Here is a 101,098-nt window from a genome sequence, read left to right as displayed (position 1 = left end):
CAACATTTAAGTGCAAAGTACACATGTTAAAAACCACAGGAACTGTCGTACAGTAGTTGAACCAACAATGCACTAGGTTTCCACCTAGTCCCAACAGGCTCATCAGCCATCTTGATAAAAGAAGGAAAGTTACTGAAGGAAGTGAAGTGCCAAAAACGATGGAAAGTACAGTTTGTTTGCACTGAACTCGGCTCAGACCAGTAATGTTGGACAAGGAAAGTGGCTGGCTGGCTTTCACTTTTCACTTTCTGTATCGTCTTCCCTGTTGTGTTGCATTTGAAGCTACCTCAAACTATTGTAATTCATTGCATTTACACAACAGCTACGGCATTCCACAGCGAAGCACCTCTCCAGCTCACTACTCGGTCGCCATATTCTGAGGCAGAAATGCCTATTTGTGCCCATTACAGCATCTATCATTGTGTGCAAGTAGTGTTGGAAAGTGAAAATTGGCCACTTTTGCTGATAGGTTGTCAAGCAGGCTTGTGCTGCAAGTGAAAGATCTTGTCCCATAAGTTTTCTGTTGATGTTAGTGTTGCGCTGCACCCTTGCATAAAATTTTTATGGTAATGCAGTGCATCAAAAGAGCTACAAGTGGTTAAAAATTATCCCTTTTCAAGTCGTTGCATTTCCCCACAACTTGTATGCCATGTGGTGATGGCTCTGTGCGCAATGTCATTTGATGGCGTGAGTGTCGTCTGTTTCGTAGTTGGTTTGAACCTGCATGTTTTCCTCCATCTCTTCCCAGTTAAGTGTTCCTTGCCTTTGTGATTAATGGCGTCAAAAACTAAGATAAGGCATAATACATACTTCCACCTTTTACACCATGCAGTTGCTGCAGTCGCTCTGTGCACACACTTGTAGTACAAGAGAAAAGAAATAGTGGTGGGCCACTGGCATCCTTGAGAAACAAATAAGAATACAACACGGAAAGCCACAGTGCTGCATGTACAAGCAAGCACTAGCTGTGTTTCTTTCTCCCACTAGAAGATGTCGCTGTGTATAATTCTTCAGTTCTTTTCTAAAGGACCAGAGCTGAAGTTTGTGCATCATAACCCTGTAAAATATCGGGCACATTGTTGGATTCAACAACCACAGATCCTGTGTTGTTACAACAGCTCCCTGAATTTTTCTCGATTGTAAAAGAGTACCGACACACATTGTCAAAGTTGTAGGAACTTTAAAACACATATCTCATGTGTATTATCACAGTTAGCGAGTGTGAATGTCGGGAAACAAAATAGTTTAATTTGATGCTAGGGTTCTCTCGAAGCGCTGGACCTGGAGCCATAGAAATTATCGCAATGCCATGACACAGTTATTTGGCGATGTCATGTAGCCATATAGCAAAGTATGATGATGTTGCTCATATAATAAAAAAAAAAAGAATGCTGAATTACAGGAACAAAGCCAGCTGCTGAATTGTGATGCCGTGAAGCACCCGCCTAGTGTTTGCCAAAGCTAATACGTGTAAAGAAAAGTACTATAGTTAATTATGGTGTTTTGGTACTTTCAAATACTTTTCCTAAGGTTCCTTAGAACTTCGCTTTATTTTTTTTTAATGAGAAGTTGAAAATATTGTCAGTATTAAATGGGACAATTTTGCCCAATAAACCATCTGTCTGTGCAACTTCGTGCTTTGCCACCCTATGTGTAACAGTCTTCATGTGACAGCAGTTGTCGTTAATGCAAACGTAATCTATATGGTGAGGCAAGTGATACAGCACAACATACCTGCAATATTGCAACTTTCTAAAGTTTTATTTGTAACATCAACGTAAAACGCTCATCTTTATGAGAACTTGCAATCCTGCACACCATTAACATTGTGCTGGCTAAACGTATAAAAAAAAAACCTGGCATGGATTCACATGATTCTATGTGCACATCTTTCTGGCAATAAAAATTAATTTACAGACGTTTTTCTTTCTTTTTCCACGATGCAGCACAGTAGATGCTTGTCTCTACAGGCACTTTTTGCTGATACATCCAACTTAGTTGATGTATTTCTTGAACCAAAGGACAGTATTCACAAACATGTCTGCTTCTGCATTGACTTTGGATATTGAATGGTTGTCATCATACGTGTACAGCCTGAAACGGAAAAAAAAAAAAAAAACGTGAAAAGGTGGTGAGGCAATGAATAAACGACGTTAAAGTTATATTCTCCTCACAGAAGCACAATGTAATGAAAGAATGGATTGAACATTTGAACACTGGAAAATTAGTGCATGGTTGAAAAGTTCACTAATCAAAGAAAAATCGCCCAACATACAATAGTACAATAATCTTGCTGGATCATTTAAAGGGGTTGAGACACCAAATTTTGAGGCTATAAAAAGCATGTTGTTGGCTGCTTCCGTATGCAAGGACACCCAGAACGAGGTATTGGACGCTGCAAACATTTCAAAATAATTTTAATTGAGCTCCAAAGAGTCATTAAAAACTCCTTGTCGTAGTCGAGACCCATCGCTAGCGCGGCAGTTACTACGTCACAGAGGAGGAACGAAAATATTGACGTCATAGCACACCAGCACAAAAACGTGACGTATGATGAGTAGCGATGAAATGCCGATTACGGAGCCTGCTGAGCCGAGCAACCGAGCATAGCCTCCACTACGACCGAGCTACAGGCATATAGAAATCCTTTCTTAATGCAAAGAAGGGGTAAGGCGTGCAGACACGGACTCAAGAGGAGAGAAGTGGACAACACGAACGCCGCACGCCGGCCCGCGAACGGCAAACTGCGTGCGGCGAGTTGCCCCGCGGACGGGCCTTTACACGTTTGAGTGTAACACTAGCCGGCCGACTCCGAAAGGGACCAGGATATGCGGCGTTCGTGTTGTCTGCTTCTCTCCTCGCATAGTCGCGTAGTTCGGCAGCTCGGAGCGGACTCTCCTTCGCTTGGCCTTTCCACGTTACCGGCCCGTCCACGTTACCGGCATGGAAACTCGCCGCACGCCGTTTGCCGTTCGCGGGCCCCCGTGCGACGGCGGTTTTGCTCGCGAACGGCGAGATTTCCTTGCCGTAGAGAGGACGGGCCCGGGACCCATTTGTGCGGCAGCCGTACGGCGAAGCGGCCAATCAGCGACCGAGGAGTGGTCGCTCTGGCATCGACGGCAGCTTTACCGCCTCTGATCGTTCGGCGCCGCCGATATCGTCGCTAGGCCTTTTCCGGTTCACTTCAAAGCTAAAGCTTACGGCGCTTCGGAATGAATCACCGACTCTCACAAGCCGCAATATTTTCTTACCGTTGTTGTCGCTCTTCGCAATAATTATAATAATCGCGACATGCACTTCGAATCGCCAGTGGTTGACCTCTGCTGGCAGAGCACGCGTATGCGCGAGCAGACGACGCAGCATAGTTTTACGTCACTATTTTTTGTGGGCCACGTGACCAAGCCATGTTGCGTTTCCTCCTCTGTGACGTCATAGCATCCCCCGGAGCCCAGAAACCGAAACCGACATCGCTCGGTATAATAATGCTATTATTAAATTATTTATCGGATATATATGAATCCCGATGTGTGTATCGTGCTCCCTGAAGCATGACGCAACGTTTGAATCAACAAACGCATGAACGAAAATTTTGATGTCTCCACCCCTTTAAGAGCAACCTTGTACATTGCTTCAGTCAAAACTGGCCGTTGCCTAAACTGTTTACTCGAGCAGAAAACCTCACAAAAAAACATGCACCCTACTGAGAGCTGTGTAGAGATGAACATTGAACTGATTAAGTGAACAAAATGTTGCAGTTCTTGACAAAGAATTCGAGGCCGCATACTATATCGTGTCATTGCAAGTACTTCAAAAGAGTGGAGACATCTACTTTACAGCTTTTCTTTTTTCTTGGAATCTGGGTGCACAATGCAAGTTATTCAAAACAGCCATGGGATGCATTTTTGTGCCTCATATTTGTTAATATGGTCAATTCGAAATGCTTCATGATTTTTTACATGCCTGCCCTATGCGATCTTCTGCCATCTGTCAATTACTCTTGCTTCAAAGCTTGGGAAATGCAAAAGACGGTATAAGGAAGTACTCTCGATAAATTACTGATCGTTTTGTAGATTATGCCTTATTGCAATTCAAATTCAGTAACTGAGTGCATACAATTCCAAGAAAATATCTGTTCACCTTCAAACATTCCTGCAAGCGCACTTCATTAGTCCAGGAATCACAGGAATGTTGTGACACAAATACAACCAATAGTGGTGTGTTATATGCTGGCACACAAGAGTGAACACTTACTGTGAACTGACTCCCTGGGCAAGAAGTGTTTTGTAGAACTTCCTGCCTTGTGTCATTGGCACCCGCAGGTCATTCTTGCCCACCATGACCAAGGTTGGAACACGCACCTGTTGACAGAAAGCAGGTATTTGTCATGTACGAGCAAGCTTCTCCCTGGCCATAGGGTGTAGCAGAATGCCTGTTCAGATAGGCTCAACGTCTACTTAGGTATAATATTGGCACCGCTTCACGAATGTAGTCTAGCCAATGCGATGCAAAGACCGGTGTGATGCCATGTTATGCAATGTGAAATTGGGACAATCTAGCCAGCTGCCACGTGTGAACAACAAGGAAATAACTTTCTTGGCACCATCTGTCCCTAAAGCATCTTGATTTCTGAATAACAGAGCTTAAATTAGGTAAACACATACTACAATCTAACGAAGGGTTTTCGTCAGTATCAAATTTTATCCCGGGCTAGCTATTCCACTGTGAAGAAAAATTTTGCAGAAACTGCGTCACCCAGCAGGAAAATCGCGGACACATGGAATGGCAGAGCTCAAGCAAAATTAGATGCCAATAAACAAAGTTCACAGGCAACTTGTCAAAGTATGCATGCCCGAACAGCACAAGCTACAAAAGGTAAAATCAAACAGAAATACTATGGCTCATGCTGAGCCAAAGATACCAGACATGCAGTGCAAATGCAGAAGTTGGACTTAAAATGTTTATAAATTTGTTTCAGCTTAGTAAAAATGATTAGATATTCTTTTAATTTACCACAAGACCAATGCAATATCGAGTTTCCTAACGAGTTAAGTTGTGTTCTCTTGTTCTCTTGCATAGTGCCCTTTTACTTGCTCTTAAAATGGTTTATTTTATGAAATAGCTTTACTCAAGCCAAGAACATTGCCTGATCACTTCATAAGCTGACAAACTGCCTTCACCTTAGTTGGCGAACGCTTTGTGTCATAAAGCACGCTATAAGTGCCTTGCCTCCTCTGTCCTTGTTCTTGAGGCAGCATACAAAAAATGCTATTTACAGTGAGCGATTCATTGATTTTATGTACAAGGAATGAAAAAATGCACCAAAGCTAATGCAGCCAATACTGAGGATATCTATCACCTAGGCATAAATAAGAGTAGTATCAAAAAAGTAGAGACTGCACATGTTGTTTAGAGCAGGCCAGGATTAGACAGTAGAAGGTGGTATGTGTAATCTTGAAGGACTGGAAATGGTGTGAATACTGTAGTAGCTCAAAGCTAGTCGGTGATATTCCAGTCAGAATTGGATTTAAAGACACACACACTTGCAAAACGTTTAGTGCGTATGACAGATTGCTGGTGTGGACCTTTATGAATTCAAGTAACAGTGAATATTGAGGAGAGAAGTATAGTACAGTTGCAGGCCGGTATAAAATGAGGTTGAGCAGTAACATCAAGAAATTCTCAAATACCGATTGGGCACGGTTGGTGCCCAATTACATTGGTAACTGAAAAACTGATAGGGAATAGGACTTTGTTCCACAGTTAACCTAACTGGATTGGTCATGGTGATGTCAAGGCACAATATCCTGGTGTTATACCTGCGAAAGCTCTCCAGAAATCTTCAAGAACAATGCTTACGTTTTTGACAAACTTCATGGGGGACTTGTTCCACATCTGCTCCAGCTGCTTGGGCTCCGGCACACAACTTGTTGTGTAGTCTGGAATCGCGGCACTCTCAACGCAACGCCTGCAAATGTTGTCAACAACATGTAAAGAGATAGTGTTGATCTACTAGGATTACTGACGCGAACTCTGGCGCTGCAATAATTCAGCTACCGTGGGAATGAGTAGCGCGTGGATTTGTGCAATCTTTGTGCTGGTGGTTTCAAATGGTCTTGTGGTTTCATTTGCTGCTCTTCAAGTGCCTTTATCAGCCTAAATTTGTAAGCAATCCTACACTCCTAGACTCAGAAGGTGACGAGAGTCTTCGCATATGCAGAATTATTGCAAGTTGCAATATTATATTGAACGTGAACAACTTGCAAAGTCACAGAGCCGTCTGAAGCTACAAAGACAAGAGTTCAGGCAAATCCATGTACTAATCATCATTCCCATGCAGTAAAAACTACCACACTTGCAACTCCCATAGACACAAGTGCCAGAGTTCCTTCCAGTAAATTTTGAAGGAAACTCATTGGGGACACTGATTGTCTGCTGCAGTGAAATCGTCATAACTGAAGCCACATGCGGCACAGAAATAGCTTTGTTATAACTGAATATTATTATAAACATACACACTGATATCGTTGAAAAAAAAATTCCTGAATTTCATATTTACTCCATTATATCCATGTCTGACTACTTCCTATTGCTACAATTTCCTGCCTTACGAAACTCTGCCCTTCAATGGCCAACTTGGCATTTGCAGGTAAAAATAATGCACAAAGCTCAGCATGTTTATCTTTTTCCTCTCTCCCTTAACAGTTTATATGTTCTAATGAAAAAGCTCATAACGGCATGTGGTCCTCTTCCACATCTGAATATTGTATGTTGATCAAAAAAACAGTCTCAATGAGCCAATGTTTCTTGGTTTCCACAGAATGAAACAAATGAGGAAGATGTTGTACAAAATGCATTTACCTTATGATACGAAATGTATAAGATGAATTTGCAGCACTATAATGGAACCTGTCATAAGAGAGCTAGTTAGCTAAATCGGGTACAAAAAGAGTGCTCCGACAAAGGTCAATCTGCCACACTTGCTACAAACCAACAGTGTAACTAGTTGATGCTTGTAAAAATCTATTGCCAAGGTTTATGGTACACCACTGATAGACCACTACAAAATCCACTCACCAGTCGGGAATGTCAGTTCCATCCATGGCTGTAATAGAAAAAAAAAAAAGGCAATGCATCAACCATACATGCATGCGCACGCAACACAGTTAATGGGCTTCAATTTCATAATACCAGATTGATCCTGAACTTACATGAAAGGTCCACGACAGGATTTCGAACTGCACATGCCCTATAAAAGCTCTGCAAAGAAAATGAAGAGTGCAGTCTTAGATGCCAACATTTAGAGTTCAATGCATTCTGCAACTTCTCGGCAAGCACGAGAGTAAGCAGCTGTTATTGTTTAGCCTGAGGCCACTGTGTGTCTTGCTAATCTGTAGGAGAAAACACATGCGATTGTGGCAGTGCTAGCCACTATATTGCATACATGTTGAATTGTGATACATAATTCGAACTAGGATAATTTGAAATTTTGGTTGTCCAAACAAACTTACAAATTTTGTAGGCAGATTTTGTTCCATTCATTACACGATGTCAGCAGCACAGACAAAAAAAGACATCTTGACTAATGGCTTGACAAGGTCTGTGCCCCCAGTGGCATACAGCAGGGTGCAACACTGACGTGCAAGCAAATTTGTAACCTTGCATGCTGCTTATGAAAGCACAAGGCAATTAAGGTGTAACCCATGATTAATACTAACATGTAATAATAATAATAATAAGCTCTCATAACAGTAGTTTTGATACATAGATGAAATGAAGTGGGGTTGAACATGATTGCAGAAACTGCTAGTACAAGAAAACCGTTAATTTGTGGAAGGCAACATGATAATTTTGAACTGGCAAAGTGCATTCACATCAAAATCAGTTAAGTCAAACTTTTCTGCTTTCCAGGGCAAAATAAGTAAGCACAAAATCGCTGTGCATAGGACATTCGTATGGCATGAACAGGTGAAATAAGCCTACGTTTGACATCCAGGCTGCTGGTTGATGCCCGGGCTGCCGATATTCAAGGTGCCACCATAAAGCCACACCACAAAAGGTTGCCGCAGGAACAACCAGGTCATTCATATATTTGTATAACCACGAAAGTCATATAAGTGTTTGAAAGTGGCTGTGTGTTTAACGATGCATGTTATAACTCATTAATCCTTTTTCAAATCTTGTTTTAGTCTATTTTGCATAATTCAAATGAAATCTTATGGTCCTTAGAAGCTTGAATAAATGCAAGTCAACTGTACAGAAAACAGAGAAAGCCCACTGTGATACATACCGGGAACTGGCCAATAGCATGGCATGCCAAGAAGCCTCCGTGAGAACCGCCAAATATGATCATCTTGTCTGGATTGATCTCATCTCGCTGAGCTGCCACTTCAGCTGCGCACTGTATGAAAATAATGCAAGTGATGCATATGATGCCAGGAAATGTTTTTTTTTTACTCAATCATGTACACAAACAGTCTCTGAGCACTTAACAAAAGTGCTGTCACTTGTAATCATGAAGATGTTGATTTCACGTCGCAAATCACATGGTGAAAGGAGCTGAGTGGTAGACTCTAAAGTTACCTGAACATCAAATACGTCTTGCTGACCAATCTTTCCCAATAGCGAGTGGAGATTGTCCTCTCCAAATCCCTTGGATCCTCTGTAATTCACTGTAAAAGAGAAGGAAATGTAATGATGCCATAACCATCACCCGATTGAGATGGCCAGCCTTGTGGCCAAATGGCCACCATTTACCACCATTTTATCTTTGGTTGAGCAATAGCATTCCAGTAAATTAAATCCATGCAATGATGGGATTTTGAACCTAATGAGTGTCACTATATAACAAAAACCTATAGTACAAAGCCGCAAAAATCAAATTACGGAAGTTCACATCCCAGAGCAACATACAGATCATGAACGACACTGCAATTGAGGGCTCCAAATGAATTCCGACCACTTTTTTTTTTATGTACACCTAGGCCTAAGCGCACAAGCGTTTTTGCATTCCACCCCTAATTGAATGTGACCATGGTCTGGAATTGATTGATTGACTGATTGATTGATTGATTGACTGATTAATTATCAGCAGCAAAACACCACAGCAATCAAGCAGTTGCATGAGACAAACATATCTGCATACCACACATATTCGAATAGGGAGAACTCAAGCTAAAGTGTTCTCTTAAGTAGAGTTATTTGTTACATTGTGCTGGCTAGTTACATTCCAAGTGCTCCATGTGATGTTTACACAAAGCAGCCTGAGAAAATAACAGACATTGCCTTCCCACTTCATAATACTCTCTTCCCCTTAGTTTCACAGCCAGTTAAGTTGGGTAAGACAGACCATTTGGGCAATATTGACCAGTTCAGAGAGCAGAAGCTTTTTCAACAAATCAAAACCATAATCCTTACATGAAGTCATCTACGCTAGAGGTGTGCAAGCCAAGAGGATACAATGTTTACAGACGCAGTTTGACCACGAAATGCATTCATTTGTTTCATAATGACTTAGGTTTCTTACCAAGCAGCACAGCAAATCCACACTTGACGAAGAGAATGGGGTAGAGGTCGAAGCCAGCATGAAAGGAGCTGTGAGGGCCGCCTAAATTATGTAAAAAGAAGTTGGAAGAAATGTGAGAATACGCCAGAGCTCCCATTGCTTAGACCCATGAATAAAGCAATCAAAGGTCTTATAAAAGATATGAAGCAACTCCAGTAAAATGTTTACTGGAGTTGCTTACTGAAAATGTCAGTAAATGTTTCAGTGAAGCAGCATTCATTGACTAGAGTTGTAATAGGTCAGTGCTTCACGAAAGTTATTCACACATTTGTGATGTCTAATACATGACATTCCAAGGGGAAGAAGAAGAAGAAGAAGAAAATACAGTGCAAAGTGCATGTACATTGCATTAGAAGCAAAGAGAACTTTTTCGCCGGAAGAAGAAAATATGAGCAGTATAACAAACCTATGAAATAATCAAGCCATACTAAACTTAACACAGCGACAGCATGGGCTCAATTAATCGTTTTATGCAGCGGTACACACACACACAAAGATCATCGTTCGCGACAAGCACAATTTTTCCTTTGCAAGTGGTGTGGTATCGGACATGAATATGTCAATACACAGTTCCATACAGTAACTGTTTTGAGGAAAAAAGAAAACTTAAAGCGATTTTTGCATGCAAAAACTGAAGTTGTCTTGTTGCAGTGATGACGCCTAGTTGGTCTGATAGCAGCTGGAGATAGGGCAAAGGATAAACTGTGAGTTGCGCTTCCAGGGGCAGAAAATAAATTTTAGCCATGCTACCTTCCTTCGAGCTTCAAAGGTGGCAATATTACTTTTATTCATAATGTAAGATGGGGAACCATGACATCCATAACAATTAAATATAATATTATTAATTAAAAATTAAATTGATTGGTAAAGAATTAGTATTAAATTGCATTCTAAGGAAACCAAGGACTCGACCCAGTAAGCTTTGAAAGCTTTCTCTGCACCAAAGTAGACGAAATATGAGGAGATACGCTGAAAATTGTGACACCACATTGATGTATCGTTAGGGAGGATTTGGCACGAAGTTGAGGGAGAATCTGGGCTTCATTTCTTTTTTCATTAATAATCAACCGTTTTCTGCCAAATTAATTCAAACAGTGTACTATTTGAAGAATACTTTACCAGCCTAAACTAATTTAGTGTTGCTCTTAGAGCAGTGTTCACAATGTGGAGAAATCCTTATCTTCGCAGCGGGAGTGCGCATCACATGATGGCGGCGTCACGCCTTTCCAGGGCCAAGAGGCTGACAAAGACATTGGCAGGGGACGGAAGACGTTTTTTTGGGCTAATGCAGAACATTCCCTCTTTGCGGGGGAGACAGCGGGGGATCTTGCCAAGTAGTCTAGCAACCTGTCACAGCACTGAAATTTTCGCTGCCTTCACAGGTGCTCAGTGACCTTGTTCACTTCACAAGGACTGTTTTCAGTAGTACAAACACCTGCTGACATGTCGAAACTCTGCGACAAAGTGACTGGTTTTCATTTCACTCACTACAGCATACCTACGTGCATATACTCAGTGCTGAGAGTATAGGCAGCTAAAACCGTTTGAAACATTGACGTCCTTCAACCTCCGCACCACAGCCGCAGAGCCCTGTGAACAGGGAAGCAGCACAAAACAGCATGACTGTTCATGACGTCATGCCCACCTCCACATTATGGCCTACCCCTTGTGACAACTTTAGCGTCCCTTTGAAGTGCTGCAGTTTTTTTTTTTAATTAACGTGATGGGACCATGAAAAGCTGTTTGTCTGACAAGAAGTTGGTCTTTGCAGAATTTTCTGTCGTCAAGCCTTTATTGTTGAATGGCCAATTTTGTTGGTGCACCAGTTTCAGTCGGCATGGAAAAATTTCAATCTCCATCCTGCAACTAGCTTCTGACCAAACAGAAAATTCTAGACACGTGTTTCTGTTTCTTAAACAAATATAACAAGTTCACTGCTAGCTAGAACAACAAAGAAAGAAAAAAAAACATACCATGGGGCCACACTATGAGAGGCAGGTCAGTCTCATTCTTTGGCGTCACTAGGGTAGCTTCAAATATCATATCTGCATTCAAAGCAGAAAAAAGATGACAATGACCTGCTGTCAGTGTCACTCAATATTGCAGCCAATAAATTGTTCTGGTATAACGCACGAAAGGTGCACATTAACTTCAATAAACTTGCAGTCTTACAGTCCGAAAATAAATCAAGTGAGGAAGTCATCACAGCACAAAAAAGACGCACACAGAACAGAAGACAGTGCAGCACGGGATGGTAGCGCCCGTGCTGTACTGTCTTCTGTTTAATGTGTTCATCTTGCTTGCGCTAAACTGGCTTCCTCAAGTATCAACTAACATGTCCAACAAGAAGCTCTGTTGAATTAACCCAAAAATGTAGGCGATACCACAGTGCTTGTCGTTGACATGCACAATAGTGTGGGTTGGATTGCGATAAGCGACTGAACTCTGTAATAGGCAACCTCAGGCTTTTGAGTGCACAGCAGACACTAGCACATTCACTCTCAAAAGTGTGCCGACAAAACTGTTAACGTTTATGGTGCGAAAATAAGAGAAGGCAGAACTACTAAATGAATGAATGCGAGCAATGCCAAAAACATTATAAGGGCATTTAATAAGAAATCGTAATACTGGTAATACTTATACACAGCAAAAGAGCCTTGCTTACAAAAGTTTGAATCCTAAGGTACGACAATGTATAGTTGGGGAAAGTCCAACTAGCCAGTGCAGAAGAACCTAGATCGATCTTCAGTTCAAGGATAAAGATAAGCGTAATGTATAGCTCACTTGACTCATCTGGTGGTGAGAACTGCAGGATGTACCAGCTAATACCAGACACCTTGTTGTCGTCTGGTTCGACGGGTATCCATGTTTTCACATCATTATTTTCTGTGAGTGCACCCACAACCTGAGCAGAAAAATGAAGTAACAATAAGCCTACATATAGAATAACAAAAAAATATTACTCGCATCAAGGCATTCCACCAATAAAGTTGCTGACAGTTACAACCACTGCCTTTCATAAATGACCAGCACAGCCTTCTATTTACACTCTCACAGTTCCTCCACAGAAATAAAATTTCGCCATGTTCTTCCTGCTGGATGTTATGTTATAAAATTATGGCGGGCTATCTCGTGAGTGAAAGTTGAACTGGTTTCTAGCAACAAATTAGAAGCAGATGGCGGCCACAGATCAAGGATTGGTGCCACTTAAACACGTGACCAGAGGCACATCAATTGAAGTTAACCCTTTAAGACCGGTTGCACCATCAACTAGGAATCTGATTAAACTAAAATTACAACAGATGGCAAGACAAAGCTTAACTGTCAGTGTTGCTCGCATCTCTCATTTTCAGGCACAACTGACTGGTGCAAAAAGACTGTTCTTTGAATGATGCCGAAATTCAAGAACTTGTAATGCACTACGATTCGAAGGATACTGATGTTACTTATGAGGTGTCTCTAAGGAATAGTGACAAAGAGCCCATGTTGCCCGAGGAACTCTAATTATCCTAATGAAAATAAGTGTTAACACGTCTTAATTCGTGCTTGAATCTTCACATCAAGAAGTTTGCAAAATGTTCGGCTACCTGTAGCCAATAAATAGCATTTGAACTTAGAGCCTGTTAACAAGCTAGTTACTCAGAAATTGGCTTTGTTGCACTTTGGAGAAATCCCGGACACACAAAGGTTGCATGGCTATAACAACAAGGTACATACTGAAGAATTTTTCTGGTGGGATCAGGTAATGGGGAGTTCGTTTACGATTACACACAGTTCTTACAAAGTAAATAAATCCAAGCACCTAGAGAGAGGCCTGGATGTGTACGACTCCATGTTTGAAATGCCCATTGCAATCCATTATTCTGAGATTTCTTTAGTTGACTGTGGCAACTCGCAGAAGGAAGTAAGTAGTTGGAGTGTTCTAAAAGATGAATGTGCAGAGTTTTAGTGGGTGTGTGGTTCTTTGTTTAGCCCATGCCAGCACAGCCAAGCAAGCACAGTGATCAAACAAAGCACAGTCGAACGTCATAACTAAGCTGCAGCCTAACACAAAAATATGTTTGCTATACGTACACCATATCTGCTACAAGCATATATTTGTTACAAGCATATTATTTGTTACATGCTGATATTCTGTCATATTCCAAGATAGCAATGCCACAATAATGTCAGGTAATGAGCTGCATGACCACAATAGTTTATGTACCATGAAATAGATGCTGGCTTTTTCTTCTTTCTTTAGTCACACAAAAGGAGCTTAATGCACATCGCTCTTCAGCTACTACTAAATGTCAGTTACTACATTTCACACTGCCGACTGTGCAACAAGGGCATAGCCAAGAGGCTTGAAGTGACCTGCGTAGCAGCAAGGCACAAGACCCCCGAAAAAAGTTTCTGGCTATGTCACTACCATGCAAGTATGGTCACACAAAACAATTAAAATAAGGAAAATGGAACACATTTGTGGGTGCCTGTGGCTTCGTCAAGCAGTCTATGTCGGCAGCTTTTTCTACTGGTCTCCAGCACCATGCGTGTTTGATGCGAATAAAATTATTATTATTATTATTACCAATGTCATCTTTCTAATTAACCTGGCAGAACAATTTAACTCACCACATGGGGTGTAGAGTTGAGAGCAGAGAGACAAGCAACAACGAAGTTTTCCTTCACAGTCAGAACTTGCCAGCAGCCAACAGTTTCATCTGCATATGATAGAGCACAGCTTTCAAATATACTTAGGACAATAAAAATTGCAAGTTCCACAGAAGAGAATCAGTGGCACCTACCTTTGCTGAGCTTTGTGATGCTGCTGTATGTGAGGTTGATGCCAATAACCTCCTAAATGGAAAATAAAGCAAACCTCAGGAGAGACATCTAACTGCAACAGAATATCTCAATTGCACTTGTATCAACCTTCTGTAGCCGCAAAACATCATTTTCTAAAGCAACGGCTATGGGCACTTCTTGCCTTGTTTTAAACAGTGCACAAGGCTGACAAATATCACAAAAGAGAGGGACACCAGAAAAGAAAAAAAATCCCATTCCTTCAGATCGCGTTCGACGCAGCTTGGAGTACGGGCCAAGAGCTCCACCTTCAAAATCATAACAGCTTCCTCGACACCTACACTCGTTTCTATGATGCTTACGTACTACCTTAAGCTGAACTTGTAAAGCTAGTCAGCAGGAAGACGTTAGAACAAACACAAGCATCATAAATAGAAATTAGCATTTCCTGTCAGAATGGTTTGCATAAGAGTGCCAGTCTTCACATCTTTTCTTTTTTTTAGTTTAACGAACAAAGGCATCCTCAGGCTGGAACTCTGGCTTTTATTGAAATGTTGGTTCTGGTCTGGGGTTTTCCTTGTTTGCCCACTACTCATCACCAAGCTTTCACCTTTCTGTTAGTCCTCTTTGTCTTCTTAACGTTCTCAATGAAGTGCACAGGAAATTTCAGCCAAGTAGATGGCATTGAGGCCCATCCATGCAAATTGAATTGCTTGCTACACATCGCTTAAACTCAACAACTAGGTCAAAGTGAGATTCATCATGTATACACTAAAGTGCAACAAGAAATACTACAGGCGGTGGAACCGCAGGATAACCGCCTACTTGCAAATGAAAAACTTCACTGAGACAACTCTGCCTATATACGCATGAAAGTAATCGGACATAAAGGACAGATTGGAGGGCTAGTTGGTATGGCGTTATTTACACAGTAGCGCAGAAGCACATGGTCTCATGTCTCTTAGACGCTGGTTACCCGTTGCAGGTATTGACCGCCGTGGCAGGCAGAATTCTAAAGGAGAGCAAGAACGAGATTTGCAATGCCACCGACCAGGTGACGCATGTAAAAAGGAAATTAAACGTCTTGCCCTACCTACACGAGATTAGTCACAATCTCAAAGAAGGTAGGGAAACGTGTAGATGTAGATATCGCATTCTCTGCCCCTCTGAAGCTGTATAGTTTGTGTGCGAGGGCAAATGCAGATATGCGCAAGCCTCGTGAGTGTGACAGGATCTACCGAAAACACTTTGTTTCTAGCGTTGAAGGGGTGATATACTGCATCCCGTTGGACTGTGGCAAAGAGTATGTGGGACAGATGGGCAGGTGTACCAACGAGCGATTACGTGAGCACAGGTATGACAGTGAAAAACTGACCCCATCACGCCACCTAGCCGCGCATTGCACATGCTGCAGATGCAAGCCTCAGTTTAATCGCTCTCATTCACTGGCCAGACACCCTGACCAGCTCACCAGAGAAATAGTAGAAGCTGCAGAGATTTGGAATGGGGATTGTGTTAGTTGCCTGTCAGTCTCCTTAGTGCAGAAAGAAATGTTATTTTTGTAGTGTTAGCTACCTGGTGTCAGTTGATCTTGTTTGCGTCTTCCTTCTCCCTTCTTTTTATGCGGTGATATATACTGAATGAGCTTTTATTATTAACAGACAAGATACAGTACAAGGGAATATTATACAGGAGGAGCTCCCAAGGTCAAAGGCTGCAATGGGGCCTCCTGTACAGCGTATAAGTAAAGATATAAACAGTTGCAACAAATAGTGTAAAATATTTTTTAAAAAATAGCAAACATAGTATTGGTTTAGGTTCAGCAGTACTAATACAAATAAGCTGCAGACATGCTAGTAAAAAGTATAATAATTATTATTACATTCGACTAATTACAGAACTATAACACCATTATGAAAGTAAATAGATAATGAGACATAACCAAACGAAATTTTATTTGTGTTGCGTAAGAAAATGTACATTTGGAAGGGAGAAAAGGAAAAAAAAAGAAAAGACTTGACCAAGTGGTTGCAGATGATAAAATGTGGTTTTTTAGTTCTCGTTTAAAATGGGAAATCATTTACATGACTTAATAGTAGGAGGTAGTAAACAGTACATCTGCTCCCATGCAACAAACACTCAGTTGTTAGTTCACGGTGTCTCATCTTTTTCTTTCGTCGTCCATGTACTTTTGTGCTACTGTGTAAATAATCGGACAAGTGAAGACACATAAAAAAAAAAATATTATATATATATATATATATTGATATTCAATCCTGATGAATGTTAACCAACTAGCATACTCATCCATCTTGCTGTCAAAGTGAGAAATCACATCTTGCAGCTGGTTATCGCTGTTTTAGGCAGCAGTAGAGGAAAACCCTTTCAGAGACCCTCTAGAGGTTTTTCCAAATTTCCCTTCATCTTGCAGCATCGCTAATGATGTGTGAATCTAGTGCAATGCTCACACAGTGCCCAATACTGTCGCATTCTTGTGAAGGTGAAAAACGAGATGTGTACTGCCAAACGTGCAAGTTAGGAACTGAACTCTTAATTGGGGAATCTTGTGCCTAGAAAGTCGAGCAACGCTCGAATCAGAATGATAGCAGCGAGCATAGCTATTGGCTGTCGAATCTAACACTACAGGTCAAATGCATTCACTATTTATGCATGTTGCACTGCACATTACAGTGTAATCACTTCTGCTGATGTAACTTCGAGAATGTACAACACTATTTGCAACACACACACAGTATGATGAGACGTCTCTTGTTGTAGAAAGGCTGACAACATTAGAGAAATCTCTAGTACTGTAAGCATGTTTTGTGCCAAGCAACAGCTTGATAACTGTGATAATTTGGTAAAAAATAAATACTAGCAGAAAGTAAAATGGCGACCCGTGGCTTGAACAAAAAATATGTTTGAGGCACTTGCCCATTTGCTATGCCAGCAAGTGGAAAGCACTACAGTGTTGCCGTCACCAATGAAGCAATTCTGTGGGAGTGCGTCCAGGTACAGGCCAGGGAACTCGTTGCCTGCATGAAAGTAAGAATTAATCTTCGATTTCAAATTGAGCTTGCAACAAAAAAGACAAAGGTGACGTATCATTCCGGTTATTCAAACAGATATAAGATCCCGCTTCATACTAGGTTTTTCACGGATACTGAAAGCAGATGACTTAAGTGAGGCTCTCGATTATTTCACATTTGTAACTTTCTTGGTTAAAGCCAAAACAATCTCGCTTCTGTAGCTAAAGGCAGTGGAAGAGAAAAGAGACATTAACAAAGTACTGAATAAATTAAATATGCAACCCTCATATCTTGCTCTGAAGTCTCTTATGCTTAAGCATGTGGTAAACCCACTTAATGAAAAGTTTAGTGTGAGGCTACATCATACAAATTGTAAGTTACACAAGTGTTGCAAAAGAAAAAGTGAGACATAATGTTTATCACAGTGCTGCTGGACACTCACCTATTGGCGTACTAACCCTGTCGACTACGATCAACGTTTGCTTGGTCTCCCAGCAGCACTGAAATCAATTAGGCATGACATTAGCCATGCACTTGCAGGGCCCATAAATCAGACATTTCATCATAATTATGATCATATCACCTTATTTAAGCCCAGTGCAGGATGAGAGCTTCTCCCAGACAGCTTGCATGACTGCTCTCCCACATGCACTGAACCCACCCTATGTCTGCAAATTTCCTAATCCCACCACCAAGTCTGTGCTACCTTGAATAATAACAATAATTATCATAGTTGTTATGACAAACTACACACAACGAAGGACAAATGAAAGAAACCTGCACTTGCTTTGCTTCTTCACTCATTCCTCTTAATGTCAACTAGAATATCATCTACCCATGAATTATCTCAATTGCACACTATTGATTCCTATGTCATCATTACACCCATTATACTTCACAACGTTTACTGAATTCAACAAGCGTGAGCTATGTTCTGAAATCACTACTTTCAGTGACAACTTTCACAAGACATAATGTGAATGGGACAATGCTGTAGGACAGATTGCCACACTTCCGAGCTCTTTTCAGGTATCTTGAAAAATGAAGACAGAAAAACAGCACTGGCAGAAAGTGCCCATTCTACTAATTTCCTCTGTCAGAGTCACTTCTGCTGACTTAATTATAATTGAAGCATGCTGTAAGCAACATTCCTGATAGTCAAAGTTGCATGTCAATATGTTTAAATGATTACTGAGCAACTCATTTTGGATTAGACAGCTGTTGTTAGTATTGTCATGTCATCAACACTGTACAGTTGAAAATGAGATTATAGAGAATGCCATAATTGAAGCAGCCAGTTTCTTATCTTTGGTCTCCAATAGTTTGAGATAGTAGTGACTTGCCATAATTTTGTTCTCTAAACCTAATCTTAAGAGACAATGACAACTGGAGTTGACATCTTGTGGCTATAAGTACACTCTGAAAACAGTTCACACCTTTTAGGGCATACTTGTGTCCCACAACAATAATCGTAATCTGTCTTGCGTGCCTTTCCTTTCTTTAACACTGCGTGCCTGGTACTACCAGGTCATGAACGACATGCACATTATCAGTATGACATAGCATTCTTTACAAAAAAGCACAGAGTGAGCACAGAGTTTTCAGGAAAATAATCACTAACAAGACAAATGACGATTACTGTTGTGGTACTGAGACATGCCCCAGAGGGTGTAAACTGTTTTTAAAGTGTAGAGGGTGAATTAATGAACACAGAAACTGTTCACAAGGGAATGCAGGTAGAGTATCTGGGGGCACATTTGATCACTACGCTAACTAGAAGGGATTAATGGATGGGGAAAATCAATAATACTTGCAATGTTAACCAATTAACCAAAAATACAATCATTCAAATGGCCTTGTAATAAAGTTTCTAATCTTTTCACATTCAGCCATAATTATAGGAGATTAATGTTGCAAAATGTATATGGAAATTCTGCCCTTCAACACTGACATGTGAGCACCATTGCCCGCTATTTTCACTAAGATGGGCTTCTCAGCATGATTGAGGAAAAGCAAAGAATTTGAAGAAAGCAATTGTTCAATAACATGGCCCCAGCATCACTTTTCACAAGAAGCCTTACTGCAAGCAGAATGGACTGCTGGGCTAGTAGAAAATAGTTCATGCTGTAAAATACAGTGCGAAAATAGGACTATGATAGGAGCCCCTCTTGCATCTTGTTTTCTCTTCTTCTGCCTTTGTCCTGTATTCATGCTCTATTTTCAAGCATGAAGCCTAATTATTCATGCTTGATGACAGCATTCCCATCTCAACAGACGGTACCTACAGTTAACTCTATAAACAAGACACATCTAAATGAAAGCTTGGAATAAATCACACTATGCATTTTATGCTGGTTAGTTTCCATTTCTTCTTGCGGTAACATCCTTTGGATAATCATCTTGCATCCCGAGCTTAGGTTAAAGAGAATATTAGTATAAGTTTCTTGAATGTATTCAGCATCGAATTCACTTCAATGTGCATGGAACTACCCACATAATCATAAAAAGTGCAGCACTGCAATGAGTAGGCCAAGTTACTTTTTTCTTTACCTGCCATTCAAGTGCACATGCTGTCATTGTGAGAAAAAAGAAAGAAATGCTAAGAAACAATGCAGCATTAAATTCCCTTATCTTTTTTTTTTTCTAGGCTCCAATCGTGCTAACAATACTTTACACTTTTAGGGTAATCATATATTGACAAAATACTTTTTACTTCACCAAAACAGTTTCAGGCAAGCAAAACAAATTTATGTGTCCTTCAAGTTCCATTCAAGTGTAGTCCACGGCACACTGTAATCATAAGGCAGAATTCGACAGCAAAATACCTTGACTAGCTGGCAGGCTTGGAAGTGAGGCCCTCCAACCTCCGACTGCAAGTACACGAGCGTGTTGCCATCTGGGCTAAACCGTGGTGAGCAGATGCTCTTGTTCGTGTCGCCAATAGTGACTGAAAATCCACCGGAAAGAATGTTAGCCCCACTGCCCATCACTGAGATGAGTCAAACAGGCTCGTTTAAACTTTTCACATGGTCCACATGCACTGCTGAAGGCTGGATACCTATGTCAAGATCGATTCTGCAAGCCTAATAAAAATTTGCGAAGCCTTGCACAATGCGCACAGCAAGAGCTGAAAATATGCTTTTCACAAACCGCTTTCGCGGACATTTTCAGCTGCGATTGCTTCGCTTTTCAGTGTGTTTTTCTGGCATGAGCATTAGGTACAAAGTCTTGATGGAAGCACCAAAAGGCCCCTTTGATTTGGTTGCACTTTCTGGATCAGTTCTCAAGAGTGCCATGTGTAGTGCTGCATGAGTTCAGGTCATTCAAGCATAGCACGGCACCTGCATGCCTCGTAGTCATTGCAAATTGAGGAGAAAAAATGCAGCAACAAGCGAGCTCTTTCATCTGCTGCAGGTAGTTAGGTCTTTTAGATAAGTAAGCGCAAAGCAAAAGCGCAAGTATTTTCTTTTCATTATTGCGATAATCGGTATGATGATAGAACTACATAGCATGAAAGGAATGGCGTCTGTGGATGCTATTTCTTTGCCAGAAAACACATTCCAAGAGAAAGCCATACTATAAAAAGCAATTTGGTGCATCAGAAGTCTTTCTTAACGTGTCTTGACAATCATTCAGGCACCAAACTTCACATCTTTATGCCAGCTAGCGTAACTGTTGAGACCAAAACTGGGGGATATCTACGTTTGCACATCATGTAAATCAACTAGCTCTGTGCCATGTCGTCTGCTACTGAGAGATTGCACAACAGCTGCACTTCCAAAGTAGCAAGTGCAGGAGAACCGTGAACTTGTGCTGAACTGGTTTTGCATGAAGTAAAATCAAAGATGATGGTGCAGGTGGCATGCACTGTACTGTCCTGTACTGTACTGTACCGTACTGTACTTTCAGCACTGAACGAGTGCTGAAAGTGCAGCCAAATCGGAGAGCTCTAATTATGACTACCCCCCAGAGCACCGAGAAGCGCAAGGGACAAACATCAACATCCATGATCACTGGAGAGCCCAGTGTATAGAGGTCTCAGCTACACTGTAGGTTATGAGACATTCTAGCAAAAACTGCATTTTTTTTGTGCTTGCAACATACCAAAAAGCAAGTAACTTGACATTAGGCATTACAAAGCGCTTGCACTTCAATACAGCATACGCACACCCCAGCAACACAGCAATTACGATGTTCTACACCTTGGAAAAGCAAGTAAATCAAACATAATGTGTAGTGCTTACCGTAATTGTCTGTCTCAAATTCGTAGTAATACAAGCGAGATCTGCATAAAGAAGCCATCAAAATATACTTTATAATAAGACAGCAGGACATCAGCAGTGCTGTCAAATTTTCACTCACTTCTGTTAATTCTCTACTGCTGACGAAAATAGTTCTTACTGGAATTTCTACCAATATAGCCAATGATGAAGTGGTCACCATGTGGAAAAATACCTCCCAGTATGAACAGATAATTGCTACACACTAAAGCCCCATTAATATGTTTCTTAGGGGAGCAGAAAAGAAAATCGATGATTTGGGGAAACATAGTATCCAATAAAAGCTTGCGACAGCACTACAGACAAAGCAATGAACTACACTCTATTTGAAGTTGAATAAAAAGCTGTGGGTTCTCTCCTCCCGTGCTCTTGGGACAAAGGAACGACAACACAGTAGTGCAAACAATCACAAGGGCATTTATTGCACCTTTCATAGATCAATGCCTGCTAGCCGAGTTGCTATCCACAAAACATGCCGATGGGCGCGCGACAAATCTAGAAGTTCGACTCACCGCGACCGCATAGCGAGCGAATATGTTCGCCCCATGCTGGATCCCAACGCCTGGTCGTTCGCGCGTACTCTCACGCGAACGGTGGCGCATTCCAAGGCGGCCATGCGAGACGGTCTCGCAGAAGCATGGGTCGGCGCACGCGCGGCACGGCACGTCCGTCCCGCTTGCTGTCCCGTCCCAAAGAGGAAGCGCCTTGTCTCTCGGCGGCGTTAGCAGCGCAACACTTGCGCCATCTCTCGCGCTGCGCTTCAACCACATCGACCGCCGCGGGCGTCACGCAGGCCACGCGGCGAAGCGGGATTGCAGGAGATGGGGGAAAACAAGATATCTGGGGACGCGCGAGAGTCGCGCATCCCACAAAGCAAACTAACTATTTGAAACCCGCTAAACAAAGCTCATCGTTACTGCTGGTTAGTTCGATTAAGCACTAAACACTTTTTTTGGAGGTGTCGTATATCTGAATCACACTAAATGGAGCTTGTGATTTCCATCCGGTGCTTGTGTCAAATGTTCTACAATACAGTAAAACCTCGTCGAATCATACCAGCTTATACAGTAGTATTGTTTTAAAAATAGTAAAGTCAAATCCCCGACTCAGTGGCCACTGAACATAATGCGTATTGTATCTGGATAAACCATACCAGCTTATTGCGTATGTATCGGTTAACACATAGCGTTTCCAATTTTCATCACGCAATCACGGCAGTGCATCGTCTCCATCGGGCGGCCTGGCAGAACAACAAGCCTCAGAAATCAGAACAACGGCCTCCAAGCACTCTGTGCGTTTGCGCATGAAGCCACATCAACATCATTTCAGCGCTGCCAGACAACATTGTGGCATCGTGCAAGCTAGGACTCGCGTCATGCCGAAGCTCGGATAAAAAACGCTGGGTGCTCAGCATAGAAGAAAAATTGGACATTGTTCGTGCTATCGAACGTGACACGAAGAAGTCGGCGCTGGCATGCGACAGGGATCTGCTGTTGACTACGGTGTGTGGCATTTGGAATGCAAAGTTGGTTGGCAGTGCTGCAGCAACTGTGAAGAGATGTCGGCTATGAGGTTTGACTTTTCACCATTGTTGCCTCTATTGTTGCCGTAGTGTCGCCTAACAACAGTGATGAGGACGACACGGAAAGCGACAACACGGGCGATTCAGGCCCGACAGTGGCAAAAGATGCGTGTTACGTCAGCCTCATGAATGCAATCGTCGTGACAAGAACAGCAACCCGCAATGAAAAAGGCACCCCGCGACTTCTGCAGCACTACCGTGCCTGTGCACACAAGAATTTGCAATGCCAACAAGGAATCTGCCATGCGAGTGTTTGCTGAGAAGAGGGGGCTGGCTGAAAAGCTGGCTCGCAGCTTTAGTAAGTTTGAGGCCGCTGTCGTCTCTACTAGGCTGCCGCGGCATCAAGCGAAAATAACACTTTTGTTTCGCGAAGTGAATAAATACTGCATGTTTTTGCCCTTTCATTGCACTCTCTCAGAGTTTCGTTTTTGACAGGTAAGTGGGCGATCTCATGCTATTTCGGTTAAGCAGTACTGCCGCTTAGGACATACTTTTTCCGAGCTATGGTTTAACGAGGTTTCACTGTAACAGCTCCTTCCAAGCACTCGCAGCTTCATTTCGGTTGCTGCATAGCCATGTACACTAATGTAAAAATGCAAGGTATTGAAGGTCACAACAGCGACGATTAATGTAAGTGTTGGTGGTGTGCTGTCATAGTTATTGGACGGAACAACCAAAAAGGGAAACATAAGAAACAGGAATCTAATACACACAACTCTATGAGAACTAAACAGGACTGATGCTTCAGACTGCAAGAGCCGGGAAAACATAACAAACGAGACAGTATCAATCAGGTTCTGCTGTATCCATCATATTGCTTCTAGTTGCAGTTTTTGACAACAGACGCCAGCATTTGTCGATGCCAGTGGCACTGTAAGTAGACTTTCTCTTTATATAGCCTGCTTGAATTCTTGCACTGAAAACATTGTTGCCTGCGGGCTGCATTTCTGGAAAATTTGTGGGGAAATTGGTACAATTTTCATCATTTCCTGCAGTCTGGAAAGAGTTAAGGGCCAGCTCACAAGTTACTTCAGGAAGAATGTGGCAGATGACAGTGGTCCAAAGGTCATCGCTGCTTAGTGCTCGCAAGAAGCTTATATGAAGACATGATGCGCATTTTAGCTTGTCTGTAATCTTCTTCCTGTTTATGGATTACTGGTTTACCAGAGCCATGGACAACAGTAGCAACGCTGGAAGAGACATCTTGTGACACTTTGTCCAACTACAGTGTTTGAAACGCTTTTGCATTGTGAGAGTGTTTTCGTCAAAGGAAAGTCACAAAAGGACTGCATGCAGTACTATTAGCTTTGTCTGCTCTTTATGTAAACATTGTATTACAAGATGTCCCTACCAGCTTTGTTGTCGAACACCCTTCCAGTAACCTGATGTTCCACAAATAGTAGTACAGTAAGCAACTCACTAAAACTCTTTATTAACTGGGCTGCCGGTTTCAATTACGAGCATCACACTATACAACATTGCCTTGCATAATGTTGAGCCAGGGAAGAGCATGTAACAGCCACTGGAGTAAAAGTAACAGAGCCCCCTTGCCTGCGGTTGTTGCAGTAGATAAGCCCCAACTTCCAGGGGCTGCCCTCCCAGCCAACAAAGAGGATGCCCAGGTCTTCAGGAGCCCAAACAGCCTGCCCTGGTGAGATGGTCTCGGGCATGTTGTCCAGCACATTGATGGCGCTGCTGTACACATTGATGGTGCATAGCACAGGCTGGTAGTGATCCACGTGACACTCACCCCAGCTGTCTCGGTACAAGAATTCCGTGCCCTGAAAAGAATAGGTGGTGATGCACCATCATCATAATTAGCATCGTAATTTCATTAACCTTGTCCTTGTGCACGAATGGTTTAGACATGTGAGCTGCAAATTTTAAACTTGTAATCTTGAAGCTTGCATGTGCGACTACTTGGGCTTACGCTCAACATTTGCACTATTTCCTAGATGCACTGCTTGAGGTGCATTCACATGACACAACATTACCTACTAAGCGTGGACCAAATGAGATGTGCCCCTGTGGCACTGAATCATGACACTGTCAGTTTTTCAACAGTGCCCTTCTGCAAGTCATTAACATTCTACAAAGAATAACTGGGACCCAGTGTGAAGAAAGGAAGCAAATGTTAACTTTAGAAATACCTCCACCATGCGCCCCCTCTCCCCCCCCCCCCCCAGGGCTGGACTGCAACATAACAACAAACTATGCAGAGCACAAGCAAAGCAGACTTGAGAGTGTTGCTAAATGTGTTGTAAATTACAGAAATCATCGTCATCATCAGCCTGTTTTATGTCCACTGCAGGATGAAGGCAATCTCCAATTACCCTTGTCCTGCGCCAACCGATTACAACTGCTTCCCGCAAATTTCCCAATTTCATCGCTCCACCTTGTCTTCTGCCATCCTAAACTGTGTTTCCCTTCTATTGGTATCCATTCTGCAACCATAATGGTCGAACGGTTATCTAACCGGCGCATTACGTGACCTGCCCAGCTCCATTTTTTCTCTTGATGTCGGTTAGAATATCGTTTATACCCGTTTGCTCTCTGATCCAAGCCGCTCTCTTTCTCTCTCTTAACGTTATGCCTAGCAATCTTCGTTCCATCGCGCTTTGTGTGGTCCTTAACTTGTTATCAAGCTTCTTTGCCAATCTCCAAGTTTCTGCCCCATACGTCGGCACTGGTAAAATGCACTGATTGTACACGTTCCTTTTCAATGATAATGGTAAGCTTCCAGTCAGGAGCTGACAATGTCTGCTGTATGCGATCCAACCCATTTTTATTCTTCTATAAAGTCCCTTCTCATGATCAGGGTTCCCTGTGATTAATTGACCTAGGTAAGCATACTCCTTCACAGACTCTAGAGGCTGACTGGCGATCCTGAACTCTTGTTCCTTTGCTTGGCTATTCTGAAATAGTTGTACTGAATATTGCATTGTTTTAGAATACAGGTTAAAGTGCTTCTGCCGGCTGAACCCCTGCATGAATTAAGCTCATAGTTCAAGGATTAGAAACCCATGCAACAACTTTTGTTTAAGGCTGAAGCCATACCTTCTCAACTTCTTTTTCAGTGCGGCTGAAGTAGGATGCTCGCTTAGGCTGCTTCTTTTCAGCAACGTAGAGTAGCTGGTTCTCACTGTTGGACCATGAGAAGCTGCTGAAAGTTCCTGTGCATGACAGTTACCAATGACAAACCATGATCACAATGGCCATTCACATGATCTCCTCCCCAACACTGATAACCATTAACGATAGGTGTGTATTGACTATGAGGTTTACAGGTAAAGGGGTGAATTGTGGCATCATTTCTCACAACACTGTGTAGAATAACTTAACTTTGCAGAAGCGCTAGAAGGACAATGCGGTGACAGGAACCTAAGCTTGCGCTCCTACCTCTCTACACAAGGCACCTTCGATGGCTCTGGCCACACACACTGTCTGGATTACATTAGCCGCTTAAAGCCAAGCACAGCTGTGGCTGAACAGGAAAGTATAGAACTTTCACGCCCGCAGTCTGATGCAGACACTGCTAAAGACTATAGCTGGCATTAGAGCCCTTGCTGCTAGGCTGAGTGGATCTCTGGAGTTTATTACAGGCTAGGATAGTCCATTCTACTTAGCTTTCCTGTCCAGTCAAAGCTGAAATTCATTGGACTGTCGAACCACGGCAGCAATACTCTTTCTCAAATGGTGTGGAACAAAGAATGACGCTGGAGTCAATGTTTCGACAAGGGGACCAGTCTTTGTCAGGGCAGCAACTGCTCTAATACTCAAGTCTCCATCTTCCTGTGAGCTTTTGTATTTTCTAGCTATCGCATGTAGCACAAAGGGAACTACAAAAGTGAGCTTCTCCCCAAAAGGTCGATTATTGTGGAGAAGCTAGCTGTAAAGGTGTGAGCTATATTCCCGTACGTGCAGACACACTTGAAGCTAAACAGACATTTGCATACATTAGCTGTCAAGCCGAATGTTAATGTATTTCCAGAAGCTTTATTGAAGGTCTTAGTTTATTATGAAGTCCAGTGAGAATAACATTTTTAGCCACTCCAAAATACTTATTATTCTGGAAAAGCAAACTTCAAAAGAGTGTGTTAAATAGATGCAGACACATTGAATTTGTCTCACTAAATGCCCATATTTACGAACAGGTTCAGCCTCGAAGGAAATTTTCAGCTGCACATGCGTCAAAAAGCCTTCTTGCAACCACCGAGTGCCAATATGTGGTGACAACAACACTTTTTCAGCAAATTTACTCAGAAAGACCAAATTTTAGGCTTTCTTCTCCACATGCAAAGGCCTACACCAGTGTTTGTACATCATATATGCATTTCAAAGAATAAGCTAAATACAATGGTCAGTCGAAAACATGTAGTGAGCTAGTGACTTACCACTTTCATGGACCTTGCCATGAGCATTCACAGCTTCCAAGTCAACTGAGTCCAGCTTCATATTCTGGTCCCAAAACTGAGCAAAAAGATTGTACAGTGAGGTAACAATTAAGCAAAACAATCATAGGAGAAGACAGATGTCGTAGAATGGTAAATGTGACAAGTGCACTCTGCTTCCGGCCTGCAGAAAAGACCTTTAGTGCAGACCAGGGTTTGCAAACCTTCAGATGTCCAAATTGGAGATGATTTAGAGGTACCGAAACTCTCTGGTTAATGACAAAGGGAAAAATGGAAACTGAATTTTTAAGTTACTCAGTAAAGGTGATATGCAGCTGGCTAACACTCCAAGGTTTAATACACATACACATATACACAAGAAAGTGGACAGGGACGGGGGGGAAAGGGGCAGTCATCGTCGTAACCGAACTGGTAGAGCAATGCGTGCCTCAGGTGGAGGTTGTGGGTCTGGCGCCCACACAGGGCAAGTTGCCTTTTCTTCTGCTACCAGTTCCCGTTTACAGTGACGCTGTCAGTCTCTCAGTGGTCGGCATTCTTCGAGTCCATTCGTGAGCAGAAATTATCATCGGCAATGGCCCATATCCCCCCTAAGCAAGCAAAAATGCAATGGCTCACCTCCTCATAATGCAGAGGCTACAAGCACTCAGCAAAGTGAAGTGAACAGTGCATGCATTCATTGGAATCACACATACAATCTAAAAAAATAGCGTATGTTTCAGTAAAAAACAAACTCAAAACAAGCGTCTATCATCATCAGCAATGGATCATACTCCTGTAAGCAAGCAAAAAGTGAAATTACTCGTACCTTTATAAGCAATGGCTCATATCTCCTTAAGCAAGCAAAAAAACAGAATGGCTCATACCTCTGTAAGGCAGAGGCTACAAACACTCCGCATGCTCACTTTTGTATGTAGTGTGTCACGCTATCTTTTGTATTTTGCCTAATTAGATAATTAGTCAATATTCATTAACCAACTTCTGAAGCAACAAAGTTAGGCAAAAAATTTCAATTAGAAGGTTGTAGAGTGATTTGCAAAACGTCCAATTAGACAGTTTCTAACTTTCTATCTATTAAGTATTAGTGTTTTTCAGCTTACTGCCGATGCCTGTGAAATACAAAAAAATACCACGCGAAATACCTGCTTGCGCGCTGTGATTGCAGCGCTCCCAAACTGTCCGCGTACAAATGAACATAGCATCTAGCAGGGCATGCTGCCACTTAAAAGGCGACAGGGCAGTGACAAAGGCGTTGACTGTGCTATTTACGTCAGTGATGTGCTTCCCTCGTGGCACTTCATGACAACGCAGCGGCAGCACACACGGCTAAATGCTATGTTCGTTTGTGCACGGAACACTTGGGAGCAGTGCAGTCACGAGGCGCAAGCAGGTATGTCACGTGGCGTTCTTTTGTATTTCGCGGGCATCCGCAGCAAGCTGAAAAACACTATATTTAACAGATAGAAAGACAGAAACTGTTTATTCGGATGTTTTGCAAACCGCTCTACAACTTTCCAATTGGAATTTTTTTCCTAGCTTTGTTGCTTCAGAAGTTGGTTAATTAATCTTGACTAATTACCTAATAAGCAAAATACAAAATATAGCATGACACACTACATACAAAAGTGAGCAACATGCATTTTTCGTGTCGTCTTAGAGTGCATTGGCATATTTTCGAACTCTGGCTAAAGTTAGCTGAAACACCCTGTATATGCTCCGACTACAGAAAAAAAAAAAAGAATGGAAATTGTAGGAGGGTGCCCTTAGCAAAGCTTAATTACTTATAGTGACTAACGTTGTGATCATTGTAATTGCAGTCATAGAAATACTTCCCCATCGGGGCCGATTGCACTAGCGGATAGTGCGGGATTAGCATAAATTTGGGCTTTAATGTTCTTATGAAAGCTCCTTTAAAATACCACACATTCTACTGAGACTGTATTTTTCCTCACCTTGTTGCCTACTCTTTCTGGCTCATCTTTGTGTCTTTCTCCTTTCTAGTTTCCTCCTTCTGATATGCTTCTTTCAACTTCACTTAAAAAATATGGATAATCGATTCTTGTATACGTACCTATGCAGCTACATATGCAATGTGCACTGCACGTGGCTATGCATTTCTGTGCATACACATGCATAAAAACATGCATACGTATATCGCTACAGGTCTTCCTACAAACTCAAGGTTAGGATTTCTTGGGTTTTATATGCGCATTTATTTCTGTAATGTTAATCAGGGCATCTGGGCAGAAGTGTTCTTTCTTTAAATAAAGAAAATAGCACACTCCCATTTTTTCTGCATGTTAATACAAAATAAACACATAAACATGCACTTTCAATGTGATGTTGTGCTGAATTAGAAGTTGTGTATGCCCTCATTACTTTAGACATTTCAAAAAGAAATAAAAATAGTTAGTCATTAGCTACAGAACAAACTACATGCTGAAGGAAGCCATGAGGATAAAGTTGTGCTCCATTGCTTAAAATAAGAATGAAATGGGGGAGGGGGGGGGGGGTAATGGCAGGCCACCACTACCCTGGGTGCTGCAGACCCTATAGTGACGCCACTGATTGCTACACTCCTTGAACTGGCACTGTGAGTGCAGAAAATGAGTTAACCATGACATATTTTGGCCACATATGAGAATACGCATTTAAAATGCCTCTTCTACATACCAGGATAAAGCCACGATAAATCTTTGAGGTGAGGAACCCTGACTTATCAAATGTCCATTTGCAAGAACAGGAAATGTAATTTAGTGCCTTTTTGAGGGCTTTTTCAGTGGCTATAGTGCAAGCCTCTGGTGAAATCTTGGCCTTGTGCTTTCCATGAAAGAAACTAAATTGTAAATTTCCTTGTGGGAAATAATTTATCTTCAAGGAATCATGTCACAAAAAACACTATTTTCTGGCTACTTTTGGGCTACTACGGAGGCCAATTTGGTGATTTGTGGTTGGAGTCAGGTAACCTACTATAAGGTCATACCAATGTTATGCACAGTCATTAAGCTTGCCTCAAATATAAGAAAACACAAGACACAAACCTCCATCATCTGTTTGGGTTCTCCTTTCTTGGTGACTTTCCTCAAGACAGCCTTGTATGATCCAGACTGAGAAAATGCTGTTAAAATTCTGCAAGAAGTAAAAACAGAAGAAATCACATGAATGTCTAGGTTGAATTTGCTGCAGTGAATGCCCTATATACAGCACTGGGGTCCTTTACTCAACCAATAATCACTCACTCACTCACTCACTCACTCACTCACTCACTCACTCACTCACTCACTCACTCACTCAATCAAGTGATTATTAATATTGTAACAAAAAAATCTGTCCCAGCTTGCACAAAGTCCTGACTGCAGAGCTCAGCTCAGCTCAAGCTTGTGTGAGCACTACACAGATATATGTGGAGACACAGTATACGTTGAACAATTGATTAAAATAGAAAAGTATGAAAGGTAAAAAATATATGTGCTTACTATGGATACCTATTACCCTCATTGCGAATACTAAGTGTCTCACCCAAGAATTACTCTATAAAAGGAGAGGAGCCATCAACATTTCAAGTAGCAGGCTGTTTTCTACTGAGTCAATCCAATGCTAGTATAGCTAGCTTTGATAATCTGATAAAATCAACGTATTCAGCATGACACGGCTCCTTTGAAAGAAGTCAACACTCACTCAGATGAACAGTCCTGAGGATGACCAACAGCCTGGAAGCATAGCTTGTTCTGCTCATCGAACAAGCCCAGGTGGTGGCGAGAGAAATGGGCCTTTTCCCCCTGTTCCACATCGTGTACCTCCCACAGGGTGTGCAGAGTCAAGGACTGACCATCCTGGCCCAGTTGCACAAATGCATCTCGTGCCTCTGGTACTCGGGCTATCTCCCGGTACAGGCTCACTATGTTGCTCACCTGCACAGGGAAGCAAACACCGCAGTTCATTTGTGCCACTTCACAGAGTGCATAAGCCATTGTGCATAAAACAGCCAGAAGGAGGCTTGGGCAACAACGTTAAATGGCAGCGCTATGGTGCAACACTCTACTTTTATCACATGCATTGTTTGGCGTGTGTATGAAATGCAGAGCTGGTATAATGTATTGATTCTCTTTCAATATTATTCCTCTTTGTACTTCGTCACTGGTCTGAACAATGCGCTCTGGCAATGATATCCTCAAAATCCGCTGGCCGTGATTGGTTAATGATAATAAATAAATAAAATTGAGTGAAAGGAATCCTTAGATCATATTGGCCCACCTTTAAAGGGAAGCCGAAGAGTTTTCCAGAAAAAATGAGTGAGGAGCTGTGCGTAATGGTTTTACTGCCTGTGAACTCTTGTGTATAGTGCTCATGTGTATGTCATTCACCTTTCACTTTTGTTCATTTTTTGAGCGTGCTTATCACACCACATTATAAGAAAAAAATTTTCGGAAACGATGTCATTAAAGCAAGACCAAAGATCTGTTGTGTTGGAAGTGGAATTTGTTTTGTCCCGGCATATGATGGTATAATATAAGTATGGGCAAGACTGCGTACGTGCCAACACACAGCCCACGGCGCACCACGCGCCAGCTCGCAAGCAATCCCAATGCGCGGCGTAGCGCGCGATAAAAAAAAAAATGAAAAACCGAGAACGCGCCGCGTACAGGCAAAAAAAAAAAAAAAATACGCGGTATGCGCGGCGTGGGGGAAAGGGGGAAAGAGAGCGGAGCGTGTCGGCATAAGAAAAAAATAAACGCTAGGAAGAGGAGACGCCGCGCGGCTGCTGTTCCTGTTGCCATGACAACGTAAACAATCGTGTGCGCCACCATTTTGTTAAAGCATCGCCCTCCTGTTAGGGCCGTAACTGAAGGGGACCTTGGCGCTAGCGTCGAAAGAGCGTCTGCTTCAAACCAGCCAATGGCAACCATGCGGAGGTTCACCCCTGGGCGCTAGTCGCTTGCCGTGCTTCTCCCGCTTGCCGACAGGTGCCACTAGTCCCTCATCTAACAAAAGTCATAATATATGAGACGGATCGCATAATAAGAATTCGATGGCTATTTTTGAGGACAAGATTTCCGTAATACGCGTGAGTGCGTCGTAGAGAACGGAACGAACACAACCGAAAAATAAATCGGTTGTCCTCTCGCTCGAAAAAGAATCAGAAAACGGGCTAACGCCGCAATACGACCTCGCATAGTCACGCCGCACGACGTTTATCTATAAACGTTGATGCCGTATGCTTGGACCATGCGCTATATAGAACAAAGATATCTGTAATCCAGCACCTACCACTGCTCAGGACGCTGGCGCAGTGCGTAAACGGTAGCTTTGCTGGACAAGCTTAATTCACACAGTAAGCTATGCTGTTTAACCAAAACTATTTTATTCATGGGTGGAAACCTCTTCCACCGAACCAAGTAGTCACGCAATGTAATCTGCAGCTAGCAGTTTGAACGCTTGTCAAAGTATAACAGCAGAGCTCCTATTGGTAGCAGAACGGTACCCACGCTGTTACGATCGTCGCGTATGTTTCATTTCTCCTAAACCGCAGCTTAGAACTAGAGGATAATACTGTAATAAGGTCACATTAGTGAATGGAACATTAAGAAATACACAATTGATCTCCGAGGCTGATTGTAGGCTCAAACACTCGCGCGCATATCGCGGTGTGTGCTCCGTCCGCCTCAACGCCAGCAGAAACACCGGCCATACCGACTTAAACCACTTCAGTACGTCTCACAGAACCGTTTTTTACCTAGAAGACGCACGCCACACTAAATAGACCGCACGAGAGCGAAAACACACGCCAGAAACTACGGCCGAGCGTATACTCAGCTGCCATGCTATACGGAGCGCTAGCCCAAGCCAGCATGCCGACTGCCCATAAATTACTGGTGGCGCCCATAAAAAACGGTGTATATCTTCTCACTCGTTTTACTAAAATATTTTGTACATGCTATTCAAACTCTCAGCACCACTCCAATCGGTAATGTTTCAAGGTGCATGTGACACATTTTAAATATCATTGCAGTTTTTAATCTTTTTGCTGTTGATGCACAATCTTGGCATATACAACTGTGTACAGAGCATCTGAAAGGGCTAAAAGTTATCGTAAGGCATAAAATCATCATAAAATCATGAGCATGACAAACAGACGGTGAAATCATGTGCATTTAATCTATTTCTTTTCTTCTTTCTAGTGCACATGTAATAGAAGCCTTTTTCTAATTTTTAAGATCAAACACCACGTTTTCCAGCCGGCACCCAGAGGCTACAACATGAAGAAAGCAGCAAGCAGACAATTTCTAGAGTGAAGTTAAAGAATGTGAGGAATTCGGGCACTCGATATTACAAGCGGTGGTAGGTAAGAGTGGTGTTACGTTTGCTTATTAGTTTAGGATGAAGTCAGCAAAACTGCGGTAATAATACAAATATATCTCAGAGTTGGAGATAAAGGCATAAAGATAAAAGATAAATTTGGCACGATGCTTGAAATCTGAATTACCATCTGAGTGCATTTCATATTGCGTCTCTCAAAGAAGCAAAATGTTTTCACCTACGTCCATACTGTGTTGCAACTTCCTCGGGCACCAGCAGGTCGTCTCGATATGCGGCAACGCGGTTTATCTTTATGGTCGGCTCGCTATATATTCGGATGACCGGTAAGACGTATAACAAGAGAACACTGGGAGATAACGACGACAAGCTGGGGGCGGCGGCTCGAATAGCTGTGCCGACGTCGTTAGACTGGGCCGTGCGCCGTACAATACCTCCACAGTTCGAGAGCGCCCACCGTATGTACTATCGTGAGCAATATGAGCAGGAACACGCGAGCGCGTGGGAAATAGCCTCGAAAGCGACGTGGGGCGATGCGTTGCGGCCGCTGTAGGAAACAAAGTGGAAAGGGCGCCGCGGTTCCGCCAACTGTCGGCACTCCCGCCTCACTAGCGTTACTGCGTAATGGCAGCTGATTGCGTGTCACCGGGCGCTAGCGATGATAAGGCGGTTATGTCATGCAGAGCGTGGACTGTGCTGTGTGTAGTTGAGCGCAAAATATCTCTAGCTCTCTTTTTATCATACTTGCGGAACGTATCGCAATGATACCGGCGTGATACTGTGGCGCCTGTAATAGCGCTCGCACGCAGGAAAAAGCAGGGTTGTTTTGTTATGCGTGTTTTAGAGCGCAGCTCTTTGGCGTCCGTTCCTGGGTTTCGCGTCGTCGTCGGCGTTGTCGTCGGCCTCGTAACCAGCTCCGCCCCCCTTTCATCCCCCCAGCGCTAGCAGCGACCGACTGATACCGCTGGATGCCGCTGACGCCGCTAGAGAGTCAAGATAACGTGACTGCATAGAACACCGTCGCCGCCATGCAGAAAGAGGAGGAAAGGGTCGCTGCTATCTCTTCCCTCCTCCCTTTATCGTGTTGTCCGCTTACTGCGCGCGCTTCTGCCCCCATCGTTTGCCGCTGGGTGTACACGCCGCCCCCCTCCGCTTCCGCTTACTGCTGGTTGCTCTCGACGGCGGCGATGAGCCTCCGCTTCGGTGGCGCGAACTGCAGGGTCTTCTCGGCGGCGGCGATGAGCTTCTGCTTCAGCCTCGCTTACTGCTGGTTGCTCTCGACGGCGGCGATGAGCCTCCGCTTCGGCGGCGCGAACGGCAGGGTCTTCTCGGCGGCGGCGCTTAGCCTCTGCTTCCCCCACGGCTGTGACAACCTCGCGAGCCACTTGTATAGATCTCGTCTTTGAGAATCAAGCATTGGTGTACCAAGTCGAACATATATCAGTCTATTTCTCCGACCACAAAGCTTCCTTCATGACTGTCAAGAACTGTTAGTGGAGTCTTTGTTAAAGGAATACGTGTGAAAAAAAAAAAAATTCTGTGATAGCGCATACATGTGTTGCTCGATTTCTTTGCCTCAATCTATCCAAAAGGTGAAACAGCTTATTTGCTGCGCTCAAATTTCGCATTAGGAAGTAACGTAATCGTCGGTAATTTTTTTCTATGTCTCGGTTATTGTGAACAAAGAAAAGTTGTACGCAGCAGTGAATTTAAAGGTTTTATTAGACGATTGCTTAATGGTAACAAAATTTTCATCCACACAAAAAGTATCCCAATACATCAGTGTTACAGCTTGACCTTTCCTTGCAGGCTTCATGCGTTAATAACGGGTCATGGCTCCGCCTGCTTGAATGACGGCCTCCATTCTTTTTGGCAGAAACACGTAGAGAGCCTCGATGAAGGCTTTGTCATCTTGAAGATGTTTCCACTCGCGCTTTATGGCTTCCCACAGTTCATCACTGGTCGTCGAGTCCAAGGAGAGTCTTGAAAGGTTAGCCTTCATACGTGCCCAAACATGTTCTATGATGTTCATGTCTGCACCCTTCGCACACCACTCCAAGCTCCTTACCCCTAGTTCGCCTAAAAGACGTGCCACGACCTTTGCTGTGTGAACGGGAGACAAGTCCTGTTGGAATAGATAATACCCATCCGGGTGTGGACCATTCAGAGCATAGGGGATCATCTCGTGCTCCAGCAATGTGCAATATGCAGAACTCGTAAATCTCCCAGGGATTCTTACAATGGGACTTAGGCCATCCCGCGAAATAGCCGCCCACACGTTTACTGACGTGCGTCCACTTGCGGCCACCTGCTTGACGTTCTGCGGAGAGAAGCGCGTATTCTCCATGCGCCACACTCTTCTCTGCTGGTCCCAGCGGCTTGAGAACGTAGATTCACCAGAGAAGATGACATATTTCCAATCCTCGACCTTCCAGCTGCGGTGATCGACAGCGAACTTTAGGCGAGCAGTCTTGTTGGCAACTGTGAGAAGGGGGCTTCTGAGCAGCGATACGACTACGGAGGGCGGCTTCCCTTAGCCTTCGCCGCACCGTGCTGTCGCTTACATGTTCCAGGGCAAGAGTACTGCGCACCTCCTTCGCATTTAGAAATGGCTTCTCGTTGACTGCAGCAACAATTTGCAGGTCTTGATCCGCCGACGTGGCGCGAGGTCGCCTCTCGTGCGGCGCATCCTTAATGCGTCCTTCATCTCGGTACGCCTGCACTATCCTGTTGACTGTGTTCAACCGGCAGCCCGTCAAGGCAGCAATGTTTCGCTGCGAGTAAGCTTTCTTCCACAACTCAACGACTTCTTCCCGCTTATTCAACGGCACTCGAGACATCGCAGGACGCTGAAACGCACTTCTAACCGCGGGCAGTCGTGGTCTCCCTTATAAGCATTTGCCACGAAAAAGAAATTAAAGATGCGCGTCGGCCGTGACGTAGCGTTTTTACTTCTTTTCTTGTTCATCAAAGATTCGAACGTTTCCATGAAAGGTGCGACTGGCCTTACGATAGACCTTTTAAGAAGTCGGCCAGAAAATATTCCCTGTCGCATGCTTGCAAATATCTAAGAGTCGGGTCTGACCGCTCCACATACGCACACTCAGACAAAGAAAAAAGGAACAAAAAAGGTTAACAGCGGTATTTTGCGCTGAACTACAGACAGCGCGGTCCACGCTCTGCATGCCATAACCGCCTTATCATCGCTAGCGCCCGGTGACATGCAATCCGGTGCCGTTACGCAGCAACGCTAGTGAGGCGGGAGTGCCGACAGTTGGCGGAACCGCGGCGCCCTTTCCACTTTTTCCTACAGCGGCCGCAACGCATCGCCCCACGTCGCTTTCGAGGCTATTTCCCACGCGCTCGCGTGTTCCTGCTCATATTGCTCACGATAGTACCTATGATTTCACAGGATGCAGCGCGTAACCAGAGCCGAATCGCACGGCACGTTTCTCCCCTGGCGGAACGAATTCACCTCCCACAGGTGCAGTTCCGCCGCTTCCCTTCAAGGTCGCGCGCGCGCAAAACGTCTCTTGTTTGCGACCGCGCCTTTTCGGACGACCGGAAATTATTATTGTGTCCTTAACGACCACAACGGCAACGTAAACAAGAAATTGTTGATGCCACGAGTGAAATTCTGCCGATTCACAAGAAAACGGTACAAAAGAAAGCAGACGACAGAATTACTGCTGTGCGCCAAACGAAGTAAACAACTGGCAGACGAAGCGATCTCTTTCATTGAACACCCGTGAGTGTAGGACGGTTTTTACATGTAATCTACATGAACTTCATTATTACTGGGTATATAACCTTTTTATTCAAATAAAAACTTTCCGTTTTTTGTTAGACCAGCGCTTGTCCTTTCTGCTTTCTCGTGTGTCGTTTGTGTGTGCGCTGCTCAAGAATGGAAACCACTTCTGTTGCATGCGGAGAGATGTACACCCGCTAGTTGAATTTTACCCCGCATGCGGCGCTCTCACGCCGGCGCGACAGCGCCGCTCGGCGGTGCCGTTGTTGTCTCAAAGAAAACGAGAGCAGTGACGCCCATAGAGAGAGAGGGGGACTTGTTTATTTTCGCAGGTAAAGCTGTAAGGCTTCATTTAAGTTCATTCATTTGCGTTCGACAGGGCTTCCGGCGCAGAGTATTGGCCGAAGCACGATATCGGCCGATATATCGTTCCAAAGCGATAGCAATTGCCGCGATGTGTTCACACACGTACCCGCAAATGCTACAGCTGCAGATATAACATCAAAGCAATATTTTTTTTATAAGTCCTATATTTTGTTTGGCATCTAACTTTCATTTCGCGTTCTGTCAATCCGAGTTTGATCAAGCTGCGACAGCCGCCAGCTTCACAAATGCTATTTTGCAGCAAGGCCACGCATCCGGCCATGAAAGGTTATGACCCTGCGAAAGGAACGTCCAGCTGCATGTCGACTCAAACGTTCGGCCCAGATAGTCGGGCCAGCAGTACGCACCGTACACGACGCCGTAGACGCTTCGCGCGAGGCAATTATTCCGCGACCTGCTTTCCGGACCACATTAATTTTTCTTTCTGTTTAACTTCGGAATGGAATTTTCCTTTAATACAAGCCGCCATTGCGAATTCGTTCGCCCGGCGAAATCGAAATGCCGCCGCGAGTAGCAGCTGTACGTGGCCACATTGGCTCGCCATGCGGTGCGGCTGCAGCACGCAGTATCAACACTCCCCAATCACAGTAACATATATATACAACGGAGGGCCGTACCGGATACATTCCTTTCTACTTTTCGTTTGCTAAACATTTTCTTCAAATGCGAGAATTCGGAGAGCGTGCTCAAGGCGCGTGCGGCCCTTTAAAAAAAAAAAAAAGAAGGCTTAGCGGTAGTGAAAGCGTGACCGAAAGCCGACTGAAGTGATCGAGGCCATAATTACAAATAAAATGCAATTATGATATATATATATATATATATATATATATATATATATATATTCAAGTAAGACGTGTTGAAATAAGACGTGAATTGCATTTTCTTTGTAATTACGGCCTCGATCACTTCAGTCGGCTTTCGGTCACGCGTTCACTACCGCTAAGCCTTTTAAAAAAAAAAAAAAAAGATCCGCACGTGCCTTGAGCACGCTCCCCGAATTCTCGCATTTGAAGAAAATGTTTAGCAAACGAAAAGTGGAAAGGAATGTTTCCGGTACGGACCCCCGTTGCATATATATGTTACTGTGATTGGGGAGTGTTGATATTGCGTGGATTTTTTTTTTTTTTGGGGGGGGGGGGGCAACCCAAAGTAACTTTTCTATCCAAATGAGGTGGAGGGCACTTTTACTAGTACAAATGTGAATAATTCCCACCATTTGCCATAAAGACGCATAAATCCGCAAAAGAGAATTGAAATACCGTGTATCTCACAGGTAGGCCTGTGAGATACACTTCTCCTTTACTTGGAAAACAAAGAACCACATCAAATGGACTCGCGCATGAAAAGTGAGTGGGAAGGACCTTGCCAAGAACAAGTTAACAAGCGAAAGTGCAAAATAAAGATTTCTAGTAACATTTTTTGAATTAGCCCTGGAAGAATTTTAGGTAAAAGTATATTTGCGCAACAGTAACAGTTCTTTTGCATCCCTCGTTTACTACTCTACCAAGTAGGAAAACCGACTCGTGTCATAATTTGGGAAGTTGCGTAACGATGCGTGGCAGCAGTCCCGTGCAACCGCCTAGAGCGCAGGACGCTGCGGTGCTAGATGTACTGCGCCCACCGCGGAAGATTAGAACCCCCTCCCCTTTAGCACAGCAGGGAAGTGGCTACGTCAGGTGGCTCGACTGATAACTGTAGAAGCGTAATTCAAAACACATGAAATTATTTTCCAGTTCCGGGGGCGTTTTTTCTACTTCCTTTTTAAATAGGAAGATGTTGATGCATAAATATTTTCACAAACAATTTTCGCTTTTCCTCCCTATTTGGCTGTTGCCTTGGCTTTCTCGCTTAGTAGATCGCTCCCCATTTGGCTGTTGCCTTGGCTTTCTCGCTTAGTAGATTGCTTAATTTCTCATCTCCTTGGGACTCTTGTTTCCAGTTGTTAATTTTGCACGAAACGTGTTGTACAATAAGGGAAAAACCACACACGAGGTAACGGGTGACAGTAATATTGCTAAAGGGTTTAAGGGTTATTGCAGGGTCTGATGATGGACGCTTTTTCGCAATATCTTATTTTCCACCTTATTTAACCCATATCGCGGATATATGGTTCCGAAGATCTGCCAGTGCCGCGACGAGCTGTCACTCAAGGAAATAATGAACCAAAAGGAAAAGTTAAACACAAATGGCGTTCCTTCGGCCACAACTCGTTCCACGAGCTTACAGACCAGCCGACTATGAACTGAATCCCTTTCCTGACCCCTGGATTAGTCTAAACAAAGAAGATTGAACTAACGAAGCAACAGGGATGTGCGTGATCGTTGAATCAATCGTGACATAAAAATGTGTTGGGCATTATAAATAAATAAAAATATTACATTTAAAACAATACCCTACGCCCTGCCTGCTGCAATAGATGGTGACAACTGAATTCATCTTGAGTTCATCGCGCGGGCACCGAATCAATGACAAAATTGGCCTCCACACCCCAGGAGATACTGATAACTACCGCCATCCAAAAGGAGTGAAAAAATTGACAACTATTCTACTCTGTGAAGATGAAATGGCAGCGAAAGCTGACGACAGTCAAAGCTCTCAAACGAAAAGCAAAGTGTTTCACATCCGCTGCGGGTCGGCCTGAATATAGTGCAATATCGGGCCGACCCGTGGCGGAGGTGAAGCAGACGTTAAGCACCCCTTATAAGTGGGTCCATCCCGAAGGTAGTGCAATGCCGGGCCAACCGGCGGTGGAGGTGAATCAGGCATTAAGAACTCCCCATACGTAGGCCGATTCCGAAGATATTGTAATACCGGGCCCACCCGCGGCGGGAGTGAAGCAGGCGTTGAGCGCTCCCCTCACGTGGCTCCATCCCGAAGGTAGTGCAATGCTGGGCCGACCGGCGGTGGAGGTGAAGCAGGCGTTAAGCACTCCCCATATGTGGGCCCATCCCGAAGATTCCGAATGGTGCGTTGTAGGTTCCAGAGTCCACAGGGGTATGTGCCATTGATCTTGGACCCTTTTTGAACTATCACCAGTATCGGCCTACATGATGATTTTTTCTGTTAACGGACGACGAAAAAAACTACGGAAGTTAGTCATACACTGCTTTCGTTGTAAAAGGCAGCAAAATGTTGACCGCCGAGTAGACTGATTTGTCAAAGCTTTAGGAATGTGTGTGAGGAGTGGTGCCTTGGGTGGATAGGGGGGGAGGTATGCCGCTTAATTTCCGCCGTATGCCGCTTACACACACACACACACACATTATATATATATATATATATATATATATATATATATATATATATATATATATATATATATATATATATATATATATATATATATATATACACACACATAGGGCAAGAAGCTCTCCGACACAAAATATTGTCACTAGGAACTAGACAACGTAAAAAGCGTATAAATAAAATATTTTTATGTGCACCAAGTGATCCTTCGTGCAATCAACATTTTCTGAAACTCTATATGTTAGAAAACAGAAACTACTAGACCGGCGAACGACGGCTCAGAAAATCTGTGACAACGGCCTTTTAACTCGCAAGAAATGGAGTCTGCGGCGGACGTGTGCAATGGTCGCGAACATGCCACGACCAAGCAGATGCACACGATCACGCGCGTATATGCACCCATCTCGAGTGCAAATGGCACTTCACAAACTCGGATGAGAAAGAAAAAATAAAGCAAAACCGAAGACGAAATATGGTAAGACAGGCAAGGGCATAACAGGAGTGCGCTCAGCCAACACCTTCCATAATACTATAAGGTGTTGGCTGAGCCAACCATGCTTGCTTGCCAGAGACTGAAGCTCCGGCATTCCATTTCGGGACAGTCTGTATATTGACAGAGCCTGTGCTCGGTCGACACTGCTTTGGTTACAATGAGTAAGTTGGCTGCCTTTGACAAGCTCTACACTAAACAAAAACCCTCGTCCACAGGACCACCTTTTTATTATTATAATCAAAACACAAATGGGGAACGTCACGTGACATTCATAATATGAGCTGCTCCTCTTCGTGCGGTCGCTCCACACGCAGCAGCGGCCGGAGTAGAACGCCCCTGCACCCGGCGCCTCGCGCGCGACCGCAATCGCCTTCAATACAGAGCGCACGCGGATGCGCCATGCAGCGGCCGGAGTAGAACGCCCCTGCACCCGGCGGCGTTTTTACAATTGTTAGTAGGTACAGCGGGGCGTGGTGCTTTTCACGGCGCTAGACGTTTCTGCGCAGGCGCGAGTAAGAGCAGGTGCGAGAGAGAAAATCTGGGGGCCTTTGCTCCTTGAATATGTGACTCTGCCTAGGCACTACGGCGCCTCGCACGCGACCGAAATCGCCTGCAAGATAGAGCCCACGCGGACGCGCCATGCGCAGCAGCCATTGGAATATTCCCCCCCTCTCCCCGGTGCATGCCTTGCGCGCGACGGATGATGGCGCGCTCCCTCCCTGCCTTCCTCCCTTGTGCGCACGAGATTGAGCTACCATCATCGGCTCACCCTCGCGCTTTCACTCGCACGTACAGCATACAGCGCACGGCGACTATATGCGGAAAATCTCGGCAACAACAGAAATGCGCCTGGAGCATCCACGTAATTTCTATCGCACTAAAACCTAATCTCTATTGAATGTAGAGTTCTGCACTTTATTCAGTAAAGAAGTGCAACAATGCCCTCAATGTGCAGTGCCATAATGCACAAGAAGTGGCAAATCAGCTACAAGGTGAAATAAGTTAAGCTGATACCGAAAGCAGTTTGACACGTCCATGATGTGTAACCAGTGAAAGTTGAACTCGTTTCCTCAAATTGCTGGTTACAGCGGAGCTTTGCAGGGCAGCCAACAAAAAGAATTCTGTAACTGGTCGAATGTCGCTTTTGCAGTAGAGCAAGAAAAAGAATGGGGAGGAAGATTAGATTTCCATAAGTGTCAACTACATATATTAATAAACAAAGAAACAACATACATCAAGTGACTCGATGCCCTGAAGCCTGAGGACGGTTGACATACGCTTGCGTGGCAGCTGCCCCTGCATGGCCTTCTGGTGCTTGCGTGAGGTCGAGTGTGACCGGATGTCACTCAGCTTGGCCGTGAAAGTGATTTTGCAGTTCTTGCAGAACGCTATGCAGGCATTCTCCGCCACAGGTGCCAGCCAGCCTGTTCCATTCAGTAAGAAAGCAAGACACATTCTGAGTGTGCATTATGAAAATAATCTTTGCACAGTGCAGTGTGCAGACAGATGGTGAATTTTCACTCAGTTCATTGCACGTGTGAATGGAACCAAATATAAATCACAACTGGGTAGCATGCATATGTGCATGCAAGTCAGGCTAACAGTTTGTTATCCCTTTCAGTGTTAGGTTCGTTTTAGAGATGACGCACCCCCAGAATCGTGTTTTTCTCTCGGATATTATAAACTGAACACAACAGTTTGCTTTCCGTTGTGCATGAATGAAAAAAGTTCAGCAGCATGTTGCACTTCTCTAACACATGAAGGCGAAAGTGTGCTGTACACTTGGTAATGCGTGGTCTCGCATCATCGCATTGCTGCTTTCACATTTCGGCTTCTTCAGCTCGTTTTCGAGGCTCAGGTTCGAGTGCTCATATAGCGGAAGCAGACATGTGCCAACGGTTTCTCTTCGACTTTATGTTGCATCCTGTCAGCAGGGGATTGAAACATAAGCTGTTTTGTGTGTTGTATGGGTGATGAATGTACGCACTGCTTGCTTCACTTTGCTGAGCACTTGTGCCCTCAGCCTTTTGGGGGAGGTATGACCCATTGCATGTTTTGCTTGCTTACGGGGGTATGAGCCCTTCAGAAGGTCACATGGTTTTCTTTTCATTTTACCACCCGACTAGACAGTGTGTTTCTGTATGCTGTAAGCACGATTCCAATGAATGTATGCACTGTACGCTTCACTTTGCCGAGTGCTTGTAACCTCTGCATTACCATAGGGATGAGCCTTGCACTGCTTGCTTGCTTAGGGGGTTATGAGCCACTGATTATTATTATTATTATTATTATTATGATTATAGTTTTTGTACCATTGGACCAGACGATGCATTTTTTTCAAGACCATAAGGGGTATAAGCCACTTAAGGCTTTCATCTTAAAGATGGCATGGATAATGGCAAATGCTCCCTTGGTGTGGTCCTCACATTTCTATCTGACAAAAAGAATGTCAGAAGGGTCATGCTGGGTCAGAAACACAGAAATGTACAGGCACGTCAGTGGTGCTGGAAGGGTTAACAGTTAACCATGAGATGACATCTGGAAATGTTTGATCTCTTCAAACAATCAATAGCAGTTCTAGTTAACGACTATTTACTAGAAGCAGTAATGAACAATGCAATAAATAAAAATTATTTCCCTGAGTAAAATAGAGCAAGTCAACATATTGCTAAATGGAAGAAAGCAGCATCTGTCAGCACCAAAACATTAATTCTCAAATACCCACTGAACGCTAGGTACATTCAATGTTTGTTATCATGTTGACATTCTACACAAATGTTATTACACAACCTACATGATTTACAACTTGCAGAATATTGATTTGGCATTCTAATGTACTAAATGCTACTCAGCTATACATAGATAAGGTTGCCACCTACGCTGCAAAATAAATAAGCTGCAATAAATATGCAGGAAGGACATTGCAGCACATATGTTTTCTCAATAATATGTTCCGATTTGCTATGAATTTTAAAACGGACAAAAATAAGTTGCAGTGAATTTGACAAAACTCAACAACACTTATTTAATAGCAGAATACTTCAGCAAGAAGTCGTCCTAAACATCCCCTACCATTGGTCACTAAGAGAAGTCGCTTTCTTGCACGTTTATTAAAATGGGCTTAAGGAACTCGACTTACTTCGTCTTCCTGGTCTATCTGACAGACGCTCTGTAGTTTTTTTAAGTTGTTCATCCGTGGAAGATAAATATATATATAGTACATGCCATTCAGAAGGATGAACTGGCAACAGATACAGACAAAAAAAGTTTGCACTGGACACGTGGCAGCCCTATATACTCCATATCTCACCCAAGCCATGCATTGTTGGGTGAAACCAATGGGTTCACCCATTGAGCGCCACTGATCCTTCCATGAAGCTTCCATTCAGTCAGCATCATGTGGAGCATAATCAGAGGCAGACACCTGAGGACCGCTTCCAACTCCATACAATTTTGGCTCACAAGGTTTTGTTTTGCTTTGCTTGTGACTCACTCCTCAATGAGCCTGTAAAGGCTTACAGTATTGCTGAACAAAAATTAAATAAACAAGTTGATAAGACGGAGTAAATAGATGCAATGGTACTGAAGCTCTGACCTCTAGGCCTGGGCAGATCTCCAGAAGTTATCCATCAGGGAACCAAGGCAACAGATATGTGACAATATGTGCTGCGCACAGTGTACCAATGGCTAAGAAACATCGAGCTGACTCTGCGATATGTAGTTTGGGTAGGGTGACCAGTTCAAATCTCCTGACTGTTATGTAGTCATCAATTTCTCAGTCTCGTCTGGGCAGATGATTAGAAAGTGAAGTCACAAGAACATGTGCGGGTAGGAAAGAGTGAAATAAAAGGCAAAATACACGGGTTAATTGAACATTTGAGCTCTATAACTGCTATTTTTGTGAGGGCCCAACAGCTACATTTTACACTATAGTAGTGTATTCATTTGCAATGCAAGTTGTATGTAACCTTTCATATAACAGTGCTTCCTTATAATTCTGATGCATTTTTTAATGTAAAAATTATTGCAATCCATTTGCTTTTTCTGTTCTTTTTTTTTGCACAGTGTTCTTTCTTCACAACAGACCTAGAAACCCATGCCCATCCCCTACCCCATTAGCAATTTTGTGTAAACTGAATGTGACGCAATGTCTCCAGGTGATATTTATAAAGTCAGACACATTTACGATGAAAGAACCCATTTAACAAAGGTGAGTACAATATGTCTTAGTTTATTGAGGCAATAGGGTCACAATGACTATAGTGGTATCTGTAAAAACTTTCGCGGTCTTGTACATTTCATTATATTGCATGTGTTCGATCGCATAATCTATTCTGTATGTACGAAGCAGTGAAACTAGAGAATTTTAGACAGAAAGAAATGGCAATGTAGGTAGATGTGTTGACAGTTTCAAGTGGTAAAAAAACAAATAATAATTTTTACTTTTCTGGGCCAGAAACTTGGAATGACATTTCATATGCTAGTAACTTTCTCTTTTACGTTTGCTTGGCTTTCTAACTTTACAGTTTAGGTAATTTCTTTGGTGCTACAGGTACAAAAAGAGGGCAGAAATCAAATTCCTGCAGAAGAAAGTGCCAACTTCAATGCATGTGTCTGTGTAGCAGCAGAATAGAGGGAATACAGTAGCATCTCCTCAGAGACACTGGTCCTTTGTACTCACCACTAGAATTACTGCCAACCATTTTCTCCTTGCATACTGTAAAGCAAACCTTTTTTTTGTCTCTTCCCTGTAGCATGGCATTCATCATCGTTTCCTCGCTGAATATATTTGTGGATATATGCTAGGGGTGTGCAAATATTCGAAACTTTTGAATAATGAATCAAATAGTGTCCTATTATATTCAGTCTTCGAATCGAATAACCACAATTCGTAAATGCAACTATTTTTTGAATAATTTTCAAATATTTCAGAAATCAACTGCGCCCAAGTAACATATAATTGGAGCAAAATTCCAGTAAATTTTCGCCCCCGCAGGCATAATATAGACATAGAACATGAGAAATTGCATAGTAGAGCAGGTCACACTTCACTTTTTTGTGACGTTTTCCAGGCTGTAGAGCGATCATTCGTACTTTCTGAAGGGACCTCTGCATGTGAAGAAACTACTTGTTTGCTCCTAATGCTCAATTTGTGCTTTTAGTAAACAAAGCTTCTTAATGTACTATTAATGACAGTAATTTGCTAACTTTAAGAATACTGGAATGTGAGCATTGTTTTATATTAATTGTGATAATGGCTTTTCATAATACGGAAACCATCTAAAAAGTATTCAATTCACTTCTGGCACTATTCGATTCGGTCTTGAAAATTACTATTCACACACTCCCAATATAGCCAACCAGGGCCACTGGATATATGTGCCCGAATTGATAACTTGCTGCTGTCTGGTTTAGTGGAAGATTGGGTCACTGCATGCGTATGTGCCTGTCCTTGGCCAATCCCCTGGAATGGATTAGTCCCTGTGACACAAGGGTATGATGCCTTCAATGTATTTATATAAGTGTCGTACTTCTCTGCATACAGCTCCCATTAACACTCTTCCTTCAACCAGTATCACGCACCTCCATTCTCCTAATGATGCAGTCAGCTACCACGGATGAGGTTGTGCTCGTGTCATCTGCTACTGCTGCTACCTCACCAACTCAAACAAGCTTTGCGCCATTTAGATTGCAACATTGCATTGGAATTGCTAAATTGGATCATCATTAGAGTTGCACTGCTACAGCAGCATGTACTTAACATTTTCCCAAGCCAGTGCTCTGTATGAAGACTATTTGGTAGGAATGGCAGGTGTATACTATACCTGGTCTCTCAAACTCCGTGCAGTGCAGCGAAGGCTAGGCATCATGTCAGCAAATCACCAATGAACACTAGCTGCATGTTTCCAACAAGGGAGGATGGCTCACCGATTGTGCACCACTGATCCTTCCGAGAAGCTTCCAATCAGTCAGCATCACACAGAGGGCGGCCAACGGCAGACAGTGAAGGAGCACTTTTGTTTCTGGTTTCGTTGGCTGACGAAAGCCATAGCTTTCACTGTGCCACACAGAGTTGGTGTGATGCATGCAGTATAGTATTTCTTGTAAATGCGTCGACTGAAGGAAAGTAGTAGAACTTTTCAAGGCCAAACTGAGGTATGAACTAACGCACAAGTAACAAGAGATCTCTGCACAAAAGCAATATGTTTCCATCTTGTTTGAAGAGTACAGAGTGTGCTGGCGACCCTACAATGTTTCTTTGTTCGTGCTCATCACCTACTCTATTATAACATCGCTCATGTGTTGTATATGTTCTCACTAGTTTTGATTACGTGAAGCAAGCATGTGCAGTGTGCTGCTGGGGAATGAAATCATAAAAAATTGGCAGAGAGAGGTAGCACAACCAGTGATGACTTTTTTGGAGCCACCGTGAGAGGCAATGCCATCCTTAGCTCAGTGAACTGCGAACATTCAAAGTGATTCTGCTTTTATTGCGGCAGCAGTTATATGGGCACTATATGTTCCACTCCATACACAACAGTGAACGCTGGGGAGGCCAGAGAGACCCCTTGCAGTGGCTTCGTTTGCACTTGGATATAGTTCAGTTTTTTTACCGCAGTTGTGCACAACTGTTGTTATATAGGCTCAGTATTGAATGAAAAATGTTTTAATCCTTAGAAACAAACATACTGTGAGATACGGCTGCTAATGCGCTGTTCTAGAACATTTTTTTTAAATTTTTGTTGCTCTTTCCGGGTTTCTTTATTTGTAATCCGTCGCGAGGAGCCTCACGTGCATGCTCGCGCGAGCGAACGCTGTTAACGCGCGGCTAAGCGGAGTGATAACTTTTCCTCACCGAACTTCTTGCGTAGCTTCCACAGCGTTCACTGCTACGTATGGAACGGAGTATAGAAGCGCGTTCGTGCTGTAGTTGTGCTGTCACAGTATTGACGGTGCATGCGCAGCTCGCGTTCGCAGCGAGTACTGTACATTTGGCTGCAAAAAAACGGCGAGGCCAAGTGGGCGCACGGTCACGCTCCGCACAATCGACACTGCCGAAGCTAGGCCATCGTTCTTCGCCCTGCGGAGTCCTTAGTTTCTGCCGAACAGTACGCATACCAAACCGTGGTGCATACTCCGAACAGCAAACGCCAAGCTAAATTTATTCAACCCTTTCAATGGTCGCTGACAAATGCCTTTTTTGTTGTTGTTACGCTACATTATTGCAGGCCACACAGCGGATGTGCAAGTCAGTCAAAATGCACGACAGTTGTGCTGACACAGTCCTTGTTAGGTAGTAGTTTATTCAACAAGATCAATGGGCAGCGGAGTATCTGCGCGGCAGCAGAAAGGCATCACGCTGCTGAGCCGTGCTCCCTCAAGGGGTGCAGAAGATAGCGCCAACCTCTTCTTTCTCACGAACCACATCTCTCATTGCATTTTTTTAAACGTTATTAGCACGCTAACATGTCGTCCGCTTGTATTCCGCATATGAAAAGACCGTAACAATAGTGCAGACAGCGCACGAACGAACGGACGCCAACGCATAGAGCCATGGTGCACCGGTGCCACGCGGGGATGGGCGCCACTGTGAATCCGCTATACATGACGGGGAAATGGACGGCGCCTGCAAACCGCTTTTGCGATGTCGCACGTAGCTAAATGTAGCGGATTCTCGAGCAGAGGCACGACGAGTGGAGACTCCTTTGAAAGCAAACGTACGACGAACAGACAAACGAGATGGCTGGCTTACCCCGAAAGGCCGGGCATTCTTCCCACTCCTTGCGGTAACGTTGCTTGTACTTCGGGCCTTGTTTCATTACCCATTTGTCGGCTTCGGGCTTGTCATTCATGGTCAGCGTGCGGCCAGCGTAGCTACCGATGTCAATCAAATGAGGTAAGATGGGGCATGCACTAAAGTTTGCGAAACTTTCGATAATTTTGCAGCAGCCTTTTGATTGCTTGGCCGGTTGCGACTCACGTTACTCAAGCTTCGTTGAACGCCTGCTGCGGCTATTTTTGTTGACACTAGTTTCGTACAACTTTTCTGCGCGTCTCGCGCGTCGTTGGATCGCTTTGTTTCTACGAGGAGAGCGGTCAGCGCCTTCTGGTTTTCCTACGAGAACGTACTCGTGAAGTCGAGCTTGCAGCGGTTATAAACGTTGGCGTTTTTATAGAGTTTTTGCTCGGTTTGAAAATATTTTATCCAGTATCACTGTACGTGTTGCAAATCGTTGACACCAGACTGCGCGTAGGACGCCGGAGTAGTATCCATCCATAGTGTTGATTGGTGTTGGTTTCGGTTCTTTTTATCGTGCCGCTTACGGAGGGTGTGCTGCACCAGCGTTGACTGTACCCGTGCTTGCACAAATTCGTTTCTAAATAAAAAAAAATTGCCAAAGGATTTTGTTGGAATACCCATGGTCAAATTTATTCCTCTAAATTCTTGGATGCCGAACTCGACTACCGTTGCCGCTCGCCGTACTTTGGTACCATACTCCGTGGAATTATTTTATGAAACTCTGTTCCGTGGTACCATAGTATCAACCAGTATCGACACCTCTGAGATTGCGTAGTGCTAGTCGTACAAAGTCTGCAAGTGCTACCTGAAGCCACACACGCAATACGTTAAATGGCACATGGCAAGGCAGGCGCACGTAGATAATACATATAAAACTACAAATAAAGATGGCTATATTTGGCTACAATTATTTTTGCTCTTATTTGTGTTTGGCTACATTTGGCATACAATTTCTCTACCTTTGGGCTACGCCGCCTTGTTCGACCTGGCAACACTGCCTACCGCCGACTGTGAATTCTATCCTTCCTCCATGGTGGATTCCCTGTAGCAGTAGATAAATTCTCGACGTAACATTTAGATGTTTTCTGCACATCGGTAAGTTCCCTAAATTGCTGGCAGGTGTACGTGAGTAGTTAGTGAATAAGGTGTTTGTGCTATAAACAGCCACACACGTTGCTAGGTGCTGTTTAATAGTGTTAAAAGTTGCCGGTGATGACAGCAATTGTAGCTTTCAGCGAATCGGTACACAAGACGGCTTCTACTGGCATCGTGCCACTTCGCACGCATCATATCCATGTGATCATATCCTCGTAAGTGACCGCTTAACAGTTTTTAAAGGTTGCACCCGTGCACGTCTAAAGCATAACGATTGTAAAAACAGTTTAGTCCTTCACAAAGGACGATATCAATCTTTACTTAACGTCAGCCTAATTAACCTCATTCCTTGCCTTCAAATGTAAATAATCATAATTTTAAAAACTTCAGTAAGGCCATTCCTGTGAAGAAGAATAAGTTTTTGCAGGTACATTTGACTGTCTCAGAAGCAGATGGGGTCGCTAATTGATGACTCGTAAGCAGAAGTCCGAAGCCCCAAACGTCGGCCCATGACTACAAGGTAGTTGAAATAAGTGTTGTGCCTGCGCAACGTGCGTGTGGATGTGTTAACTGAGCAGCCCCTGCTTTCTTACTATAGTGAGCCTAAGCAAGCGTATTTCAGTCCTGACAGAACGGAGCGAGCATCGCGGCCGTTGCAAGAAAAGACATTGCAGTCATCGCGTCTGATAGTAGGCTGCGAACAGCAGGAATGGCCGCTGAACAGTCGTGGTCTCGTTTTTCTTTTGTATCTCCACGTCTGTTGTTCGCACTTGTATGCAACAGTATATTTGGACACTTTGCTGCGGTAGCTAATTGTTGGAGAGAATGACCCCATGTCAGGCAGAACAGAGTCCGAAGGAGCATTTCTTTCCTGTTTTGGTTTGACTGGATTATCAGAGCAAAGCAAATCAAACCGCCATTGCGCTTTGCAAAGTATTGTCTTGGCCATATTCGAGAACACTTGGAATAGGAAATCTACCCGTCTACAAACTTTGTTTTACGATGCAGCCTGTATTAACAGCCATTAGAGCACCCACACACAGGCTCGTTGCAACTATTTACCCGTTGCGATGTATCATAGTGCACCATTTCTAATGTTTTCTGACCTTACCGTTTCCTCAAGCAGATACGAATCGCAAACATTGTTTGTCAGCAGAGATCCATCTAAATAATTGGCATATAACCACTGGGGTAAATGTGCTTGCTTTGTGCGCCTATTTGAAGGCTCAGCACCGTGCACTATTAACTGTTCTACTACCCTTTGGCGTTTAACAAGATAATGTGCTTTCACTAAGCTGCCAAAATGTGTTAGGAGTGATGTGATCGTCACAGCCATATTGTGATGTGGGTGTTAAGAAAAGGAGACCTATAAATAAGTGTGGCATTTAGTCGCATGTACTGCGATAAAAAAAATTGGAAACATAGAAAAAGATTGCTCCTGCCATGCGAATGGTACCTGCAGCCATCATATGTTGCATGCATTGGTGTTCTGAATTAAGTAAATATTCAAATATCTCAGTGTTCAGCCTCACCTGCTTGAGGGCGTTAATAGGCAGCAGCAACAGCATTTGAGTCGCCCTGTCACCCATGTGTTGGTGCTTGCTGTTGATATATTTGACTGCCAGCCTTACTGACGTAACATATGAAGTACTCAATATTGGCCCACTTGATATCATTGTCATTGTAGATGCGCAGTGACATTACATTGCTGCAGTCTAATGTTTCGGTGCATTTACAGCATTTCTTGTGTGACCTCTTCAACCTGCCTTGTGCTTTAACAAATCTTTGCAAGTAATCAAAATGATGTGGATGGTAGAGGCCTATGTGTAGCATGCAATCAGTTTGAAGAAACCACTCTGGTAAAACTCGGTGCCCTGCGATGCAAGAAATTGTCGCACAGCCTGCTCCACCTTAGCATTGTTTTGGATGTTAAGTCCCAAGAGTGCGGCTTTCAATGCAGGGAACTTCCATTGGCAACCGCATTGTCAGCATGCGTCTGTCTGCCATCATGATTTGTACTCGAATAACTTCGGGCACACCTATCTGCTGTTACTCTCTCTTCTTCAGCACTGTGTGCATGTCATTCCTCCTTCGCTGATGCTCCTTCCATCGTTGAACCAGCAATGGATGTGGATTCTCATAACAATTGCTTGTTTCACCTGGTGCACCATCTTCCCTTTAAAAAAAAGTTGCAAAACTTACTTCAGAACGTCACTCATACTTATAAAGAAACATGTCTTTTTTTTTAAATTATGGGGTTTTATGTGCCAAAACCACTTTCTGATTATGAGGCACGCCGTAGTGGAGGACTCCGGAAGTTTCGACCACCTGGGGTTCTTTAACGAGCACCTAAATATAAGTACACGGGTGTTTTCGCATTTCGCCTCCATCGAAATGCGGTCGCCATGGCCGGGATTCAATTCGGCGACCTCGTGCTCAGCAGCCCAACATCATAGCCACTGAGATGTTGACATTATTTATAAAGTTTTGAGACTTTATTCTGTAAAGATGTTGTGAACAGACATACTGCTCAATAGAACATAATTCTTTTACTTTCACACACCCATTTAGAGCATGCACAGTTGACCTCAACCCATGTCATCAGCTGTCTGCACAGCCCATGCTGGGCTGCAGGTTTGATCGCAGTGCATAGGACGACAAAGCCATGCCAAGGGAGCACTGGCAGCAAATGTGACAAGAACAAGCTGCGTGTTATCACGCTTCTTCGTTCCACCAATTCCCATAGTTCCATGCTCTGTAGAAGTGCTAGAAATTCTGGTCTATAGCAGCTGCTATAGTATGGATCTGCAAACAGACAATTGGAAATATTCGTGAAATTTATTGAATGCTAATGTAATGGCATCTGGAATTTTGGTTGCCATTATACACTGTTTCTCTGGAGTGGATGTTGCGGGTGCATTTAAATATTCGAGTGGGTTCAGAAAATTGAGCTCTTGAAGAACCATCTGGCAACTGTATTTTACTTGTGATCCCTGTGGATCGCTTTTGCAGTACACAGGACGCAAATAAAAGAAATAGTAAAATTACAGGTGGTTCTGACAATTGTGACCAAGATCTAAACATTGGGCTTGATGATACCATAAATGTTGGAAACTTGGAAGTGTATAAGAGAATAGTTTATGAGCAGTGTTTTCCCAGTTTGCCTCTACATGACAATTGGAAAGTACAAACTTTTGCTAGTGAATTGTGAGTGATATCAAATGTAGCTACACTAAGTTTGTGACATTTTAACTCTGGTTTGCCAAACATTTTGCCCAATGTCTGCTCACTCAAGTGATGATTTTATGTGTGAAATATCAAAGAAATGGTCATTGAGAGCTGTTGTGTAGAGCAAAGCTTTAGTCGTTCGCATGATGCGTTGTTTGCTGCCAATTTTCCAACAGAGGAATAATAAATTGTGTACTTTTATTGTGCTGTGTAGCATCAAAAGGTTGAGTAAAGCAGTGAGCAGTGTAGAATGTAGCTGCACAGACACCATGGCATTTGAAGCAGCAGCAATAATCACATGCTTCATAATGATAGCAGCATTCCGGGCAAGTTGGTAATCCATTACTTAAATGATATTGCGCGACAAAAAAATGACACGGACGTGAGAGAAGACGACACACCAAGCGCAAGACGACACATTGCGCTTGGTGTGTCGTCTTCTCTCACGTACGTGTCGTTTTTTTGTCGCGCGATATCATTTAAGTAACACATGCTTCTGTTATCCCAACTTCACATTGCAGCATTTTTTAAACAATTATGCAATTTCCACAGAAAGGAAAGCATGCTGTTTTCCCTATAGTGAATGTTTTTCTCGTCTCAGTGTCTTCAATCTTTTATTGCTAGAAGCCCATAGTGCCAACCCATCGTACTCTAAGGAGGATCCGTGTCCTAACCCTGGCTAGCTGTTTCACTGCACATCCGCACTGGTCTCCTTCCTCTTCCTCTTTCTGATGCCGCTGCCAGTTTTGTAAGAAGGGATCACTTGCAGGAGTGACAACAGTTTCCACAGTACAGTCCTTGCATGTTTTGCTTTTGAGGCAGTACAGGCACTGAAGAACATTGTATAACAGAAAGGAGTCGGATAAACTGGTGCTGTGCTAAGGTGATCATATTGAAAGTCTGGCGGCATGTGCCCACCTTTTAGTTTTGTTTCATTTGGTCACCAAGTTGAATGGGTTTGGGCATGAGAATGTTGAGATTTAATTGAATGCGAATTGAATAGTGCCAGAAGAGAAACGAATATTGAATGCTTTTTGAATACCATAAATACCGGAATATAGGTTAACCATCCTCTGGCGTGACACATGTACCCTCATCCCCCCGCATGTCTGCTCCCTTGCCCACCATCTCTCTCTGGTGGAGGAAGTCTCTCTCTGGAGACATTGGGCTGGGGTGGCCCTTACACCAGCCGTTACATGTGCTTGGGGTCAACCACACAAAGACATTGTTCAGTGTCTGAAGTTGTCTGCTCCTGCGCCTGCAGTGGATGCCCGCCATCTACATTGGACGTGCCCTGGGACAAAGACAGCGTGCGAAAGTGTGCTCAAAAGTGTAAAACTGAACAGTGAATGAGCTGAAGACTATGAAAGATGGGCTATGGACAACACATCTTACAAGTCGTTGTTGCAGTATTTCCATGAAACGGGCCTGCATGCTCATATTTAGCTCCATTGTCACGTTACGCTACCTGGCAAACCGGGTGAAAAAGAAAGAAAAAGAAAAGCCGTTTCCCCAAGCTTTAATTCTAAAAAGATGAAAAAAAGGAAAAGGCATAACCGCTAAAAATGACCTGTATATAAGACGAGAGTCGACTTTTTGCCGCGGTTCTCTGTAAAAAAGTTTTACCTATATTCTGGTTTTTACGGTAGTAGTTGTTTTCAAAACCATTAATATGCAACTGCCTTCACATTCTAGTATACATAACATTAGCAAGTTTCTGTGATTACATTGTACATTATGAAGTGTTGAAGCTAAACATTTCGACAGAATTGCCTGTCTGGTTGGGAAATTGATTAGGACTTGAGACTGGCTCCAACCAAATAACTGAATTTTATTAGCCCGACGTTTCGGAGCCCATTAGGCTCCTTCTTCAGAGGGGTTGTTCTTCGGGGGGTTGGCGGTATGCAGCTTTTAAAGGGTCTTTTGTAAAGAAAGGAAGGGAGAGGGACGTGGGGAGACCCTTCACAGACCGGAAGGGGGGGGAACAAAAGGGGGGGGGGTTGAGGGCTGCTGTGGTGCTGGGATGACCGGTGCTGGGTAGAGTGCCCCCAAGGGCGCCCTTGATGGGAGGTGAGGGGTGGGGGAGGTTACAGGGTCGTGCTGACGTTTTTGTGTTGCTGAAACAAGCAGGAGTCTACCTGGCTGTGCGCCCTTTTCTTCTTTTCGTCATGTCGCCAAGGCCATACTCAGAGGGTAGGTTGCCCTTCACGTGGTTTATGTTATTCGCCATATTCTGAATGTGCCATGACTCCAGTAGTAGTCTCTTCTGCGAGTTCGTCTCTGTTTGAAGGATTTCAGTTTCCTGAAAAACAACTTTGTGGTCTTCTTCAGAGTGTTCAGCGACGGCGCTGCGAATACAATTGAATGTTCTGACGTCGTTCTCATGTTGTCTGATCCTTTTTATTTTTTTTTATTTATTTTTTTTTTTCCCCCGATGTACAACGCTGGACAGTCGGCACAGCTGATTTTGTAGACGACACCTTGAGCTTTTTCTTTAGGTGGACAATCTTTTGATTTAGGGAGGAGGATATTGAAAGGATTTATTGGTTTGTGCGCCACTTTGAGGCCTTCTTTTTTTTAATATTCGGCTGAGCGCTTCGCTGGTACCTCTGACGTACGGGATGGACACTCGCTTCTAGGGTTGGGGAGAAGTCAACGGCTGAAGGTCCCGCAGTTTGCTTCTTCTTTTTTGTTTTCTGGTTGTTTTTCAAATGAAGTCATCTGTGTAGCCATTCCTCTTAAGTTCGTTGAGAACCGTTCTCTTTTCTTTCTTTTGATCTGATTCCGATGAGGAATGAGTTTCGGCTCGTTTCAATAAAGAATTTACAACAGACGTCTTGTGGTTTATCGGATGGTCGGATTGGAAATGAAGGTAGCGGCCTGTGTGGGTTGGCTTTCGGTAGACTGAAAATTTTAGAATGCCGTCTTTTCGTCTAACTTGTACATCTAAGAATGGGAGCGATCCGTTCTGTTCGCGCTCATATGTGAACTGTATATCCGGGTCTATGGAGTTTAAGTGTTTCTGCAAGTTTTCGACTTGCCTCGTCTTCACGATGCAGAATCTACGTACCTGAGGAAGACTCTTGGTTTCGGGCAAAATGTATTTAGAGCTCTCTCCTTGATGCTCTCCATAGTCAAGTTAGCCATGGCAACGGAAATTGAGGCCCCCATAGGAGTTCCTTTAATCTGTTTGAAGTAGCTGCCTCGGAAGGTGAAATAGGTATTGGACAGGCACAGTTCGAGAAGGCGGCAGACATTGTCTACACTCAAAGGAGTTCTCTCGCTGAGCATATCGTCGCATTCCAGGGCATCCCTAGTTGCGGAAACAGCCAACTTAGTGGGTACTCTTGTGAACAGAGAGACTACATCAAAAGAGACCAGACATTCGTCATCTTCGATACGTACATTTGATGTGAGTTTGATGAAATTCTCGGAGTCGTGTACGTGGGATGCTGTCCTTCCGATGAGTGGTGATATATATGATCACCAAATTCAGTTATTTGGTTGGAGCCAGTCTCAAGTCCTATTTATTTATTTATTTATTTATCTAGTTATTTATTTACTTGTAAAATACCTTACAAGGCCCCTACATGGGGTTTGAATAAGGGGGGCATACAATCAAGTACATAAAATCTAGTAACAACAAAAATAAAAGAAAACAGCAGCCAAGTGCACAGCCTAAGAGTCAGAGAAACATTATGAAGTGTTGTTTATTAAAATCACAACTGGAACATTAGAAAAAAATTAGGAGCTTGTTTGCATACACAGCACTCTTTGGAGAGTGAATTATTGTGGTTTAATTGTTCAAATCTAGCTCCCTGAGTGACATAGTGTGATCCACCATGTAACTTCTTGTGTTTTGCATTTATTGTGGTCACAGGGATGAAGGTTATCATACCTTTGCAACAATTTGATGTTTGACTGCCCACAGTTTATTATGTGAATTCTTTAAAATTATTTGAAAAGTATTCATGTTTATGAATAATGACTTTTTGATTCGAAAACCAAATGGAATAAAACAGTATTGGATTCATTATTTGAAAGTTTCAAATATTAGCACACCCCTACAATAGGGTGTAAATGCTGCTGATGTGGGTCCCATGATTTCTTTGCAGCTAAAGGGAATATACAATCTCTGCCCTTGAACCAGCCATGGGGGAGGCGACGCAAGTCAGCTCACTGCCACTGCCGCCAATGCAGTATGTTGGCCTCTACACAGATGAAAACGTGCAGCATGGACGAGCTCCATCACCACCTAGGCCACTGCATGAAGGTGTGTGCATAGCACGTGATCCTTTTGAGTATGGAATACTCGTAAGCATTGTCAACCACATTTCTGCCAAACTGTAGTAGTCTTGCCAAACAGGATCTGTTTTTAACCCTGAAGTATTGAGCCAAACCAAAGAAAGTTTTTCAGCGTTGGTTGAGGTGGGAATTGAAATTTTGAATACTCTTAGTTCCAGTACTAGCTCTAGCAACTATGCCACAAGCTAAGGATGGTGCTTTTTGCGTTAAAACACCTCACAATCTTGACACTGCTCCCCTGGAAAAAAGGGGGTTAAGTACTACTGGGTAAGAGCCCTCTTTTGTAAAAGCCCCATCCGGCGACGTTCTTATCGTGTGTCCCTAGCTGACCACTAAGTGATGCAGTGTGCGGCTGACAAGATGCTCACCAAAAACGTCATTGAACCTTCCTGTAGTCCCTAAGCATCACCTGTCATCCTAATAAAGAAGAAGGATGGCAGCTGGCACTTCTGCACTGACTACCGTCGCTTGAACAAAACACATGTACAAAGGACGTCTACCCACTGCCACTGATTGATGACACCTTTGACTGCCTTTATGGCTCTACCTACTTCTCATCCATCGAACCCTGCTCAGAATATTGGCAGATTTCTGTCGACGATCTGGACTGTGAAAAGACCACATCTGTTACACCCAACGGTCTTTTTTTTCCAATTCAAATTCATGCCTTTTGGCTTATATAATGCCTCCGCCACATTTAAAAGAATGATGAACTCTCTGCTTCGTGGCTTTAAATGGTCGACATGCCTCTGTTGTCTAGAGGATGTAATCGTTTTTTCACCAACATTTGAGGGCCACTTGACTCACCTATCGGCAGTGTTTGGTGTTTTCCGGCAAGCTGGCCTTCAGTTGAACTCTTCGAAGTGCAGCTTTGGCTGTCATGAAATTACTGTCCTAGGTCACCATGTGAGTTCTCTTGGTGCCAACCTGATGTCAACAAAATTTGTCATGAAACATTTCCCTGTGCTGCATTTGGCCAATGACGGCTGGAGCTCTGTTGGCTTGTGAAAGACTTAGGAAGCCGTAAAAAATGGAGGCAGCCTGAAATCAGTGAGAAGGAAACAAACCAAGATGTATGCACTGGAAGATAAGCAGGGTAATATCAGCAATCTCGTAGGTATAGTAAAAGCAGCAGAATTCTATGCTGACCTGTACAGTACCCAGAGGAGCCACGATACTTCCATTCTAAGCAGTAATGAACAGGTTGCAGGGACTCCTCCTATAACTAGCGATGAGGTCAGAAGGGCCTTGCAGGACACGAAGCGGTGAAAAGTGGCAGGAGAAGATGGAATAACAGTAGATTTAATCAAAGATGGAGGAGACATAATGATTGAAAAATTGGCAGCTCTCAATGCGAAGTGTCTATCGATTTCAAGGGTCCCAGAAAACTGGAAGAATGCAAACTTTATACTAATCCACACAAAGGGAGGCGTTGGCCCATTAGCTTACTTCTAGCGATTTCAAGGGTCCCAGAAAACTGGAAGAATGCAAACTTTATACTAATCCACACAAAGGGAGGCGTTGGCCCATTAGCTTACTTCTAGCGTTATATAAAATATTCACCAAGATAATTTGTGATAGAATAATGTCTACACTGAACTTTAGTCAACCAAGGGAACTAGAACTGGCTTCAGGAAGGGACACTCTACAATGGATCACATCCACGTCATTAATCAGGTAATCGAGAAATCCACACAGTACAATCAGCCTCTCTAGATGGCTTTCATAGATTGCGAAAAGGAATTTGATTCAGTAGGGATACCAGCACTCATAGAAGCATAATGTAATCAAAGAGTACAGGCCGCTCATGTAAATGTCTTGGAAAATATCTACAGAGATTCCACAGCTACCTTAATCCTACACAATAAAAATAGGAAGATACCTATAAAGAAAGGGGTCAGACAAGGAGACAGTCTCTCCAATGCTATTCACCGCGTGCTTGGAAGAAGTATTCAAGCTATTAAACTTGGAAGGCATAGGAGTAAGGATCGCCACTCAGCCTCTAGAGTCTGCGAAGGGGTATGTTTACCTAGGTCAGTTAATCACAGGGAACTCTGACCTTGAAAAGAAAATTCACGGAAGAATAAAAATGGGTTGGAGTGCATACGACACATTGTCAGCTCTTGACTGGAAGCTTACCACTATCATTGAAAAGAAATTAGTACAATTAGTGCATTTTACCAGTGCTGACATATGGGACAGAAACTTGGAGACTGACAAAGAAGCTTGAGAACAAGTTAAGGACCACACAAAGAGCAATGAAACGAAGAATGCTAGGCATAATGTTAAGAGACAGAAAGAGAGCGGTTTGGATCAGAGATCAAACGGGTATAGCCGATATTCTAAATGACATTAAGAGAAAATAATGTAGCTGGGCAGGCCATGTAAGGTGCAGGTTAGATAACCGGTGGAAGATTAGGGTTGCAGAATGGGTGCCAAGGGAAGGGAAGTTCAGTCGAGGACGGCAGAACAGAAGACTAGATGGGGCAATGAAATTAGGAAATTCGTGGGTGCAATGCATTAGCATTGCTATCGACAGTGTGTGTGTGTGTGTGTGTGTGTGTGTGTGTGTGTGTGTGTGTGTGTGTGTGTGTGTGTGTGTGTGTGTGTGTGTGTGTGTGTGTGTGTGTGTGTGTGTGTGTGTGTGTGTGTGTGTGTGTGTGTGTGTGTGTGTGTGTGTGTGTGTGTGTGTGTGTGTGTGTGTGTGTGTGTGTGTGTGTGTGTGTGTGTGTGTGTGTGTGTGTGTGTGTGTGTGTGTGTGTGTGTGTGTGTGTGTGTGTGTGTGTGTGTGTGTGTGTGTGTGTGTGTGTGTGTGTGTGTGTGTGTGTGTGTGTGTGTGTGTGTGTGTGTGTGTGTGTGTGTGTGTGTGTGTGTGTGTGTGTGTGTGTGTGTGTGTGTGTGTGTGTGTGTGTGTGTGTGTGTGTGTGTGTGTGTGTGTGTGTGTGTGTGTGTGTGTGTGTGTGTGTGTGTGTGTGTGCTTAATCATGAAGCTGCACTTTAAAATTGGTTCAGTGTTCCTTGCCATTTTGCTATCATTCAATTTTCTTGATGACCTCAGCTTCAGTTGAGCAACAAACAATTCTGCAATGTGCTTGTGACAAAAGTGATGACTATTAGAGCCCTAAAGAAAACAACAAAATTTGGGTTACATCATTTCGTGTGACACTTCAAGAGAACTCTATTGTGTGAATGTGAAGAACAGGGCAAAGAGCTCGCAAGGAGAAGCTGAAGGATTCATAGATGTTTAGTCCTGCATCTTTCTTCTGTACCTTTGTTCTCAATTTGCTGTAACTTTGAAATAATGGCAACAGGTTCATATTTCCGTTACTGTAAAATTATTGCTCGTCGTCTATTGCTGTGTTATCAGAAACGAATGTATGGGACGGAACTTAGGACTATGTTGCTCATAAATGCAAGCATTCACTTAATGAAGTGAAAATAGCAAGAGCAGCTACAAGCAAGCTTAATTGGCAGAACTGCATAGAAAACAAGCAAGATAAGATTTATTTGTGTAAAGTTTAGTCATCCTCAGCTGTTTCCCATTCCTTCTTGTCTACTTTCTCAACGTTGCACCATTATTGTTTCATGCAACATAAAGCAGATTGATTAATGAAACCCCCTTGTACCTTTTTTGTCATGAGTGACCACTGACATGTTTTTATTCATTATGCAGCACACTTTTTTCTTTTAAAATCTTGTCAACTAGTATCTGTCTTGCTGCTACCTTTTGCAGGCTACTCCATGTTTGGTGCTCCATTCCATGGCGATGAACCTGTCATTCGCCCTTTGGAGAGCCAAGGTATACGGCGACTGTACCCACAAAACTACGAGCACAAGAAAGAGCTGAAGAAGCTCAACCACTCACTCCTTGTCAACTTCCTTGACATGATTGACATCTTGATACGGTGTCCTGACACTTCCAAGCGGCTAGAGAAGAAAGATGACATGAGCTTACTTTTCATCCACATGCAACACCTGATCAATGAGTACAGGCCTCATCAAGCCAGGGAGACCCTCCGAGTGTTGCTCGACATGCAGAGGCGGCAGCGGTTAGACACAGCACATAGATTCCACAAGCACTTGGACAAGGTTAGTGCCTGTCTGTTTCTTGTGTTGCTGTGTGAATGCCTGCTGCTTAGGTATGCACACGCAGCACAGTGACATTTATGCTTTCTTGCAAGCCTCTTAAAGGGCCCCTAACCAGGTTTGGACATTGCAAACAGTCTAGTTTATTGCTTGGGTCATGCACTGATGATCGTTTCTGGAAGGTATTGCACCGATGTACACCATGAAAACAGCTGAAAATTCGCATGGCAAAACGCATGCCCTTACTTTCAAAGGTTCCTCCCTTCTCGACAGAGAGTTTTCATCACACTTGAGGTGCATCTCTGTCACACCTAATGCCTGTAACATAATCGATTATGGCACGTGGCTTCGGTAAATTATCTGATGCAGAATGCACATATTTACCAATGGAAGTACTGGGCGCAGTAAAGAAGAAGGAAAAGAACAAGAAAAAATCAGACTTGGCTCATTACGTGAATGTTACACAGTCCCATAGTTTCAATATATGGGCAGAGACAAGAAAGAAGTGTTGGTTGTAGACACTAGTCAACGCAAAGAGTGTGTCTACATTGGCAGTGAAGCTTGCTTCCTAGCAGCATGGCTTTGTGACACTTGAATTTCCCTGTCTCTGTAACCAATTCTTTAAAAATTGTGAGTAAAATGCTCTTTAGATGGCACTTTCCAACTTCCAGTTTATTACCAAATTTATCATGGGGCTTAAAAGGGCATCTAGAAAATTTTGGTTATACACTGGAAGTTGTTACAGGCCCTCAAGGGAGTGTGCTATCAGAATAATTTTTCATATTGGTTCATTAATAGCCAAGGTAGAAACAGTATTTAAAGTGCCATGAACCGATGATTTCAGGAGGCATGCGTATTGGCCAACAGACGCTCTACTTGACCCCATCTAGCCTCCGCAAACTAAATTCCTTCTCTGCATTCTCCTATACTGGAACCGGAGGATTGCATGGTGCATAGGTCATGGACCCCGCCTTCATTTTCCTTCATACCTTGCTGCGCAGCGCACTTCCACTGACGGTCTCACATGCGAGCTGTTGTGTTCATCTCGTTTTGTGCAGTGCGCAATTTTGCGCATAGTGCACTACAACACCTGACGAGCTTTATAGGTCAGTGCTGCATGAACTCTGAGGCATACGCAAGCGGATCACAGAGCACGATCGTGCATGGTTGCATGACATGGGAACAAGCAGACAAAACAGAAGTACATCTGTATTGCTGCAGTACAAAAAACGGACATGCAGACATTTGGTTTGTATGTTTTATTATTTTTCTAAACTTCAATTTGTCTTTGAAGCAACAGATCAAACAAATAACTGCTGTTGCCTTGAATAATTCGCAAAGTCAAAAGTCACTGTAAGTGACATCACAGCACTGTGAACTAACTATGTAGGTGCACTTGTGCGCTTCATGTCGACTCTCCAGTTGGGAGTGCAGCACCCATGTGGTGAATAGCACAGGCCATTTTATTTGAAATTGGTGCATAGGTTGTAGGTTTGCTTGAAATTCTCCTCGTGGTGCATTTAGTTCAATTGGCGCTTGTAATTTCGAGCTACAGGTGTCTGCAGGAAGTGAGCTGCAGTGGCTGCACACGGGAGAAGATGCAATTGCTGCATGTAAACTTCATATATTGGCCACCGTCATTGCAGTATCGAAAAAGAAAAGCTGCACCAGAAAGAGATGCGAGAATGCACTCCACTCAAATCAGAAGCAGACAACACTTGTGTGACTGCATGAGGTTGTGGTCAAGGAGGCGGGACATAGACATGGCTGCATGGAATACGCATTGATGGTTAATGATGCAGCTGGAGTGAGGGGGATGATTTAACCACTTGAGAGATACCGTATTTACTCTATTGTAACGCGCACTCGCTTTTCGTGACCAAATAGAAGAAAAAAAAAAGAAAGAAAAAAAACACCCTTGATTGTAATGTGCACCTGTTTACCGTGACCTAAAGAAAGAAGTCCTTTACAGTACTGCGCACCTCATTTTTTCTTACAGAAATACAACTTTCGCTCGTTTGGGAGAACAAAGATTTACCCCCGATGCACTAAAGTTGCGATAAAATAAAATAAGTTTGTACGATTGCGATAGCAAATTAGTAGGCAGCTACATGAAAAGTAAGGGTAGTAGTTTTATCAGCCATATAGACTTTAGAACATTCGCTTACTAACTAAATTAACAAGCATGGTGTTACACACGCACAAGCAAACCTGAACACCTCTCACTCGATGGCCGCGGAAACTCTTTATCAGAATGCTGAAGTGCTGAAGTGAGTGAAAAGGTGTATAATAGCTGTGTCTTACCAGTACTCGCGTACGGGGCAGAAACCTGAAGGCTTACGAAAAGGGTTCTACTTAAATTGAGGACGACGCAACGAGCTATGGAAAGAAGAATGATGGGTGTAACGTTAAGGGATAAGATAAGAGCAGATTGGGTGGGGGAACAAATGCGAGTTAATGACACCTTAGTTGAAATCAAGAAAAAGAAATGGGCATGGGCAGGACACGTGATGAGGAGGAAAGATAACCGATGTTCATTAAGGGTTATGGACTGGATTCCAAGGGAAGGGAAGCGTAGCAGGGGGCGACAGAAAGTTAGGTGGGCGGATGAGATTAAGAAGTTTGCAGGGACTACATGGCCACAATTTGTACATGACCGGGGTAGTTGGAGAAGTATGGGAGAGGCCTTTGCCCTGCAGTGGGCGTGACCAGGCTGATGATGATGACGAAGTGAGGAAGTGCGGTAGCAGGAGCGAGCGAATTGACCTTTGTGCGGCCTCTTGCTTCAACGCAAAGTAAGCGACGAGAACACGGTGCGGTGCGCCTAGATGCGTAGACTCTATCTCTATTGCAGGTTGCTTTCGAGATAGGAGCTGTGCAGCCGTCCCGTATGGAGCAGCTGCCAGAGTAGAACGCCTCTCCTGTTTGCGCCAGTCCCGTGCGCAAGTTTCGGGAACTCCAAATGCCCGTGACGCGGCACAATTTTTGTTCGTCTCCGCACATGTGATCAGTTTCTTTTTAATTGCAGCGTCACTATGAACTCGGCGGTTCTTTGCAGTCATGCGAAGACATGCACTTCCATGCTGATAGAGCAAACCATGGAGCAAGCTAGACTCAAAGTACATATGAGGTGGCCATTTTGAAATGCCGATGGTGATATGGTAATGCAGATTTAGGGTCGTACTCGATTCTACCTTGCACACAATTTTTGGACCCATTTTATTGGGAAAAAAGTGTACGTTAGATTCTAGTAAAAACGATAACTAATGACTGAATATTCTGTTTGATCGGTGAATTCAGCACTGTAGTGAGTAGAAGAAAAAAGTTGTGGTGCGGCATAATACAAATTGGCTCCGTGTTGTGTTCTGCCGTGACACTGATGATGCTAATGCGCAAGTACAATGAGCCTCCGAAATTGTGCATGACCATATGACAGCATGCTTTGATTTCATAGCTGCATCTTGTTTGCTTTCTGCCCGCTCAGTACAACGTTACATGAATGGCGCTGCTTGTGTTGGCAAACCGTTTGAACACTGTTTCTCCCTCTTTTATGTGTTCTACATAGGTACGCGAAGTCCTACAGAAAGCAGTGAGTGTTCTCCCTGAACAAGAGGCAACTAGCACTTGGCAGCAGCCAGTTCAGACCACAAGTGCAGCTGGAACCACTCAGGGGCAGCCACCTGCACAGGGACACTGTCTCAGCCAAGACCGTATTATGTGTGGAATAGTGGATGCTCTGTGACTACTATAGCTGGAACTGACTGCAATGAACACAAAAGGCACTCTGAGACAAGGTGAACGGTGCATAGAAGGCTTGAAGTCGAAGCACTGTGAAAACTGATCCAAAGTGCAGAAAAAGGTGGGAAAGTTGATCCTCTGTACAGTTAAAACAGCATTCTGGAAGGGCAGTCACCTCTTCCAGGAGCGGGCAACACGCGGCAGCCCTCCCTGAAACACTTACTTCTGCAGCTGACGGCAGGCGGCAACACAAGTTTATGCTTGCATCCTTCCCATAAGCGCAGGCAAATTTTCACTTTAATAACGCTTGGCAATTAACTGCGCCAAGTATTATACTAAACGACATAGACTCCACCAAATGCGATCTTTCTACAAAATTTGAGCAAGAACAGTGCAGCGGTGAAATATTCAGGAGCGTGTATCTTTAACAGATCCTTTGATTTACTTTATTTTGCTTGATTCAGCCACTCAGTATGTACCAGTGGGGTGTGTGTCGGCTCTTGGCCAGCCTTCCAAAATTGCCATATCCCGCTGTAATTGCTACATAAAACTCTTCAAAGAAAATAAAACCAGTCTTTGTAAAGCATAGATGTCACCAATAAACACAGATTCCAATATGTGTGTTGGAGCTGCTTAACTTCTTCTAAATCCTTTTTTTTTTTTTTTGCATCTTTCCTGTTGTTGCAAGCACATTTCAATAGGATTTGCACTTTGGCAGGTGGGGGACCTGTGTGTATACATGTAAGTGCATAGAATCAGTAGCAGCACAGTGCAAAATGCACGCAACTCATAGTACCCACTCGGATACTGGTGCTCAGAGAGAACTCTAGCTACTGATTACTGCCATGTCAGCTGTTTAGGTGTAGTAGAGATTGAGCAGTATTCTATAGACAACAGATGCGAGACCGTTTCAATGCTTGTATCAGTGCAGGCCACACAGACTGGTCTAATGTGCAGCAATGCTTAATTTGAACGCGCCTGCCATGGCCACTGGATTGAAAAAAGAAAAAAAAAAGGTGCAGCCTGCCGCGTGCATCGAAAGTGCTGTCATCCGCCGCGACACCACCAGTCGGGGACTGTCGTCTGGGAATGGCATAGATGATGTGCGAGGAACGCGCTTCGAACACCGTCGCCTGTGGAAACCGACGCTTGCTGTCCCAGACAGCTCGCGCCGTTCGGCCTAGCCAAGCGGCCGACAATGCAACTACGGCTGAGACATCTGCTCCCATTGCAGCCCACCTTATATGGCAGGCTGCACCTTTTCTTTTTTAACCAGAGGCTGTGCTTCTGCATTGAAATCCATTCACGACAAGTCAGGTACTGGAACTTCAGGCAGAAATTATAGGCTTGGTGCTTTAATATCAGTTGCAGCCAGCGGTATTTCAAAGTCATGTCTTAGCATAATGTTGCCGCTCTGCCAGTATCGCATCAGCCATGTGCCCTTTGTGCCTGCATGCTGTCGGTTAGCCATTTGACACTTGGCAAGGGCGATAGCATTAGAGTGGCAACGCCATGCTGGAAGGTTCTGTTGTGAACTTCCTCTTCCACCCACTGCCACTCTTCCTAATCCTTCCTCTCTCTTTCACTGGCTCTTACTTCCTACAGGAAGTAGATACTTAATTTTGAACTTTTTATGAAGGTTCAGTTAGTTCAGCGCTCTTTTCTGCTATACGTAGGTTGCTGTGGAGAGGTTGAGGTAGAGAATAGTACTGCAGCTCCTCCAGTTCACTATGTTCTGCAAGAACTAAGGAAATAATAATTAAAATGATAAGACAGTGGAGATAATCACAGTAAAGATAACAATGCTGCAGCGGAGTGTTTACATCCAACATCTGCTGAGCCTCTAAACAAAGGTCTACACACTTTGTAGTCTTTATCCGCTGGTGTACGAGTCCCGCAAGAATGCAGGTGCTGGCTCCCCACAGTGCCCGAACGTAAAGCTTTGAAGATTTCTGAGGGCATTCACGTTCACAATGGGACTGGTAGAAGCTGCCGTTCACGCAGGTGCATCAGCGTGGCCTCTTTCGACACATCTGGCAGATGCCACTGCCATGGGATCTCCCCCTCGCTGCTGCAGAAGTATGCCATTAATTTGTCCCTAGTCTCTGAACCAGCTCCGTCTGCGTCCTCCACGTGCTTTGCCTCAAGAGGAAAATAGTGCGGCTCCTTCTCGTTTGCCTCTTCGACACTTTGCCGCCAGTGACCCGGAGCTACATTGCCGACGCTGTCTTCCGTGTCTCTGTAGCCCTCCAGCTGGGGATGCAGATCAGTGAGAAAATTATGCAATATGCAGGCTGCCCTGATGACGTAGTCGGCATTGCTTGGCTGCAGGTGAACGGTTCGGAGCAGCACTCTCCAACGGGCTGCTGTGAGTCCAAAAGCATTCTCTGCGCACCTCCTGCGAAAATATTGAAAATGGGTGAAGAGAAAGCAAAAAATAACACAGTGCGGATTGAACTGACGATGGAAGAGAGACAAAAATGTTAACTGAACAAAAATAAAGGCAACCCCTATTTGACTGCCTAGACTATATCTGTTGTTTTAATTTTTGACATGTATAAGATCACGTTGTTGTAGAAAGCTTTTCAGTGGGCAGTTTTCTCTTGGAAACGTTCAGTCCCATAGCCCAGTAAGGCAGATGTTTTGCTGACGAAATGCACACCCACCATCATTGCCTGGCACCATGATGTAATTTTGCACATTTACTTAAAGGACAGAAATTTAGCGGAGTTAAAGTTTCTTCATCATGAAAAAGGCATTCACAAATGCAGACAAAATAAGATTGGAACAAGCAGGTAAAAAAAAAATTTTTAATCTGGGCTTTTCCATGCCAAAACCACGATCTAAATATAAGGCACACCATAGTGGGGGGCTTTGGAATAATTTTTACCACCTGGGGTTCTTTAACATGCGTCTAAATCATATTTCACAAACATTTCTGCATTTAATCCCCATTGAAATGTGGTTGCCTGGTCAAGATCGAACCTGCTGCCTTGAGCTCAGCAGCGCAACACCATATCCACTAAGCTGCCACGATGAGTGGGACAAGCACTTGTGACTGACATTACTCTTCTGTTTGCGCATGCTTTCGCATATGAATTTAGTGGTATAGCTGTAGTCATCTGCAACATAGAAAGAGATCGTGATAAAGAAAACCAACGTAAAAGAAATTTGAACATGTCAAAGCATCAACTGGGCTATATGGGACACCGTAAAGGGGAGCTTCAGTTAAACCTTGAATCATGTGTGTTCTCTAACCTGCACCTTAGCTAAATCTTAATACGCAAACATTTTTATGGTCTGTCCCTATCAGTATGCAATCATGGCAACCAAGAACTGAAATCGGTGAGCTCATGTTCGGAAGCAGGAGGCTGTAGCCACAGAGTCAACGTGATAGGCTCATAACTGGGTCAAATATGTATGTAGGTTGCATGATTCAATTCAACGTTGTGCAGTTTCCTGTTCAGTTTAATGCTACAAGACAGCCTAATCTAAGTGTACATGCATGCTTGTGCATCGAAGAAGAAAACCCTAGTGTGAGGTCCGCTCGGCAAGTAGCATGCGTGCCAATTACCACCCAACAGTAAATTAAGAATATGCCACATGGACACATGCTTAGGCTTATTCGGTGAGTCATGAATGCACATTTGTGAACGCATCGGAAGATGCCTTACCTCACTCGGTTCAGCCTGTAATTGAAGACTGCTCTCTCATTTTTAGCCTGTCCCGCCGGGAATGGTATCATGAGGTTCCTTCGTAGTGGACAAGCCTCGTCACCGATGAAGGTGTAGGCAGCGTCTTTTCCGTCGGAGCGGGGTAATGGTGCCGTCGAAGGAAGGTCTAGAGAGCCACCGAGAAGCACCTGGCCAAAGTCCGAACTTTCAAAGACATCACTATGCTGTTGACGGCTCTCAGCATAGACATCGATGAAGATGTACTTGCAGTTGCTGTCGACTGCAGCCACTAGCACCACGGAGTAAGAACCCTGAAATGTGGAATGCGGGGCTAAGCAGCAGCATTAAAACAAGAAAGCAAAACTGACATGGTGTCCAAATTGTACCAGTTTGCTCTTCCCTGGCTTGTTCACAACCATAATCATGATCCCACGTGGTGTCTGTCAAATTACGCTCTTCAAGTTCTATGAGTGTGTACCTTTTTCTTGGGAGTGGGGGGGGGGGGGGGGTGAGCGCATTCAGAAGCAGCTCAGAGGCACACATGTGATTTATGCCAAGCTACATAGCCATGTAGCATTTCTGTATAAATCAATCTTAAACTTGCATAGCATGCCTGTGCGTGCTATGTCCAAACATATGTCTCTTTGTCATTGCTCGACCACTAAATGGTGTCACACCTGAAGAACTTCAAAAATGTGTTACCCCCAGTTTTGACCATTTCAATAAGTACTAAAATATTGTCAACGCTAACAAATGCTCCTTGACCACATGAAAACTGTCAGCAATGCCTGCAACATTATTGCTATGTCACCTAGAATGTCACTGTGCTACATAGTATGTTTGCCATTTTTTCATGTTTTAAAATTATTTTACATTACATATTTCTAAAAATGTCTCGATGTACTGAATGGAGGGAGTGCAGCCATTATGCTCCCTTGGGATTGCAGAGGAGCATAACAACCCTGGACTACAGTTCATGTAATCCAGAGTCCAGAATATTTAATGCAGACTGCGTGTGACCAATCTGTGCTCCACAGGCATTGTAGGCCTTCTTTTACCACCTCGCCAGCACTTCGATTCTCTAGAGGCTGAGGATGACATCAACAGTGGTTTATGGCCCCTGGAAAGGCAACGGGAGACCCACTATGCATGACGGGCAAGCGGCTTCACTCACATACCAAACAAGCTCTAAGCTTTCAACACACAGGTTAGCCCATGCTTGGGGGCCATCCATGGGTCACTGGATAGCACAATAAAATAGCACTCTGTCAGGATGCATAACAGCAACCAAACATTGCACTGTTTCCTTCTTTCGGACTGTAACACATGTCAGTGCATTGACACATTGCTTGTGTCATTATCACTCCTTTTCCCATTGTAGCAATGTTGTGACCACCAAGAAACAATATCTTGTAGTTGCATACAGACACTGCTTAAAATGTATACAACACCGTTACCGAGTTTTCATGACAACTCTGCTCTCATCAAAATTTACACTAAGTTGATATGGACAGCCCCCAAGCATGGGCTTATAGCCTTCACCATAACTCGTTCCTCTCTTTCATCACAGAGCCTGGCTTGGATTCTATCGCAACAAAAAAACTGTGAAAAAGACGTGGACGAGCAAAGAAACAAACACGAGCGCTCGTCCATGTCCACATCTTTGCTCGTCCACGTCTTTTTTGCGCAGTTTTCTGTCAAGATGGAACCATGCCAACTCGCCCAGCTCTCAGTTCTATTTTGCCAAAGGTGGAGCCGAAAGTATGCTTTGGGGGCCAAAATTTCCGGAGATTTACAACACCACCATATCCAAGTTGACTGAAAATGGTTACCTGCTGTTCAACAATACTACCAAGATATTATTGTGTGCGGCAGTGATGATGCAATTCAAGTGCAAGTCGTAGAGGTCACAGCCACTCTTGCCCACCTCAAACTTAATGAAGCATCTATTGTAAAGTTTTTCTCACAATTTCCAAAACTTTTCATGTTGGTGATTGCTCTCCTGGATGCACAAGTGCTCACCTGCACAAGTCACCGTCACACATACACCTCTTACCATATGCTATTTACCTTGTGGTTCATGTATCCAACACCTGAATGGCGTGGGGTGATGACTGTCACATGCCTGCCATCAATGGCACCCAGACAGTTCGGAAACTGACAGCTCTTCTCAAAGTCATCAGCTATTTGAGACCAGTCTTCTTTGGTTGGCACCTGCAATTATTTATGGCAAATTGTGGTTCCCATCTCTGCCGAGATAAAAAAAGCAGCCTCGAGAAAGGGGCTGAAAGGAAAGGCGTCATTTTTGTAAAACGTACTGCGTGCAAAAAGTACAAACTAAATGAAAACAAAATAGAGTTGCGATGCACCAAAAACAAATTTTGCGCGATTGAAATTCAATGAAAGGCTTTATAAAAAATTTGATACACTTTTAACACCTCCAAGCTGCTGTTGCAAATAATTTGTTCGTAAGGCATGTTGGTGGCCTAAGAACACAGCAATATGTGGAAGTCTATATGACAACAAAATTTATCATAGGGAATGAATTTCTTTGTGACAACTTACTTTTTTGCTATGTATAAATGCCTGACTGAGCACTTACAATGCATCTTATACTGTGTTGATTTAGGGAAGAACTGGAAAGCCAGCAAATAGTGTGCCAGTGTGAACGTCAAATTGGCAGCCAGTGCCGTGAGGTAGAAAACCGGTCGTGCTGGTGGGAAAATTGCCAGCTGCCCACCCTAGCAGCAGTGCACTTGCAGCAAATTTTGTACTGTGAGAAATAGCCTTTTGCATAAGTAGAAGGAGCAGCAGGATTATGAGCAATACCACTGCTTTTTACCAATGAACCATTATACCGCCCATTCAATTGTATGTTCAAGTGTCACAAAGTCGGGAAACATGCAGAGTTTCACAGGAAATGTAGCTTCTATACTCCACGTCGCCAACTTCGTGCAGAGCACTAATGCTAGAGCTCCTGTTAGCCAATGAGTAAGAAAAGCCAGCAGTCTGTTCCAGAGAAGGCAAGTGCTAGGGCTCGCCTATTGTGCCCTAATAATCCTTCCGTCACGAGGAGGGCAATCGGAGGTGGGCATATGAGACCCTTTTCTAGTTGTCTTTCCTGGCTGGCTGATGCGGCCTGTAGATTTCACTGTGCTGCACAGTTATTGAGATGGAGTGCACACAACTGATATATGATAGAGAGCAAGGATAAATGAAAGGCAAAGAGTTGAACGAGGACTGAGCCCGACTAGCTACCCTGCACCGTTGAAAGAGGAGAAGACCGATAAAAAGAATGAGAAAGCTCAGTGTCAATTTTGCCGACGTAGTGAAATTCTCAGTGCTGTATCATAGGCGGCCACTCAGTCCGGCTGCCTTCAGAAATCGTAGCAAAATCTTGCCTAATGAGAAAGGTCTTCCACCTAGTTGGTTTAGAGCAGTGCTTAGGGCAAGCCTTTCATTTTCAATGAACGGGCAATAGCACAAACGGTGCACTACAGATTCTTCGTGATGCACAAGCACCTATATTATGGAATACTCTATCACTTGTACTGTTGCCACTTCAGCTACAGGCCTGAATGATAGCACCCAAAGGAAACATGGAACATTAGTGTCTGAAATGCTCTTTAAAGCACCTCAACGTTTTAATCATCACGAGTCTGTTAGGGGACGAGGTGTAATGGAAGTGAGTTCACAAGGCCTAAAAACATATTCGTCACATGCATCTTTCGGCTTCAGACGTTCAGTACACTACGGCCATCACAAGTTAGCTGTAAGGTAACTCGGTGTGTGGTATTCAAGACATGCACAGGCAGGAGTTCTAAAGCCTCCTGCTTGAGCTACACACATCTGCCATAAGAAGACGAATGCTTTCTGCATTTAAGGTGTGCAAGTCGCAACACAGCAGCTCTTCAATGCAGATCGGGGCTTCGTGTAATATGTGCATGCGCGATTGGCGATCACTCTTGAGCGTTACTTACCTTCATAAAACGGTGCTTCAGTTGCGTCCAGATCGCCCGGCAGGTGTCATGAATGCTTTTCCGCGCAGTTTCGATTCCCACCAGATAAGCATTAGCGACATCCCTGATGTCCTTGCCCGAGGCTAAGTAACTGGGAAACAAAGCGCGGAATCCTCGTAAATTAAAAGTTGTTTAGTCCTTGCCATTTGCAGCTATACAATATTGCTGTAACCATTAAGTTTATACTTCGCGCATGTGCCCTCTCTTGAACATAGTAACAATCTCTGAGGTGTTTTGTACAGCTCTGGACAGCATGAGCGCATCATGAGCGCATGACAACGGCATTTGAATACTCTGCTTGCACATGTGAATCTCACCAACCTCAACGTTATCGCGAGTCGCTCTCCTGGTTCCAGGGGCTCCCTGACAACATGTTGCCGCGTCAGGTCGTCCTCGACAAAGGACAGCAAAATGTCGAATAGCCGCGGTGTCATGCGATACAATTTGAAGAACAGATCGTAATCTCCGTCACGAAGTCTGCGCATCTGCAATGTAAAGAACACGACTGTCAGCAGTCAGAAAAGCAAATTCACAACATCTGCCTCCGCCTAAGGGTATGTTCATTAATTTCTAGCGTGGCGACGCGCAAAATAATAATGATATTCACTGCGGTGTAGTAGAGACTCCTTTGTTTGCGCTCCAGAAACATAGGCTGGACCCAAACACGCCGCCTCTGTTGTTGCTGCTGTTTCCTTAGCATCATTATAAGGAGGAGCTTCTTCTTTAATAGCAGCAGCCGCCTCCTCTTCGGGTCCATGGACAATCGCGTGGCGTGCGGAACAACGCAAGCAGTTCGAACTGTGCACAAAAACGAAGTTACAGTATGTGATCGCTTGCTTATTGCACTGCAGCAGACGAGAACGGAAACTGTTGCTGTCGATGCTGCTGCCGACATGCAATTTGGTGTTGATTGCTCAACACTACCCTAAGCAAACATAGATCTTTGAACTGTCAAGCTATTTAAAGTTTATCAAAAAAAATGAAGTTTTGCATAAAATTTTTTTTTGTAATGATTGCGCGTCTCAAAGTTATCACGTAACTATCACGGACTGGCAATAAAGCGTTTTTGGTAGCTTTCGCTAGATAGCAGCATGGGTAGCGCGGACACAAACGCGCCAATTTTAGTCCGACTACAATTTTAGTTCGTGAGAGCCTAGTAACGTTGGTGGGAGCGGCCCGCTTCGGGCTAGGAATCTAGCGCGACCTGAAGAACCTGAATAAAGTTTTTCATACCAAACCATACCATACAGTATGCCAGAATGTTCTAGTGCATTGTGGTACGGCTCGTGCCGCTAGAATTCGGGTTGCGGTGAGGATTCCAGAGGTTCAAACGTTCCGGCCGCTCAGGCATGCTCAGCTTTCAGGTTCTGCACGGTCAGTTGAATGCGATACTTCTCGGGTGTTCTTTTAGTTCTGTGAGAGTATTGGCTAACTATTTAGCTGCCTTATGATTCAAACCTGGTATAACTAAACTACCCGTAGTGACAATGGTGTGCAATATCTTCGTTGTATCATAATATATGCGCGGCATGGAGTGAGGATCATTGCTGCATGCCAACGATTGCCGATTGATTGATTCACGAAGAACCTTAGATTCACTGAAATCTGCCGGTGCAACATGACTTTTTATTTATTTATTTATTTATTTATTTACTTAACCAGCAACTTCAAAGGTTGCAGGCATCAGCTGCCTATCGCGACGATTTTTCATATAGCCATAGTCCAATATTTGCGGCTCGCGCACGGTGCACAAAAATAATATCTTTGGCAGCACGTAAATTATTCTACAGTGCACCTCAACTACTTGCTTTCTTGCTTCTTCCCTTTGTTTCTTAGGTACCTCTTCCACCGAGCAGGTTAGCCAACGTACTTGACCCTTGCCGTGGCTAATCTTCCTACTTTTGCTTAGTTATTTCCTACCTACACGTCTGCGTTACGGTGTCCCGAAACTATGCATACGAACTCGCACTGGTCTCTGGCAAATGGAGCACACCGCCCTCCCTTTGGTGGAATCTGATGTAGAAGGACCCCTTCTTCTAAACAAGTTGAAACAAGCGAGTGGTGATGTTCTGCTTCCCAGCCGCCTTTTCCTGGGCCAGGGAAGGGCGATTTGCCTTTATTATTACTATTTTTGTTGTTGTTCCCCCTCTCTCTCAGCGCATCGTAGAAAGCGCGGGAGAAGTCTCGGACAGTAGCCTCCAAGGTCATGACCTTTCTCCGCTGTTCCCGCACGGCGACTGCTCGCAGCTGTGTGGCTATTCGAGCCCTACGTCCCCACATCTTTGCATAATGTCACATGAGAAAGAGTCGACAACGCTGCAAAAATCCCCGTAAATGGAAGGTATACCATGTCAATAACCGTGCAGCAGGGGCGTAGCTGCGGGTTATTTTGTCGGAACCTCAGCTTGACATTTATTAGCCCCAATGAGAAAACTTCTGTAACGCGCACGAGAATACCCTAAATAACGATTCAGCCGGTGCTCGCTAAGTAGTTGCGATTTGCTCTAACATTGTAATCGCGATATGTTCAGCGAATTATGAGCTCCTGGTGTTAAAAATATATATCCAAGCTGTTAAGGAAAGGAAAAGTTCATTGGATTCCAGGAGCGTAGCCAGAATTTCTTTTTTTCCGAGGGGGTTAAGGTTTCACCATTCTCTGTTAAGTTTTCCATGCTTGGTGCATAATAATACAACTATCACCTTGAGCAGGTTCTTGGTCTACTTGAAGGCGTGTGCTGTCCTATACTTGTCTGGGGCGGGCGTTCGAACGATAGCGCCTTTGTTCATAGGCGACGTGCCAGGCATAAAAGGGATAAAGTCCCTCAATCTTAAGAAGGGAGCTGGGCTTCGGCCACCAAAATTTGGGGGAAAATGGCGGGGGGGGCTGAAGCCCTGTCAGCCCCCTGCCACCGCCACCCCACCCCCTCGATATACACCACTGTTGGATGCATACCGAAGAACCAAATCTGTCGTGTACCGTGTAATGACATGAATCATAAGCTGGATGATCGAATCTTGCATGTATTTTTACGTTCGTATGAAAAACAGATGTGCAGTTATTCTTTCGGCACTCGTTGGCTTTCTAATTGTTTGTTATCTAGTTCTCTTGTTAGCCTGTACACATACAGTATGTGTGATGGAACTTTTGTGTCAAGATGGGTAAAACGTCCTCTTTACGTCGATGTTTTGTAGTTCGAGCTGTTTGTTTTGCGCTCCGCTGCACTGTATACATTGTCGCAGCCTCTGGGGCTTCGATGTTTGTGTCATTTTTGTCAGTCTCAAAGTACTTGCACGAGCCGCATTATATCTGTTACCCGCGGCGCTGCACAAAACTAGCAAAGCAGTGTGTAATCTTCGGTTTCCCCTGCCCCCTTCCTGCGCAAGAAAAAAAGAAAGAAACACCTTTTCTCCCCCTCTACTCCCTTCGTTTTTCTCGCTTTTTTTCCCCTTTTTACGGTGGTTCCTTTCACCCAAACTCAAGACCGCTCCCCGCGGTGCTCGGGTCTTAGGAAGTGAGGGAGAGAAGGGAGGGGGTTCACGGATTGGCCATTTGTTTCCTTTGCGTTGGCCAGCCGCAGCTGCAGCAGAGACCGTGATGGTGAGAGAAGATCATATGCGGGTTGCCCGGGCGTGAAAGACGCGGCCTCGGGTTGCACAGACGGGGACGCCGGGGGACTTATCGGGCTTGGGCGTCAGGGGCTCGAACGATGAAGGGAGAAAGTAAAAGGAAGTGCCTGGTCGCGTCTTGTGTGCTTCTTTTTCCTTGTGACCTCCGTCGCTTCCCCCGCTTTTTAGCCAGCGGTGGCTGTGGGGAGTTCTCTAACTGTGCCGTGGCTGCATCCATTGCCCTCGCTCTTCAGTTTGGTGTTTTGCTTTCGCGTTGGCTTCTTCTTGTTCCCAGTGGGGTAGCCCGTGTGAGTCATTTCTTCGCGTATCGCCGAGAGAAGACGTGAGGGAGCAAAGTATGTGCAAGACAGAGTGCATCTTTTCGGACAAGAAAGGGGATCAATTGTGTCCCTCTTTCTTTCATTTTCAACTAGCTGCGCGGGGTCCCGCGCCAGTGTCTGTAAATACAAATAACCGTGGCGCCGTTATCGGTGCACCTGGTCTCGTTTGGCGCGGTGAGTCAGCTGTGACCTTTTCACGAGTCTCTGCCGTCGTCCCCGTCGCAGAGAGCGAACGTGTCTGGACGTGTTTGTGGCACGAACAGACTTGACTTGGATTGCCCGCTGTCTGCCGAATCCTCGTTGTGTAGCGGCTGTTGCAGTTGTTCTCACTGTTTGTTACGACATGACGGCCCTCTTAATCTTATATGTGTTTGAATTTCGCAAGTATTGCATGCCATTACGGAAGCACGGAAAACTAATCGCTTGACGTGGGCACTGGGTTGGATATGTTGCGAGCAGGCGGGAGAGAGCGGGACATATATTGCACTGTTTACATGGTGCCAACCTTTCCCTTTCTCGTAGAGAAGCACTTCTCTAGCTCCAACCTCATTTCAAAGCCATTCTGATTCAGGTTTCCTGTTACGTTGTATTTTTCTTTAATAATAATAATAATAATAATAATAATAATAATAATAATGCAGCGAGACACGGGGGCTACGCATCCCGGCTCGGCGTTTTCGCACTACGTGTCACACTGCATTATTATTATTATTATTATTATTATTATTATTATTATTATTATTATTATTAACAATAATACGTCGTATTAGTAATAAGTGACATCCATGAGCTTGCACTCCGCTTCTTATGAAAGAGGCCATCACCGTCTCATTACTGAGATTGCCTCGAAGGACGATGGACATTGGTCTTGATCCTACATGGTGATAATTACCTATAGGCTTCTTTGGGATCAGGTCTCGGACCAGGGATATGTCTCAGGCTGGAGCCAACGTTTCCATGAGGGGACTTGTCCTAAGCAGGGTAACAACAGCAGTTACTGCCCAGTTCCTGGGCAAAATCAGTCAAGTCCCCTTGTCGACACGTTGGCTCCAGTTCGAGACGCTTTTTTTATGAGTGCTTCGACAGGGGCTAGTTAATTTGCATGCCATGATGGTGTAAGTTGTGCTGCTCAAGTGATGCACACACGGAAACTGACACGTCAACACGATACGTACTACCTGCGTAAAGGTCTGTGCACGTTACGCAGATCAAACGTAGGTCATCGAGACCGCCTAAGGCTACCAATGTAGGTTCTCCACCACCCTGTGAACCTCTGTCTTGTGCAGATAGATGACAGTACGCTACCAAAGAAGAGGAAGAGAGAGATAATAATTTAAGTTAATTTCAAAGGTCGCACGCAGAATGGAACCGATCGACTGACCTCTAGCCTGATCTGCCTCCTGCGCGATGTCTTGACTGGAGAAGGAGGCTGTATAAATAATAACTGCAATCATTATAGTTCTGAAACAACCCTAGGGCAACAGACCGAACTTATATATATATATATATATATATATATATATATATATATATATATATATATATAGTAAGCAAGATTAAAGATAGTGGAGAGAGAGAGGAGAGCGACTGACCAGACCAAGCAGCTAGGAACATTGACCACGTATGCGCCTCGCACGAATCACACGACGACATGCCCCTCTATTTATATTTTCTTTGCTTTTTATTATTCTTTAGCACTGTTTTCTAAAAGAGTTAAACGACTGCACTGAAAGTGTTACGCCTTCTTTGGTTGAGTCCATTCATTCCAGAAATATGTTTCGTTATTTTGGTGGCCATGCCGTTTCCCGACAGGAGCGCAAAATGTAGCACTCTTAGATGCGCATGAGGAATGCAGCGTGGCACACAACTTTCATGTAAAGGAGCACTAATCATAATGGTTGAGACTGTTGCTGTTCGACAAAAGTACATACCCCAAATGGCGTAACATGGAAGAGTAATACAGTGCCACGCAGAAATCTGACACCAGGCGCACTTCTCTCTCCCTATCTCATTAACTTGCCGTCTGCGTGCCCCACTCCAGATGCGCGAGCCTGCGAAGCCCGGCGGAGGAAACACGGCGCGTCACGTAATGTAATAGCTGACGCCCTCCTCACTGTGCTATTTTCATAATGCTCTTCTGCGCACAGTAACCCAGAATGACCCCGTGGTCTCTTCCAAGCGATTCGAACAAATGACCCTTCCTCTCTCTCACTCCCAACTCCGGCTCTGCATGCCCTTTCCCCTATATCGAGTGGAAAACCGAATGCGACGTGCGTTACCGCGTCCACTGCCTACCGGGGAAAGGGGGATATGAGGGGGGGGGGGAGGCATGCAGTATATTACGATCGAGACATCGCCATCAGAGCCGTGTCCGCCAACTGTGCCGCGTACGGCAGCTGATGGCATCTAAATTGAAACAGCGCGCACGGATCTCGCTGGCGGAGAAGAATGATGGGGATGTAAAGGGACAGAAGGCCGGAGCAGGGATGGCCATAGGTCTTTGCGCCATCACCGGAAACAGCCTTTGTCCACAGAACTCGTGCACGGAAAGAGAGAGGGGGGGGGGGGGGGTTGTGCGTAGCTGGCCGCTGGGGCGTGGGGTAGGAAGAGAGGAGCGAGGGGTCATCTAATAGAGCTGAGAGATGAGAGCGGTGCCTCGCTGTTCGCTTCGGTCGAAGTATAGAAGCGTGTTGTCGTCGTCGTCGACGTCCATAAACAGGTTTTCCACTGCAGCGAAGATGCGACCCCCCACCCCCTCCTGCTCCATAGCCTTGCTCTCCGGGCTACTTTTGCTATATATTTTATTTTCAATCTCATTCCCGCCACTTCGGCCATTCGCTGCTCCCTGCATCGCTGCCGGGCCGGTAGTTGTTATTATACGTGCTGGTCGGTGGGTCGGCGTGCGTATGTGTACGAGTTCGCGTAGAGTGAGGGGGATTATATATGATGGGACCTCTGATCGGCCGGCGCTCCTTTTTATTTTGTCTTTCTTTGTTTGCTTTTCCTTCCTGGCTGAACACTTACACTGTGCGCGTGCGTATGTGTCGGCGCCGTCTGAATCGAAGACAAAAGCCGCAATAAATGTAATAAAAGACAGATAGTAAGGAAGGGAAGCGCAGAGCGCCACGAAGAGATGGACGCAGAGAACAAGGTTAAAGATAGAGGAGAGAGAGAGAGAGGAGAGCTTAGCCTGGGCTAAAAGAGAGTGTCAGGAAACTCCGCGACGAAAATGCTTGAAAAATGGGGAGGAAGCGAGGAACACGCGTAGTAATGGATTCAGTGTTCTGGCGATAGCGGCAACGCTGAGGGGACGATTTCCCGCCGCGTCCGGCGCGGACCGGACCGCTGGAGATAAAACGCTGCTCTGGTTCACCTGTGGCTCATGCACGAACTTCGGGCAGTGTCACATTCTATAGGAAGTTACATACGTAGACTATGGGGCGCTGCAAAGCTATACATATAGCTTAGGCCGATTAAAAGACTTGTTGAATATTTTCATGCGGCTCGTTCTGGCCCTTTTGTTTTTGTATCGTGTGCTCGTCTTCCGGTTGTTCATTCAACTCAACCACAATTATCTGTCAACCATATACGGCATATAAGGCACATATTCGTGGTCTTCTGTATTTCTTGATACAAATGTGTTTATCGAAATACCTGTTGTGTGTGTTATTTGTTCGTTTTTGTTTATCTTTTGCTAGGGGACGCATTGCTGAATATGTATACCTTGAATAACCCTTTACATATAAAAGAGGTTTAAATGGTTATCTGTCAACCATATATTATACGGCATATAAGGCATGTATTCGTGGTCTTCTGCATTTCTTGATACAAATGTGTTTATCGAAATATCTGTTGTGTGTGTTATTTGTTCGTTCTTGTTTATTTTTTGCAAGGGGACGCATTGCTGAGTCTGTGTATCTTGAATAACCCTTTATATATAAAAGAGGTTTAAATGGTTATCTGTTGTTTCGTAAGCAGGCAAAATGACGGGTGTCGTTTCATAGATACTTTACCGGCTAGCTCTACCGAATGGCACTGAGATTAAAAAAGAAAAAAAGGAAAGAAAGCGGTTACGGCCCTCTGTCTCATCATCATCATCATCATCATCAGCCTGGTTACGCCCACTGCAGGGCAAAGGCCTCTCCCATACTTCTCCAACAACCCCGGTCATGTACTAATTGTGGCCATGCCGTCCCTGCAAACTTCTTAATCTCATCCGCCCACCTGACTTTCTGCCGCCCCCTGCTACGCTTCCCTTCCCTTGGGATCCAGTCCGTAACCCTTAATGACCATCGGTTATCTTCCCTCCTCATTACATGTCCTGCCCATGCCCATTTCTTTTTCTTGATTTCAACTAAGATGTCATTAACTCGCGTTTGTTCCCTCACCCAATCTGCTCTTTTCTTATCCCTTAACGTTACACCTATCATTCTTCTTTCCATAGCTCGTTGTGTCGTCCTCAATTTGAGTAGAACCCTTTTCGTAAGCCTCCAGGTTTCTGCCCCGTAGGTGAGTACTGGTAAGACACAGCTATTATATACTTTTCTCTTGAGGGATAACGGCAACCTGCTGTTCATGATTTGGGAATGCCTGCCAAACGCACTCCAGCCCATTCTTATTCTTCTGTCTATCACCTGATAATGTGTTGCGTCGATTAGAAGGTAAGGTAATTGCTGGGCATATGTTGAACGGCATCCCATTCATGTGTTTCCGATTACCTAACTTCTGAGGAGTTTCTTCTTTGAGCCACGAATATAAATCCGAGGTTAGAATACCACCTTACAACTCGTGCGTGCACGCCGGACCCAACATTTGTCGCTTGTCGGGGACATTTTTTGTAATGGGTGTCTTTTCCACAATTCCCAAGTTGTCGCCATCAGAATGGGGCAAGCTACCGGACGAACAGTTGGATGTCATCCACCCATCCATCTGAATGGATTCAGTTAATTCATTCATTAATACCAGAGCCTATTTCTTCAGGTACAACTATTCTTAGTATACTGCGTACATCTTTCGGATGACCTGCATCGACGGACGATTACGATCTCATCGCGGGCATCCATTGAAGGCTGGCTGCGCGTCCTGCTGATCCATCTTCCGGAGGCGCCTATACTCGAAGCACGAAGGAAGCTTCACTTCAACCTCACCTTTGTGCGCTTCGCCGACATTTCTGTCTTCGGTCCTTTCCGTGCCACTTAAAGGCAGCGCGTGCCTTTGACGCGCTTTTGAACGCGCGTCCCGCCTTGTGCGGACGAGTGCACGCGGGTTTCGAATTTGGAGCAGACGAGCGCATCAGATAAAAAAGGGGGGCGGGAGAAAGGTCGACGTCAACGCTGCGCCGTGGTTCATGCATGTGGCTGGAGGAAAGAACTTGCTGGACCGGCGAGAATTGGTCCTCAGCGTCGCCTGCAGGGTGCGCGTCTCTGCCTCGCGTACAGAAAAAAAAGGGGGGGGGGGCGCAGGGGGTCAGTGCATCGGCATATTCGCCGCACCCTGCATCGAGTCGTGCGACGTGACTTTTGAAGGAGGAAACGCGCCGGCATAGCGCATGCGGTGTATGTCCGTGTATAAAGTCGTGCATTTACTCTTTGTTTAACAAAGTCAACAGAAAATAAAATTGTAAAGAAAGGAATAAACGCTCCAAACTGATAGGCACTGGACTGAGTAAAGGCACAGTGACCTCTTTAAGAAGCAAACATTTCGCGTCATTTTATAAGCTACAATGCGCGAGCAATCGCGAAGGAAACGTCCCACGGCTTGGCACACAGCACCGAGACAGACGAAACGCGACGACGAAGCAAAGCGGCAAGCTATGACCCGCTATACGTTATAGCAGAATATACTTTTTGATGCGACCTTCTTCGCGTGAGCGAATCGATCTTCTTACTGTAGACACTGTTGAATGCACAGTACGTATACATGTGACGTGATGTTGACACACCCGTCAGAAATTTGGAGCCGTTGAGTTGGGTTTCGTATGTAAGTGTCACTCGTACCTGTAATCTCTATGTAGCGTCTTATGCCGCGTGTACTGATATAGCGTGCTTCATGTTCGGCACAATACGCATGAACCCATCAAAGGACGCAGTAGGTTTCGTGATGGCCGCGTATAGAGGGCATTTGTCGAACAGCAAGATTGTATTGCTCTGAGGCTATAAATATACTCCTGCAGAGCCGGCATTGGCTCTTTCCTTCCACATATAGTGCGTGTCCGCAGAGTGATTTCCCCTGAAAACACCTGACCGGACAGGTGACTGTGGTGACAAGGAATCTGCTGACCTCCCCTTCCCTGCCATCTGCGGTGTTACCGGTATATATATATATATATATATATATCTTGCAAACAGACAGTAAGTGTACAGACGCGTGTGGTGGTGTTTCAAGTTTCTTCTAATAACATTGAAAGAAACTTTCGCGGAAATGGAGAGAGAGAGAGAGAGAGAGAGAGAGAGAGAAAGGAAGGAGGTGAAAGGCAGGGAGGTCAACCAGACGAGCGTCCGGTTTGCTACCCTACACTGGGGGTAGGGGAAAGGTGGAATAGAAAGAGGAAGAGAGTGATGACTGGGAGGATGCACAGGGGCACTATGAGCAGTCTCTCGAACCGGTGCACTTCAAGTATACGGTACTCTGGTGCATGAATCGTTCTTTGTGACAGTGGCGGATGTGGCCACAGTTCGAGTATCTTTGACTCAGAGTATCTTTGTCTCGAGTCCTGTCGGTTTAAAGTTTTCTGGAGAGAAAGGCGTTGTACGTCGTAGCGAGGACAGATACACAATTGGTGCTCGATGGTTTCCTTGCACATACAGCAGGAGTCGCACATCGGGCTCTCGGCCATTCCCATGCACGATAGGAGTAAGCTTTCGTGAGCGCCATTTCTAGTCATAAGCGGCACAGTAAGGTCGCGGCCGTATAGTTTTATACTGTAATCAGTATGAGCAATGGAGGGAAATAATAAAATTATAATAAGCACAAGGATAGCAAAGGTTATAGCGCTGCCAAGCGTGCTGTTTCAGCCCTCACTTTCGAAACGCTCGTTTGTTCGTTCACGCTCGTTTGCGCAACTTATAACGTTCTGTGTGCTTTATATGCTGGATAAGACTTCAACAAGAGGGAGCGATTTTCTGCGGTGACAAGTGACTGTGGCCCATCGCTTATGCAGGAGTCACGGAGCGATGAGACGCCACGGGTTAAAGGGCGCGCGCAGTATATACCAGATAAATGCCAGCTGCGCTTCCGCCTTGAATGGAATTCCGCTACATGGGCCCGTCTTGCATTCTCTCACGCGTCCACACACGCACGAACGCACGCACGTATATACTCTGCCGCCTACGCAATAGTAGGCCGGCGTGCCAGCCAAGCTCAGATAGGAAAAGAAAGACCAGTTTGTAGGTTCCTCCCCCCCTCCCCCACTTCTTTCTGCGCGTTGTTCTTGCTGGCTCGCTTCTTCCCGCAAGCCCCTCTCGGAGAGCTCTCTCACGGGCGTGCCTGTGTTTGCCCAGATTGTCGCCCGTCTGTTTTTGCCGGCGAGCACACACACACACACACACACTCTCTCTCTCCTGGTGATGTAGTACGCGAGAGTTGTACATATTCTCCTCACCCGGAAATGCACGCCGAGAATCCGTGCGCTCCGTATGCCACCGCTCACTCATCCCCGCTATCTGCTCTTCATAGCATACGTGTATAGTGTACGTCGTGCTTGCGCGTGTGCGTGCGTGCGTGCGCGGCTTGTCTCGGCACTGCACTATGCGGGCGGGGTTCGCGCAGTCAATCAGCGGGACTAACTCCGCGCAGGCGAGAGCGAAGAGGGAGCGTGTAGATAACGGGGGATCAAGTCACGTGCGAGACTGATAACGGCCGAGAGAGCCGGCCATTCATTGGCCGCGGCGGGCCGTTTGATTGACGGTGCGTGCGGGCACCCATTGATTCGTGCTTCAGGCGGATATATGGGGAGTATACACTATAAAACGCGCGCTATATACCAGTATATACAGCAGCGGCGAAGGCAGCGCACTGCCGTGTTTGCGACTCCATCTTAGAATCGCAAAAGTTGGGCGGTGCTGTCACGTGTTCGCGCGCGACAGCGTCGTTTAATCGGTCACGCGTGAGCGCGCGTGCGAGAAAAGCGCAGCGTGCTCCTTTTACTTTTGTTCGCGAATGTAACCTGTATACCTGCGCCGCGCTTGCTTCTCTGCGGTCTCGGGAAGCCGATCGATTGCTCATTAGGGAGCTTTAGAAATAGCGGACCCAAAGTTAGCGTATCCGCCGTGCTAGCAAATCAATAACCCAGGCGAAGTTTAAGTTCTGCGGGTGCGCAGTATCGCTTACGATATTTTTGAAACCCTTTAGTTACACGCTGTAAATGCATCTATTTATTACTGTGTCTTGGAAATAGACGGAGCAAGCGCGGCTCACGCACGGTAAATAGACTTCGGCATGATGCACATACGCGAAAAAAAAAAAAAACAACTCTGCATGGGCATAACCTCCTTCTCCCCATTTTCTCCTCCCGTACACCACACACACACATTTTAATGCGATAGCATTATGGGCTCCGTGTCGCAGAAAATCCGGAGTCGGCGTCGTAGCCGGCGTTGGCCTGCTGTAAGTGCAAAGTGTTGTATATATTGTTACGTAGGCGTATGTATATGCCACGCCTTGTTACACGGCATGCGGTATATACGGGTTATATTGCCACACCATTCTATCACTAAAGTTGCTCATGCCTTGTCTTACATTCTCGACGAAGTTATTCCTCAGAATTTTGAGAACGGCAGCCTACAAACAAATGTCGTGAAACAAAACACCGACCATGCATGCGTGTCTTTTATGTTAAACCTGCGCAGACTGAAATATTAGAAGTGCGAAACGATAACAGAAACCTGAAAATTATGTAATTTTTCGGCACGCCTGTGCACTATCTCCGGAATCAGCGGGCGCAAGAGCCCGCATTTCTACCAGAAAGCTCACCTTCGTGCATATTATCATTTATTATCATACCCTCAGGGCCCGATGGGAATTACAGGAGGAGGGGAGGGGGTACATGGTTTACAAACAACCAAAACATTCAAGCCTTTCAGGACGAGAATAAGATTAAGAGGCAGAAACAACAGTAAATAAAAAGAAAAAACAACAACAACGAAATTCTATGCATTTCAAAAGGTGATCGGTTACAGCGGTCTTGAATGATGATGCATCGGCTATTGTGGGGATAGAAGAGGAAGGTGGCTCCTCTCGTAAGAGGTTCTTACACCATAAAAGAATGCAGGAACATGTCAGTGCGACAACGAAGTACATGTAGCTACGCTACCACTGTGATCAATACGGGTTTATGCGTACACTGGTTGCGAAATGAGTTGCTGATTAAGTGAATGGTGATGGAACGCTTTGTGGAATAAACAAAGACCCTAGACGTTGCATGCGTCGAGTTTGGAGGTTAGGAAGGCTAAGCGACGACTTCATCTGCGAGACACTGGCGGTACGTGGATAGTTCGACGTAATAAAACGAGCTGATCGATTCTGAAGGGATTCTACGGATTGAATGAGAGTGCGGTGAGTCGGGTCCCAAACTACACACGCTTATTCGAGTTTCGGACGACCGAAAGTTTACCACAGCATTAATTTTTTGGCGCTGTGGAGCTTCGAAAAGATTGCGTCGGAAATAACCGGGAGTGCGATTTGCATTACTGATATGTAGTCAATGTATGCCATGACAAGACATCAGATGTGTAAACACCGAGATATTTGTGCGCAGACATGCGTTCCAGTCCGATGCTATTAATTCTGTGTTCTGAAAACATTGAGGTATTAAAAAAAATTAAATTATGGGGTTTTACGTGCCAGAACCACTTTCTGATTATGAGGCACGCCGTAGTGGAGGACTTCGGAAATTTCGACCGCCTGGGGTTCTTTAACGTGCACCTAAATCTAAGTACACGGCTGTTTTCGCATTTCGCCCCCATCGAAATGTGGCCGCCTTGACCGGGATTCGGTCCCGCGAATTGAGGTATTAGTGCTTCGCGAAAACATGTTGTACTTGCAGTTACTGATGTTAAGGGTCATTAATCATTTACTGTTTCATTAAGAAACTTTGTTTAGGTCAGAGTGAAGTACAAGTGTATCATTAGGGTTATTTATTTCGTGACAGATAACGCATTCATCTGCGAATAGATTAACAATATAGTTAATGTAATCTGGAAGATAATTTCGATAGATCAGGAATAGTAGCGAACATAAAACGGAACCTTGAGGGAAGCCAGATTAAACACAACAAGGAGAGGAAGCGTAATTATTAGCGATAACATGTTGGCTGCCGTTAAGCAAAAAGCATTCGATCAAGTTGAGGATGTTCGGGTTTTTTGGCTGACTTTTGGTAGTAGTAGTTGATGAGGTACTTTACCGAAAGCCTTAGAAAAGTAAAGAAAAATACCATGAAGAAGAGAGCCTCGGTCTAGAGCTGCTGAGATGTGATGAGTAAATAACAGAAGCTGTGTTTTGCAGGAATACCTTTTCCGGAATCCATGCTGGCAGGAGGAAAAAAAAGGCAGTTGATTCAAGATATGAGATATAGCGTTCGCCGCCAGCGTTTCCCGGTAAACATTACGGTTACACAAGCTGCAGTTGCCGGGAAGCTTGAGAAGCACTCTGGGGTATTTGAATGCTACCGCGTTCTACTCTTAAAGGCAAATCTTAAGCGTCCTCGAAATTTTTTTTATGTCTTATTCTTTTTCTTTATATCTTCTTTTGTTTGCGCGGGGCGCCGATGTCCTCCATATCGGTTTAGATCCCTTCTAAAGCTGTTTACGCACTAATACTTTTAAGTATAGCTTCTTCCCTAAAACAATTGAAACATGGAATTCGCTACCAGGAACCAACCGTTCTCTCCCATTAAATGAATTCTTGTCTGTACTCCCTCAACACTGCGCCTAAACTTTCTTTGTTGCCTATTGTATTTCTTTCTTGTATTGTATTATCCACTCCTGCTATAGCCTCAGCAGGGGCTGCAGTATGTGTAAATAAAAAATAAATAAATAAATTATTAGGGAGTTCACGAATAAAGGAGTTTGGACTATTTTGGCTTGCTTACGTGCGATTAAGTACGCAAAAAGGCATACCGTACTCGCGCTTACGCTCATTATTTCTAAAATCTTTTTAGGCAAACCTGCTTTTTCATGAAATTCAGTTCATTGTCATGGTGCTATGAATCTAAGCTAGTAAAACGCAATATTTGTTTTCTCAAATTGACCTACAGTTCAATGAACGCTGAAACGGGTTTATTGGCCTACTCTTCTTTACTACTGTGCGGAAAGTGTCTGTCATTTGCTGCTTACGTAGGTGCGAAGCATAACTTTGTTATCGCTCATGATGTTATGATGCGTCAAATGCTTTTAAATGTGTAAGCATTTCTATGCCTACCCAAAGATATATTTGTCCGTCACGTAAGACAATGAATGGCTCATACCCCCTTAAAGTTCCCCTCACCAGGCCCCACAGTAAACTTTGGTTATACGCTGGAAATTGTTGCGTGCCCTGTGTCGTAAAAAAAAATCAAATCGGCTCATTAATAGCCGAGATCGAAATATTTCAGTGCCGCGAACCCACGATTTCAGGAGGCGAGCTCCACTGCCAAGCGAGACACTCTCTCCACTCGCCTCGTCCAGCCTCCACAAACGAAATGTCTTCCCTGCGTTCTCCCATACCGCACCTCAAGGACCGCGTGACGCATGCGTCACAGGCCCCGCCTTCATTTTCTTGCTTTCTTGCGGCGCGGCGCACTTCCGCTGACGGCGTCGCGCGCGAGCTGTTGCGATTTGTCTCGTTTCGCGCAGTGCGCGAGGACACCTGACTAGCGGTATAAGTCAGTGCTACACGAATACTAAGGCAGACGCAAGCGGTGCATAGAGCATGATCCCGCGCTGGAACACGGTAGAAAATGACATAGTTTCGGTGTCTGCGCGCGCGGCTGCACGACGTGGCAACGAGCAAACGAAGCGGAAGTACATCTCTTTTGCTGCGGTGCAAAGTAAAACAAAAACATACAAACATTCGGCTTGTGTATTTTATTATTTCCCTAAGCTTTAATCCGTCTATTCAAGCGACACATTACACAAATAACATTTGTTGCCTGGAATAATTCTCGAAGTCACGTACGTGTCACCACGAGCGACGTCACAGTGCAAACACGTGTACGTAAGAGCACTAGCACGTCTACGTCATCCTCCTGCTTGGAGCGCGCCGGCGGCGAGGAGAAAAGAAAACAGCGTTCGGTTTGAAATTTCAGATCTTCCCGCGGCGCGTAGCGATTTAATACTTTGCACACACGATCGTTATCGCTCAACGTATGCTCTCCGCTTGCAAGCTCAAAATGGCCACACCTGACCAGGGCCTTTTGAGCAATGGCTCATACCTACTGCAAGGAAGAGGCTACAAGCGGTCAGCAAAGTGAAGCGAACAGTGCGTGCATTCGTTGCAATCGCCCGTACAACACACAGAACAGGATGCGTTTGAATAAAGGACAAGCTCGAAACAAACTTCCGAACCATCATTAAAGCATTGAATACCCCTCTCAGCAAATGTAGGGGTGCTTTGCGACAGCGTCGCTAAATTAGCCCTATTTCACCTTAATTAACACTAAAGGTCGTGGGTTCGGCTCCTATCAAAGGCCGAGGGCCTTAATAACCGTATATTGAATAAATGTGGCTAATTAACTTCGCCTTAATTAACACAAATGGTCGTTGTTTCGAATGCCGTAATGAACTCTATCTTAATTAAATCTGCCTTATCATGTTCGCTATCGAAGATATCGAACGACCGATGAGGTTTGATAAGGGCTTATACTGGTCGGATCAAGTTCCATAACATCGATAATGACACCGGGCTGCGTGGAGTTGAGCAAGTGGCACAATGTCTACGCATACTTAGGCAGAGGAGTTTCTGCGTGAATCTTTTGTGCAAGACAGGAGTATCTGTTGCGAACCACGGATGCAGAAGCCTTTGTCAGGCGTGTGAAACGTCTCTTGCTTCTGTCCCTTTTCTTGTATATCTATGCAAGAAATAAATAAATATACTACTACTACTACTAATATACTACTACTACTACTACTACTACTACTACTACTACTTATATCTGGCCCAATCGCACTTGTGTTCCTTTTATTCAAAATACAGCTGCGGTGCTTCTCAAACAGTAGCGTGCGGCGAGCCCAAGGCCGTTACATATATAATGTATACGGTTCAGTCACCTTTGGCGTGCGTGATTTCTATTTGGGATATTGCGAAACGTTCGCTATCGTGTATGGTCTGCCTGCAGGGAGCGATAAACGGCAGCGCTCCACTTAATCGACCGTTCTATCCGCTCCTTTTCTCCTCGCCCCTTCGCACTTCGCAGATGTCCTCGCTTTCTGCTATCGAAGTTTGCGTGTGCGTGGTGTCTGTCGCACGCTCTTTCGAACCTGCGCCATAGAAACAACGCGTCTGTGCAGTTTTTTAGCGCCAAAACATGGGGGCAGTTGTGGCGCAAAGTTCGCGCGGGGCGAGGTCATTTTTTTTCTTTTTTTTTCTTTCTTTTATCCCCTGCTGCGTGGACGACGACTCGGAACGTTCATTTGCGAAACCTCGATGGGCCTTGTAGCTGGCCGCGGTCGACCTTTGGGCATGACCCGGCGATTAGCAACAAGATGCACAACAGCACTGACATACATAATGGAAGTCGCCAGTTGCGCAATTCGGCGTGGGCGAGACCGAATTCCCCAGCGGTGCGGTGGAAGTATAGCACCGTCGCAATAGTTCAGTGCAGTGCCGCAAAACGCGGGAGCGTGGAGATTTTGGCGCGCTTGTCCGCATACCCCGCAGACAGAGTTCCGTCTCTGTATACCGCTTCGGTTTGTGCAGTGCTGGACCACGTATCCAATTGCTGGACCACGCCGCAAGGCACGTTTCTTTAGCAGTGACGTGATCTAAATATGTTAAATAAATACATAATACACTCAACTCGCGCAAATTTGACTCGGTTAATTCGATTTTCGCTTAATTCGGACGCACTAGATCGAAAGTTTTGGTTAGAAACCATGTATTGATATATGGAAGGAAAACTCGTTTATAGTTCGGACGCGAAAGCATGCCGCCTCGGTTTTTTTCGGCTGCCACCAACGTCCAATCATGCGTGTAGCGTTCCTTGGAAGATTGAAAACAAAAGAAAGTTGACACACGGCGCTACATGCTTCGCTAGGCAACGACAGCAGCGACATGTCCTGCAGTAATGTTGACATCTAACGGTCTTGCTTTGTGCCCTGGGCGATGTCTCTTTCGAAAATTTTGTCAGTGCCGACGACATTGTTGAAGTTTGTGGGCCACTGACTGATGATGGCATGTATAGTTATTGTAATAGTGCATTGAAGCAGTCTGCCGACTACTTCTACTTACTTCGAGCAATAATGATATGAATTTGTTCATTTTGCCACCTTTTGTTAATTCGAACTTTCGGTTAATTCGACGAAACGTAGCGGTCCCGCAAGGGTCGAATTAACGGGAGTTGCCTAGTACTCTAATTAAAGGAATTCCGGTGCGGTCTCCCGTAGGTAAACGTGCGCACACATGACGCGCTATTTATACAGTATACGCAGAGGAAACACCATTAAAACTCGGCTTTCACCGATGTTGCTGTTAACTCTGCATTGAACGTACCCCTACTTAAATGCACACTAGGTTAGCTAGAAAAACAATATAAATACTTATTCTGAGATAAACTCTCAAAGTGCTCCTTAATTAGGTATATACTTGGCACTATAACCTCATCTATAGCGCGTAATAGAAGTAGAGAGAAAAAGAAAGTCATTTTTCCTAGCAAAGGTATCCAGCCAGTATTTGCAGCTGCCTAATCGCCCCGATATTCGCTCTCTTTTAATGCGAAGACATTATATGCTCCATTACGCGAAACTGCGGCGTTGTAGTCGTCGGCGTGACCGAACGATGGTACCGGAAATGACCGACAGCGCAAACTGCAAAAAGACGTAAAAAAATGCTCGGAATGGCGTCAAATTTCGCAGGGGTGTTCCTGTAAATGAAGTACAAAAAAAAAAACAGCTTTGGAAATGAAATTTAGCACATTTCGGTCTGGGTGGGAATCGAACCCGGGCCTCCGGGGTATAAAATGAGCACGCTTCCCGACGCCACGTCGGCGTCTTTTTTTCTCTGTTACCTTCATTACAGCACCACGTAAACGCGTACAAAGCATGCAGGTCCACTTGGTGCAGAAAAATCATATTACATCCTTTGGAGAGACTGCACATATTTAAAAGGCCCTCAAAGAGGATATCTCAAGCTCCTGAAACCACTCTACCGGTTCAGTCATGTGCTTGAGGGCATCACGCGTGTACCTAAGACTTTCACTTAGGTGTTCCCTTGACCCGCCGTGGTTGCTCAGTGGCTATGGTGTTGGGCTGCTGAGCACGAGGTCGCGGGATCGAATCCCGCATTTCGATGGGGGCGAAGTGCGAAAACACCCGTGTGCTTAGATTTAGGCGCACGTTAAAGAACCCCAGGTGGTCAAAATTTCCGGAGTCCTCCACTGAGGCGTGCCTCATAATCAGAAAGTGGTTTTGGCATGTTAAACCCCATAATTTAATTTTTTTTTCTATAGCGCGTAACTTTACGCTCCCTTCAGTCAAACGGGAACGGAAAGCACGCAGACGAAACACGGTCGATTCGAGCGTCCCTTTTGCAGTGAAATGGAGACGAAAAACACCCATGATAAGACAGATTCGTCCAAGCGAATGTGTCGCTGGAGTCCATGCGCATGCGCAAAGCCACCTTCGCGCAACGCAGGCTGCAACCTGCGAAACTGAAAGACCCGCTATCCATTAACGCGTAGATCTGGTTGACGAAGACGCAGCATTTTTTGTAGCAGTGTAAATCATGGTCATCATTATCATCATCATCGTCATTACGAGCCATGACATGCAGTAATGTCGCCAGTTACGCATTTGCTGTGTCAACCGAACACACCATATATATACTGTATACCTGCGAATTTCCAAAAGTCGGCGCTCTCTGCTCTCCTCGACTGCTCCGACTGCCTTGCAAGTACGTTGCAACCATTCTGAGTACGTTGCAACCATGCATGACTGGCTAACTGCTCTAAATGTTCTGCGCGTTACACAGCGTGTTCAGCTTGACGTCTTCCTGTTATTCCCGAATTGCATACCCGCATATTTGACCTGAAGTCGTATTCTCGGTCGATCACGTATATGGGCACATCACTTTCAGTGGATGATTGATTCAGCTAGTGGACAGGGTGTCCGCGCTACTCCTCGGAGACCCGTCGCGCGCTGGACGTCATAAATTACCTGAAAGAGATCGATCGACCGAGAAATGAAGGCCAAACTTGTCTTCTCTGAATTTCGCGGGAACAACCACCGCATCTCTAAGTCGATGTGATGTCGCGAATTTCACAGACAGAAAATTTTAGAACTTCGGCCGTTTTGGCGCCAGGGAAGAACTCGAAACCTGCTGACAGATTTAAGTGCTTGATTCATCGGGAATGCAATGCAATCTTTATTTAGCAATGAAAAAACGAACCAAACTCGAGTAGACGCTTTCAAAATCCGCCATGTCACTGTGAGCCCATGCGGGAACTTCGCGGCGGTGTCGCCATCGTCCTTTCCGTACGGCGCCTTTTCTGGCTCATTAAGCTCGCTCTCGCGCTGTGAGTGGCTGTTTTGCTATCGCACGAGCAATCCATGGGCATACTAATTCAACCTAATATTACTGTCCATTGTCCCTCCAGTAACTAGGCAACAAGCTTACGCGGTTCTTAGTTAAGAAGTATGGTGACGGGAAGTTGAATAAAGACAACACCGCGGTCTTTTATAGCGTTCGCTGTGCAATTCAGCGGATCGTTAATTTCTTTGGAATGTGTATGCCGGAAGAATCACCTTTTCCTTATAGTTTTCCGCGCCGTATTCGTGTCTGCGGGGTAAAGGGAAACTTACATCGCCTGCTGCGAATATCCATATACAGGGCAGCTGGCTGTCATATGCAGACGCACAACCACGAGAAACCTCGGGGAGTTTAGCTGCACTTGGCAATAACAGAGAGCAATGATCTGATTGTGGTCGATCCGAACGCAATCTCTCGTTCTTACCAGCTGCGGTGGTGGCGCGCTATGGCGTTCCGCAGCCGAGCACGAGGTCGATGGTTCGATTCCCGACCGCAGCTATAGCGGCTGCATTTCGATCGTTGAAGCTTAACTAATCCATCCATTGATATTTCTTTCTTGCGTTAAATGCACCACTGACACGAGTCGCTGAACGGAACTATATAACAAGGTCCAGATGTTGCTTGCATGCTTGTGCGCGCGGCCGTCCAAACCGCCGCCGCTTGTTAAGCAAGTTTTCTTTCTTTCTTTTTTTTTTTTTTTTTTTGCGCTCCCGCGTGCTGCAATGCACTCGGCTGTCGGAAGGCCAGACGTGCTAGAAGAGTGAAAAGGAAGGTTCGGGCCTTGATGGTAAGTGCGTGCGCAAGCACGTACACAAGGCGAATGCTAAGGCGTATACTAGTACAGGCACGACGCGGAGGGATTTGCAAACGCCCGGGAACCGTTAACGGCGTCCCTCTCGACGCTCGAAACGCCGGGCGAGCGATGACGGATGAGCGTCGGCGGCCGCGCAATCCAAGCAGATGACCGGGTCGGAGCTCGCTTTCAGTCGGCGGACGCTGTTGCGCCGCCGTGAAGACACGCGCATGCACGCACTTAGCAAAAGTCGTCGGTTATTACGACTAAAATCAAGAGGTATGCGGTGAAAGGATGCCTAGGAATATATAAAAGAAAGAAAGAAGCGGCAAAAAAAAAATAATGAAAGAATGGCGAGGGACGCTGTTGTAACACGACGGTTTGAATGTTCTCAACGTTCGACATTTATTACACGCCGCGATGACTCTCTCTCGTCCACTGAATCTTGAACGTCGGGGCATATGCATAAGTGCAAATCGAATGTAGGCTGTACAGGCGGTACAGGAACGAATAAGACTGCGCATCAGACTAGTACGCAAATAATTACGCGTATATAATTAATTACTTGTAATCAATTGCATTTTTGGGTAATTTTGTAGTTTAATGATTATACTTTGCTTACCCGCGGTGATGCTCAGTGTAATTCAATTGCTTTTACCAGTAACCAATTACATGTAACCAGTTACCTTAGCGACGAGACAATGCTGTGACAGGCGTCGCAGCTTTAGGAATTTAATGATTGCTGTGTTTACCCGTGGCGACGCTCACTGTAATTCGATTACCTTTCGCAGTAACCAATTACACGTAACCAGTTATCTTATTGACGAGACAGTGCTGTGACAGGCGTCGCAGCTTTGGGAACATAAATTTGGCGAAACCTACAGTGCAGTGCCCGTTATTGTGCCGCGCGGGGGCCTTGCGGCTGCGCATGTTCCAACAGGCGCACCCGAGGGCTCAGTATATTTTTTTCTTCGTTGAACCAGCGCTGGCATGTATCGACAGCGAAGGTCACTTAAGACGTTAATGGCAGGAAATTACATACGGACAATTTTTGGGGCTTTTCATTGGCCCAGCCGCCGGAACATCTTCTCCAAGCCCAGGCAACGTAATGAAACGCGTTGCAATTCATAAAGAATCCACATGCTGAGAAACCAAATAATCTTTGTGTGCAAAATGCGCATACGTTACAGCATAACCCTATATCCCCAGAGAGAGAGAGAGAGAGAGAGAGAGAGAGAGGGGAGAGACAGGAAACGCAGGGAGGTTAACCAGACGCCCGTCCTGTTTGCTACCCTGCACTGGGGCAAGGGGGAATGGAGAGAGAGAGAGAGAGAGAGAGAGAGAGAGAGAGAGAGAGAGAGAGAGAGAGAGAGAGAGAGAGAGAGAGAGCTCAGCGCGCACATTCAGCGAACTGGCTAACCCTCCAGTCTTTCTGTCTTCTTGCTCCTCGGACCAGTTTTCAGTGTCGATGCTCGGATGTCTTCACAGCAAAAACGAAGGACGATGACTGACGATTTTTTAACAGCAATTATTAGTGCAGATAAGCAGTGTATGAAGGGCTGCAGAGGACGCACTGGAAGTTCCAGGCCAGCTCGTTCTGTTTACTGCATGCATATGCAATGTTAATGAGACTTCAGAGTAAAGTAACAGAGAAGCAATCGACTCAAAAGCAGTCGATCGATTGCTTTTGAGTAATTCCTCATATACGTTCGTGAGGTTGTGATTGGTAACTTTAATCCATACCATTTTTCAATGAAGCAATTGTAATTGTAATTGGTTACTTTTTTCTGTAACGTGTACACACGGACACTGCATTCAGACCTCGTTATAACGAAACGGGATATAACGAAACAATGTATATGGCTAAATTCCCCTTGAACTCTCAATATAGATCCATAGTGCAGTGCATGCAAAAATGGATATAAAGAAGTAATGTATACAACGAATTAATTATTGCTCCCTCTTGAACTTCGCTATAACGAGATTTTAATGATATAGAACGTTACTGTTGAAACACTAAAGGTCGATTATCGATATCTAAACAAAGGGCATGAGTCTGGATTGAATCGCCTAAACTGCAGAACATGAAGACGACGCGGAGCACATTGCACGTATACCAAAGTGGCAGCATATCTGCACTTGTGTTTGTCCCGTCTTTCGAGGCAGGACCAACTAACCCAGATTCGCGTCCTCTTTAATCCATCCTACATATTCAGCCACAGAGACAAATGGACACACGCATCAACGCACACGTAGAGGGAGAGAGGAAGAGGGAGAGACGCATATACGCTTTACCACGAACGCATGGCGTTAAAGGGGTGTTGTAAAGTTAGCTGGTAAGCACGCGCTGCTTGGCACCGAGAATGAATGCCGCCCGTCAAGCTCCTGCACGTGCTGGCAGGCCAATTTCTCTCGCGCTCGGAATACGTAAGAAGCCATTTTAGGGGCTCTTAACTGCTTCTGGCCGGCTCGGTGTAGCGACGGCACAGCTGCCGCCGCCGCTGCTATGTATAGCGCATATATAGTATACAGCTACACCAATTCCCGTTCTCGGGGGCAGTTCAGCGCGGTGTCCCCTTGCGGCTCGGCGGCCTGCCATTATTATTATTCCGAGCACTGCTGCCGGAACGCCGCCGCACGTACCAGGCTCGTACACACACTCCGCGGCAAGGCGAACATACACGCTTCTCCGTGAAACCTACACACGTGATCTGCGCGCCGCGCACATACACTCACTGCGGGTCGTTTGTCGGCCGGTCGTTTCCTGTGACGCCGCGTAGAAAGCGAAGTGTGGGAGCGCGCCGGAAAACTGCGGTTTCTTTCTTTCTGCGCTAGCTTTCCTTCTTCAATTTGTCTTGCCATTTAAAAGCTGCTTACGTCCTCCAGCGCGACGTTACACCGAATGAAAAAGAAAGAGAACCTTGTTTGCGAACTCCAGTGTTTTATCTGGACGTCCAATCGTAGACTCCCGCTTCTTCTTCGCGGTTGGGGTTTTAATAGTTGGCTGGGTGTAGGGGAAAACGCCCCGATCGTGGCCTCGCTGCCACGTGCCGTACGGCAGGTAACGAAGGAACGCAATAAATGAACGAAGAGTGAAAGATAGAGAGATGAGCACAGAATGAATCTGCATGTTTTCAGCTGCGGCACGAAAGGCGTGCATACTGATGTGCATCTGTCCGTGGTGCACGACCGGTTGTACTCGTGTATGACCGGGCACACTGATGTGCATTTGTACGTGTTTGTTGCGCTTATAAGAAATCAGCTGTGCACGATTTCAAATTGTTGGGCCGGCTCTTTAACGTGCATTTACAGCGTCGATCTTCATGCCAGGTCACTCTTTGCCGTAGTGTCACTCTTGAATGCTCACCGTATCCGATAGAGAGGCTTAATGTACTGTGCATGTATCGTGAATGTTACGTGCACGAATATGACTGGCATAACATCGCGCTTTACCTTTCAGCGCCCAAATTTGGGTGCAGAGAAAAGGGGTAAAGTACATACGTGTACACCGTCCCATCAGTACACTCTTCTTCTGAGACGGAACTTTTACGCCTCAACAGAACGGTAATAGCGTTAGTAAATAACATTATTAATCAGTGTGCATTGATACTGTGATTAAAGCCTGGCTTCTATATTTATTAAAGAAAGTGCCGCTTTGGGCACGTTGGAGTACTGATTACTCCTTCGCGAGGGTGTAATTACGTGTTCTATATTTTAATCTGATTTTGGGAGTCATTGTACTTCCCTGGGGAGTACGTTTATTTGAGTGAGCGTACGCTAGTGGAGTTAAAAAGCACTTGACTCTTTTTTTTCCTTTTTTGTTGTTATGGTGCATAAAACATGACTTCTCAGTGGAACCTAGAACAGCATCCCCCCCTTTTTTTCCCTGTCAGACGGAGTCAGTTCTATTCCTGCCTGCTCACTGTTACCTACACTGAGGTGCTCGACCAGAATAGAAAAAAAAAAAAACCCCATCAGCATAGTACAAACTGATCAGCGTTTGAAGTACAACCGCAGTAAAAGAAAGTAATCCGCTTGTAGTGTGAGTGTTGCCGTACTGGTCCGCAACTGTGTCGAGTCGCAGAATGGTTACTTGCTGGGCTAGTTGTTTCATCGCAACTTAAGTAATAGCGCGAAAAACAAGGAAGGGACGACGGTAGAGACCGAGTGAAAGCAGCGTTCTTTTCACTCGGTCTCTATCGTCGTCCCTTCCTTTATTTTTTCGCGCTGTTAGCAAGTTGTGTCGACTCGCACGTTCGCCTTTCAGAACTTTGGATCAGTGTGCGAATACAACGCGAAGCCGACGGAGACACCTCGGCGTCAGCTGGTCATGCGCCGAGTATTTCGTTTTCTTAGAGGCTGTATGTGCCCTTGCTATAAGATCGTAACGATGTTGTGCGTTTTCAACTTTAATGTCAGCACGTGTTCGATTTGTTGATTTTTATACGAAGAGTGTTCCTCGGTTGCGTGCAATGATACAAAGACGAAGTGAAGAAAATAAATCGCAAGACACGAAGAGAGCCCAGAGTGTGCGTCGAAACTTACCGCGAAACGTGACGCGTGCGTGACGTGTGCGAGCGTCAGCACACCGGCACGAGGTGCGTGCAACACGTGCACCGCAAGCAGGCAGCGAACGTCCGGACCTAAGCGGGCGACGAGTGACGCGTTTCCTATTTTCCCACGCTACAGTTCCGCCTTCTCCAGACGCGCAGCGGCGTTTGGGCGACAAAACGACTCGGAGAGCAAAAGTGCGCGCCCAGCGATTCCCCCCGGCCCCCTCTGGGACGATAAGGCCTCGCAAGCCGGGGGAGAAGAGACAACGGAGGCTGGCGCGGGTGGCACGGGGGCCCCCGCGTAGGGTGACATCGGTGTAACGATCCTTTCTGGCAGACAGAGAGCAACCCAGCACTGGTGGCGGCCAGAAACAGAATACCCCCAAAAGGGCGAGCGGTGGTCTCTCTCGAAACGCCAAAGACAAAAAGGAAGCCAGCGCGAACTTGGCTACCGCGCCACCAAAAAAGAAGCCGCGCACGGCGGAAACGGCTCGTTTCTCCCCCACCACTTCTGCTGTTGCTGCCGCCGCCGCTTCCCAAACTCTCCAGAAAGCTCAGGAGCGGAGCGGAGCCAACGTTGAGAAGTTGAGCGCCCCATAGCTGCTGCCGCACACACACATACGCACTCGCACACGAGCGACCATCGTCACCGTCGAATCGCTGCGTGCTCACGCAACCTAGGCCGTGATGGTGTTTCATTCCCGTTTCTTTTTGTTTCTTCTCCGCGGCTTATAACCGCTGCTTTTCTGTACTGGCCTCCGCTGCTGCTGCTGCTCCGGTGTTCCGTCTCGCGCCGACGAGCGATCATTATAATACGCGAAAAAAAGCGGATCAAGCCCCCCCTCTGAGGAGGCAGGCAGGCGCAACACAATGCACCAACACGACCAACAACACAAACGAAAGAGCAAAGAAAGAGGAGGTGTGCCTCGTTCCCTTCCTCCGCTCCGCTTTTCTGAGCCCTCTGTTGCTCCTCCTCCTCTCCATCACCTCCCGCCGAATAAAATGAAGCGAAAAACGAAAGCTTTTTCCGGTCGCGGAGAAGAAAATCGTGACGGGCTGCTGCAGCGGTGGCTGGGAGGGGAGACTCTCTGGGAGTGTGGAGCAGGTTGTCCGCCGCCGTGCCGGCAACCCTGCCTGGGCACGCACTCGCAAGGGGCGAACCGTCGTTGAGGGGCAAAGAACTCGACGGAGCGGCCGTACAACTCTGTGGCAGCACGATAAGTTATTGCGGATCGAGTGACGAGAAATGGCCGTTCCACAAGTTTCAAAAGCTCAGCGATGAACTCGTGTGCGCACGTCATTCATAC

At 44.9% G+C, this 101,098-nt stretch overlaps 2 protein-coding genes across 6 annotated transcripts; one reads left to right on the top strand and one right to left on the bottom strand.

Annotated features, from left to right (window-relative positions):
* Positions 1-1,735: 1,735 nt before the first annotated feature.
* Positions 1,736-49,722, bottom strand: LOC142585542 (acylamino-acid-releasing enzyme-like). Of its 2 annotated transcripts, XM_075696365.1 has the most exons (23): positions 49,590-49,722; positions 43,070-43,260; positions 31,326-31,558; positions 30,689-30,776; positions 27,633-27,708; positions 26,296-26,411; positions 24,790-25,019; positions 21,621-21,661; positions 20,202-20,323; positions 17,819-17,876; positions 17,282-17,382; positions 14,350-14,401; positions 14,177-14,265; positions 12,347-12,467; positions 11,536-11,607; positions 9,524-9,604; positions 8,581-8,669; positions 8,288-8,398; positions 7,209-7,257; positions 7,075-7,102; positions 5,857-5,965; positions 4,252-4,358; positions 1,736-2,094 (listed from the first exon to the last, which is right to left on the bottom strand). In XM_075696365.1, exons 1-23 carry the CDS (start codon positions 49,687-49,689, stop codon positions 1,995-1,997), a joined length of 2,364 nt encoding a protein of 787 aa, XP_075552480.1. In that variant the 5' UTR covers positions 49,690-49,722; the 3' UTR covers positions 1,736-1,994. The 2 variants fall into 2 exon arrangements, with proteins under 2 accessions (XP_075552480.1, XP_075552481.1); XM_075696366.1 differs by lacking the exons at positions 43,070-43,260; positions 49,590-49,722 and adding an exon at positions 34,187-34,467.
* LOC142585544 (mediator of RNA polymerase II transcription subunit 7-like) lies at positions 49,509-66,706 on the top strand. Of its 4 annotated transcripts, none has more exons than XM_075696376.1 (4): positions 49,509-49,623; positions 58,076-58,233; positions 61,999-62,354; positions 65,917-66,706. In XM_075696376.1, exons 2-4 carry the CDS (start codon positions 58,113-58,115, stop codon positions 66,091-66,093), a joined length of 654 nt encoding a protein of 217 aa, XP_075552491.1. In that variant the 5' UTR covers positions 49,509-49,623; positions 58,076-58,112; the 3' UTR covers positions 66,094-66,706. The 4 variants fall into 4 exon arrangements, with proteins under 4 accessions (XP_075552491.1, XP_075552489.1, XP_075552488.1 ...); XM_075696374.1 differs by having other exon boundaries at positions 49,597-49,733; XM_075696373.1 differs by lacking the exon at positions 49,509-49,623 and adding an exon at positions 50,629-50,732.
* The last annotated feature ends 34,392 nt before the right edge of the window (positions 66,707-101,098 follow it).

The sequence above is a fragment of the Dermacentor variabilis genome, chromosome 6, assembly GCF_050947875.1.
Source record: "Dermacentor variabilis isolate Ectoservices chromosome 6, ASM5094787v1, whole genome shotgun sequence".
Taxonomy (NCBI): Eukaryota; Metazoa; Arthropoda; class Arachnida; order Ixodida; family Ixodidae; genus Dermacentor; species Dermacentor variabilis.
This window is presented reverse-complemented; position numbering and strand designations above follow the sequence as displayed.

Coding starts and splice junctions, on each gene's coding strand:
- LOC142585542 (XM_075696365.1), bottom strand. CDS start 49,689: ATGAATGACAAGCCCGAAGCCGACAAATGGGTAATGAAACAAGGCCCG. Junction 31,559..43,069: donor AGGGCATCGAGTCACTTGAT/GTATGTTGTTTC, acceptor TTCCCTGTGCAG/GTGAGCAACATAGTGAGCCT. Junction 21,662..24,789: donor ATCTACTGCAACAACCGCAG/GCAAGGGGGCTC, acceptor TTCTTTATGCAG/ATCTCGCTTGTATTACTACG.
- LOC142585544 (XM_075696376.1), top strand. CDS start 58,113: ATGGGGGAGGCGACGCAAGTCAGCTCACTGCCACTGCCGCCAATGCAG. Junction 58,234..61,998: donor ACCTAGGCCACTGCATGAAG/GTGTGTGCATAG, acceptor TACCTTTTGCAG/GCTACTCCATGTTTGGTGCT. Junction 62,355..65,916: donor TCCACAAGCACTTGGACAAG/GTTAGTGCCTGT, acceptor TGTTCTACATAG/GTACGCGAAGTCCTACAGAA.